The sequence below is a fragment of the Ambystoma mexicanum genome, chromosome 5q (assembly GCF_040938575.1).
Source record: "Ambystoma mexicanum isolate Mex_15411 chromosome 5q, UKY_AmexF1_1, whole genome shotgun sequence".
In the NCBI taxonomy this organism is placed as follows: domain Eukaryota; kingdom Metazoa; phylum Chordata; class Amphibia; order Caudata; family Ambystomatidae; genus Ambystoma; species Ambystoma mexicanum.
This window is the reverse complement of record NC_090933.1, coordinates 1187031793-1187175971: the sequence shown is the minus strand read 5'-3', so window position 1 is coordinate 1187175971 and position 144179 is coordinate 1187031793.

The window sequence follows — 144179 nt, the reverse complement described above, 5'->3', positions numbered from 1 at the left end:
CAAAAGAAGAATTGTACGCTGTCTGAGGAGACAAGACAAAAGAAGAAGTGAACGCTGTTTGAGGAAACAGGCCCAACAGAAAATCAGAAAAAAGCTGTCAGAGGTAACAGGGAGTACGAACTAGAAACGCTGTGAAGTAAATCGCTAGTGAACCAACAAGAAGTACAGAATTCACCCACTCATTCTCCATGAAAAGCATGTACAAGGAAATGACGTCCTACACGTACCTTTTAAACTGGCCCACACGTCCAGCGTTACTTCTGCGTATATGCGCTAAGGCCCTATCCTCAAATTACACGAGCTGACACACGGACGTGCAGTTCTTGGACGTGTAACATGCACCCGTGTTCAGGGAAATGCCAGCGCGCGCACGTCACAGACGCGCTTACGCGCTAAGGGCCTTTTGTCCAATGAAATCGCGTACATGTGCTGATGCGCTTATGCGCTAAGGGCCTTTCCTCGAATTACACGCTGACGTGCAAGATGTTCACGTGCCAAATCACTCCGTATCAAGCTGGCCACGCGTTCACACACGGAAGACCGCACTCCTGCCCAGAAGGCCGAATTACTGCCCCCCAGAGCCCCAAGCATGCTCCCACCTGCCATCTGCTGCTGCCTGATTGCCTGCTGCCCACGTGCCCTGCTATTTGCTGCATGCACGTCAGCCAGGGGTGCTGATGCTGTGACCACCCCTGCTGGAACCGAAGACTCCCGACTGGGATTCCATCGCTCCACAGCCCAGCCATGTCCAGCACTACACCATCTGGCGGCACTGGCAACCCCCAGCCAGAGAGGCAGAGGGCCACCAGCTTCACTGCCACCGAAGTTGGTGTCCTGGTGGAGCAAGTCCTGGGGCAGTATGATGCCCTCTTCGGAAGGTCGTGTGCCGACAAGGAAAGACGGACCTGGATCTGGACGGACATCGTGACTGCCATCAACGCGGAGGGAGTGGCAGTCCGCAAATTCCATCATGTCAAGAAGCGCTGGGAGGACTTCAGGTCCAGGACCCTCAACAAGGCCCGGCGCCTCTTGAAGGCAGCAGATGCTAAGGGGCGCCGGGGCCACCTGTCGGAAGACCAAATGAGGGTCCTGGAACGCGAATGCCCAGCGCTCCACGTCCAGGTCCTTGAGAGGCACACCCGTCTGGAGTCGAGCGGTAAATGTACATGCATACTGATTGGAAGCTGTGCGTGTGGTGGTGTGCCAGTAGTGTGCAGGTTGCACATGTGGTTTTGTAGGGCCATGTATGGATGTATGGATGTGTATGTACAGGGCCGTGAGGCTGACACATGCAAGTCCTTTCATGTGTGAGACACATGGATGGTGTATTTGTGGGTAAGCATGCAGGCCAAATGCAGATGTGTGAGCACACATTTGAATGACTGTGTATGTCAGTTGTCAAGGTTGTGGTGTCACACATGGATGCTGGTTGCAGCTGCATGTATCTGCACTGTGTACATGTGCATGGATGTGTATCTGACAAGTGTGCAACTGTCATGCAATGGATGCATGTGAGACTGATATGTAGAAGACTGATTGCCAGATGTGACATGGATGCCGATCTCATCACTGCGACACTTGATGGAGGTGTACACATGCATGTAAGTGTGGTGGTGTGTGTGCATGTCTAGTGCACTCGCTGTGTCTCATGTGATGTCGGGCACACTTTGCCTGTTCATGCTTTTGTATGTGTATGGGTTTTGCTGGCTGTTGCGATATGGCTGTGGAATAGCTCATGTGTGTGATTTGAAATGACATGTGTGTTGGGGATTGTGATGCCATGTCTGAAGTTTGACAATGACACTCGTGTGCAACTTGTACAGTGCCCTGATGCCTGTGTCCTATCTCTCCCTGTCTGCAGCGTCGACTGATGATGAGGGCGGAGAGGGTGCTGTGGAGCACAGCGGCAGGGACCGCACTGCCAGCCGGAGACGCAAGGCCCGGCTCCCCTCCCAGGTTGTCATCTCATCGGGGAGTGAGGAGTCGGGTGCCGCCTCCCAGGTCGCAGCTGCCAAGGGGAGGTCCAAGAGGCGGAGGTCGGAGTTGGACTCCTCGGCAGCAGAAGGGGCAGCTGAGACCCCACAGGGCCCGACGGAGGAAGATGGCACGGAGTCATCCAGGTTGGTGGGGGTTTGGTGGAGGAGAAGGCCGTGCAAGGGACAGAGACGTGGTCTTGAGGTGGGGATTCCACTGGTGCTAGTGGTGCAGTGCAGGGGCAGGGACAGGAGGCAGCACAGTCTGCCGCGGAGGTGCCTGTGTGTAATCCTGTCCCCGATCCTGTGACTGCATCATCCTGCACCAGCAGGGATACCTACGTCCAGACAAGTTTTCAGGCAGGGGATGAGCTTACGACAACTGGCCTTCCTCTGCCTGCGGACGTGGCTATCCGGCACCGGGTTGAGCCTGTCCTGTGTGGTGTGGCGTTGCGTCAACGGGCCATGTGAGGCGAAATGCAGTCTTTTCATGGGGAGACTGCATGTCGTCTCGAATGGCTCGTTGACCACGTCGACCTACTGGGACAGGTCACCAAGGCCGGATTCCTCCGTTTGCTGGGCCTTGTTCCGACCCCCTCCTCAACTGAACCCCCTATGCGCCAGTTGTACTCCGTGCCATCTTCCCACCCATGTGTCACCTGGGTGCCCTGTGGAGCTGCCTCTGACCCTGCGGCCAGGCTGGTGGAGGACACATCCCTGCCACAGTCGGGAGTTGGACGTCCACAGCAGGGGTGGCCACCTCAACAACTGCACCCCAGCCGGAGGAGGATGTGCAGGCAGCAAGATCCAGGGCACGGGCAGAGGCACAGCAGCAGCAGCAACAAGGTGGGAGCCATGATGGCTCGGGGCCTTCTTCATCGGCGGGGCAGGCATCGGCCAGAGGGCAGGAGGACCCAGGACGGGAAGTGTCTTTCGTGTGACAGCGGTTAGGCCATGCCATAGATGCAGAGCGTCAGCAGGCAGAAGAGGCATGGCTCACGATGGTCAGGGCGGAGAACTCCATGCGGAGGGCCCTGAGGTGGGCCGAGTGCATCGAGGCAATTCTCAGGGAGTTGGAGGTGAACATGTCGTCGTTCCTGCGAACCCTCGGGGCCATGGAAGAGGACCGCCTCCGGGACATTGAGCAGGAGTTTGATGATGCCCTGGACAGGGACATCCAAAAGTGAGCCATCGGACTAGCCTGCTGCCCTTGTAAATAGTTAGATAGTGTTAGGTTTCCTTTGGTTTTTTCTTTATTTTGGTTGCGCTTGGACAATGCACCACGTTTCTGTATATAGTTTTTCATTAGGTAGTATTTTTAATAGGTTTCATTTCTTCAGTTGGGATCATGGACCCTGGATTGTTCATCTGTATATAGTTCACTATTGGATTCATCTCTTTTGTTTGGATTTCCCCATGGAACAATGGTTTTTCCCTTGGATTTACTTTGTTGGACTGTGACTTTGGACACCTTTCCTTTGGATTATGATTTATTGTTTTTCATTATTTTACGGACATGCAGCTTTTCTTTTTTATTCCCATTGTTGTTTGTTTGATTTTAATTCCATTCATGTTGCGTTTAATACATTTTTTTCTTCATACTTCGATGTGTGGTATTATCTCATTGGTTTCATGCATGTCATGATATGGGTTTTCAAATTCACTTGCAACCATTGTGTGTGTGTGACGGACATGTGTTCATTTACATACTTGCCATTGGGGTTGTATCATGTAATTGCCTTTTCTATGTGGGTGGATGCAATACTTGGTTGGGTCTTTGGGCTGGGGAGGCTGGCCATAAGGGCCATGATTGAGGATCGTCATGACCTGGGGGCAGAGGGACATGAGTGGGGGCCTGCTGGCAGGTGCCCTGCACTGCTAAGGGGTGGGGGTGCAAGGGGATATGAGTGGGACATTAGTGGGGGCCTGCTGGCAGGTGCCCTGCACTGCTGGGGGGTGGGGTTGCACGGGGACATGAGTGGGACATGAGAGGGGGCCTGCTGGCAGGTGCCCTGCACCGCTGGGGGGTGGGGGTGCAAGGGGACATGAGTGGGACATGAGTGGGGGCCTGTTAGCAGGTGCCCTGCACTGCTGGGCGGTGGGGGTGTAAGGGGACATGAGTGGGACATGAGCGGGGGCCTGCTGGCAGGTGCCCTGCACTGCTGGGGGGTGGGGGTGCTTGGGGACATGTGTGGGACATGAGTGGGGGCCTGCTGGCAGGTGCCCTGCACTGCTGGGGGGTGGGGGTGCAGGGGGACATGAGTGGGGGCCTGCTGGCAGGTGCCCTGCACTGTTGGGGGGTGGGGGTGCAAGGGGACATGAGTGGTACATGAGTGGGGGCCTGCTGGCAGGTGCCATGCACTGCTGGGGGGTGGGGGTGCAGGGGGACATGAGTGGGCCTGCTGGCAGGTGCCCTGCACTGCTGGGGGTTGGGGGTGCAAGGGGACATGAGTGGGACATGAGTGGGGGCCTGCTGGCAGGTGCCCCTCAGTGCTGGGGGGTGGGGGTGCTAGGGGACATGAGTGGGGGCCTGCTGGCAGGTGCCCCTCAGTGCTGGGGGGTGGGGGTGCTGGGGGACATGAGTGGGGGCCTGCTGGCAGGTGCCTTGCACTGCTGGCGGTGGGGGTGCAAGGGGACATGAGTGGGACATGAGTGGGGGCCTGCTGGCAGGTACACTGCACTGCTGGGGGTTGGGGGTGCTGGTGGACATGTGTGGAACATGAGTGGGGGCCTGCTGGCAGGTGCCCTGCACTGCTGGGGGGTGGGGGTGCAAGGGAACATGAGTGGGACATGAGTGGGGGCCTGCTGGCAGGTGCCCTGCACTGCTGGGGGGTGGGAGTGCAAGGGGACATGAGTGGGACATGAGTGGTGGCCTGCTGGCAGGTGCCCTGCACTGCTGGGGGTTGGAAGTGCTGGGGGACATGAGTGGGGGCCTGCTGGCAGGTGCCCCTCAGTGCTGGGGGCTGGGGGTTCTGGGGGACATGAGTGGGGGCCTGCTGGCAGGTGCCCTGCACTGTTGGGGGATGGGGGTGCTGGGGGACATGAGTGGGGGCCTGCTGGCAGGTGCCCTGCACTGCTGGGGGTGGGGGTGCAAGGGGACATGAGTGGGACATGAGTGGGGGCCAGCTGGCAGGTGCCCTTCACTGCTGGGGGGTGGGGGCGCAAGGGGACATGAGTGGGACATGAGTGGGGCCTGCTGGCAGGTGCCCTGCACTGCTGGGGGTTGGGGGTGCTGGGAGACATGAGGTGGTGATCATATTGCAACGTGACATGTGGCTTGGCTGGGGGGCATGCCCATTGTGGATGAGCTGCCTGCGGGACATGACCAGGTGTGCCGGGTAGTCCCCTGTGGTGTGGGCTGCCTGCAAGGGCCGTGGAGGGGGTAGAGGGGACATCTGGAAGGACCCACACTGCCAATTCAAGTGTAGGACTCCCTGCGCACCCCCGAAATACACGTACCCAGTCCAATCGCGTGTGGAAGTACCCGCGCACCCCTGAAATACACGTACCCAGGCCAATCACGTATGAAACTTCCCGCACACCCCCGAAATACACGTACGAAGCCCAATCGCGTGTGAAACTTCCCGTGCACCCCTGAAATACACGTACCCAGGCCAATCGCGTGTTAAACTTCCCGCGCACCCCTGAAATAAACGTACCCAGGCCAATCGCGTGTGAAACTTCCTGCGCACCCCTGAAATACACGTACCCAGGCCAATCGCGTGTGAAAGTTCCCGCGCACCCCTGAAATACACTTACCCAGGCCAATTGCGTGTGAAAGTTCCCGCGCACCTTGAAATACACGTACCCAGGCCAATCGCGTGTGAAACTTCCCGCGCACCCCCGAAATACACATACGAAGCCCAATCGCGTGTGAAACTTCCCGCGCACCCCCGAAATACACGTACCCCTGCCAATCGCATGTGAAACTTCCCGCGCACCCCTGAAATACACGTACCCAGCACAATCACGTGCGAAACTTCCCACGCACCCCTGGAATATACGTACTCAGGCCAATCGCGTGTGAAACTTCCCGCGCACCCCTGAAATACACGCACCCAGGCCAATCGCATGTGAAACTTCCCGCGCACCCCTGCAATGCACGTACCCAGGCCAATTGCGTGTGAAACGTCCGGCGCACCCCTGAAATGCACGTACCCAGGCCAATCGCGTGTGAAACTTTTCGCGCACCCCTGAAATACACGTACCCAGGCCAATCATGTGTGAAACTTCCTGTGAACCCCGTAATACACGTACCCTGCTGGAATCGCATGTGAAACTTCCCGCCAACCCCATACACGTACCCCACTCGCACAGGCCCTTTCGCGTGTGTAACTTCACGCGCTCCTCAGTAATACACGTTCCCCACTTGGCGTTTGCTGTTTGGCAGCCCTGTAAACTGGTCCAGGGTTAGCGCAGCCCTTTTCGATGAATTGGGAATTTTGATGGCTTTTCCTTGCGCGAGGGCGTTCTTGGGGGCGTAACTGGCGCTGCTGCAGGGTCGCTGCGCCACTCTGCGCCACAGCTGGTATTGGAGGCTAAAATCCATGAATACGTTGTGCGCGGAAATCGATTTTGGCGCACGCGGCTGGCGCAGACATTCGCAAGCGCACACTGTGCACCAGCCGCGTGTGCCACTTTTGTACGAAATTCTACAAATTACCCTTCTATGGCAGTTTGGAGAAACTCCCTATCGTTTTGATGTCGAGACCAAGCCACAGGTGATTGGGCTGATCCTGACGCTAGTAACCACAAAAAGGAGTTAAAGGGCGGTTCCCTCCTGTTTATGCCAATCGTTTATAACACTCAAAACAACAGAAGGTAAAGTTATTGTAAGTTATTCCTGTAGCTAGATCCCTAGCCAACAAATAAGTCTCCCTATCTGTGAATAATCTCAAACCAATAAGAGGGGTCCCTAGTTAGTGCTGCTGGGCCGACTACAAATGGTGTTGAGATCTTCTCCCTGGTCTCTCTAAAACACTTTTCTGGTGTCTAGTATGTGCACACAGGTTGGGGGTCGATTCTTGAATTTTAATGTGTCGCCCCCAATTTGTGTGTCTTATCGTTAAATTCCAGGGTAGCTGTTTGGTTTTTCAGCGGTATCCGCTTTGCAGCCAAAAATACTCGCAATGTAGGTCTTATTTCGTCCTTACTTCTGGATATTGTCCCTCTGGGTACCGAGTTGTTCCTTCCCGAATCGAGTCGTATCCAATACTGGATACGGAAAAACCAAACAGCTACCCTGGAATTACAACACAGAGGACTAGGAAGTAATTACCCTACCAAACCCTGGACACCCTCTATCATCTAAACAGTGTTGAAGACACTGTTGAGGATACCTCAACTTGAAGTATTCGTCCTGAAGAAAGCGGCAACTCAAGAATCCCGCTGAAACCGGTTGACCATAGAAAAGGCCTGGAAGATAACCCAGACCCACATTCCCTTTCCAAAAGAAAAACAAAGGGATTGTTGCAAGGAAACATAATTCGTTATCCATATTATTTATGGTTCAATCTGAACCTTTGGGAGTTATGAAGAATTAACATCTTCACTTTCCACACAAATTTTTTGAACACAAAAAAATCTTTTTCGCCATTGTTATCTGGCTTCTCAACCAGATACTCTGGGATCAGCACTTGTTGTGTTTTTTAACGATAAGACACACAAATTGGGGGCGACACATTAAAATTCAAGAATCGACCCCCAACCTGTGTGCACATACTAGACACCAGAAAAGTGTTTTAGAGAGACCAGGGAGAAGATCTCAACACCATTTGTAGTCGGCCCAGCAGCACTAACTAGGGACCCCTCTTATTGGTTTGAGATTATTCACAGATAGGGAGACTTATTTGTTGATCCTGACGCTAACCAGTGTGACACCCAAAGGGTGAATGTAGTGGGATTCTCTGGTCTCGCCCTTCCCTTACAAATGTGGTATTTCTCTAGATAAATGGGATTCACCTTTACCGGAAAAGATGATCCAGGAGTACAGGTTTCAGTATGTTCTAGAAAGGTGGGACGAACAATAGAAGTCACGCCAATTATGAATAATTCCTAAATATGTATACAGGGCAATCCTTAAAGCCCATAATGCAGGAAGCAATTGTTGTGAAGTCAAACCTAACCACAGCACTTTCACAGGCTTGATCACTGAAAGAAAGGCACTAGTTGGGAGATTGCAGAACACCAAACACAGACAGAATGTAATCAATGAGAGATCCCGCGGAACACTGTACTTGCAGAGCAAGAACCAGAAAGCTCAGAGCCAGCTGAGATGGCAAGTCCCACTCAATGCAAGCTCGCTAAACAAAGTAGAAGTGTGTTTGCCAGTAAATGATGCTTCAAAATGGTGCTGAATAACTCAACTCTGTTTAAAGGCTTGTAGCTGCCTGTTAAATAATATATGCATCAATTAAGACCCGGCCAGAGGCAAAAGGTAAGTAATAAAACACTTAATCTTCAAATAACACATCATAAGAGCAAAAATTAATCAGAACACGTAAAGCAAGCCACTGAAGTCCCGGTAATTCCTCCTACTCGGAACCCGGGCCCAGACCTTCCCCATTCCCATTTGAACCCCCATAGGGCTAATGGAAATGGGAGCTGGAGCTAACAACGGGCCTATTCCGACCTGTTTTACCAGGTGTCCTTACCGGGTCCCGCGAGGGGACCTCGTAATTTTGCGGAATGGGTTTAATGTGTCCGCCTCCATTAGCGGAGCCTTTAACCCATTCCACAAAAGTCGTAATGAGGCCCATAGGGTTAGTCGAAAGGGAGTTCTTCTATTTTCGGCGTATGCCAGAGGTCCTGCCACAAGAGTTATTGGTGCCCTGAAGAGAGGAGCTAGGGACTGGTACTGATTACTAAACCTGGCACCAGAGGGGAAGGTGTAAGGATGAGGGCCTTCCTTAAAAGAAGCTTGAGAAGAAAAACTGCTAGCAGGAGGTTTGGAACATGAAAGTGACCCTGAATAATGGGGAAGAGTGGAACAACTCATTACTGTCATGGAAGTTGTGGTTTGAGATGAAGGTTGGGGTTAGGAGCCCTCTTCTTTGTTTTCGGGGGGCCTATTTCGTGAGGGACCAAACTCAGCACATATATAGAAGAGAAATAGGCTAACCCTCCCTTTCACACTTTGAGGTATGTCTAATGCACCACAATGTGACAGCCTCCAAAATTGGTCTGTCTTTTAATAGCAGATCAATGACTCATATCAGTAGAAAATATAACAATTTATTATCATCAGAATACAAAGTTTAAAAATACTGTTAAAACAGGCCAAATTCACAAACAATTACAAAAGGTTGGAGCACCTACAAATTCCATATTAAAACTCATATAGAACTTATATGGGTTGGTCCAAACAATCAGTGTGGTGAAGTTAGTATGCAGTGACTTAGTGTATTGTTTTTGTTCAAATACACTTTTAAAGCCGACACTGCTGGTGTTTCCAGCATGAGTGATATCTGCACAACAATTACAGAACTTTCATTTGTATTTGTATTTGTATTTGTTTATTTATAACGCGCAGACCAACAGGCCCGGGGGCATCAGGGCGCAATTTGTACAAGGTTGCAAGAAAAGAACATACAGGGAAATAAATTACAATAAAAGTATAACAAAACAGCATAATACAATGTTCATAATTACAAATATTACAACAGGGTACAGTATCCCTAGGCTCCGCAGAGGGAGTATCCCTGAGGTAGTTGGGAGGGTAGCAGATCGGAAATCATGTAAGGGAACAGGTGGGCTGGGTAAGTAGGACAGATGTCTAACACAACTATTGCTGGTCAAAGAGCCAAGATTTGGTTTTATTCTTGAAGGTGTTGAAGGAGTCTTCAGCTCTAATGGCAGCGGGGAGGGTGTTCCAAAGTTTGGAGGCTAGGACAGGGAAGCTAGTGCCTCCCGCTTTTTGGAGCTTAAACCTGGGGATAGTAAGGCAGTGAGTCTGAGCAATTCTTAGTGGACGGGCAGTGGAGTGGCGCGAAAGCCGACTGCAGAGATAGATCGGAGCCTTGTTGGCTAGGCATTTGTGCGTGAGGGCAAGCGTTTTTAGGGAAATTCTCTGCTTCACGGGTAACCACTTAAGGCTAGTTCTGGCTTCTGAGATGTGGTGGTTACGAGGGATGTTCAGGGCCGCTCGAATTGCATTGTTCTGGGTGGTTTGGAGTTTGGATAGGTTTTCTTGGCTGGTGCCTAAATATAGAGCACTGCAGTAATCTATTTTTGCCATGATAAGTGTTCTCGCTAGTGTGACGCTATTGTGGGTGGTGAGGAATGGTCTGCAGGCTGAAATGAGTTTGCACGTGTAGGCGGAGGTGGACCTGACTGCATTAGTTTGTCTTGACAAGGATAAGGTGGAATCTAGGTAAAAGCCTAGTGTTTTGGTGTCTTTCGAGACTTGTATGGAGTTGCCGTCTATGTTGAATGACTGATAGGATGGCTCAAGTTTGCTCAGACGTTGTGAAGTACCCAGGATAAGTAGCTCCGTCTTATCGTCGTTCAGACATAGCTGGTGCTGGGCCATCCAGGCTTGGATGACCAAGTAGACGTCATTGAGGGCCTTGGTGTCAGCAAGATAATCACCAGAAATGGGAATGAGTATCTGGGTGTCGTCCGCATAGTTGGTGTAGGAGACACCCAGATGATCAAGCACATCAAAGAGTGGTTTCGTAAAGATATTGTAAAGAGTAGGTGACACGCAAGAACCCTGAGGAACACTGCAATGAATAGGGGAGGGAGCTGCGGCAGCGGAAGGTGCAAAGACCCTCATAGATCTGTTGCTCAGGAAGGATTTGATCCAGGCCGCTGCGGAGGGAGAGAAGTTGGCAGCAGAGTGGAGGTGCCTGCAAAGGATCTGGTGGTTAACCAAATCAAATGCGGCGGAGAGGTCGAGGAGTAATAGCATTGCTAATTTGCCCTTGTCCTTCAGGACTTCGATCTGGGTTTTTAGGTCTAATAGAGCCGTTTCGGTCCCATGTCTGGGCCGAAATCCAGATTGTCGTAGACCTAACAGATTGTTTGATTCAAGGTAGTTTTGGATCTGCAGGTAAGCTGCCCGGTCCAGTATCTTCAGCAGAAATGGTACTGTAGTAATAGGTCGGAAGTTTGTGGGTATGCTTGGGTCAAGGGAAGGTTTTTTTAGTAGCGGGATCACCCAGGCGTCTTTAAGGTTGTCTGGGACAATACCTGTTTCGAAGGATGAGTTAATGAAGGTTGTAATGAATGGGGCTAGGTCATGGGCGGAGTCCTTAATGATGGGAGCTGGGCACGGGTCACCTTGGCAGTTGGATGGTTTCATCCTGAGGATGATGTTTTCTACTTCGGTGACAGTGAGCGGTGCGAAGGTGAAAGGTTTGGTGTTGGCAGAGTTGGAGAAGGTGGGCCTAGTAGGGGAGAAAGAGCGGTTGTCCCGCCTCAGGCAGTCCTGCTTTTCAGTTATTTTAGATTGGAGCATAGAGATTTTGTTTAGGAGGGCTGCTTGAATGTTAGCACACCATTTGCTGTCTTTCGTGCAAGTGTCTGGCAGGGAGACTGGGGTTTCGAGCTCTTTTAGGACTCTGAAGAGTTCCTTGGAATTAGAGTCGGCTTGCATGATACGATTATTAAGCGATTCTTTTTTAGCAATGATGATGGCGTCTTTATAAATGAGGGAGGCGAGAAGGAAGCCGTCTTTATGCTCATCAGAAGGGTGGCTTTTCCAACGGTTTTCCGCACAGCGTTTGGCTTTGCGGAGGATTCTTAGCTGTGGAGTGAACCAAGAGTTGAGATGTGCTTGTGGTTTAGCCTTCCTGGTTTTAATTGGTGCTATGGTGTCAATAGCCGTGAGCATCGTTTGGTTGTAGATGTCTGCTAGGGAGGTGGGATCAGAGCAGGCGTTGGTCACCGCATTAAGAGAGGGGAGTAACAGTGGGAGAAGTTGTTCTCTTGTTATATTTTTTTTATTGCGGGTGGGGAGGGCTGGGGCTATGGGTGTTAGGGCTCACGGGGTAGCTTCGATGTTAAATGTTATAATGTGATGGTCAGACCATAAGCATGGGGAGTTATTGAGGACCTGGATGTTGCAGTTGGAACCGGCTAACCAATCGATGGTCCTGCCTTTGATATGGGTCGGTTCATGTATGTACAAGGTGAGGCCAAGGTCAGTAAGAGCATACTCCAGATCAGTTGCTACAGGATCCATAGGGTCGCCGCGACCAAGATTGAAGTCACCTAAGATTATTGTTTGGGAGTTGTTTTTTGTTTTGTCAAGAAGAAGAGTGGAAATTTCACTGACAAAGGTGGGTGCCGGCCCTGGTGGTCTGTAGATAAGGTGGAGGGTGGCCGTTTGGTTAGGTGTTAGTAGTAATTTGATTGTCAGCAGTTCAGCTGATTCAAGTTTGGATTCGGATACCACTCTTAGGTCAAGGGAGTTTTTGTGGATGAATGCCACGCCGCCACCTCTAGTATGGGCAGAGGAGCGGTCACAGCGTGTGATGCCATAGTCAGGCGGTAAGGCCAAGGATAGAGAAGGGCCAGAGGCGGCATGTAGCCAGGTTTCAGATATGGCAATGAAGTCAAGGTCAGCAGTGGTGATAAGGTCGGCTATGTCAAGAGCGTGTGCTGTGAGAGATCTAGCATTGATGAGGGCACCCTTGAACACAGGCAATTTAACCCCTGTGGTCTTAGTTTTGCAAGTGGCGGTGGGTGAGGGCGGACTGGGTGGTGTGCGTGGGGCTTGCTTAGTGGTGTTGGTGCGGGAAGGACGAATGCGGAATCTGGTGCCTAGTCTCTTGTTCCTGAGAGTGAGGGGGCAGGGTTGGTTAGGAGTTGGTTTTGTGGCAAAGTGTTTGAGCCAGAGAGCTGGGTCATTAAGGTATTGGTTATTCTGGTTGCAGGGTTGGTGAGCGTCAACGGTAGTTGCTGAAGGACTCGTTGAGGGTGTCAAAGTCATGGTGGGTGACGCTAGGTCAAGTGGGTAAGGGCAGGCCAGGTTATTAACCTCAAAGGTAGGAGTGGTTGACTTGGGTGGTTGCGTGAATAGGGCAAGATGTGTGGTAAGGAGGTAGTGCAATAGAAGGCGCACGTTGATGTGCATGATGGTGGTGCTGGCTGCCAGAATGGGTTCCCTATGAGCTAGTTGACAGGGACAGGATAGGGTCTCCTTGAGTGGGATTGGTGAGATAATGGAAGGGAGTGAGGATGCTATGGTATGGCTGGAAGCCTGGGCACCTAGATAGGGATAACCCAATGCAAAGGTCAGGGCAAAGGTCAGGGCAGCCCTAGATTAGTGTAATCACAGGCTGTTGGCCAGGGCAATGGTAAGCCTAGATTAGACGTGACCTAAGTCAGGCATGGTACAATATAATTTGACGCGCCCTTACGGCACAACACAATTGAAATGGTCTGTAGGCAACCATGAGGCACAACACAATTGAAATGGTCTGTAGGCGACCATAAGGCACTACACAATTGAAGTGGTCTGTAAGAGACCTTAAGGCACTACACAATTGAAATGGTCTGTAAGAGACCTAAGGCACAACACAATTGAAATGGTCTGTAAGAGACCTAAGGCACAACACAATTGAAATGGTCTGTAAGAGACCTAAGGCACAACACAATTGAAATGGTCTGTAAGAGACCTTAAGGCACAATACAGTTATAAGGTGGTCTACTAGTGACCAAGAGGCACAAAATACTTATGATATGCTATAGTTCGAGAGTTTCAAGGGAGGCCGGAAACACATTCAGATAATAGTGGCTCAGAGTGCATGGCTACAGTAATATCCCCGGTACTGGTATGCGTGATTATACTCCTTGAAATGATGGTCCACGTAGTAAAAGGAGAACCGGAATGGGCCGGCTGAGGGGGAATCATAACATTGCAATGTCAGTAATTGGAACAAGGATAGGGGCAAAGTACTTACAGTAGGTTCACCTTGTATGAATGGAGATAATTAGGATACTTGGTTCCGATAGCTTGCCTCGGACTTTGCGGAGGGCGGTCGGGGAGGTTTAAATTGAGCAGGGGGGGTGGCCACGCCGCGCTCCCATGCGCAGGAACAGGCCTTTGTGTGGCCTTCGTGCTGGCCGCCGGCGGTTCCGCCTACCGGCGGATGAAAGCAGTTTTACACTGCATCAAACGAGGATCGGCCTCGCTTTCGTGCCGCGCAGCGCCCGGCATGCGGGAGTCAGGCACCTTAGAGGACAGGGTCAGGCAGGCCCTTCGATAGTGCCGGCGATGGTGCTGCAGTGCACTCCATGTGCGTGAGGCAGCTTCAGGGATGGGAGGGGGGGCTCCTGCCCTCTACCCTCGGCGAGGCTGGATAGAATGGGAGCACAGGCGCAGGAACAGGCCTTTGTGTGGCCTTCGTGCTGGCCGCCGGCGGTTCCGCCTACCGGCGGATGAAAGCAGTTTTACACTGCAACAAACGAGGATCGGCCTCGCTTTCGTGCCGCGCGGCGCCCGGCATGCGGGAGTCAGGCACCTTAGAGGACAGGGTCAGGCAGGCCCTTCGATAGTGCCGGCGATGGTGCTGCAGTGCACTCCATGTGCGTGAGGCAGCTTCAGGGATGGGAGGGGGGGCTCCTGCCCTCTACCCTCGGCGAGGCTGTCAGTTGCTTCTCTCATGCTTTCCTCAGGACTGGTAGACAAAGGATTTGGTCTAGCATAGATATCCGGACAACTCTGGGTCTATTTCTGCAACAGCGCTGTTTGTGTGTTGGGCTATCTTCTTTCAGGAGGTGTCATTAGTACAACACTGGCTTGAATGTTACAGGTTTTTGATCGCTTCAGCAATGGGGGGCCTTATTCACTCTGAAAAAATGCTGGCTTGTCGGAGGGAAGCCACTATCCCTGCCTAGTTAACCAGCGGGCTAATGGCCCCTTTCCCGAAGTTGCCACGCAGGGGAAAAAGCCATGCAGGGGAAAAAGCCATTTGAGGCAGAAAACACCCCTAGTTGAATACGTGGTCTGGGGTAGTCTTGTGGTTCCCTTGACCAGCAGAGATAGTCAGGTTAACTTATGGTAGAGACCCAGAGAATGAGGGACAGGTCCTTATGTCGCAGAAATTGTATGGTAGGCAGGAGTATCAAAAGGCAGGGCAGCCAAAAGGAGAGACAGCTTATGGAAATCAGCTGCCGATGTCTAAGCAGACTGAATGAAGGCAATTTCAGTGGAAAGAGAAGGAAATGAGAGGGAGAGTCCACAGTAAGAAAGGGAGAGATAGCTGCAGCATGTAGCAGGAAACTTGAGGCAGCACTGCTGCGCAGGCAGAGGGAGAGAGCACAGAAACCAAGAAAAGAAGAGGCAGTAGAAATCAACAGCCCATGGTACCCGCAATATACCGGGAAAGACAGCTGCCAAGAAGGGGAAGTAAACCAAAGGCTTCATTCTAGAATGAGGCAGGAATGGAGAAACGCTGTTGGAATACAGCAGAGGGAAGAAAAGGAGACAAAGATCAGAGAATGAACACTGTTACTGTGTCGAGCGAAAAGAAGCACTAGCGTCTTACCCAAAGGAGAGAGAGCAATGGGGTTGCAAAGCACTGACCACAAGGTTTGTAATGCATAAGTGCAAACCGGCAGCGGCCATGTTGAAAAATAAGCTAGACCGACACATCACATTGGAAAATTGACACGTGATGTGCCAATTCAATGGAGGTGTATCCTCCATCTATTCCACAAGCGCCACAGATGGGAACTCATGACAGAAAAACCTGAGAGAATCCAAGGCTGTGGCACAACTTGAGAGAAGACTGAGAGACCCAAGAAAAATCTGATTTCCCCAAATATCATTCTGAGACCTAAAGAAGGACAGGGTCCAGGCGAAACCTTCAAAGGTTCTGTGCTTAAGGAACAAGAGGGTATGAAGAGGCCTATTGAATCAGTGGTGACCAGAGGTGTTTAGAAGACAGACCCATGAATAATCTAGTAGGGGACTGCATATAAAATAATTCAGTATGAAAAAACTCTGAGAAATCCAGAAAATTGTAAGAGAACCTGAAGTTACAGAAACACCCTGGAAAAATCAAAGTTAATGAAAAGGGTGTAAAAGACAATCCCTTAAATAGGCTTCAGGGAGTTGGGCTAAGGTCAGAAACTGAGTCTAGTGCCTGACTTTGTAGAAGAAGATGTTGTACCAAGCCTAAACAGAAGTGTATTCCAACTAGAAGTTGGGAAAGAAAATAATTACACTGCTGACCAGAGTTCACAGAGCAGCCTATTTCATCTGAGGAGTAGGTGGGGCCCATGTGAACGATATTGCTACTGAAAATACAAAAACCTCTGAAGAGAGTTCATCTGTGAGCAATTTGAGAGATATGTATTCTTGAAAGAACCTGATTGGTTTATTTCTAGAATAGGGATGGCCAAATTTGGAGAACACTTGTGTTTTATCTTTAAGGTAAATCTGAGCCTTGAGGCTAAGGAACTTTTGAAGATTACGTTATAACTTTCTGTTGGACATCACTTTTGAGCTTTGGTTGTTAGAATTGGGTCACTCTGGAAGGACAAGAATAGGATTAAGACTCTGTTTTTTAGAAGGGTTCTTCACTCTGGGGTGCATGAAACATCTAGAGAATGACACTTGAGGTTATCCCATCCTTGACACTAGTTTATTAAGGGCTTCCCTATTATTACTAGACAATGTTATTAATACCTGTAGGGTTTATTTAACCAAAATCGTGACACTGTAACTCTTAAAATAATATACCATAAGAATCTCTCCGACTATCTGTGATCTTCATTTCTCAGCATTATTACACCTCACTGCTTTCTTCCCGTGCATTTTGAGATTGTGGTAAAAACTTTTCTCCTGTTTGCAAAATGTTGTTTAAGGCCCCGGTTTTTCGCCTTGATATTTTTTCGAACTTGTATATACAAGGGTTTTGTACACAACCTGTGAGTTTCTCTTTTGCGTTACCATTTCTATAACAATGAGAGCACTCTGATACAGCCTGCTGCATCTTTGAGCTTTACAAAACTAGAAAATAAAAAATAGAAAATCATAGAAAATTAATTATTTTGAATAGGCTTGTTTGGCCATTACTTTTCTTTAGTACCTATCTCACTGTGGATGTGTGAAGGTTTCCTCTACTGGCCTACCTCTCTGTACAGGGAAACCTTCCCTCAGCCATTGCTACCGAAGGTGACAGAGCTATACTATCTACTCTTATGATTGAAATACCTGTTGTGGTACCCATCTGAGCATAGTGCATAGATGCCTTTGTCCTCATCTTCGACATATTCTGGCCAGAACACATTTCGGTCATTAGTATCAACTACTCTTTGCATTACGGCAAGGATGCTTGAATGCACAACCTGCTGATTGGGGTTTGGGTTGTTTGATCAGACCCCGATTTACCACAATATTCAGGTTCTTCGATGTAGAATTTGTTGCATGAAGGCTAAGCGCAAGGATGTATGGTGCCCCAAGGATACCATGCTTATCAAATAGTGATGTTATAGTGCCAAAATGCAACCCCTGGGTGCCCCACTACTGATAGCACTGTGGGAAGCTGCTTGTAATTGCCTTACTGTACAACCTTGCCTGGTCGCTTAATGAAAGAAGAAAAAGAAACAAGAAACTGAATGAGGAATCCTGCAACATACTCTTCATAACACTGACAGTCAAGCTCGGCCTGCTACATTGTGGAACTGGACTTGGCTCTACCAGAGTAGAGCAGGATTGATGCTCACATTCCTTGTCTCTAGAGGACCAGTCGGGGTGAAAGAGGTTCTGTTTCTGAGTCTTGCCAATCCAGGTAAAGGATGTGATCCTGCTGCTACCAAAGAGAGCCCAAAACACAAGGTGGCTATTGGTAGACAGAGCCAGAGACCTGTGGCTGCCAAGTTGTAAAGCCTACAAAGGCCTGAATCCACAACAGCAGTGCCTTCACTTTTGCAAGTGGTTTCTTACTTGAAGCCCGCTGCCTGTGCTCATCTGCATTCTTTCAAGTAAGCCGACCTTGGAACTGTGCATCCACTATACTAGGAAAGTCATCCAAGTAACACAGCCTCATCTAATTAATCCGTTTTTAAAGGGCTCTCTCCTGTGCTCACCACCAATAACTATGTATGCAACCATAATGGAATGGAGTAGTTGCTAGATCTAAGCAACTGATAAAAACCTACTGCGAGATTCTTACCTAAGTAATTAACAGCTGTAATTGAGGAGAGCCGAAGGACCAACCAGCAGTTGCCATCTAAGTTGATGGGTTGTTGTCTGACCCAAAAAAGGCTTCTCCCACCCCAAATCTAACTTTTTGTTGCAGATTGTGAAGGAATGAGTGTGAATAATTGAAGCAGGACAGGAGTCCATGAAATATCAGAACCACATGGTAGGTTGGCATCACAGATGGCTACTTCGCTAAAAACCTAATTGTTATCCACGATCAGCATCATGGCCATTTACCAATTAGCAAAAAAGCCTTTGCTTTGCATCCTCCCAGAAACTCAAGGAAAGCCAACATCATGGTTAAATCAAGATGGATCCAACATCCCCATGATACAAAGGAACCACAGAAGTCCACCTCTAAATGCCTGGAATTGCTGTGACCTTGCAATTAACCATAACCCTAAGGGTAGCCTCGAGTGAATGCCTCCACCAAGAAGATTTCTTTATGGATAACATAAATTGAATCTGAATTCAAGTACTATAAGCTTTGATACAATACCAATGTCTGGTTGGCTTTTAATTAAAAGTAATAACTGTGGTCATTAGAAAAACGGTTAGGAAGGAAATTATTATAAAGGTCGAAAGACAGAACTAAGACTGAAACTGGGAATATTTTTACTGATAAATCTTTAATGAAGATCTAAAAACTTAATTTTGTTTATGAAAATTGCATGAATAAGTGCTTCTGAAAGTATCAAAGAATGGGCAACATGTGTTTCTCTCCGACTAGAGCTTCTACAGGCCCTATCAGAGACTTGGTAAATTGAGAGTTCCTCCATTTATTCAATTTTCCAAATCTGAAGGTAGTGTTAGAAATGTTAGTAACCTTCTCCTTAAAGGGAGGTCACATCTGAAAGACTAAAGAATGGAGAGCAAGATATGTTACATATTTTATATGTTTATATGTTTATCCAGCACTATCTGAAACGTTGTCAGGCCTAGTACGATAGTCACTTGTTTTGTTCCTCCCCTCCCGTTCTGCACCCCTCTCCCTCACCTTTTGTTTTCTCCGGCTCTACCGGAAATGTCGCCAGGCCTAATACGGTAGTCGCCTGTCTGTTTCCATTTCCTTCCCACTCTCCCCCTCCCTTCCTTTTCTATGTCTTAGCTCTTGCACTATCTGAAATGTCGTCAGGCCGAGTACGATAGTTAATTTCACATCCTTACTGCTCATGGCCTGTAAGAATGTTGTTGTATTTTCCCTTGTTCCCTTCTTTGCCTTGAAGCGCTTTGAAACACATTGTGTATAGGCACTATATAAATAAACTATCATATCATATCAATTGTTGAACAAAAAAAATATATATATCATCAATGAACACCAATTAAAAAAGAGGAAATAGCACATGTATTTGCCCTCACAACCCAAATATTTTGTGAGTTGGGAAGAAGAAAAAAAGAAGAAGCATCTCAGAAGGCAAGTGAAGTTTAACCCAAATGCAAATCATTCAGGTTTAAATTATTTCTCAGAAACAGTGAAAGCCTCTCTACCGACACCTTCCAAATATCTGTAACTTTATGATAATAAGCTAAGTTCTGTGTAGAAATGTAGATCCTCTAGAGAGTTCACTATAGGCTAAACATTGGACCACATTATAAGTTGGGATCCTCTCTAGATATCCTCTCTAGAGGATATACATTTCAACCTCCAGTAAAAGGCTCGAAGTAATTGTGCCGCCTTGTTACTAATTTCAGTGGTATTACCGCTAACGGTTTTACTGCCGACATTAATGCCACCAAAATCTCCCATAGAGTCCATCCATCAATGGGGACTAACACCGCCTAACCGCCACTTGTAATCCGGGGGTAATACCGCAGGAACAAGTGGCAGTAACAGTGGCATTAACAGTTATTCCATTTAGTGGTATACCAAACTTTTGACCAAACTTGTGAGGAGGGCCATTGTTTGGCTGCATCCAGCATATTTGTAAGTCCCTAAAGCCGATATTATTATGGTGTCAAATGGTGCTTTTACTCTTGGCTGTCATCTAACAACTTACTGCCTCATCTCACTTAGCCAATAGCCGCAATGTGGGGTAATCAATTTCTTTATATGAACATAATTCACAGTAGTTTTCTTTTAATGCAAAAATCCTTCTAACTGCCTGTCTTTGAAGAATTACAGCAATTACATGATCCTTACTTATACTTCTAAGGCTCTCATGTGATCTTGCAAAATTAAGAATGATTACAGAGTCTGTCAGTTAAAATGTACATACTTGTTCATCTAATTTTCTCATTCACTTTGTGGAATAAAATGAATACATTTTCGGTGTGCAAGCAAACAACATCTGTAGCGAGTGAAAAACATCTTCTGCTTGACAATCCGACACCTGCATTTTTATAAATCAAAACTTTAAAATGGCCATAGTCTTTGTGGTCTCAGCCGTATACTTCCAACTTGGCATAACAGAGAATACTGCCAGGCAAAAGGTACCAAAAATGTTGTAGTATAATCTATAAAGTATGGAAAGTTACTTGATCACAAAATAGATTCCCTAATGCAGGGGTCTGCAACCTTTTGCTTTCCAGATGCATTGGACTACATCTCCCATCATTCCTAACCAGCCTATTCAATAGCCAGATATCATGGGAATTGTAGTTTGAATCATCTGGAGAACCCAAGGTTGCAGACCCCTGCCCTGGTGCAAGCCACATAAATATTTGTTAATTCTTCAACCAACACTAACCTAATATTCTTCTTCTTTTCTTGAGGAGGCATCCTTTTCCCAGAGTGGGCTCCTTCACTTTCTTGTAGGCTTTAGTTTGCACTACATGACTTTTTATACTGTTCCTAATTCTAGTGTAAATGTAGGAGAAGGCGTATCATTTGAAACTAGAATTCATTTTCTAATACAACTGGGAAGACGGTCTCAGGAATGCCACTACCTTTAGGCAAAGCAGACTGTACATTCCAAAACTGACAACGTTTCCTTTAAATCTCGACTCCATACAGAACACTCAGAGATTCTATTCAACAAATTCTGGCCCACTAGCTCATCAGGTTTTTAGTAAAAGTAATACCTAAATATTTGTAGCTCACAGCTGTCAATGTCTGGAGAGTGAGTTTGACTCTGTCTTCCCACATTGCGTGCAAAACATGCATGTAGTATCCCTCATTCTCTGTCATGTGTCTTGTCTAACCCGGCCAGATAAGAAATCTGTCCTCACTCTCAGCTCAGATCAGCGGAAGGTCCAGCTTTCCTCTAATGTGACGGAAGGAGCTATCAGCCACTGGACTGACCACAGAGGTGAACTCAAAGGCTGTTTCCCTTCCCCGCTCACTGTCACAACAATTAATAACCGTCAAAAACTGACAGTTTACTCACGGTTTCTTCAAGTATTCCACGTCACTTCTTGTGTCGCTTCCGAATGCACACATAGGGAAAGAGAGAGATTGACAAAACAGAATGACTTCGGGGAGAGGCAAAATTCAACACATAACATTGTGTTGTTCATAAGCTTTTCACTGTACCATTATATTGCAGAGTCAAGAATGACCAACGTTGTATATAAAATAAGTATTTTATTTACATTCACAATTGCTCAGTTCATCTTGCTAAATCAACACATTGTTCAAACATATTTGTGATCTTCAAAGTCCCTAAATTATTCTCATTAGTTCAACATAAGATTCAAACAAATCTGTTTGGTAGGTAATAAGTCATTATTTTTAACTTAATCAACTAACATCAATACTGTCACATGGGTCTTAATTCACACTCCCAACACAAAAAGCACTGTCTATTCTTTATGCAAGGAAAGGCACAGCACTTCTAAAGTCAAATCACAATGCTCAATTTACTTGAAGCAATATTGCCTAGAGCAATATTGTGTAAAGGCATCACAACCTATTCTGCCATTTCCAAACTAAACCAAAACCTTATATCAATGAAGCAATACTATGCATCTCAATATATGTATGACAATATTCAATGCACAGCACACAATCACAGCATCAAAGGACCAAAGGCCAGAATTGCACAGTATTCAATCAACACAAACCCCATTGTATCTTAAAGATAATTTCTTAATGATTTTAAGCTGTAGCTCAGAGCTCACTGTGCTGTAACCCCTGGCAAGGCTTCAGCAAAAGCAGCCCTGGCTTTTGGACAAGCAGCATATTTATAGGGCCCCTCGTTTATAAATGCTGTCACTTGGTGGGCAAATCCCCTGCTTGTGACTCTGATTTAGAAGTTCCTCCCTATTTCTTTTAGGATTCAGGAAACAATATAGTTGGTACCTCCCACTAGCTTGCTGCCGAATTATCAAGTGTGGGCTTCTGTCTGATTTGTCTGTAAAGGCTTCAAGCTGACTTATCCACACACCCTAAATGTACCTCATTCATGGATCCAATTTTGAGTTGTTTGCTTTAACTATATGGGACCAGATTACAGAAACTTTGCACCGGTGTAAGTGCAAAGTTTGCATGGTATTAGCACAAGGGAAATGTTACCCTATTTTTAAAAACACTCGGACACAATAAAAAACCATTGCACCTCGACAAGTGCAGTTTGGCATATTAAAAGCACCAGGGCTAAAATTGCCCTAGTGCTAAAAAGATCCCTTTTTGATGCATTTTTGCATCGGGGCAAAGTTTTCTCTAGTGCTAATACCATGCCGTATTTGCACCACTTTGCCCTGGGGCAAAAATGTAGTCAAAATGCATCTTTTTTTAACTAGGGCAATTTTTTCCCTGGTGCTTTTAATATGACAAACTGCGCTGGTCGAGGTGCAATGCTTTTTTAATGTGCCCCAGTGTTTTTAAAAATAGGGCAAACTTTGCCCTAGTGCTAATACCATGCAAACTTTGCACTTGCACCGGTGCAAAGTTTCTTAATCTGGCCCATGTTGTTTATTCCTCTAACATAGAAAATGAAGCAGATTTGATTTGACCGCCTATTCATTATAGCTATTTGTTATATGCATGCATATAGGGTCAATTGGGCCTCATTACGACCCTGGCGGTAAGCAACAACGGCGCTGGTATTGCTACCAGAGCCGTTGTTGCCTCACGGCCTCATTACGAGTACTGCTCGCGGGTCCGCCCTGTACGCCTGGTCAGACCAAACGTGCAGAGCGGCACCCGCTAGCAGAACAGGATGCTAACAACGGTCCCGTCATTAACTGGACCGTTGTTAGCATCCTCCCCATTCCCATTGAGCCCTATGGCGGCTCAATTGGGAATGGGGATGTACCGGGTCCGGGTCCCGAAAATGGGAATTACCAGGCCCGCAAAGGTCGGAATGGCCCGGTAATTCCCATTTTTCGGGACCCGGACCCGAGTTTGGGGGTAGCCATGCCGCTAAAAACGGCATGGCTACCTCCAAACTCGTAATGAGGCCCAATGTACTGCCTGCTCAAAACTATGTAAGCGTGTTTGTGTGCATGTAGGATTTGATCAAGCTATCAAGCTGCTTAGCGCTTTGCTATAATAAATGCTTACATAAATGGATGAATGAATGCTAACACAGAAACACACTTCTCACTATGAGTCGGTTACACCACAGCTAATACTCTCTTGCTATGTAACTACTTTTCAATATAATGCTAATATCGGCCTCCAGTTTGCGCATTAAAGTGCTTTGAATATACTTTTCTGTTTTTAGCACTACTGTTGCTTTTCTAAGTATTGCAGTCTAGACTGCGCTTAAGCATGTATCATGTGCCTTGCTCTTTCCCTTCACGGAACTGCATTATCCTCGGCCCTTTAAAGCCAATGCTAGTTTTACTATTATGAAGGGATATTCTGAGATGAGATGGTGTTTCAACTGCTGCTCTTAACCCCGCACGGCAGAATGAGGGTGAGATACCATAACAGCTCACCCTCAAAAGTAATGACACAGGATTTATCATGACAGTCCGGGGAGGAAGGGGGTAAGGACAGAGACCTCTTCATTGGCTCCAAGGATAGGTTTTGCACAGTATTGGCAGGTCTGTTGAATTATGGGTACGACGTGTGTGCAGCAGTCTCCTTGTGGAATGATCTTTGTATTCTCTCCTTTTCCTGTGCTGCAACCAATCTTCCGGCTTGTCTCAAGTGCAGGTCCTGTTTGAGTCGTTCCATGATGAATTACCTCACCAGCAAACGCTTGCAAAGCTTGAGTTCTCAGTTTCAGAATCCCAATCACTGTTATGGCATGACGCCACACGGTTACACATGGCTGTCCCGTGCATTTACAAAGGCTGTCAAGATGATGACGCACATTCCCAGAACTTCTCTCTGTTCGGATGCTGCCTCAGTCTCGCATTTGCTCACGTGACTTACAAGCTTCTTATCAGATTCAATTTAGATGCTTCTCAGCCATGCCAAAATGAATTGCTTGCTCTCCGACTCTAATGAAATGTCTGCCTTTCGCAGAACGCTGAGGTGCACTGTGAGCCTCTTCCTGACTCAATGAAATGCTTCTCAATCATGGATTGCATAAATCCATTGCACGCTTCTTCTCTGACTCAAAGTAAGTGACCTGATTCTGTCCCTCCTCCAATAGTTGGCAGTAAGAACTACTAGCAAATCTCATATTTTCTTAAGCGCCGTGAAGATCAGCTGTTTGCCACTTGAGTGGCTTGATTTTAGAGTGACGGATGCAGATGTGTGTGGTTATAGCTGACACTGGCCGGGGTGCATGGCGGAAAGAGCCGCGATTAACCATGAAACGTGGCTGCTTCCAAATGCTGCGTAGTTAAAGATTCTGGTAAGAGGAGCCTGTGGTGCTGGTTTTGGTAGGTGCTATGGCTGAGAGGCGCTTGAGACTCCCATCTCAAATGCCACGACCTCATTAAATGGGGACGTGTAGGTCTCAGTCTCCCTGAGCGAGGGTGTAGCTCAAAAGAGGCGCTAAACCCTGTGCTGAATTTTTCGCAGAGCCTGCACTTGAGCTCTTGGGCATGTTGGAACGCCGGGAGCCATTACAGTAAACACGTGTTCTTTGTCTATAGACCAAGCTCTATTGTTCTTTATCTTCTCCCAGAATATCATTACATGTGCCGCACCCTTTGCCAGATCTAAAGGTAGACATTAACAATCCTTTTTGTCCTCTCTCATATCCATCTGAAATCCACCCTTGGACCACAGAATCATCAGTACATGTACTCCTGATCAGCAGCCATCTCTTCTCCATCATCCCTCTTCTGCAGGCATCTTTGGTACTGTTATGCGGGAGTTTTCTCCATCTCTTTATTCTCGCCTTTCTCCATACTTGGCTCATTAACATCGGCTTCTATTCCATCATCGATTGAATGTCTGGTGTATTGTATTCAAATGAGCCCACAACTTTGCTCCTCCTTATCTTTCCTCTAACATCTCTAGCTAAGGCCCTTACGGTTCTCTATACGCACCTGCGCTTGGATGGTGGAGATCTCTGCTGCCTCCTTGTGCTCTGCGTTGCCCGTCCTTATCTTTCCTCTGACATCTCTAGCTAAGGCCCTTACGGTTCTCTTTACGCACCTGCGCTTGGATGGTGGAAATCTTAGCTGCCTCCTTGTGCTTTGTGTTGCTCCTCCTTATCTTTCCTCTGACATTTCTAGCTAAGGCCCTTACGGTTCTCTTTACGCACCTGCGCTTGGATGGTGGTGAACTTCACTGCCTCTTTGTGCTCCGTGTTGCTCCTCCTTATCTTTCCTCTGTAATCTCTAGCTAAGGCCCTTACGGTTCTCTTTACGCACCTGCGCTTGGATGGTGGAGCTCTCTGCTGCCTCCTTGTGCTTTGTGTTGCTCCTCCTTATCTTTCCTCTGTAATCTCTAGCTAAGGCCCTTACGGTTCTCTTTACGCACCTGCGCTTGGATGGTGGAGATCTTAACTGACTCCTTGTGCTTTGTGTTGCTCCTCCTTATCTTTCCTCTGTAATCTCTAGCTTAGGCCCTTACGGTTCTCTTTACGCACCTGCGCTTGGATGGTGGAGATCTTAACTGACTCCTTGTGCTTTGTGTTGCTCCTCCTTATCTTTCCTCTGTAATCTCTAGCTAAGGCCCTTACGGTTCTCTTTACGCACCTGCGCTTGGATGGTGGAGATCTTAACTGACTCCTTGTGCTTTGTGTTGCTCCTCCTTATCTTTCCTCTGTAATCTCTAGCTAAGGCCCTTACGGTTCTCTTTACGCATCTGCGCTTGGATGGTGGAGATCTTAACTGCCTCCTTGTGCTTTGTGTTGCTCCTCCTTATCTTTCCTCTGTAATCTCTAGCTAAGGCCCTTACGGTTCTCTTTACGCACCTGCGCTTGGATGGTGGAGATCTTAACTGACTCCTTGTGCTTTGTGTTGCTCCTCCTTATCTTTCCTCTGTAATCTCTAGCTAAGGCCCTTACGGTTCTCTTTACGCATCTGCGCTTAGATGGTGGAGCTCTCTGCTGCCTCCTTGTGCTCCGTGAAATTCGGCTCTTTTACTCTGCTGGGATACCTCAGCATTCCCTACCACGATGGCACCCGGTTGGACTATTTTTCATTCTTGAAGTTTTTCTTCATATCTGATTAACATGTGTTTAATGTTGCATGAGCGTTGAAGGCTTTTGTGGCTATGCTATGCAGCGCTTTGGAAAAACAAACTATATATATAAACAAATAAATACATACATTCATGAGATACATGGCCTTTTTTAACTCAAACATTCAGGCTGCAAGTACCTACCTTCACTTCAACATCTGTTAGAAGGTATCCGTATAAATGATCAAATATACAAAATCGTAAGGAGAAAAACCAAATTGTTTTACCTATATTTTTTTTAATGTTGGGTCATTTTTGTTAAAATATAGGTGTGGGGCAAGGAGAGTATTAGTTAAGGTAGGGGGACCAGGGGGGAGTTGCAGGGAGCTCGCCCTGCATTATTAGAAAAAAAAATAATTTGGTAATTTCTCCTATGATTTTTTACATCCGATCATTTCATTAACATCCCTGTCAGATCCCCAGAGGGTATGCCCAGGCATGGGTCCCTTGCTCGCTGCGCCATAGGGAACCAGGCTTCACCTCACTGATGAGGCCCAATAGGGCTGAAACATGTCTGGGGTTGCTTGTTTCCATGGAGAAGGGACCTGGCCTAGCGGTTCGGGCAGGGCTGCTCCCTTTGGTGACATTCCTGACTGATTTGCATATGGGTGGGCCCCTTTTGTATTGGCGCAAACAGGCTAGGAAACGGTGATGTGGAAGGTTGCCAGGGGCATTGCCAGTGGTTCAGATTAATTCAAAACCTTCCACCCTCACTTTTTTGGTTTCAGTGTGTCTCTCTATGTGAGAGAGGGTATTCCCAGAAGTGGGTCCCCTGCTTGCTGCCTCATAGGGAAGCAAGCTGCACCTCACTGATGAGGCCCAACAAGGTTGAAACATTTTCCGGGATTGCTTGTGTTTTTCGTAAAGAGGGGACCTGGCTTAGCAGTTTAGGCAGGGCTGCTCCAATTGGTGATGCACTGGTAGGTATTGTAAAATAATACAGAGGGAAATCATTCCAAGACCAAAAATTCTGAATATTGAGGGATGCGTTTTGCAGCATATATATGTGGGGGGTATGAAGGGACTGTGGAGGGGTCTCCTCCCGCATGTATATGCATTGAAATGCATTACAAAAAAAAAGAATAGTCTGCACATTTGGCCTCAGATTTTTTTTCGGGCATAATCACATAGATCCGCAGTACCTAACAGATTTGCATAAGGCTAGACCCCGTTTGGCAATGGCACAGTCAGGCTAGAAAACTGTGTGGTTGGAAGGTCGCCCAGAGCAGTGCCAGTGGTTCAGATTAATTCAAAACCTTCCAACCATCACTTTTTTGGTTTCAGATTTTCATTCACATAGCATACATCCTGTTATATTCCTTGATAGGTGGAGAGTTCCTTGGCAACTACTCTCTGCCACACCTACTCACCACCTGCGTAATCCACCATGCCTTTTCTTATGCTATCCAGCCATCCTTGAGACTAAGAAAACCTTTATTCAATTCACATCGCCCAGGTTTAGCAATCCTTGAGAGAATTGGTTAAGATAGTATGATATCCTGATCAACACAATAAAGCACCTCCTATTCCACCTTCAGAGGATTGGAGTAATGGCTTTCTACCTATCTTTGTGCAGAAGATACATAAAATTAGAGACAACATAAAAAAGAATAATTCTTAGATACCTGCTACCAGCTCTACAGTCTGCATCCCGCAAATGCTTTCCGAAATCCATACATTTACTAAATTGATCTTTAAACCTATTTCAGTAGGGGGCGTGGTCAATGATGCTAGTAATTTGAAACCGACTAAATGTCCTGAGGGTGCTTGCAAAACCTTTGTGCTGGAAGAAAAAAAATGAAATTCTAGGTCCAATCATCAAAGGGTTTGTTAACGCTTCTTTTAATATTACATGGTTCCAGATGTTATGAAAAAAGATCTGTTTTACTCTGTTAGACCCTCAACCAACATCCCCTTTATGTTGACAATCTTGGACAAGATGTCTGACTCACGTCTTCAATCATTCATGTAAGTCCATTGTGTACTGGGAGAGCAATAGTTGGGGTTCTGTCACTTGGAGGCATGAAACTAGGCCTGGGTGATGTAGAAGAAAGCTTAGTGGAAATTCTGCATGAGGGTGAAGCTGGCCTGATTATGCAGATTGGTCTCTCAGCAGCTTTCCATACCTTCGATCAACTCGTATTAATTCATTGCTTTAGAGAGGTGGTCGGGCATCATGTGGCCTCAATTCGGATGAGCTCCCTCCTAGGTTAAAATTGGACATGTGATCCTCACAGCTTGAAAATGTAGTCCATGGAATTCCAGATAGGATTGATGAGGAAGGATAGCTGAGGGGCTGCCTGCTTGTCATGAAAGCAAGACAACAGAGAGCAACACAGGCTCGAATCCAGGTCCCACGCTTAGAGACATTCTCAGGTATTGAGCCCGTTATAACATTTCATATGTTTGGCACCGCATTTGTTCCACATCTACATTAAGCCTCTACATGACGTACTGATGAAGCAGTGCATTATGTTCCAGAATTATGCTGAGGATACACAGCTCTGTTTCCAGCTCCAAGAGAATTGCGAATCTAATGTGATGCCTGTTCAGAACATTTTCTTGAGAATGAAATAATGGATGAACTAAATCTGTCTGTGTTTAAAACTCAGATTCTAAACACGAATCTTAAATTATATCCTAATACATCATTAACAAGTTGTCCAATTCATATCTCCTCTAAGGTGACAACATTTTGGAGTACAGTGCGGCTCTATCTAGCTTCCTTGCATGCAACATGTTTGAAAGAGATCTCTTTTCTGCCACCATTCGCATGATTTTACCCTGAAGACTTCGGGCCTCATTACGACCCAGGCGGTAAGTTACCGCCTGGGCCGTGACTTTACCACCATGGCGTAAACTACGTTTACGCCATGGTGGTTGGCGGACTTACCGCCCCATTCCGAGTTTGGCGGGGCGGTAAGTCCCCAATCCCCATTTACCCTTCCCCATTCCCATTTTTGCCCCATAGGGCATAATGGGAGTGGGGAAGGCGTTAATTACGCCACCGTAAATTACGGTGGCGTAATTAACTCCATGGTCCCTTAGCGCCATGGATTTTAACACCTGCTAAAAGCAGGTGTTAAATCCGCCATGGCGCTAAGGGACCTCGTACTCAGGCGGTAAGGGTCGGCGCTGTTTACGGCGCCGTAAACCCCTTACCGCCTGAGTTGTAATGAGGGCCTTCATGATCCTACCCGCCCACTATAACTAAAACTCACTCCCATTTCACTTGTCCCAGTTTTTCCAATATTTTCCCTTATCAGCCTGCCTTGATAAGTGATATTTTCACATGTCAATCTATCTGTCCACACAGTCCACTTCATCAACTTCTCTACAGTGTCCCCACCAATGCCATCAATGCCAACAGTCCCAACCTACCTTGGCACCTCTGCCATACTCCTCACCCTACTGCATGTCCTATACTTTCTACTTCTGTCTAAACTACCGTGTCACTGACCCCACTGTCCCAGGTTTGCACACTTTTTCCTTCCCCCAAAGTGCACAGACCACACATTAGCACCCTATGCGATTGCCACACACATAACCACACGCTCCATTACCATCTATTCCCAATTTGCCATCTCTTCCCAACAACAATAATAATTTGCATTTATAAAGCGCTGCGAACCCTCAGGCATCTGAGCGCTGCTTATTATTACTCACGGTGTGTGGTGCTCATTTATCGACCTCGGAAGGATGAAAGGCTGAGTGTGGCCCCGCCGGGATTCACGCAGGCTCTGCACAGATGTCAAGGCGAGCGCTCTACTCCCTGTGCTATCTGACCGGCAATGCTCATATAGCACAGCATTTACAATTTAGCTCCACCCTAAAATCTCACTGCATCTCCCACCCCACCCAATACCAGACCGCACTACCTAATATGACTATAACACTCATGCCACATGTGATGTGGCATGTAGCATAGATTCCCATTCAACTGTCTGATCTAATAACATGGAATCTATTGCTAGACATGTATGCCACTGTACTGGTAACGCACTTAGCAACACTCCGTGTTACTTCTTCAGGTCTTGCAATGCTCTTCCTGACCCCATCACCACACCACTGTCGGTGTGCCTCACATATGACAGACTAGAGAACCCTGTTATTTTAGGTCATAATCCTATAATAAGCCCCTGATCCGGTTTTAGCCTTAGCAGCTAATGTTTCTCTCTACCTTTCTGAGAATGACCTATTGTTTGGAATTGCCTGAACATACTTGAGTGTTGCACGCAGTATTCATAGTGTCACTGCCCCATCCCAGGATGTTATGATACCGCTTTGTAGATGCACTCTGTCATTCAGGTGTGCCAAGCTCTCTTTCCTAATCTGGGGACTGCATCGCCATTGAATGGGTCAGATCTACCAGTGGTCTCAACAGAGAAAGTTAAATGGAAAGGTCCACCCTTAACATGATATGATATGATAGGTTATTTGTAACGTGCTTAATACCCAGAGGTTTCTAAGCGCAGACCCAGGAATCGGACCTGTGGTGCTCCATGTCGTCTTGCGTCCAAGGCGAGCACGTTGCCCTTGAGCTATCCTCCCGAGACTTGTTCTCTGACGCGGTTGCCTTTTAGTTTCACATTTTAATTGTAATCTTGCGTGCTGCTTGCAGGTTGCTCTTCCACTATGGATTGATGCAGATATATTCTTTGATGTGATTGTAATGGTGTTGTCTTCTTCTCTCTTTCCAGTCTGACACTTACTGCTATGTTTTCTCTGTTGCTGTTGGGATGGCATTGTCCTCACTCTTATTTCTCTTACAATGACCGCTAACCTGCCCAGGGATGTAATATTCTGTTGGTACAAATACAGGGTTGGGTTAGGGAATGAATTAAGGTGGGGGAATGTGGGGATGGGGGACTGTAGGGGGTTGCCCCCGTATTACAAGTTGAAAAATGCTTGTTTTTTGTTGTTGTTATTTTAACGTAGATCCTAATCGAACCACAGCCTGTCAAATAGCAATCAGCAGCGTTCGTTTGCTTCCTAGTATCAATAATGCATAGACTATCTTGATGATGCCCTGTTATCCAATAAGAACAGGAAATGTAATGCTACTGCCTACGTCAACAAAATGTCATCCATTCGCTGTCAATTTCAACATTCTGCTATGCATATATGCACTGCTGTTCAGTACATAGTGTTGTATTATGAACCCTCGTATACCTGGAGCCTTGCCATTCTGCACACCCGGAAGGCTCATAGATCTATAAGGTCATGCCAATGACAGATTGTAAAGACTGGAGGGGGGTATCTGTATTTCTACTCTCTATATGGCAGAGAAGAAGCACAGAGCACCCCAGCCAAGATTCTCTGTTTGGTAACGTTGGACGAACAATCAAGGCTTAAGCTCTCAGGAGGTGATGCAGGCTGGTTCTTAAGTAGAGTGTAGTCCCCAAGCCCCCACCAAGGAATGTCCACACACTCTGGTAGTGATAATACAGTTTTTTTTTAAATATAAATAAGTTTCAAGTTATATACACATACAGTAACACACTTTGTGCTCAGGCAATTCTATAATGATAAATGTACAATTTCTATGTGGTACCACAATTACTTTTTGGCTCTAATAAAATGCACCAACTTCTGACAGTTTCAAATGGCATACAAATCAATTGCAAAAGGTATCACGCATAGACTTCTGGAAGGAAAACAAATGGTTAAACAATTGGCAGAATACTGGGCACCTACCACCAGGCACAGTTCTGTGTGAGGATCCCCCCACCTAGACAACCTGTAAATAAAGATATATTGACAAGCCTAGTCCATATATTGCTTAGAAGAGTCTTATTTCCTTCTACAAATATTCTACTACCCCAATGTACCTGGTATAGCAGAGTTCAACAACGGGTCGTCGATGGATCCTTCTTGTGTGAACTAGCTTTAAGGCAGGAGTCACGGATTGCTGAGATTCCTCGAAGAAACGGTGAACAATGGCATTGTACGAATCAAGTACTGTTTGCTGGGTTTTCTGCCTGCTTTCTTGGGTGTGCCGCGGACCCTCTGTCGCGGCCTTTGAGGAAGTTCACTGAACATTCGATCTTGTGGAGGGATCCTGCCGACTGGAGGACGTCTCAAACTGCTACACCAGCCTTTGCCTGACTTCCTAGGAACTAGGTTCCTTCCGGAGCGGAGGCTCCGCCTCCTGCAGGGGAACGCCTCTCTCTGCCTCCTCAAGTGCACTGCTCCCAGCGCACCGCGCGCGCACCGCCAAGTACGAATCAAGTACTGTTTGCTGGGTTTGCTGCCTGCTTTCTTGGGTGTGCCGCAGACCCTCTGTCGCAGGCCTTTGAGGAAGTTCACTGAACGTTCAATCTTGTGGAGGGATCCTGCCGACTGGAGGACGTCTCAAACTGCTACACCAGCCTTTGCCTGACTTCCTAGGAACTAGGTGACTTTTTACATAACATCCTACTCTAGGGATACGGTGCCTACCACCCTGGCTTAGTAGGAGGGCGGTACAGGGTGTGGATGTGCACAGTGCACACAGAGTGCACAGTGGGCACACCGCTTGATTAACTGTGGAGTTGTGTTGTTGTTTACTGTGGACTTGCATAGACTCGGAGTGGGTTGGTGGCGCAATTCTGATACAAAGTTGTCTGTTTTCTGCTTAGGTTCCTTCCGGAGCGGAGGCTCCGCCTCCTGCAGGGGAACGCCTCTCTCTGCCTCCTCAAGTGCACTGCTCCCAGCGCACCGCGCACGCACCGCCAAGTACGAATCAAGTACTGTTTGCTGTTCGCGGTGCGCTGGAAGCGTTAAACTGGGGAGCTTGGAAGGTACGTTTTAGAGTTTGTGGGTTGGATACCTCTCTTTAAACTAATCGTACTTGTAGGAGTGATGGTTTTATGAAAACAAGAGTACTGTGTTAATCAACTAATACTGCACGTGGTACTATCCTCCCATAATTTGGGGGGCTAACCCAATCTCTTAGAGGCTAGTACCTCTGATTTGTTAAAAACAAGAGTAAGGCTAAAAGCCCGGCTCGTGATCCACCACTGCTTTCAAAAAAGTTGTACGATTTTTGCTGCATGTAAAACTATGTCTTCTCGATTACGGAGCGGGCTAAAGGAAACGATAATCATTCCGAAAAAATGTACCATTGATGCCACAATGAAAAAATTGGATGATATGTACGGAAATAAAAAGGCTACCGCACATACTAATGACATTACGAATGACAATTCAATTCATGAAATCAGTACTACTAACAAGTATGAGAACCTCGCCAACCCAACTAAAATAAGGAGAAGTTTCTTAAGTGTTCCAGAGCAAGAGACAGTGAATAATCACGCCTTGGGTAGCATGGAAGACACTAATATGGGGCCACCATCTGACATTTCGATCTTGGCTCCTGCAGTACTAATGGAATTAGAGAAGCGGATCATAATGTCTGATGGCCCGTCTACACCAGTGAAAGCACTGCCATTTGGCAAGCACCAAGTACATCTCCATTGTGACAATCCATGTAATTTAGTATCAGAAACTGCCAATTCTTATAACGACCTTGAAAACTCCGCCTCCGACCAGGTCCCCATAGATCTGTGTAATGATGGCCCTCCCCAACTAAAAAGGGGAGTGATGTGTTCTTCGCCGGATACGCGAGATTCCACTCACAATAAAATGCCGAAGATTGAAACGCATGAGAATTTTCAACCTAAATCATCCTCTGATGTGGAGGATCTCCTGAGCTTTGAAGCTTCCTACCCCGTTATGTCAAGGATTCTTAACTTACTTGACAAGGGTCACGAGTACACGCATTACGAACTCCGTGATATAAAAACAGCGTTGCTCGGAATATCCTCTAAACTTAACAAATTGGAGGGTTATATTTTTGCTGAGAACTATAAAAAGGAGAAAGGCTGTTACTCACCTAGTATCCCGTGCAAATGCACTGTCACGACGGCATCTCAAACAGAGAATTATCGTGGCGAGCCACAGGATCTTTCTAAAGAGAATGGGGGGGATCCAGCTTACAGTTTTCCCTCGACGTTTGCCCAGATTGTGAATGCACCAAAAAATGTGGACATGATACAAATTTATTCACACGCACAGCTTTGCCAAATGGTAACGCTTCATGCAGAGAAAATTGACCAACTAACTTTTTTCATTCAACCTAATGATATGCAATCAGAATCGAATGGATCTAAACAGTTGATTGAACGGAATAAGGTCTCTGAGCAATCACCTGATAGTCCATCCAATTTGATAGAACTAATAATAGAGGAAAAGGTGAAGGAGGGCGTGAACTTGGAACCCCCCCCCACAAGAGGTATATATTGAGCCGCAAGTGCAAAAACAATTTCTATCACGTAAACAAAAAAGATTGCATACCCGTGCAATAAATAGATTAAACTTACGAAATGAGAAAATAAAAGATATGCAAAACCTTAACCAAAAACAAAAAAAAATAAATCACAAACAAAATCCTAACCTTGATCCAAAATTGAATGCTAAGGTGAAGCCAACTGAGACGAATATTGATGCCTCTGCTGGCAATATAGACCTAGACGCAACGATTGATGTGGACGAACTTACTATTGCAAGTCGTCTTGCTTTGAAACTTCAATTGAATGCTGTCTCTAATAATGAATTAACCCAAGTGTCTGTGACTGATAAATTTATTTCGGCCAAACAGAAAGAATTTGCGGCTTCACTGTCCTCCTCCCAACAGTCTTTGTTATCAGCGTTCTACAAACCCATTCCCAACAAGAAAACTACTGAACGGAGTGCCACGGAAGTAGATTCCTCAGAAAACAATAGGCTATCATTGGGGAAGCATAATGACAAAATCACGCCTCCACAATTGCAGGTTGATCAAAAGTGCAAAAAAAATGCCCCGCACTTAGAGGGGCAGACACCCAATACAACAAAAAATGTATCCCCAGTGCAATTGGAGGAAGACAGAACAACAAAGCATTGGGAGACACTGGACCTGCCTGGTTCTGGAAAAAAAACGTAACTCAAAGCTATCAACTGTCCAATCATGTTGAGGAAGAGGTGGTGCGGAAAACATCTTTGATAACGGAGGAATCTGTCGATCAAGTTATGTCTGTAAAGCCAATATCAACTATTTTGGGCTGGATCAGTACTCCGGAAATTAATGGTGATCAAGATCTGAATAGATATTTTATATTGCACTCTTTTAAAATAATTCCGGCATTAAGAACGCTGGTCTCAAATGACATCATATGGATAACTCTTCCATCCATAAAAAATCACAGGATGGTTTTAGAACTTCAATCCCCAATAATTGCTGAATTAATTTGGAACCACAGACGAGAGCTAAAAATGTTGGGATTGGCTGTTTTCCAAATTCAGACAATTGATGAAGCTAAAATCTTTAATGAGACTATCCCTTCAACCACTATAAGTAAAAATAACCGAGCACCTACGGCTAATGTAAATAATTTAACGGATACGGCAGTCTTGGCACAGTTGGTTGCTATCTCTGCTGTATCTAAAGATTGGTCCTGGTTACCGGCAATATTGGGGAATCGAAAGGAGGGACCAACCATAGATCATTCGTAGTAGCAAAAAGCTCCTTCGAGTAATATCATGGAACTCATGTGGGCTACAAAATTTGAAAATGTGGGCAACTAGATATGCCCGGCATGAATTTGTTGACATTGTGTTATGCCAGGAAACCATGGCTCTCAAACCGCTTGAAATTAGAGGCTTTATGGCATACTCAAAACCTGCAATACGAGTACCCAAAGGCAGACCATCAGGGGGGATCTCCATTTTGGTAAACACTGCTCTTGTTTACTCCCTGTTATTAACCTCTATGACAACATCCTATGTTGCAATTGTGATTAACACAGGACTACCATCAACAGACTATGTTCTAATAGTATCAGTATACTTTAACCCATTGGGTTCCGCAGTGGACTCTTTACTGAATGATCTGGATTCCTTGCTTGATGAAGTCTTCTGCAAATGGCCTAATGTAAAAATAATTATAGGAGGCGATTTTAATTCAAACTGTCTTGCAACTCCCCTAAACGAAACTCAAATTCACGCACAAAGTCAACCTTTGTCCTCCAGGAGACGGGGAATACGCATTCACCAATTTTTTAAACGCTGGAATATAGACCTATTACCTTTCCTTATAATAGGAAAGGCGATCACATGGTCCCGAAATAACAGATCCTCATGTATCGACTACATTGCGGTATCCGGGGAACTATCATCGGGTTGTAAGGGAGTAGAGACCGCGACGATTGAATTGAGTGATCATTGTATACTATATACAGCTTTCCAACTAATGATCTCAATCTTGCCACTAGATCCATTTAGTATATTTATTCTGGAAGATCGACCAGGTGCTTCCTTACGATGGAATACTAAAACTTGCCAAAACTTAAATGTTATCCTCAAGATGCTTGTAAATAACTGCAGGAATGATTATGACTCAAAAACAACAGTCTTATCTATTGGACAAATCTCAATAATCATTACAATAGCGCTCACATATTTGGTCTTTCAAAAATCTAAAGAAATATCAAAGCCGCCGGTAGTTGCTTTATTGGCTACTCGAGTTGCAATCTTAAAGAAACAAAAGAAAAATGAAATTTTGCAATTAAATGGAATGAGTCTACCTAATGGTGAATATTATAAACAAAAACGAAAAGTACTCAATAAATATGGCAATCACATAAAAAATTATAAAATCTACCTCTATAATTTAACGAACCAAACAATGATAGCCTCATTGTGCAGAAATGACAGGCGCTCTATCTGGTCACTCCTAAGGGGTAATGACTTCCAACAAACGGTGAATCAAAGTTCCAGTATAAGTGCCGAATCATGGATACAATATTATAAAAAAATATTTGCTCTACCGGAAAGATTTAAAGCACTTACTGCTAACTTTAATAACCAATTGTTGAAAGAATTTGAGGGTTGGTCATTAGAGGATATTACATGGGCACTTGGAAAGTTGAATAAATCAAGAGCTCCTGGTCCGGATTGCATTCCACCATGTGTTTTGAAAGAAAATGTCCAATTATGGGCTCCGATACTAAAAACCCAATTTGACGAGATTATTCGCTCATCTACTATTCCCCCATCTTGGCTCCAATCGGTTATAGTTCCAATTCATAAGAAAGGTGACAAAACAAATCCAAGCAATTTTCGCCCAATTGCCTTGATTGATGCAAGTGCCAAGACCTTGGCCATCTTGTTGTTACAACAGCTGAAGGCGATCATTAAACAACGGGCTATTCTTTTGATATTTCAGATTGGCTTTCGCGCCGGAATGGGAACTGCCTTAAATGCGACTGTTCTGGCGCATTTAATTGCACAAACGAATATTCCGAACACGGGTCCACTGTATATGGCATCCGTGGATCTAACAGCAGCCTTTGACTGCGTTATCAGGACTCTTCTCTGGGAAAAGATGGATAAAATGGGGTTTCCGCCCCATTTAATTGCAATGCTGGCCAAATTACATCATAACACTTCATATTTGGTCCGCATCAACAGTTCTGGCTCGAACACAGTCCCGATTACAACCGAGGTGGGGGTTAAGAAGGGTTGCAACCTGGCAGCTACCCTGTTTAACCTATACATTTCTGACATCGAGACAATATGGAATGCGGAATTAAGCTTTCCAGCAAGATTGGCACAATTGCGTATCCAATGGATTGCATTTGCAGATGATGTGCTGATTTTTGATCGAACCCCTTATGGCCTACAAAGAAAATTGGAAATATTTTCAGCATACCTTTTTAAAAACAATCTAACATGTAACGTCGAGAAGTTAAGTATCTTCATACTAAAAAACATGAAAAAGAAACTTCCCAAAATGCAATGGTCTATAAATGCTATCCATATGCCCACTGCCTTGAATATGAGATACTTAGGGTATGATGTCACTGACTTACCCTCAAGAAAAACCTGGTTTGCAAATTTAAATGTAAAAAAAAATGTTCTAACGACACAAATGCGGATGATATTTATGAAACATTGTACATTTTCAATGGAACCACTCTTGCAATTCTACATGCTGAAAGTGGAAGCAATTCTACTTTATGGACTTGATTTATGTCTATGTAATATAGACTCAATATTAGACCAAATCCAAGGGCAATTGTGGAAAGCGACTTTGAGATTACCAAAATCACTCCCAAATTGTATTTTACGACAGGAGATGGGAATCTCTGCTCTATCAACCAGGTTTCATTGGCGACAGCTAACAAATTATGGAAAGATGTTATTTCCACCGCAACAGTCATTGTATGCGGAATTTCTAATTATGATTGGGAAACGTGTTCCTATATCGTTGGTGAAGTTTTCAAAATGTATGATAGAGAAACTGGCTGAATGTGGTTTGAAACCAATAGATCTTGAATTTCGTATGGGACATGTAAAGAAACGCTTATACGAGCAGGATTGGTTAGCAACAATAGAGGATATGCAAACAAAAAAACTATACTCTGAAGCGGCAAAATTTGCAACAGCGAGACTGCCTCGCAAAGCTTATTTGATTAAATTCCCGGCGAACAAACAGAGACACTCCTATCTAAGATTTAAACTTAATCTGTTCCATACTTTCGAGAAAACTATTAAATGGGAAAAAGACACTCACGTCGGACAGAAATATGGTGCAGATTTTGTGAGGGCAAAATCTCGATAGAAAACCTAAAACACCTTACCTTACATTGTGAACATTTTGAATCCTTGCGATATACGATAATTGGTCCACAGGTGCTGGGTATGACACAGGAAGCGAGGGATTGGTGTTGGAAAAAATTCATGTGGGGATACTCAATAAAAGTAATTGTTCTACTATGTGCATTTCTTGAAAAATTGGAATTTGAACTAGATGAGAAAGAAAAATGAAATAACTCTTAAAGCCAATTTTTTTAGTAAGTCATATGTATGAGAAAAGTATGAATTTGCCCTACTTTCTTGGATATATACTGGAACAAGTGATATGATGTGTAACGATTACTTCAAATTATTTTACTATAAACTGATTTTATTTAACTGAAATTGATGATGTTGTATGCGGAACAAGCATACAACATCAACAAAAAACAACTTTTAATAAAAAAAAAAAAATGGCACTGAGGCAGCAGCTTCGTTCCTTGTGGAGCTCGTTGATGATCGATTGTGGACATCCTGTGAAGATGAGGCATGCAGTGCACCTCGATTGCAATAGTTTGTTGCTGCAAAGATTCAATGAAGAACCTAGGCCCAGCAAGGGCATGGGGTAGGGGGCGGCTGGCGTTGGCGGCTGGCTTTTGTATCTACATCAGCGTCTTTGAGGGCTTCGGGTGGCCGAAAAAACCACCGGCGGATTCTCCTCAGTTCTTCAACGATCTTGACTTTCTCCAGCGGGACAAAGCGGTCGATGGTGATGAAGAAGGGAGTCCTTGATTCAAATGCCTTAGACAATGGAGCGTTGCGGCTCCGGTCAACACTGTTGGTTGTCAGCGGCGATAGACTTCAATGTCTGAGCGATCCACTTCAGAATCCTCGGCGGTCCCCGTCTCCGGTCAGCAGCCTTTTGATTGACTAACTTCCAGGGTGTCTTGGTGAAGGTTAGCTGGTGCACTATGTTCCCTCGTAGCTCGGGAAGAGGTCTCCTATCCAGGTCCTCTCTTGGATCAGTCCTCAAAGGCACAGCAGCTTTCAGATGCATCGAAGGGAGATCAAGCATCAAGTTACGACTTCAGCTTCTGAACAATTTCCCTCAGTGAGAGGTCCCCAGATATACTGTTTGGTCTCTCATTCACTATGCTGGGTCACACTCAGGCAACCAATCATTCAGAAGGGAATTCAGGCAGGCAGGCAGGCAGCCAATCAGGCTCACAGTGCATTCAGGTCCTTCTTCGCCATCCAGAAACTCACAACAATTAATGTGGATTGGGACAAGTACCCAGCTATTCAGCACTACACATTGCATTCATACCAGTTTCGGGCAGTGCTGTCTCAGTCTTTCTGTCACATAACAGAAACCAGACACCCATAACAGGATATGTATATTGGTCACACACTCCATTCACCCAGGTCCCACCCCATGGGCGTACCCACAACATACAGTCATTGGGAAGGCTCCAGCCAGTCTGGCTTGTACTTCCCCACAATACCATATATGGAACTTCCACCCAACAGCCAGCGAGGGGAAGGGACAGAGTCAGTGCTTCCCTGGACTTTGGGAAAACAAGGTAACAGGCAATAGAAAGCAAGAGGCCACAGGGGCCATCTTGTCTCCTATAAGGAATCAACTGATTCCAATGGCAGGGCCTGGATGTCCCAAAATGGAGGATACTCAGAGCATCTGTCAAATTCAGCATGGAGCTGCCACCTGCCCATACCCTGCTCTCATGGCCACACACAGGCACCCAAAAACATGCACTAGGAGTACAGGGTTGTAGCCCCACCCATGGTTGCCATAAGGGTATCCCAAGGGTCTTTTCACCATGACCAAAAAGAGGAAGAGCTGCACTTCCAGGAGTCCTGCATGGACTCCTGTGCAGAAAATAACATAGAACACACATGATAAAAGGACTATAGGACAAGGACATGGAGGCCCTGTCCCTCCAATGCATTTCCAGCATCACAGTCGCCCCCACCCCCAGACTCAGGTTAGGGTGGTTTAATCTCCCACGAGATCGACACCCTCATCCATATGGTCAACATACCTTCTGGAAAGGCCATCTGCATTATCATGACTCTTTCCTGGCCTATTCTCAGTGGTGAAGTCTAGCCCTTGCAGGCTAATGGAATACCTGAGCAGTTTTGGGTTTTCACTCTTCATCGGTATTAGTCACTTTAAGGGTTTATGGTCTGTTTGGACCTTGAAGGTAGGCCCCGTAATGTGGGGCCTAAAATGCCTAAGTCTCGATAGTATGCTAAAACATTCCTTTTCAACCGTAGCCCACCTAAGTTCTCTACCCTTCAGTTGTCTACTGATGAATATGATAGGATGTTCCCTCCCTTTGTCATCTAACTGGGACAAGACAGCTCCAATTCCGGTATTGGTGTGCTGTAATCAGGCGCACACAACACAGGTGCCCTACACAGACTTTCCTTTAAGCCATTAAAGGCCCTCTGACAGTTGTCTGTTGTTTGGGCAAACTCAGAGGTGTCAGAGGGGCAGCTATGGTTCCATAGTTCGCCATGAAGTTACGGTAATACCAGTGAGGCCCAAAAAGGCTCTCACCTGGGTATGAGTAGTGGGAGTCTCCCAGTAATTTACATCCTGTACCTTACTGGGGAGAGGTTGGATTCAACCACCTCCTACCTCATGAGCAAGATACATGACTTTCCCCTGAGCTATCTGGCACTTGGTGGCCTTGATAGTGAGGTTAGCCCTTTTCAAGGCCTGCAATACCTTATCCAAATGAGTCAAATGCTCTTCCCATGTGGAACTGTAGACAGCAATGTAATCTAAGTAGGCCACACAAAAGGCCTACAGTCCACTGAGCGCATGGTTGACTAATCTTTGGAAGTTGGCAGGTGCATTTTTCAACCCATAAGGCACAACTCTAAACTAGTGGAGCCCCTTGGGTGTTGAGAATGCAGTCTTTTCCTTGGCATGGTCAGTCAGAGCTATTTGCCAATAGCTTGAGGTAAGCTCAAAAGTGCTCACAGATTTGCAGCACCTATGGTGTCCATGAGCTCATCAGCCCCGGGCAATGGGTGGGCGTCAGTTTTGGTGATGGCATTGACCCCTCTATAGTCCACACAGAACCGCCAATCCTTGGTACCTGCCTAGAATCTTGCCTTGGGGACAAGGACCACTGGACTGGACCAGGGACTGGTTAAGGGTTCAATAACACCCTAATTCAACATTTTGGCGACCTCAGCCTGGATGTGTTTCTTCACAGTGTCTGATATTCAATAGCATCTGCTTTTGTCAGGTACACTGTAACCAGTGTCAATTTCATGCCTGCACCATGGGGTGAGGCCTGGTGTCAGTGTGAACAGAGGGGCATACTGCTGGAGCAAAGCCCTGCACGCCCTCTGGTGCTCTGTTGTCAGATCTGGACAGAGATGCACTACCCCACTGAGTGATCCTGAGTGTTACTATGCAGCAAATCAGGAAGGGGCTCACTCTCATTCTCTTCTTGCTCTGAAGCTAGAAAGAGACATGAGACTTCTGCTCGCCTATGGAAAGGCTTGAGCCTGTTGACATGGAATACCTGAGGGGCTACCCCAGGGACTCCCATGTCAGCCAGATAATTGACTTTGCCCATCTTGGAGATTATCCAGAAGGGTCCAGTCCACTTATCTGCCAAAGCTCGAGGCTTGGTAGGCTCCATCACAAGGCTCTCCTTTCCTGGAGTCCAATCCACTTGTGATGCTTTAAGGTCATGCCAGTATTTGTTCAACTCCTGGCTTGCCTTAAGGTTCTCTGTTACTTGGCCCATCATCTGTGTCATCCCCCATCTGAGGCCAAACGCATAGTCCCCCACTTGCTTGGCAGGACCTAGAGGAGTGGTTTCTAAACCTTCTCTGATCAATGTAAGGGGCCCTCTGACGGGATGTCCAAATAGTAGCTCAAATGGGCTGAAACCAACACCCTCTTGAGGTACCTCTCTGTAAGCGAACAGCAGGCATGGTAGGAGAAGATCCTGTTTACTCCTTAGGGGCTCTTCCAAAGCGCCCATTGGTCTGGGTTGGTAAGAGATGGAGAACCTGTAGGTTACTCTGCACTCTTTCCACATCGTTTTCATGTAACTCAACATGAAGTTGTATTCTCTGTCAGAGACCACCTCTTTAGGGAATCCAACTTCGGTGAAAATGCCCAGGAGAGCCCTGGCAACCACCTTGACAGTAACAGTCCAAAGGGGTATAGCCTAATTGTACCTGGTGGCATGATCTACCAAGACCAGGATGAACCAATGTCCACCTGAAGTGGGAGGGTCAAGGGGACCGACAATGTTGATGCCAACCCTCTCAAATGGTGTGCCAACCACTGGCAATAGCTGCAGTGGGGCAATGACAATGCCTCCAGTCTTGCCAGACAACTGACAAGTGGGCCAGTTCCTGCAGTGGGACTCCACTTCTACTCCAATCCGGGGCCAGTAGAAATGTGCAGAGAGCCTCTGCTTAGTCTTCATGGTCCCAAGATGACCAGCTAAGGGCACCTCATGCACCAACTGCAACAGGAAGGGCCTGTAAACCTGGGGTACCACCAACCTCTTGAGATCACCAGGTTCAGGCTTAGTGGGCTCACTAACAAGGAGCTCAGCCTCCCAATAAATCTGGAAAGACCTAGTAGGCACTTCTCCTTGTGCCTGGGCCAAGGCCTGTTTCGTCAGACCCTCGAGAGAGAGGCACTCTCTCTGTCCCTTACAGAAGTCTCCCCTAGAGGGACCCCCTTCAGCCAGCAGGCTTTTAAGGTCAAGGTTATCCTCTGGGTTGAGCACCTCTCCCACAGGAGGGTCTTCTGGCTCTTCTCCCTTCAGAGTTGAGTTTGGGTTTACCACTGGACCCAGCCCGTCCGGATCATGAAACCCAGTTGGTGCTGCTGAAGCAGCAGGAAGAGAAGGAGCCCCCTTCGCAGAGGTGGCCTTCTTACTCTTCCGTCTTGCCTTGGGTTTCCCCTTTGGCTTGGGTAACTGACTTGCAGTCAGAACCAGTGTTACCAGTGACCTAGTGACTGCAGCAGCAGTCAGGGGTAGACAATGAGAGATCAACCCCAACTCCACTAGATCACTGCCTAAGACATTTTAGCAGGTACATTGTTCTGAACAAGGGCAGGAATCTTTGCTCTCTTGTCTCCAATCATGATTGTGACTAGGGCTGCAGGAGATAATTTGGGAGGCCCACCAGCTAACCTGGTTGTTCTCAGAGGAGCACCTACATAGTCCTCTGGTTTGAGCAGGGTTCTGTCCACCACTGTCATGCTTGCCCCAGTGTCTCTCAAACCACTATAAGGCTGGTCATTCAAGAGGGCACTTCTCCAAAACCTAAGGGTGTTCTGTGGGATTGTAGCCAGTACTTCTGCGTACTGGTCCCAGGCCCATAGGTACACTAGGAAAATCTCGACCTGAGCACCAAATTTGATTCCTGTAGAGGGGGGGGGGACAGTGGCCTCGACCTCAGGCATGGGTTAAGGGTAGGTCAGGCTGACAGCCTGGGTTCCATGTGCCTTACCTTTACACTTGGAGTCACCCTTCTTGTGGTCCAGAGACCCACAGTCCCAACAAGTGCTAGGAATGTGGGGTACGGTACTGGAGCCACTGGGAGCCTGGTTTGCAGCTGGAGGACCCCTACTCTTACTTCCACCCACATATGATTTATCCCCACTAGATTGTTGGTCTTAGGAGAGGAAGGTTTTGGTTTACCCGACTGTGACTGCTTTTGGGACTACTCAGATTTCTGAGAGGCCTCCTTTTCTTTGTCCTTCCCACTGGGTTCCTTAGGGGACACCCGTTGGGAGACCCACTTGTCAGCCAGCCTAAAGGGATCTAAAATGTCCTGGTCAGCAACGTACTGATGCAGCTCTGGTGAGCAGGCTTCAGAAAAATGCTAAAAAAATAAAAGATGGGGCAATTCAACAAACGTTTTCACTTTGTAACCCTCAATCCACCCAATCATGTTCATATGTGCAGCACTCACCCAGTCAATCCAAGACACATGCTCTCTTTTATTATATTCCCTGGACCTTTTAAGGTATTGGGTAGGTGTCTTGCCAAACTTGGCAATCAAAGCAGACTTTGTGCATTCATACTGACCCCTTTCTTCCACACTCAGTTTCAGAATACAATTATAACCAGTCTGAGGCACTCTACTTAACAAACACTTAGCCCAATCTTTTTTAGCAGAATCATGGATTCCACAAGCCATTTCAAACACTTCAATCCATTGGAGGATATCAGAACCCTCCACACACACACACCAACCAGATTTTTTATAAAGTTGGTGGCAGGGGACCTGACACACTCAACTGGTCTGGCTAAAGTCTCCACTCTAGCTTTCTTTAGCTCGATTCTCTGACATTCAGTGTCCTTGTTTTTGAGTTCAAGATCCCTATCTTTGAGTATCACTTGCTGTGCCAACCCCTCCTTCTTAAATTCAGCTTCACTTCAACTTCCAATTTCTCATATTCAAAGGCCAATTTCATCCTCAATAATTCAAGTTCCAAGGCATTCCCTGAAGAAACATTGCTGGGTTTTGGAATAGAGGCAGCAGGAGTGGGGGCACTTCCAGAAACAGATTCAGTAACAACCCCAGGGGCAGGGTCCTTAATGGCTGCATCCTCCCCTTGATCAAGAGTATCACCATCAGTCTGCTAGTCCACCAGGGAAGCTATCAGCTCAGCCCTAGACTTATCGTCAAAGTCTAACTCCCTGGCTTCACAAGCACTCTGGAGAGCCTCTATGCTCATACTAGTCAATTTACCATTTGGAATAGATTCCATTGCTTGTAATGTACTAAATTTCAGTTTAAAAAAGATTGGATATTTTGTAAGTGGCAAGGTTACACACTGATTCTTAAAACCATAAGCATCCCACCACTGCCACCAGTGTAAAGACTGGAGGGGGTATCTGTATTTCTGCTCTCTATATGGCAGAGTAGAAGCACAGAGCACCCCAGCCAAGATTATCTATTTGGCAACGTTGGACGAGCAATCATGGCTTAAGCTCAGAGGCGTAGACAGGGTAGGGCCTGAGCGGGCAAGGCCCACCCAAAATCTGTAAATGCCCACTCAGCAGCACTGTGTGGGTATTTACAGATGTCAACGTCACTACAGAAGGCCCAACTACATTAGCATCAGGCCCTAATTGTTAGACAATCCTGGCTACGCCTCTGCTTAAGCTCTCAGGAGGTGATGCAGGCTGGTTCTTAAGTACAGTGCAGTACCCAAGCCCCCACCAAGGAAGGAATGTCCACACACTATGTTTGTGATAACACAGTTTTTTAATATAAATAAGGTTCAAGTAACACACTTTGTCCTCAGGCAATATAATGATAAATGTACTATTTCTATGTGGTACTATAATTACTCTTTAACTCCATTAAAATGTTAAAATGCACCAACTGCTGACAGTTTCAAATAGCATACAAATCAGTAGCAAAAGGTATCACCCATAGACCTTTGGAGGGAAAACAAATGGTTAAACATTTGGCATAATACTGGTCCCCTACCAGTAGTTCTGTGTGAGGATCCCCCCAACTGGGCAACCTGTAAATAAATATATACTGACAAGCCCAGTCCATATATTGTTTAGCAGAGTCTTATTCCCTTCTACAAATGTTCTACTCCCCCAATGTACCTGGTATAGCAGAATTCGTCAATGCGTCATCGACGGATCCTCCTTGAGTGAACTTCGTTTAAGTCAGAAGCCATGGATTGTCGTGATTCCTTGAAGAAAAGATGAACAATGGTGTTGAGACAGCAGCTTCAGTCCTGGCAGTGTTTGTCGACGATGATAGTTAATTGCTGCAAAGCGTCAATGAAGAACATAGGCCCAGCAAGGGTGTCGGGTCGTCGGCTGCTGGCGTCGGCGATCAGGACTCGACCACGGCTGTCTTTTGTTTCTTCGTTTATGTCTTTGAGAACTTCAGGTGGCGGGAAACCCACCGGCGGATTCTCCTCAGTTTGTTGACGACCTTGTCTTTCTCCGGTGGGACAAAGCAGTCGGTGGTGATGAGAAAGGGAGTACTTGATTCAAATGTCTTAGGCAATGGAGCATTGCGGCTCCGGTCAATGATGTTGGTTGTCGACAGTGATGGACTTCAATGTCCGGGTGCTTCGCTTCAGATTCTTCGGCAGTCCCTGTCTCCTGTCAGCAGCCTTTTTCGTGACTGACTTCCAGGGAGCCTTGATGAAGGTAAGCTGGTACATGATGTTCCCTAGTAGCCCAGGAAGAAATCTACTATACAGGTCCTCTCATGTGTCAGTCCTCGAAGGCACGGCAGCTTTCAGATTTCATCAAAAGGGAAACAGCCGTTAACCTTCTTCTTCGGGCTCGGCTTCACGATCAAGCATCAAGTTTTGGATTCAGCTTCTGAATAATTTCTATCAGTGAGAGGTCCCCAGATATACTGTTTGGTCTCTCATTCACTCTGCTGGGGAACACTCAGGCAACCAATCATTCAGAAGGGCATTCACGCAGGCAGCTAATCAGGCTCGCAGTGCATTTAGGCCATTGTTCTTGATCCAGACACTCTCAAAAGGTAATGTGGATTGGGACAAGTACCCAACCATTCAGCACTCCACACTGCATTCATACCAGTTTTGGGCAGGGCTGTCTTAGTCTTTGTGTTGCATACCAGAAACTAGACACCCATAACATAAAATGTATATTGGTCACACACTCCATTCACCCAGATTCCACCCCACGGGCGTACCCACAACATACAATCATTGGGAAGGCTCCAGCCAGCCTGGCCTGGACTTTCCCACAATACCATATATGGAACTTCCACCCAACAGCCAGTCAAGGGAAGGGACACAGTCAGGGCTTCAGAGGACTTTGGGAAAACAAAGTAACAGGCAATACAGGGGCCATCTTGTCTCCTATCAAGAATCAACTGATTCCAATGGCAAGGCCTGGCTATCCCAAAATGGAGGATACTCAGAGCACCTGTAAAATTCAGCATGGAGCTGCCACCAGCCCAAACCCTGCTCTGTGGGCCACACACAGGTGCCCAAAAACATACACTAGGAGTACATGATTGTACCCCAACCCCTGGGTGCCATAAGGGTACAATAAGGGTCTGTGTACTACGACCAAAAATTGGAAGATCTGCACTGCCAGGAGTCCCGCATGGACCCCTGTGCAGAAAATAACACTGAACATACATGATAAAAGAACTATAGGACAAGTTCATGGAGGCCCTGTCCCTCCAATGCATTTCCAGCATCACACAGATACATGATTTGCAAATGACCCATAATAGGACCAGTAACCCAGAAATCACTAACTACGATCAGCAATGTGGGCTCTGTAATAATCTTCTTGTTATATTTACTTCATTTTACTGTAATAATTCATACAGCACACCGAATGACCCGGAGGCTTATGGGCGCAACACAAACGACATAAAACAGCAAGAGGGGTTCCTTACAAAAATACGATGAGCTGGTCCAAGAACACAATTAAAAACTGGTGAGTCCTATCTGAACAGCAGAGTCTTCAACTTCTTCCTAAATAGTTCTGTCGAACGTTCTGCTTTCAAATCCGGAAGAATAGAATTCTACGCTGTAAGGGCGGCAGCAAAAAAAGTGCCCTTATTGACCTGTGAGATAGAACATCTGGGCTCCTTTAGGTGATCGGTATTATTCGATCTGAGAGATCAAGTGTTTGATGTATTCAGAAGTACTTCTGACAGATAGCGTGGGCTTACACCAATGAGACATTTGTGTGTGATTACCAGCAGGCGGAAATCAATCCTAACCCAATAGAAAGCCAGTGTAAGTTCTGTCTTGCTTTAGCCACATGATCTCATCGTCCAAGGCCAGCTATAACCCTGACAGCACTATTCTGTACGACTTGTAGTCTGGCGCATGCTTCCTTCTTGATACCTACTAACAGACCAATACAGTAGTCTATTTTGCATTTTGTGATTGCTCTCGCTGTTGTCTCACTGTTAGCCGTAGAAATATAGGGTCATAATTGCACTAAGAACTTAAGGTAATACGCCGATTCAGATACCAGACTATTCACTTGGGCATTCATGGTCCTATATTGATCTAAATGAACCCCCAAGGTTTTACCTTTCTTTTTAGTCTCTATCTCACCACCAGCCACTTCAAATATCTCACAATCTGCTCCTAGCTTTATGGTTTTGTTAGGAGTTCCTACAACCATCAATTGTTATTTTTTTCTGTATTCAGTGCAAGGCCATTCTCAACCATCCATGCCTGAATAACATCATAGACCTCATTCACCCTTTTAGCATCCTCCTCATGAGAGCCAGGTAGTGCCATAACACACGGGGTGTCATCAGCATAATTTGTAAAGCCAATGGCTTTCCCCTCCAGCCGGATATAAAGGGGAACTGTAAATATGTTATATCGTGATGGCAAAAGGCAAGCTTCTTGCAATATTCCAAATTTCAACAATGCTGTTGCGGCCTCCACCATTTCCCTGCAGACACAGCAACTTTTTTCAACCTGGTGATCAGAAGTGGATGGTCCACCAGGTCGAAAGCTGCAGATAAATCCAGCAACATAAGTAGTAGAGCTGTTTTGTCCTATGTCCATAATATGTAAAAGTCTCAACTTCAGGTTCAGCGGTGCAGTTCCAGTACCATGCCCCTGCCTAAAACCAGACTGCCTTTTGTTTAAAATTTTAAAATGATTAAGATGTCCTAAAATCTGCCGATAGGCTACACGATCTAAAGGCCTGTAGATGGACGGCTCCAATGGGCAAAGGTCAGGTTTTGTAAGTGAAGGGGAAATCCATTTCATCTGGAACGTGTCTTTCCACAAAGGAAGCATTAACACATTTAGCTAGAATCCCTATGACGGTGTGAGAACCTGCTTTAATAATATTGGAAGGGCAAGTATCCCCTTTACAATGAGTTGGTTTTAGATTACCAATAATGTCTGACAACTCAGCTTCTGTTACAGGACGAAGGTTCAACTGGGTCTCAGAGCACTTCTGAAAAGGAATGCTTAACATATGCTCTGATAACCCCAGTATTATTTTCCTATCCTCTGTATTCTGCCTGATCCTGTCAAGCTTCCTCAGAGTGGCTGCTTGAACTGAGACACTTCATGCTGTATCTTTAATTGGGCCATCAAGTTTGCTGGGGCAGGGATCTTCTCATTATTTTAAGACTTTAAATAGTTCTTTCGATTCATACAGAGCCTCCTGGATTCTGGTGTCAACCATGATTTATTTCGCCTTAATAGCGGCTTGTTTGAATTCCTTAAAGGCAAGGTTATATACCCCACAAGTCTTTACTATCTTTTGAGGATTTCCAGGTACACAAATGTTTCTTTTGATTTACATTTAACTTTTGGAGATCCTGCGAAAACCACCTGTTCGGTTTATTTTTTATTAACACCAGCCTTCATTTGAGTGGTGCAAGGGGGCTGGATGCTTTTATGGTCGTCTCCAGGAAGGCTTTTATGATATCATCTACCTTGTCCAGACTCTCAACTACTGTCTCCAATGGTGAGAGCCACACCTCCATCGATGATGGGAATAGTTTTCTCAAGTTTCTTGGGGCTACCATGATTCTTTGTATGATTTATGAATTTAATGGTAACTTGTCAACATGGCAACATAGCACCTAGATGCCTCCGGGTTTAGTGTGCTTTATAAATGACAAATAAATAAATAAATGTTTCTTGCATCTTATAGCACAGCATTCCATCTCAAAGATATGCAACCTTTCTCTAAAGTACGTTAACAAATATGATGTTACATAGACAATCTATTATACTGTGCCCACTAGTAGTCTTATGACACTGGGGCCTGTCCTGATTATGGTGGACCAGAAAGTGGTCTTCAGTGATAAAGAAATGGGGGGAAATGGAGAGAGGAAAAGAGAAGCATGAGTACCGTAGACCGGGGGCGGGGGGGACATGCGCATAGTAGGGGTGCATGTGTAATCATTGGGAGGTATCTTTTCGCAATCCTCTGGCAAGGGGTGTGAAACCATTCATCCCAAGGGGGCACAGGGTTCCAATCAAAAGACAGACGAAACTCTCTGTAAAGGTAACCATGGCAGAACAGCCAGGCCACACTCAAGGAAAGAGGTAAGGGTGGTGGATTGGCAGAGTTAGTGCCAAATAAACACCCACAGCACACATAACAACACATATTTCAAAGACATACTTGGGTTGTAATATGCTCAAGCAGTTGATGCCCTTCTTCTGGCCCCTGGTGTCTGTCTGTGTTTTCATGTGTGCTCTGAGACCTATGGGTGAGTGGCGTGTTATAAAATTAAAATAAATAAATAAATAGATGCATAAAACAGAAAGAGGTATACAAAGGCTAAGCTGGGGAGAAAAAGGAAGCCCTATGGAACAGTAACATACATGTATCCAAGCCTATGCTGGACCTAGCAATGCCACACATGGAAAGCCAGAGTAAGCACGATTGCACAGATGCCCAATGTAGGACCAGGAATAAGGGAAACATCATAACCCAGCAGCCCACCCAAATTTAGAAGAGTGTTACACCCACACTATCTGACCAATAAGGTTTCATTGTACCCCTAGAAATGGATTGATCACATGTAGCCAAAGTTAGTGACAGTGTCCTAATAAATAAGTGTATGCAATAAATCAGGGGTCATTGCTAGAATTATCGTCTTTAGTAGCAAACTCCTGGTACCCAAGGGAAACCCACGGAAAACATGAACGTTCAGGCAGGTACCTTTTCCAGTCCCTTCAGGAGGAGTTTTGAAGTTGTAGAAAGCTCCCCACAGGATTAAGTTTGACAAATCTAATAGGCGTAGCCTTGTTTATAGGAAAAAAGTCAGGCAACTCCCGCAGATGTCGAAAAAAGGAGCAACCAACCCCCGAGGACAACAGACCCCTCCCCCTTGAAGAGTTTAAGAGAGAGGTTCAAGGCTCAGCCAGCAAGAGAGGAAAGGCAGAAGAGCTGGATTCGGGCCAATGGACTCTAACAGTGACCCATGGAGAAGGCGGGCTGCAACACCCCCACCACTCTAGGACTCAGGGGACCCATAATGTCAACTAAGTGTCACCATACAGACTTGAGTAAGTCACTGCCCCCTTTTTTCATACAACATATCTTGTAACACATTCATTCTAGTAATTACTTAAGTTCTTCCTCTTTCCTTCAACTTAGAATGCTCCATTTCCCCGTTTGAGCGGGTCCCAATATCTGGTGAATGATTCACTACTTACGAACTCAGAAGCATCGGATAGTACTAAAAATCAAAAGGTTAGACTTATGAGATTGCTCCATTTGCTCTAATTTATTTTCTAGACACTAAGGTCTGTCTTGATCAATCTAACTATAAGGGCGCCTCTTGTATACTCTTATCTCTGTGACATTCTTCTATCTAAATGACTATTGACAAGATGTAAACCACATCTCACTCCAGATTGTTATATAATTCACCCTTACTGTACTTTAGTGTGCATAAGCCACCTACATCACCTATGGGAGACTTGGCTTAGTAAATCAATAGATCCTATCTCTGACTGATAATTTTGAAAAATGGTTCTTGTCTGAGGGTATTTTTATCAAATCATTTGTTGATTTCAATAAGTATGTCCTATGACTTTTTCTTCGTAAATATTGTATATAAATCTTTTGCAGAATTTGAATTGCCCCTGACGAAGAGTGTGCTAAAACTCGAAATGCGTTGGGCCCTCTACAGCTTCACCATCATGAATAAAATGAAGATTTGTCCTTGTGACATAATTTGACTGAATGATCTTTTTTTCAAAAGTTTTTTCTTTCAATATATATAACATAAATATTCACCAGAAATACTGATATTTCAAACTATGAATTGTTGGTCTGGAATTCCAGACATACGAAAGTGTGCAGGGGACGTGAGTTCCCAAATTTGGGAACTTGTTTGTTTTCCTTAGAAAAAACAGCCCACGTTTGTGGTACAGCCGCCAGCAATTCAGGTAGGTATCAGCTGAGGAATGCACAGGACCTTCTCTACATATGCAAATTCACTCATCAACTGGTCTAAGCCATCTGACCAATCACCCGCCAGCAGTGGGATGGGGTTTGTCTGGATTAGGGGGCCCGTCTAAATCAATCCAAACCACACTAAATTATGCAGTGCTATGCTCAAGGTGAGTCCTTGTTTGCACTACAGCCATTTCTGGCCTTCCTCATGGTTGCCAAAGAGATGGTCAGGAGCAAAAAGGTTGGAGTTAAACAATATATTAGTACCTCCATAGCTACCAAAGTGGTGCATTCTTTCCTCTATGATTGACTCTTCCATGTCCAACTTGGGTCCTTCCTCTCCTCTATCTCTATCTCTACCGGTGGTGTTCCCCAGGGGTCTAACCTCTCTCCCTGGCTTTTTAACCAATACCTGGCACTTCTTGCCCACTGCATTGCCGCTCTCTGCCCCAACTTTCAGTGCTATGTGGATGATACTCAGCTCATTTTCAGGCTCCCCTCTGCCACCTCTTCACTTCTCTCATCTCTGACTGTCTGCCTTCCAGGAGTGGTGTGCCAACAACAATCACTACCTTAATGCCCGTAACAGAGAGATTCTCCTCACCAGCACACCTGCACCCTCCTTTCCTGTCACTCTCTGGCCGGCCTTCCTTGGCCCTCTTTCTGCTCCCACCTGTGAGGCTAAAAACCTTAGGGTCATCTTCGACTCCACACTCTCCTTCTCTCCTCACATCTCTGACATCTCTAAGAAGTCACACTACCAGCTGCACCTCCTCAGAGGTATTCTTCCTTTCCTCTCCTTCCCCCAGAATCTCACTGCCTCTAGAGCTCTGGTTCGCTCTAGGCTGGACTACTGCAACAGCCTCTTTCTAAACCTGCCTGCCTCTACTCGCTACCCTCTGCAACTCATCCAAAACAGGACTGCTAGACTTGTCCTACGCCTCAAACCCAGGGATCGTATCTCTCCAGTACTGAAATCTCAGCACTGGCTCCCAGTGGTGGCGAGGATTCAGTTCAAACACCTCTGCATTGACCACAAGGCCTTCTGGGGCCTCAATACCTTCAACTCTCTGTACAGGAGGGCAGAGCGACCTCTGACGGGCCCATGGGATCAGAGCTCACCCTCAAGTATCTTAAAATGAGATAGCTGCACCTTGAGGAGGATGGGGTGCAGGATTCTCTTACTCCAACACCAATCAAAAAGGACAAGTCAATGGTTTGGCAAAGGGAAGTCTGTTTAATGACAAGTACAAAAAAACGGGGAAACAAATGGAAATCAACAGTGATGCGATCGCCCATCTCGCTTCAACTTCCAAATTCTTCAATCAGACAGTAATATTTTTAGCAGATTTTTGTCATCTTTGACGTGTTACACTCATAAGTTTGTCATGCAATTATATTGGTCAGAAAAGGTAACTTGAGTATAGGTGCTATATCTGTATATGGTAACAGAGTGTGGGATTGGATAACTCTTATCGGGTGGGCGTCTACGCCCATCCCTCTACATCACTTGTGATAGACGTCACAAAAAGTATGACGTCTTATTGGTTCTACTAGCTATAGGACCCTAGATTATTTGGTCCATTGTGATTGGATGGGTTACACCCCTAGGCATAAATCTCCACTTTAATTAGCAGCATGCAGAATGGACACCCAGATGCGGTGTGCCCCAAGATTCACCCTGCCTCCCTTCCATCAATCAGCACTTTAGTGCTATGTGTCAATTAGTTGGCAGAGGATGGCCTCGAAACTGTAGCTTCCTATCAGGAGAAGTTATGGCATCCTCTGAGTTTGGATGACATCAGATACCTCTTTGTGCTTGGCTGGTCACGTGTCAGTTCACTGTGAATCTGCTTAATTCTCCCTCTATCTCTGTATTTGATTCATCCTTTAGGCTTGCCACCTGGCTTGGCCTCCTTATCTCGACCTTCACTGGCTGGGTGCTATGCTCTTAAGTTTTGTTTCTTCGGAGTTGCCACTCTCCTCCCTTCCTGGAGTTGACCTCGAATTCCCAGGCATGAGCTGCTTCTTACTGAGTTTTGATTCTGCTCTTTCGTCTGGTTTTGTGCTGGTATATGAATCCTGGCTTGTTTTTCCTCTGCAATCCTGGGCTTAATTCTGCTTATATAAAATGGGGTCGCACTAGTATAGTGTGCTTCTTGAGGTAGATATATATAGTTGGCGCTTGCCGCTCTATTCTTCTAATAAGCTTAGCAAGCTGTACCGTTTGTTTGGTTTCTTGCGTTCCAAGCCTATTTACAGGCATTTAGCTAGTTGCATATTTTCGTCCTTCTTTCATGGTTACGTTCTTTGTGTTGCAACATCGTTTCAATATCATCTCTTCTTCTATGTCCATTACATCCTTATTCATATCATTTCATCGCTATGTGTCATCTTTTGGATTGTCATTTCATTCATCTGAACGTCTGTCCGGGCCATTGTGTCATCACCATTCGCCTTCAATTAGGGCCCTTGGGTCTCTTCAGGGACAGTTTGTAAGTAATCTCCATTTCGTGTTAGCTGCTAGTACTGTTGTCTCAATGGGTACTGTGCAGCCCATGATTGTATGGTTATTGGCACTTCAATAGGTATTGCTCTTCTGATGGGTACTGGACAGAGCCCCACTGTGGCTCTCTGTTGGTTTAGCTGCTCCTTATACGTCACATATCTTGGCGAGTATGCTCCTGGTATCTCAAAACGAGGGGCTGGAGTGCAGGCCGTATCTGGGACCTCCTTTACACTCCCCCCTCTGGTCAGTTCATCGACCACTCCTGCTTCCTCCTTTGGATTAGTCTTACTTGGCTCCTCTGTATCCACTTCTTCATCTTCTGGGTTTGTACATAATGGTGTGAACCTGTGTTTCTTTGGAGTCCATATTTTTATCACTCCTCTCAGACTTTCTGCTGTTTTTACATGTTCGTCTTTGTTCCAGGTCATAAGCTGACACTGTCCATTTGCGCTGCAATAGATCTACTTTCCTTCATACTTTCTTCAGTTTCTGGGGTATACAAACTTTGTTCCTTCTGGCGCAAATTCGCTGGCCTTCACAAAGTCTCTTATTTCTTCATCTGTCAGGTCTCTTTGCTTCCATCCTGGTTTGACATCGATCATGATCTTCATCCCAATGGCTTTCTTTGCAGTTTTCTGGCATTGTGAGATGATTATCTTGATAACACAAAATCCTAGTAGTATCATCAATAGCAGGGCTGCCAGAAACTTGAATATGTCTGCCATTCATTGTGGGACCCATGAGAATAGAGTTCCAAACCAACTGTCATCATCCACTTCATCAGTTTCATCAATCATCTGGTTCTGTAGCTCCAACCTGGAATCTTGGCATGATGATTGTTGTGAACACTGATGAGGTGAGGCTGAACATCCTGTGTTCATATGGGATTGCATGGAATGCTTCTTCCGATTTGGCAGAAAAGTCATTTCTCTCTTCATTCGGGATACCAGTTCCACAGATCTCCTTTTCCTCAGGTGAGCATCTGCTTTCAGAAAACTTCAATATTTAGGTCACTTGTCGGGATCACTAGCGCAGGAACGTGGATGTTCACTATTGTGAATATGCCTCCCCAGTTCTTCGGTAGTCTTATGTATGCCTTGGATCCACACGCCCAGTAATGATCTATAATTACTGCGGTTCGGTGAGTCATTCCTGGAGCTTCAAAGATTTGTCTGCAGTTTTGATTCTCTCCCATCATCCTTGTGCCATTTTTCCTGAAGCATCATTTTGGACTTTTCAGTGGCACTATCTGCAAAGGTCCTCCTCTGTCTTCGACCCATGTTAGTAATTTTACCAACTTTGGCCATAGAGGTTTGCGAGTTTTCTATTGCTTCTTGGCAGGCTCCAAGGACCATCCAGGCTCGGCATATCCCCACTCCTTCTTCCCATCCGTCTGGTGAAAGCACTGTTCCCTAGATCTGCATTTGGCCTCTGTTCTTCCAAATTGAGCTTCTTCTGGAATTTTTCCTTGGACGTTCAATCTCGGGTTAATTTTCCATCTTGTTCCTTCTCCTTTAACTTCTGGCTTTTCATACCTGATCACGTGATTCCTATTATGAGCTCTGTTTCTTGTCTTAATATCCTGGACATAATCATCTTCATCGGGATACGCTGTTTCAGTTGCCCATATCAGTGAGGCATCCCTCCCCATAAACTGTCCTCTGGCATTGCACATTGCTATGTTTGAATGTCAGTGTGCTGTCGGGACATCAATTTCTACAGCCATGAAGATCTTGGATTTCCCCATGCTGTACGGTAGAAGTGCACAAACAAAGCAATCTCCTTCTGATCCTCTTCTCCCGACTTCTTTCATGTGTTGATATCAGATGTTCTTTCCTAGATGTGCTGTGCTGTCCAGGTAATTGTTTAGTTCATTGTCATCTTCATGTGGGCTTCTATTGATTCTTAGTGTCTTGTGACTTTTCCTTGCTGGAGGACTCTCGGGCATGCTGGTCAGTGGAGCAGGTTTCTTTATCTGCATCAATGTGATAGGTGGAGGTTTTGCAAATATCTTCCTCTCCTTTGCATTCCTTTCCTGCCCTTTATAAGTGAAGTGCCTTTAACCCCCATCTGTCTGTCATCAGCCCAACGTAAGGCTGCATCGTGGGCCGGGTACTTATTCCCTGTGTTGGAACTGGTGTGCTTGCCGATACAATCTCTGCGGGTTTATTTTTCAGTTCCTCATGTAGTTTCTTCACTCTAGCCATGAACGGGAATAAATGATCTATCAAAATTTGTGTCCTTGTAGTGAATTCTCTTGTAGCCGCTTCTGTCTTCTCGAGGACTTTTGCTATGTCTGCATTAGTCGGCCTTTCACTTGATTCCTTTCGGTCTCTCTCATTGTTTTCTGGGACTGATTGTTCAGTAGGCAGTCTCATGCTCTCTGTCGCCTTCGCTTGAGGTTCTGTGGCCATTGACACATGCCCTAGTTTGTGTGCATTCGGTGTATGGGTGTGTGTAGTGGTCAGTGCTGCTATGTTTTCATTCATTCTGTGCTGAACCTGTATCCAGCTTTTCTCTTCATTTGTTCCCACAAGTGTGTATGTATCACTGCTAATTACGTTCAATTTTAGTTCATTTATCTTACCATCAGATTTCCTCTGGACTGTAATAACTATATAGGGTCTGGGTGCTTTTGTGGTACCTTTGTGTACATTATCCGGTGGGTGCACTGAGATTGGAATGCCTCGTATACCAATAAAGAATGCAGTTCTGATTGTTAATGAAAGAAAGACAATGATAATCACTATGCATATACACATAATCGTACGGTACGAAAGGTGGCAGCATTTCCTTCCAGAGAAGCGGGGGTGTGCCTCTGCTCGTGGGATGACGAGGTTACTGTTCTGGGCCCCCATCTTAATCATAACAAATGTCAATGTTTTATTCTTTTCACTTACTTATTGTTTCTCAGAAAGTGTGTCCCCTCTTGTGGGTGACGATTGTCTCTGGATACGGGATACAGTTCCCTTGCTAGACTATGGAAAATAGATTAGTCTAACACCTTTGGTAAGTCACATTCATTGTGCATATTCAAAATAGGTGAGTTCCCAGTCCACCCCCCGAATCTGTTTCAGTCCTGGGGACATGCTGGAACCTGTTCAATGTGAAAAATTGAAAAATGGTAATTTATCAAAATAAAAAAAATAAAAAAGTTGAAGTTCCTTACTCTGCTCCCTCGATCTGTCCCTCAGCGGAAAGATGAAGTATTTTGCCTCTGTCTCTTCGATCTGTCCCTCGGCGGAAAGATGAAGTGTTTTGCCTCTGTCTCTTCGATCTGTCCCTCGGCGGAAAGTTTCACTGGAATCTCCTCACATGATCTCTCTGAAAATTGGACAACTCCACTTGCAGCATTATTCCATGGAGGAGCGTTCCCATATGAGCAACATATGAGCAACATAAGCTGGATCTCTGATGAAGGTGACAATGTCAATCTCGATAGGTCTCCCCACCATTTCTGGAAAGTCAGTGACTAGGCGAAACAGGACGTTGTGCACCAGTTGGCTTTCCTCGGGTAACAGGGACATTTGTCGTGCTTTGCTGGGTTCTGGATCACAGGCCCTTCCCTTGACGTGAACAGTCCTTGCACTTTCCTGCAGTGTGGATTGCGACTAAGTAATTTAGTTTAGTCCACAGTTGGCTCAAAAGTTCTGAGTTTGCTGGATCTGTAATGTAAGTGAGTGTGTCTGTGGTTTTTCCGACAATAGCTGGGCACCCCTCTATGATGCGAAAGAAGAGCGCATTGACAAGTTCATCTATAATTGCCTGTGTTGGAAGCATTTATGTCTTTATCACTGTATTCGGGTAACACAATGAAGGCTTCCGCGATGACAGTAAGCAGTTGCCAGATTACTTTCTTGTTGGCAGGATCTTGGATGAAGTCTGTGACACTGGTGGCTCTCCCTGAAAGTGACGGATAGGAAACTAGAACTAACTGGAAATAGGTTAGCACATCCCTTGTAATATTTCTGCTGGGAGACACCATAAATGCTGCAAAGTGACGTCTTGCTCTTTGATGATTCAGGATGCTGCGTTTAGTTCCTTAGGCACAAGTCTTTGATCACAATCTATTTGAGTCTTGTTTCTCACCAACGCTTTAGTGTGATTGATTTACAAGTTTGTGTCGACAAACGTGTTGTGGCTTAAATACGCAATTTTCTTCTTCACCCTGCAACTAGGATGCACAGAGTGTCTGTGATGTCCTTATCCCCTTTTTGCTCAGATGAAATGTTCAGTTTAAGCCACAACTTGCAAACAGGTTCTTTTGTCATGGCTTTGCTGCTCATGCATCTTTCTTCCTCATCATGGCTCTTGTCTGCACATGCTGAGGTTGTTCCCCGTTCTCTCTAATTTCTTCACGGTGGGGTGCAGCTTGAGGGCTTTCCTTGATATAGGGATTAATGACATTGAGAAAGATCCATGCTCTCCTGCCTTTCAGTTTAACAGCCAAAGGAGTGCTGTGGGATGTTCTGACCCACTAGGCTCTGCCCTGCAACATCACTGTGTGCTGCTTTCACCAGAAACAACAGAAGGCCGCCAACAAGCTCTATGCGCTAAAAATCTCTGAGAAGTGCGCAGGGAAACATGAAAAATAGGCCACCAATCTATTTTGCCTATGTCAATGGTAAAAAAGGAGACCACATTACCAAAACCTGTCATTGGGCTGCCCACAGAGTGAAATGGAATTACCTGAAAAGGCAGTGCTGATTTGCCAGAAAAACCCAGAAGTGCTTTAAAATCTGTTTTTCCTTGGCTGTTGAAAGTGAAAAATCATGGTTCCCAAACAGCAGAAAAGATCCAACATCCTTGTTGGGTGTTAAACATCACTTTATTTAAGGAATCCCCATAAGCATAACGTCAGGAGAAGCACCTTTCATCATAAGAAAACCCATATTCAAAAAGATGCTTGCCTGGAAAAATATGTCAGAATATGGGCGCAGTACCGCGGCTCGCCTGTGTCAAAGCTGCCATTAACTTATACTGTTAGTTAAACTTGTACATTAAAATCAAATTTTGGAAAAGAAGAGACTTGCCATCAAAAGCAATATAAGTTGCTACAATTCAATCTCTATGTTTGAAATAGACTGGAATTATGAGATCTATGGGTATATTTGTTGAAAATGTAAGTTTCTTTAGAAAAGACAATTTTAAACAAGTGGTTTTAAAAGTGAACGAATGTTAGCCATAGTGCTTCAAAGGCACATTCCACAGTTTGCTCCAAACAAAGGCATCTTCTCCCTGCTCTCTGCTCAGGAACTGTCATTGAGTTGTTAATGGAGGTGGGAGGAGATGTTGGCCTGTTGCTCTGAGGAGAGACAAAAGACTGCCTTGATTGAAAAGATATGCAGATTCAACTGTCAACAGAAAACATCTGCCCGCAGGAAGGGAGCCTGGGAGTGCTCTGGACACAGCAAACCATGGAGGCGGGCCAGACAGATTTGTGTATCTTAGATTACAAGAAAATATCTTTTTGGAAAAACACTCATAGATAACTGTGCAAAACTGGCTAAAATCTGTAATTTATAGGTTGTTGATATGAAAATGCTGCTCACAGTTTGAGACTACTCTGAACTCGGTGCGATGTTCAGAGACAGGAATACCGAAATGTTGATGTTGTAGCAATTGTGATAATGCTAGAATTATGAAACTTCACAGGATTATGCCCAGATGTCATGTGCATATATGTGGAAAAATGTGTACACATATGACAGTGGATAACCAACCAAAAGCGCAAAAAACAGTCAAATTTGAACCGAAGCTCGCACTAAAATGGAACTCGGACAGATATGTGCTCTATTAAATCTGTGATGTATATATGTATTATTAGCAAGTTGGTGATATTGTAAATATGATTTATGCAAAAAATAGATATACTGTACTGAAACAAAGGGGAGGAATTGGATTGTAAAAGGCAGCATCACTATGACACTAGATTTCCTTCTCGAATCAGGAGAGGGGAAATACTCTAACAAATAGGATTCCTAGAGGGTGGGCTTAGTATAATTCAGCCTACCAACCCCTTTGGGAAATACATAAATAGGGACAGTTTAGGACCTAGAAGGACACACACAGATTCACCCATCAACTGATTTACTGGCGAAGCACTCTGCAGTTGAACCCAAATCCAAGACTCCAGAACTTGAAAGCAGAAGCGTCCCATTTCCAAAGCTGAACCCTTCTCAACTTGGCCTTTAAAATCTTGCAACCCGATTTTACACCCAGACTTCCAAGGGGCACACCAAAAATTGAACAGCCTGCCTGTGCTGTTTCTGCTTTCTGACCAAGAACTCTTGCTAGAACCCAGAGATCCAAACCAGTAGAGCAGGGCTGTAACCAGATAGCTGTAACCCAGAACCAACCCGTCAGATCCAGTTCAGAGGCTGTGCCGTGCGGAGTGCAGAACCGGGTGCCTGAATCCTGTCCGGTGGGCTAGCAGAATTCCAGTCCAGAACCCTTTGACCAGATCTTTGACGGGCCTATTCCAAACCATAGTTGTGAGTATCTAGCATAGAATTGTCCATAGCCAATATCTTATCCTTAAGTAATCCTATCCAACCCATCCTATCATATCCAGAACTGCATTATAGAATCTTTCTTGTCTTTCTGAACCTTTCCCTCATCCATATAGTCCTTTGTTAATTGTAGTGATAAACTCATCTTTGCGCTAATATATTTGCTGAAGAAAGAAAAGTGTTGTGGTGGGCAAACGTCAGAGCAGAGGTGCCGCTGTTGTGGTGGCTGACCGTTGGGTATCTTGCATCTTCATAGCCTCCTTAGTGTAAGAATACCTGTTTGTAATTTCAAAAGCGCATCTTTAATTTGAAAATCTTGACTCTTTCTGAGAAAAATCGGCCTCTACTAAAACCTCTGTAACTTCCATACCGTACATGCTAGAAACAAAATATAAGTGTCAAGCTAACATCCTCAGCTTTCAAACGAACCTTATAGTTTTGCCGCAATCGCGTTTCTCGCGCGCTGAAAAGTTTGCTGCGGATTTTGCATTTGGCTCAATTTATTAACGTGTAAAACAGCTATTCTTTGCATCCGAGCTCAGAATTCAGTTACCCATCTGCTAGTTGTTCAATCATCATTGCTAGTGTTTACCTGAAACTATACAAAGCAGCTCCCACTAGTTTTAAATCCAATTTAGAGAATTAAATTCATTTTTCAGTGTTTTTCCCATTCATTCAAAACCACATTCAAAAGCATCTGACCTGTTTTGAAATCATTCCTGTTTCTCTCTGCTTGCTGGGGGCGGGGGGTAATTGGGATTGAAACTGTATTTGTTGAGTGTGTCTATTCCTGAAACCGTTTTTCTCTCCTTCCATCTCTATATTGCATATTAGGGGGGATTGAGTAGTATCAGGGGGAAGGAGTGATTACATTGCATTTGATTGAACACACAAAAGTATTATTTCTGTGCTGCATTCATTTCCTATCATTACGTTTGACTGAACCCACGCAAAGTTTTATTCTGTGCTACATAATTTTTTCTCATCCATGCTCCTACTGATTAAAGAGATTGTTGATTGTAATAGCACCCAATGGTGATCATTGTATAAATATTAATAGTGTGATATCTAGATATTGTTCAAATTCATCAAAGTGTGATATATATATATTGTTCAAATCAATAAAATAAATCTTTTAAAACTTTGCAAAACAACCTTCTTCTTGGTTCAGTACGACCAGGGGGACTCAAAGAGAGGAGAGTGATATAAGGGTACATCATTCAGAAATAAAAGAATTTATAGACACAAATATATAATTAAGGGTTCCAGCTGTGCATGACACGCTAGACATTGACTTAGGTGGAGTGCTGGGTTGAAATCACTTACAAGATTGGGGGCTCGTCGAGGGATTTCTGAATCAGACACCCCACTTATGACAGCTTAATACAGTGTGCTAACTGACAGGGTACATTAATCCTGTTGGGCTATCACACTGTGTTACACTGTGAAAAGCACCCCTCAAAAGGGAACGCTCTAAGGAATCGGTCTGTTTTGCAAAAATAAAATAAACTTCTGTAAGTCAGGAAGGAAATTAAAATTTCCGGAATGGTGACTTTGGTAGAGATGAATATGGCTAAAGAACACCTTTTGCATACATTATTTGTAAGGGGTGAATGGACAGAGCAGGATCAGAATGTGTGGTTGCAGGCAATCACAGAACAGATCACTGCAACAGGGTCAGACACATGGCAAGACCAGGGTCCATTACATATGGCCCTGAGTGAACTATATATGGCCCCTAAGGCAAAGGAAGAGCAAAACAAGATTGCCAAAAAGCGGCATATCTGTACCTATATATTGGAGCCATACAGGATAAATAAGACGAGGGCCAAGATCTGGCAAACAGGCAACTACAGGCATTAGAAAAGGCCCAAACTGATCTGGACTCTTCTGAGCAGAGGCTGCAGAGGAAGCCAGGAGTCAGAAAATGAAAGTAGGCAGTACATAATTAAAATAAAAGAGGACATGGCTATCCTGCAGCAGGAAAAGGCAGAACAGGATACCAGAATGCTGGCCCTGCAGAAGGAGTACCAAGAAAGATTAGACTCCCTACTGCAGACCCAGAAAAAGCTGGAGCAACAAATACATTTCAACAGGGCATGCACAGAACAGGTAGTCACCCTGCAAAGCCACCTAGACAGAGAAAAGGAAGAGAGTAATAAAGTTATCCTGAAAGACCTGGACACCCAGGCAGAATTTGATGAAGAGCGCCAGAAAGCTGGTACACTTTAAAGACAGAGGAACAACCTGGCGGCACAGAGGCAGGCTCTTGCTCAGGAAAGGGGCACCTTAGGCCAGGAAGTCTGCTATTTAAAAGAGAAGCTGGAAGAACATCACCTGGCCAAAATTGTTAGAGCACACCAGGAGGGTGGAAGATGCTCTAGCAAGGAAGGACCAGGCCAGTATGGACTGGACTCAGGAGGTAACCCTCCTGCAGCAAAGACTAGCCCAGTACTCTAAAACAACACAAGAAGCACAGAGAGAAAATCAGGCTCTCTGTGAGAACAATGACAGGCTCCACAAGCAGGTAGCCATGCAAGAGGGATTGACAGAAACTAGTAAGGCCTTGATTGAGGAACAGAAAGCTCAGATTCTTGCATGGCAACAGGGATCAGGGGCTGACAGAGATGAGGTTCGCTGGGAAAGGGAAACACCTAAGCATAAACTCAGGAACCCTAGTACCAGAGGCCTTCACCTCGTCCAATCCCTGGACTCTCCCACCTCCATGTCCACTGGTGCACCATGAGCCAAGGGCCACAGGGATGGCAAATTTCAATCCAATCAGAAGTATGGGGCTCATAGATCAGCATCTCCCTGGAATGGATGGGCGGGCATCTGGGTATGGGTATCCAAGTACTGTGAAATTTAATGGGGAACTTCATGAGAGTAGGCCCACTAAGGGCATCCTAAAAGCCTCAGCCCAGCTAGGAAAGTGGGGGGGGGGGTACCCATCAAATCCTGGGAGCAAGGAGGAATCAGAATAATCCTCTGAGCGCCACAGGACACAGGAGACTAGGTCCCCACATTCTGCCAGCCATTCCCAGGCCCTCATAATCCAGAAGAGCCTAGAAGACCAGACGGGCACCTCTTGGAGCAGTGCCTCTGAGTCAGAGGAGGAGTGGACCAGGGTTACCCGAACCAAGAAGGCCAATAAGGCAAAAAAGGGCGTTGCTTAAGGACCCCTTAAAGCAAATCAAAGCGATAAGGAGCGTCATCACGCCCTATCATAAGAACGCAAAGTATTCTGTTTGGGATCACTTAGAGCTCCATGAGAAGATTTATGGAAACTTTCCATTTGAAGGACAGCCAAAGCTGTATTCAATATGTGAAATGGACCTTCTCACCAGAATACTCCAGCTTCTTTGCGGAGCTGGAGGACCAAAATCATTCTAGATGGTCCACCTATAGGGCGGCCATCTTGAAGCAATTTTCTGTCCATAGAAATCCTCAGGAGGCTCACAAGGCAGCCTACAACTTGCAATGTGGGGAGGATCAGGCCCCACAAGAATCTGTGCAGGAATTAAAGCGTGCCTTTGCGCAGACCACCAGAAGGGTGCGCATGGACAGCAAAGAATTTGTGAATACATTTTTCCACGCTCTACCCAAGTACATCATGACCCAGCTAGTGAGAGATTTTCATGAGAAAAGATCACTAGACTGGGTCATTGAACAGGCCACACAAATTTCTGAGGTGCAAAAGCCCATAGGAAACAAAATAACCCAAAAAGCCCCAAACCAACCAACACCCCTGCTGCTGTTAAGGTGGCAGAGGTGAAGGTTGCCCCCATTTTAGATATGGAGATGGGGGGCCTAAAAACCTGCCTGCACAAAATCAGAATAGTCCCAAGCCCAGAAGGCCCTCAGTCCAGTCACAGACATGGAGCCAAGGAGGTAGTCCCTCACTGCCTTGACTACACAAGTCCATGCTACAAGGGGAACAGACCCATCCTGGGTTATGTGTCACTCCTCCAGCCCAAGGGGGAGAATCCAACCAAACAGCAGCTAACCCAGGGAACTTCCCTCCTCACTTCCCCCAGGAGGGCAGAAATTCCCCAAATCCTGTTCAGAACTTCTTCCCCAGGCACCCGCAAAACTTCCCAAACCATCCATCCTTCTTTCCCCAATTTCCGCAGCCCAGACAACCTAATCCGGTAGAGGGGAGGCAAGGGTGGAGGGGTACCCACATTTTCCAAACCCGGGGTATTTTCAGAGAAGGGATAGCTACCCTTCCCGGGATCAGCCCAGGGGAGACAACAGAACCCCGTACCAGCCTGAACGGGTGTCACAGCAAGAGCGCCAGGTCCAAAACATGGCACAGGATCTGGGTCACATGTTGAGGGCTCAACAGAACCCTCAGATGAGCATGCTCGTGCAGAATGCCTCAAACTCCAGACCTGGTGCTCCAGAGCAATGATGGGGGAAGAACCCCAACAACCCACCGGTTCCCAGGGAGGAGGCACAAGGGGAAGAGCTTCCTTCCCCACTTGTAAAAATCCCCTGGAAACCCAGGAATCTGAACCAAAATCTCCAGCCCCCGAAAGTCTGCCACCCAAGGAGCAGAGGGGGGGGGTAGGAGAAACAAAGAACCCAAACAGACCCATTTTGAGGAGGAGGAAAAAATCATCCAATTTGAAGGAGAGGGATCCTCAGAGGATCCTGGGAAAAGGATCTTCTCCTTCAGAGATGGGGGAAGTCCTCCCAAAGAAAAATGGGTCCCAAAAGATCCAAATCCAGACTGGGGAGATGTGGGGACTGAGCTAGCGCCACCCATCATCGAACCCCAGAACCAACAGCATGAAAATCCCCTGGTTCAAACCCATCCTGGTGACTGCCTCCAAAAAGGTGGGGCGGCCCAGAACCAGAACCAGGGGACCCCAAAACTTCTCCCATATTTAGTTGCCACCTTTTCTTTTCAGATTCCCTAGACTACCCACAGAATTCTGCCCAAATCACCTCCCTATCAGTGTTCAAAACTAGAAAACAAACCCACCAGTTTTCAAAAATGTACATTATCTGTGCCCCCTTGAGGAGAAGGAGGGAAGATTCTATGCCCCGGTCCAAATACAGGGAAAGGGTACAATTTTGGCACTGGTGGACACTGGATCCCAAGCTAACCTTCTGTCCAAAAAGGCCTTTGATAAACTGAATTCGGGAAGGGGGGAGAATTACCAAATTCCTCTCACCCCTTTTCCTGCACAACTTCAGAACTTCGACGGGAAGGAAATTCCTGTTGAGGGACCTGTGGATTTGGACATTAAAATTGGGTGACACAAGGTGAAGCACCCGGTCATAGTTGTAACTCCAGATGGAACCTCTTGTTTACTAGGGAATGACTTCCTGCGAAGGTTGTCACCCCTAATAGATTGCATAAACAAGGTCCTCTGGACCCAGACTAACCGACCAATAAAATTAAAACAGAGCGTCAACCATGTTAGTTTAAACGGCACCTGCCACATGGTTGAACAAAAATCTGACCAAGTAGAATTTCACTTCCAGAACAACCAAATCCCAAACGTGGCAGTAATAGCAGTAGGACGACAAACTGGTGATGGAGTGTCCTCTCTATTTCTGAAAATCAACCTGCCTTCCAGTTTAAGATGGCATTCCACACTGGAAGGAAACACTCTGAAATTATTTACCAATCCACAATCAGACATTCCCACTCCTATAGTCCTGAAAGATGAGAAATCAGCTCAGAGCCTGGCTGATATTCAGCAAATTGGAGAGCAGTTGTTCAACCCTATTCAGTTAAATGAAGGGAGGACTCTGTTCTCGCCCGGGTGTGCGTGAACAACGGTAAGAGCTTCATCAGCGAAGCCATGTTCTGCAAACTCCCAAAAGATCCAACCACCTGTAAACTGATAGACATATGGGAAATGGATCTGGAAACACCCAATTCCAAACATCTCCTGCCAAGCAGGTGTATGCTCAAAATCTCCATAGGCAACAAGAGCATAGTCCATAATTGTTGGGTCGTGCGAGACATCAATGCCGCCGTTTACTTAGGCAGTGACATTCTCAATCAGTTTGCCATTAGTTTGGACCTAATAAACTTCAAAGCTTGGTCCCAATTAGCAGATAATCCCATGGGCTTTGATATCCCAGAAAAGAATTTAGGTCAGCTCAACTGCTGCCTTATGCAGTTGAAATTCAGATTGGAGAGGAAGTCACCATCTCAGAAAGGACCCGAAAATTCTCCCTGGAAGTGAAAGTGAAAAGAGTACAGAAATTGAAAATCCCTGATGCCTATATTCATCTAAATGCTTCTATCCAACAGCAAGGGTTGGGGGTGAACCCAACACCACTAGTCAATATAGAACATGACACCATTCCAATAGAGGTGGATAACAGTGACTTAAAGAGTATGGCTCTAGCCGCAGACACCATTATTGGAATGGCGGTTGTTGACCGACATTTTTCCATAGATTTAGGTAATGACTGTTAGGACCACTCCCCAAGGACTGTTTTGACAGTGATAGTAATGACAGCACAACACCAGACAGGATCTTTACCCGGCATGGGGGGAACTTCCCAGTGTACACTTTCTGGCCTTATGGTAAGGAAGATGTGACCTGTGACTTCAGGAGGGATGAGGTGATTCTCCAAGTCCGCAAGGACTGCCTTCCCCAACTGAAGCCACCAGTCCAAATCAGCACTTTTACCAGGGACTTCTCCACCCAGCTGGAGAAGGCCGCTGAGATAGCCAAACCAGAAGTCTTTCCAGGCTTCAAACAGATGGTTGAAGAGACAGTCAACCTAGCTGATGCCTGTGAGACTCTGGAGCAGAAGCAAAAAGTGAAACAAGTTTTCTTGGATTTTCAAGATCTCTTTTCGGTGGACTCATATGACTGTGGTCGCACCGACATCCACACAACAACAATTCCCACGGACCCTGGCATGACTCCAGTGTTTGTGAAGCAATATCGCTTGCCTCTCGCATCAATGGAGTCCCTTACTGAAATCATTAAGAACCTTGTGTCCCGTGGGATAATCCGTCCAGTCCACAGCACCTTCAATAATCCGGTGCTGGGGATTTTGAAGCCAAACGGCCAGTGGAGACTCTGCGCCGACCTTAGGGAGCTCAACAAACGGGTCCATATTTCCCGATGGCCTCTTCCCTACATTGACCAAGGGCTGGCCCAGATCTAGGGGTCATAGGTATTCACTGCAATAGACCTGACCAATGGGTACTGGACTGTACCTGTCAGTAGGGAGGACCAATACAAGCTGGCTTTCACCTTTGGGGGGCAGCAGTACACATGGACCCAGACTCCCTTCGGATACATGAACTCTGTCAATGAATTCAACATTTTTCTACATAAGGCCATGCCCGACTTGTGTGAAAGGGGTAACCTGGCTTATGTAGATGATGTTCTCATCAAAAGCTCAACTGTGGAGGAACACATAGCAGAGATCCTTTATGTTCTGACACAGTTGAGGGCTGCCGGAGCAAAACTTTCCTTTCAAAAGGCACAGTGGTGTAGAACCCGTGTTAATTTCTTGGGGCATGAGATTACTCCTCAGGGTCTCTGTCCCCAGGAAAAGAAAGTGGAAGCACTTCAGAAATTAAAAGACCCCACAACTCTGCGGGATCTAAGGAGCCTCCTTGGACTGATTAATTACAGCAGAAAGTTCATTGAGGACTACGCAGAGATCACAAAACCCCTGATCCATCTTTTTAAGGGGGGATCAAGTGGGAGTGGGGTCCAGAACAAACCGAGGCAGTAAGACAACTCAAGAGAAGCCTCTCACAAGCGTCTTGCCTAGCTTACCCTGTCAAAAACAAGGAGTTCTTCTTGGAGACAGGGTTCTCAAATACATGCTTGACTGCAGTATTATACCAAAAGCATGACAAGGTCAATAAAGTAATCTCCTATGCGAGCAAAACTTTATCCTCTGTGGAGCCTCTGTAATATCTCCAACGTGACAGAATCTGGGCCGGAAATGTAAGTAATTCCTGAATTTCTTCCTGGATTCTGTCAATGCAAGGCTTTCCTGTGGAGGTCAGATATGGCCAAAACAAGAAGAGTCCCATCGCGCAAGTTCTAGCTGACTTGCATGATTGTGCCAGAGAAAACTGTCTCGAGGACAAAAGTCTAAAAATCAAGGACAACATGGAGGCAACCCTCAATTCCCCACACAAAGTCTTTGAAGAAGACAAGTGTGAGGGTATGCCCACTGTCTATGTGGATGGATGTTCCTACCATGTTGACAACAACGGGGAAAAAGAACCTGTGGCCGGTGTAAGGAATGCATGGGTGAATGAGACCCCATAACCCTCCACTGGGTACAAGATTGGTCCCCGAAGTAGTCAAGTAGCAGAGTTGATGGCTGTGCATCAAGCCATCCTCACTGCTGCCCAACATCAACTCCACAAACTGGTCATAATCACAGATTCGGATTATGTACGGAACGTGTTTGTGGAGCACCTGGTTAATTGGAAAACCAGAGGCATGCTATATGCTAACAACAAACCATTGAAACATGGAAAATTAATTCAAAATATTGATGATCTGGTCACCTCGAATGGGATGACGATCTACTGGAAAAAGATCAAGGGTCATTCCAAAGTAGAGGGACCAGACAAAACTGGAAATGACTTAGCTGATCAGGTGGCCAAAACCAGAGCCATCCAAGGCAATCTACTTGAGATCGAGTCCCAGTTGGGGGAAATCCAGGACACTGCCATCACTAGGTCCCAAACAAATGCTCACAATGAACTCTCAACTGCACAATGGAGTAAGGAGGCCCCAGATGCGGATTTGATTACAGCTCAAAACGGGGATCCAATAATTGGTAAGTTTTATCAGCACATTGAGGACCCTGAGAACTTTCCCCTGACGGATACCTATTACATAGGGAAAGAGGACCTCAGAGTGTTGATGAAATGTCCAAAAATGTTCCGAATCCAAGACGGTTTGTTGGTAAGGAGATCCCTAGCTGGCCATGATCAGTGGGTGGTCCCTACCTCATTCCGAAGCCTGATGTTAAGTCACGCCCATGATGCGGCCACACGCGGTCATAGGGGGTTTCATACAACACTTGAAATCTTAAGAGAGGTTGCATACTGGCCACACATGGGGCAGGACCTCGACCAATACTTGAAGGGGTGTCTTGTGAGTGCACAATTTCAGCCAACATCCCTCACACACCGTGCAACTCTCCAAAAGAGGGGGATGACACTGCCTTGGTCAGATTTACAAGTCGATGATATCGGGCCTGTGATTCGCTCCTCTAGAGGGAACAAGTGCATGCTGGCCATGACATGCTTGTTTACTAAATCGGTGGAATGTCTCCCGGCCCCAAATTGCAAGGCAGAAACAGCAGCTGCCCTGATGATCAACCACTTCTTCTCGCTTTTTGGACTACCCCAAAGGATCGAGTCAGACCGAGGTAGCCACTTCACTAGCGAAGTAATGACAAAGATGTGGGAGATACTTTTGGTCAAAAGGAAGCTACACATTACTTACCGGCTAGCCTCTAGTGGTGCAGTAGAGAGATACAACGAGACAATTGTGAGCATATTAAAAAAGTTTGTGGCAGATTCTGGGCCAAGATGGGATATTCGATTACCTCTTGTCCTAATGGCCATCAGATCTACCCCTTCATCTGCAACTAAAACGTCACCGTTTGAGCTGATGACTGGACGCAGGATGGTGCTTCCCCAGCATCTGCTCTACAGAACCCAGGAGCAGACATTGATCAATGCCTCCACAACTCATGAGTATGTTGAAAATCTAAGAAAACACCTTCAACATGCTTTTGCCTATGCTCAGTGAAATCTAGAAAGATCTGCAGGCAGCATGAACACCCACTATGACTTAACGACTACTAGAAAAGAATACAATGTAGGAGACCGGGTCTACTTATCCAATTTCCAAAGGAACCAGGCCAAACAGCGCAAATTTTTGCCTACCCGGAGGGGTCCTTTTGAAATTGTAGACAAAATCTCACCAATCACCTACAAAATCCACATCCCCAAAGGCAGTTTGGCAGAGGGGGAAGATAAGTGGGCCCATATTAACCAACTAAAGTGTTGCCATTCTAGGCACACTCTCCAGCAACTGAAGGAGTCTTCTGAAATCCCAGAGGGGGTCACTCCAGCTCCCTAGAATTCCCACTATAAAAAATATTCCATCTATATAGACAATAAATTGCCAATAGAAAATGGTGTCCTGATTTGTCAAAATTTATGTGTCCTCACCACTACATTAATAGTGGTGGGGAAATGTCTACAAATATGTTTTTGCTTTGTCATCCTAGAATTGGAAACAATGGAGACTAAAAGCAAGGAGAACCACCCAGGGACCAGAAGGAAAGATCCAAGGGGCCCGGGGTATCGTTCCATACTCACATCCGGACTGGGTGAGGAGAACTGGTCGATCCACCCCTGATGGAAGAAAAGATGATGAACCTTGCCATTTTTGGAACCAAAAGAAAAGAGACTGATCATCCCAGTCTTGCGACTTCCCATTTATGGGTGATCAACGCCAAATTTCAAGGGGGGGCTTGTAGGATGTTCTGACCCACTAGGCTTTGCCCTGCAACATCACTGTGTGCTGTTTTCATCAGAAACAACAGAATGGCCGCCAAAAAGCTATATGAGCTAAAAATCTCTGAGAAGTGCACAGGGAAACCTGAAAAATAGACCGCCAATCTATTTTGCCTATGTCAATGGTAGAACAGGAGACCACACTACCAAAACCTGTCATTGGGCTGCCCACAGAGTGAAATGGAATTACCTGAAAAGGCAGGGCTGCATTGCCAGAAAAACCCAGAAGTGCTTTAAAATCAGATTTTCCTTGGCTGTTGAAAGTGAAAAATCATGGTTCCCAGAAAAGATCCAAAATTCTTGTTGGGTGTTAAACAACACTTTATTTAAGGAATCCCCTTAAGCATAACATCAGGAGAAGCACCTTTCATCATAAGAAAATCCACATTCAAAAAGATGCTTGCCTGGAAATATATGTCAGAATATTGGCGCAGTACCACCCCTCGCCTGTGTCAAAGCTGTCATTTACTTATACTGTTAGTTAAACTTGTACATTAAAATGGAATTGTGGAAATGAAGAGACTTGCCATCAAAAGCAATATAGGTTGCTACAATTCAATCTCTATGTTTGAAAAAGACTGGAATTATGAGATCTTTGGGTATATTGGTTGAAAATGTAAGTTTATTTAGAAAAGACAATTTTAAACAAGTGGTTGTTATGTGTTGAACATATACACGAGAAGTCTCTGCTGCAGCTTCTAAAACCTTTATTAATACAGGTTCAATATCCAAGGGAGAACGGCCCTCAGCAAGAGCAGCACAACAGTCCTCCTCCCTTCTTCACAATCTCCCTTCAGCAGTCTAGAACCTAGAACCTCTAACAGTGAGTAGCATCTAGATTCTACCGTCACCAAGGGTTGTAAGATGCACTGTGTTCAGCTGCATGCATAATAAGTAATAACTTGGATAGATTACACAATGAGATGTACAGTGGATAGTATAGCATGTTACAAATCCTAACACCTCCTCTCCTTAACCATAAAATACAAAAATGTACAACTTATAATAATTCACTTACATACTGAAAATTGAAAAGATTACACAATAAGATGCAAAGTGAATACAATGTTGCGATGTAGTAATAAATTACACTGTAAATGTAGTACTTATCCTAGAACACCTAAATGAATTTCAAAGCATTAACTGGCTTTCACTCATCCTCTCCCACTTCCACTCATGCACTTCTCCTTGACTGGCCTGAAAAGGGCCACTCTCTCCTTGTTCCAAATGCCACCTCCATTGACTAACACCAAAGGACCTAAGTCCTTAACAACCTGTTTGGGCTCGGAAAATAACGAGGCCTCTTTGCGCACTTTGGTGGGAAGTTTGACTTTGATCCAGTCACCCTCCTCAACTTTGAATTCTCTACAGCAATTCTTTTGATCATATTGCTCTTTAGATTTGGCCCCAGATTGAAGAATCTTCCCTCTCATATTCTCCAGATCTACTCCGATAAGCTTGGACCTACCCATCCAACCAGGACATATGTGAGAATTGGGCTTTCTTCCTCATAGCACCTCAAATGTGGATACCCCTGTGACACTGTGGGGGGCTAGCCTGTACTGGAATGTTCTTTCCATCACTGTCCTTATCCAATCGCCAGTGGCAACAGCAATCCTAATGGCCTCCATAAGAGTTCTGTTGAAGCGTTCTACACACTCATTACTCTGGGGGTGGTCTAAGGGCGTGTTAACTTCTACTATTCCATGTCTACTCAAAAACTCTTTCAATTCCATGGACACTAATTGGGAACCATTGTCAGATAAGCATTTACTGGGAAATCCTTCTCTCCAGAATAACTGTTCCATAAATGTTATAATATTGCTGCTGGAAATGTCTTTTAATACACAAACCTCAGGCCATTTCGACCATAAACCCATGAACACCAACAAGTAACTGTCTCTTCCACATCCAATGTCAAATGGTCCCAAAAGATCTAAAGCAATCTCATCCCATGGTACTCAAGGGCATTCCCTCACTATCATGGGCACCTTCTGTACTCTGAGCCCTTTATTACCTTCAACACATTCCGTGCAATCTTTGACCTGTTCCTCTGTATCTTTGTCAACTCCAGGCCACCAAAACTCTGACCTCACCAACCCTTTTGTTCTTGCAAGACCCAAGTGACCAACATGGGCCAAATCTATTGTCACTTTTCTCATTCTGGATGGTGCCACCATCTGATGTCCCCTATGTAAATAGCCATTCTGAGCCCATAGTTCTTCCTTCACTTTAGAAAATCCACACAAATCACCACTATAATTCTTCACTTTCCCATCCATCACCAATGTCAACAGTTTTTGATAAACGGTATCTTCACTATCAGCAGTGTCCCATTCATTCTTTTTTAATGTCTTATGCACTTGAAATATCTCCACACTCTCCTCAGAACACGATTTGTTGAAACCTGTTTGTGCTTCCCTTTGCACCGATCTGGATAAGGCATCTGCAACCACATTGGTCTCACCATTGACATGAAGCATGGTAAATTGTAAACCCTGCAGAGCCGTTACCCACTTCATGATGTGCCTTGATACACCTTCCAAACCACCTTTAGTGAAAATCCCAACCAAAGGCTTATGGTCCGTGCAAATCGTGAACTCTCTGCCCCACAGAAACCTTTTAAACTTTCCTACCCCCCAGACACATGCCAGGGCTTCCTTTTCTACAATGGAATAGCTACCTTCTGGTCCCTTCAGTGATCTGGATGCGAATGCCACCGTATGTAAACCAAAATGATCTTCCTGCATGAGCGCAGCACCCATGCCATAGTCACTGGCATCCACAAAAAGCAAAGTATGTTTCCCTTCCGCAAAAATCCTCAGTATAGGTGCATTAACAATGGACAATTGTATTCTCTCAAATTCTTCCTTGCAGTGATCATTCCATTTAAAGACAACTCCCTTGCATGTAAGCATTCTCATGTTCCTTGACATTTCCGATAGACCTCTAATACTTAGATTACCTCTTAGATTACCTCTAATTACCATAGAATTCTACTAGACCAAGGAAAGACAAAACATCTCCCTTTGACTTGGGTGCTTCCATCCTCCTTATAGCTTCTATGGCTTCCTCTTTGAGCTTAACACCCTCCCCTGTAATCTCATGGCCTAAATAAACCACTTTGTTTGCCATGAAAATACACTTTTCTAAAACTACTGTGAGATCTGCTTCTTTCAAAAAGTCTAATACTTTCTTTAGTCGTTCATCGTGTTTGTCTTCATTGCTTCCACACACAAGAACATCATCTTGATAGCACATAACGCCTCTCTCTCCCCCAAGCAATCTGCATTATACTCTGAAAGACATTGGCTGCCGAAACCAACCCAAATGACATACGAACACATCTAAATAGCCCAATTGGTGTGATAAAGGCTGTGAGATCCCTAGAATCAGCATGTAACTCTACTTGATGGTAGGCCGACTTTAAGTCTAGGATGGAAAACACTTTAGAGCCAGATACTCCCACCAATAGGTCCTCTATTCTAGGTTAGGGAAATCTGTCCGCTACCACCATACTATTCAAATGCCTAAGATCGATGCATAATCTCAATGATCCATTGGTTTTCTTGACCACCACTATGGGACTAACCCACTCTGATGCATCAATCCTTTCAATCACTCCATCACCTTCCATCCTCTTCAATTCCTTTTCTACATCCTCTTTGAGAGCCAGGGGAATGGTACGCAATTTTGCAATCTTGGGGATGGCACCCTTTTTTAATCGAATTTTGTGGACAAACCCCTTCAAACACACCAACTTGCTAGGGGCGGGATCTAAATGTACATCAGTGGTGCCTTCACTCTTCACAGACAATACTTGTTCTGGATGGCTCGCCTCAAGCCTTATCTTCAATTCAGCTTGGTCGCTCCACAAAAGCAACTCTCCCCCTCTATTGGTAACATATATGGTCCCTGTAGATTGCCTGTCTTTAAATTGTAGTTCAGCTCCAAAACTTCCTATGATCTCTATAGGAACATTTCGATATGCATTTGCTCTGACAGAATTCTCCCACAGCGTGCAACAATCAAACTTCTCTTTCCACACTTGTACACTTATCAATGTGTAATCTGCTCCACTATCTATAAGCATTGACACTGGCACTCCTCGGACTAACACAATGGCATAAGGCTTTTTTCTTTTTTATCTTGTCATCAATGGCATTCACAGAAAACACTACTTCTCTACCATTTTCACTGTAGGGATCATCCTCGTAATCTGCATTGACCTCATGTACTTGACTTGAATTAGAGTTAAAGTTTCTACAACAGCGGGCAATATGCCCTCTCATACCACAGTCAATGCATATAATATGTATTGCAAAACACTCTTTATCAGACGCTAGATGTGACATAATCCCACATCTATAACACCTCCTTCCTGGAGGACCACTGGACGGTCCAGTCTCCATAAAATTTCTAAAAGTATTTCTCTTCTCAGACATTCCTCTGACATCTTTTACTGGTGCCCATTGTCGACCCCAGCCTCTGCCAGCAGAAGGTTTATTTTCCTGGCGATCTTCAAATCTCTTTTGCACATGTGTAGAATGCCTAGGAGGCCCTGCACCTTGTCTTTTGGTAACTTTCAACACCTTTTGGATTGCCCCTTCACTGTCCTCTGACTTGGCTCTTTCATTAGTCACAGTGTCTGCTTGAAGCAATTTTATACACTTGTCTGTGTGCTCCACAGTTTTTGCAATCTCAATGGCCCTGTCCAAAGTGGGGTTCCTTTCTTTCCATAGCTCATTCCTGATATTGTCATTGGAGCATTTGAACATTAACTGATACCTTAGATGCTCATCTTGACAATGATCAAACCTGCATTTAACTGCTAAGCCCCTCAAGGCTGTGATAAAGTCTTCAATGCTCTCTCCACACTTTTGACTTCTTGTTGCAAATGTATACCTCTCCAGTATAATGTTCTCCTCTATGCAGTAATGCCTATCCAATTTTGCCAATGTTCTCTCATAGGGGCCTCCATCAGGAATGTCAACAGGTTCTGGCACTTTTTTTAAGACCTCCTGTCCTGCAGTCCCTAAACAATGAAATAATAATGCCTCCTTGCGCTCATTGGAGAAATTGGCACCAAATACTGCCAGTGCATATTTATGGAAACCCTCTTTCCAATCTGCCCAGCATACCCTGGGCTCACCAGGTGTAGACAGGAAGAAAATTGGAGCAGGCACGTTAGCCATGTCTTTGGCTGCCACTCAGGTCAATGTCACTTCCCCTACAGGAGCAATTGCTGTGAACAACCAAACCGCCCCCTCAAAACCATGCACTTAGATGCTGGAGGCTTTCAACGCTCAGCAGTCACTCACCCATACTGTGCTACCATTTCAGACCGTCCATGCCCAGATCAGCTGAGATTGCTTCGTTCCTTCATATAACGATGTCCTTGCAGGTCGGACAAAAGGAGGAAAAGGAAAGAAAAAAAATGAAGCCAAGATGGCCACTACACCGTTGGGTCCTTTCCTCTCGGACCGTGATGCCGTGCGGCTGCACAGTAAACAAACACTCTAATCCAAGATGGCCACCACGCTGTTGGGTCCTTTCCTCTCGGACCGTAATGACGTGCAACTGCGAAGAGTCATCTGTGACGTCACGGGCGCCTCCTACATGCACCACAAACCTCAAAAGTAAACAACGCGTAGCACACGCTTATCACAAACTGCCGTGGCGGCAAATATCCAAAATGCCGAAATATTCGATCACACTGCTACAACTGTGAGCTCAAGGAGCAGTGCCGATGAGTCCAATGCAGTATCAGGTCTGTGGTTGTAGTCCTTACTTCCACTGCTAGCTGTCCAAGTCACACCAAGTCAGATCTGTTGACACATTCAGTTCACCCTGTGGCTCGTTGTCCGTGACTTTCTCCGTATCGGAGGCAACAGAAGGTTCATGAACACGTTACAATCCCTGAGTGCGGCACTCTCCTTAACATCGCCGGGGCCATCTCCCTGGAGCTCCATCCTCGTTGCCAACTGTTATGTGTTGAACATATGCACGGGAAGTCTCTGCGGCAGCTTCTAAAACCTTTATTAATACAGGTTCAATATCCAAGTAAGAACGGCCCCCAGCAAGAGCAGCACAACCGTCCTCCTCCTTTCTCCACAATCTCCCTTCAGCACTCTAGAACCTACAACCTCTAACAGTGAGTAGCATCTAGATTCTACCGTCACCAAGGGTTGTAAGATGCACTGTGTTCAGCTGCATGCATAAGAAGTAATAACTTGGATAGATTACACAATGAGATGTACAGTGGATAGTATAGCATGTTAGACATCCTAACAGTGGTTTTAAAAGTGAACTAATGTAAGCCCTAGTACTTCAAAGGCACATTCCACAGTTTGCTCCAAACAAAGGCATCTTCCCCCTTTGTCGGAATAAAAAAGTATATGCGCCTCCTATTGTAATAAATATATTAATATTGGCCTACGCCAAGCTGCTCGAAAGTCATTTGCAAGATCTGTGTTACAAGGTCCTGACCTTTAATCTCTGTAGGCCGCCATTTTAGGTCAAACCACCATTTTAGGATTTATGTGGAAAAGTCACCCTGTGAGCTAAAATGGTGGACAATGTCATTGCAAAATACAACATGGCCGTCTTGACCTCTATACATCGCTAATGTGTAATCTGCCTGCAGGCTACTTGTCAAGGTCATGAACTGAGACCTCGTCCCACGTTGACCTATGTATAAAAGGATTACTCGCGCAAGTAAACCAATCCACGAGTATGTATTATGATAATGTATTTACACATTGGACAAAGATCATCTGTTTTACTATGTTGTATTGATGTTTAAGAAGACCTGCAATACGAAACTTAGAATACAAAGTTAATGCATACGCTTATTGTTACATGTAATAAAGAATGAACCAGTTAGATGCAGTTATTTGAGATTCGGCAACAAACCCTAGAATTGGTGATGTATAAAGTACAATATTAACCCGAAGAGGGGTTGGCCATAGCGCTCACAAAATGTATAAAAAGCGAATGCATTCTAATGTACAGTCTCTCACTGAACACACTGAGCCACGCTGGAGTTCGTTGTGTTGTACTGAGGGCCGATAGCTATCTGACTTTGCACTGTTTTGTAATTGTATTCGATAGAGAATAAAGTACTTTGTATTTTCCTTTGAAACCTGTGTTTGGTGTATTTCCTTTTGGGGTACTCAGCCTCAATATTTTGTTTCCGTTTTCACAGTTGGCGCCCGAATAGGGACCCTCAAGATTGATGCCGGATTGTTGAAGGTTGACACTTGCTATCGGACCGGGATCGGACAGTGTACAAAAGTAAGGGGCCCCTGGATGAGACGCGACACCTCAGCAGCGATGCACGATCCGATCCCTGGACAACTAGCCTGTGGTCTTAGACAGCATCTTGACGAGGGTCCACTTATCGAGGCGGGCAGATTTGCTGAAATCACCATACACGAGGTAAGATTAGTTAGGTAAGATTCTTAGAAGTACCGATCGGTCCTCCTTAGGTTTGGCCAGGTGAGTCGTGACCTGATTCCTAATTTAACCCTGGCAATTTGAATTTTGGCGCATTGTATCTGCAGACATAATTATTGACCAGGTAACACCAAGAATTTGAGATATGCCTGGTAAATTGTCTACCTGCTTTAGGGCATTATTCCGGAGTGATAGACAATCTTTGGAATTTAGCCGTCCGGCACCACAGGAGGGGTCACCGGCATGCACTATGTACTGTAAGCATGGCATTGGAAGTATAGTATTTAATGATATTTAGCACAGACAAACCAGACATACCTCCGAACTTCAGTGGCCAATCAATGGTAGTTTTGAGATCCCTCGCATTCAATATTTGGAGTCAGTATTGTTAAAGAAAAAGGCTAGACCTGCAGCATTTGATGTTTTACAGAATTGGAAAAAAGAAGTGTTACAACAGCTTAAGAGTAGAGAAAAACATGCGCGCCGTCATAAGACGGCTGCCGAAAAAGCATTATTATATGATCAGGATAAACAGGCTGAGTCGGCTAAAAATATGGAAAGGGCTTTTTCACTTGGTATTCAGAAGATCTATCCTTCCAAAGATCTCCATGATTCTGATGAGTTTTTTGAGAAAATATTAAATGAACAAAGGCCTGGTGCCTCTGTGCCACCTCCGTATGTTCCTCTTCCTGCTGCGGTACCTTTTCCTGCTGTTATTCCTACCCTTCCTGCTCAACATGTTGTTCCTATTCCTTTGACTGTTGTTCCTCCACCTGCTCCTCTGCCTCTTCCTGTCGCACCAGTTATAGCTCCTCCATCGAATTTGCCTATCCCCTCTCTTCCAAGTGGTCTTGGGCCGCTTGTAATCGATCATGGTGCAGGCTCGAAGGTTGTCACTCTTAGTACTGTACCACCGGAGAAGAAACATGAGTTAATTGCATGGGCTAAACATTGTATGGAGAAGGATGATCAGGCTATTGTTTTTTCCACACTTTCTAATACGGATAATTTTCCTGAGAAAAATGTTTTTATTGAAGGTTTGGGGATTCAGTTATGTATAATGTGGGGAAGATTAAATAATACGGATGTTCCGCAAGGGTTAAAGGATCTAAATACTTTAGCACTTTCCAGAGATACTGTGGAGAAGGTAAATGAGCATGTTGAAAGGCTATTTGAATATAGAAAGGAGTTAGAAAGGATACGGAATGAGGATGATGAAGAGGAAAGTATGTATGTACAGAAACGGTACCTTCTGTGTCGTAAACCGATATCGGAGGAAATGTGAATTTGTAAGAAAGATGCGATTAGATGGATTTCAGACATATCGATAACTCCAGTTGAGGTATATGACACATATAGTCAATATACGTTGGAAATGCAGAGAAAAGTGATACAGGTAATGATAGAGTACCTGCAAGATAAATGTGTAAAGAGGAAGATTAGTTGTCCCACAGAGTTATTGAATATTTATAAAAGAGTTTTTTCGTTTGACACTTCTTCGACTGCTTTAGGGCTCGATTTGGCTCTGTTGCTTAGTAAGCGTTCGGAGTTGCCTACATCTCAGTTGCCTATGAGAGAGGTTCCTCTGATATTTGTCCCAAAGGTTGAGGTTGCAGCCGATTCTGCACGAGGTATAGTCGCTGTGGACATTCCCGCACATTATGTATCAAAGTTTGTTCACGTCCCGTTTTCACGACAGGAAGTGAACACCATTAGACAGTCTATTACTGATATTAGGAAAAATCCGACAGGGTTCTATAAAGAGATGTAATCTGTTTTGCAATCCTCAGTGTTCACCTGGGTGACATTGATTTGTTGTTTCCAGTACTCCTGCCCGTAGATTTATGGAAACAAGTTAGAACTATTGACGATGTACCTGGGTTGGGAGATACATGGGCAAATTTAACTAGAGTCGATGGGGAAAGGCCAGCTGGTGAAAGACCACAGCAGGTGATATTAACCTTGCCTGATAGAATCATTGCTAAATTAAAAACCATATTCCTGAAAAAAGAATTATATGGGACAAGCTTACGGCCTGTGTCCAAGGAAAGTCTGAGGGTGCTACCGAGTTCTTTAATCGGTTCGAACAGGTATTTTCGGATTTCAGTGGACAAGACTTAGGCACAGAGTCTGGGAAAAGGTTATTTGTGGACAAATTTATACGTGGATTGCTGCCTGACATCCAGTCACAGATTATGTCCTCTGAGAGCGCTTGGCAGGCAAAATCGCAATCAGAAGTACTGCATATGGCTCAGTATTATGAAAATCATGTCAACAATGAAAAAGATAGGATTGAAAAACGGAAAGGTGATTTAAAAACAAAGGTGCTATTGCAGCAAATTGTTAGAGGCCCCAGAGGGGGTAACTCTCAGGTTAGAGGTCAGTATGTCCCACAGGGGAATGTGCCCTTGGGTCCTGTGAACATTAATCAATGTGCTTATTGTCGACGAGAGGGTCATTGGCAAGCACAATGCCCCGTCCTTCAACAGAGGTCGAATAATAACATGGGTAGGTGATCTAGAGGTCGCCCGGGCGTATGGGGCCCTGGTAGAGGTCAGTTCACACAGGACCCTCAACAACCTTTTTCACAGGACAATCAGACTCATATTCGATCACCCTTCCGCAGCATATTTGTCTGAAGAGCTTCCTTTTGACAATATTTTGTTTCGTTAGGATTGCCCGAAGTAGGGTTTGGAACCTACACCTATTCCTTTCAATCAGAAAGGTCCCTACGTTGAAATGATAGTGGGAAATAGGAAACATCAGTTTTTGATAGACACAGGAGCGCAGAAGTGTTCCATTGATCGTTCACGGGTTCCAAAGGTTCCACTGTCAGGGCAAACCAATGTTTCTGTAGGGTTTTCCGGTACTCCAGTTATTTGTCCGGTCTCTATGCCAGTACCTATTTCTTTGGGTCCTTTTACGGACCAGTGTCCTTTACTATTGACCTCGGATTGCGGGGAAAACTTGCTGGGATTGAACTTGAAAAAATAATTAAATGCAACGTTTTATTGTTCTTCTGATGGAGTACGCTTGACAATTTCACCGCATCAATCTTCCACCTCGCAATTTCTGACTAGACCTTTGCCTCCAGAATTCATTGATGTACCAGAGAGCTTATGGGCTGTACGACGGCAATGATGTCGGTGTTTTGCAGATTGAGCCTGTTAAGATAGTTTTGAAACATGAAATTGAGCTGCCAGCATTCCCCAGTATAAGATTTCGGTTGAGGGCGAGCGAGCTTTGAAATGTATTGTTTCTGATTTTGTGCACCGTGGTGTGATTGAAGAAATCTCAGGAAGTTTGTGTAATAGTCCGATTTTACCCGTGTACAAGAAAGGCGATAATGTAATTCCATTCCGTTTTATAATTGATTTACGTGCCATTAATAAAGTTGTGACACCACAGTTTCCAATTGTGCCTGATGTGACAACGATCTTAACCATGATTCCAGCTACAGATACTTACTTTAGTGTTGTGGACCTAAAGAATGTGTTCTTTAGTATTCCTATACACAAGGATAGTAGATATTTGTTCGCCTTCACCTTAGGGGGTTTACATTTACTCATGCACCTCAAGGGTACACAGAGAGTCATAGTATTTATAGTAGGGGTTTGAAAGAACAACTTGATGCCCTTGAATTACCCTCTACTTGTACTTTGCTTCAGTACGTTGACGATTTGCTTCTGGCTGCAGACTCTGAGAGTGCCTGTAAGGAGGGCACCGTGTTACTACTTATTCATCTAGCTAAGCATGGTCACAAAGCTTTGCTTAAGAAATTTCAATATTGTTGCCAGGAGGTCGCCTATTTAGGCTATCTCCTGTCAAAGGAGGGAAGAAGATTGACACCTGAAAGAATAAAACACATTTATGGTATGTCTGTCCCAAATACGCAGAAGGAAGTTAGGGCCTTGATAGGAATGACTTCTTACTGTAGGTTGTGGATCCCAAATTTTTCACTAATGATAAAACCGATGTTGGCCTTGACGAAGAAGGGCATTTCTTCGCCGTTGCCATGGACTTCGGAACACCAGCAATAGTTTGACTTTCTTAAGACTGCATTATGCTCTGCACCAGTTTTGGGCACAACAAACTATGAAAAGGCCTTCGTATTGTTTGTGCATGAACGTGATGGATGTGCTTTGGCTGTATTAACGCAGGAGCATGGAGGGAAGAATAGGCCGTGCGGTTACTATTCCTCTGCCCTTGATCCTGTAGCATGCGCTTTGCCAAGATGTTTGCGCGCTGTCGCTGCTGCTGCTGCGTCTGTAAAACAGAGTGAGGGAATGGTCCTAGGCCTTGATTTGACCCTGATGGTGCCTCACTCTGTAGATGTTCTATTGAACCGAACTCAAACGCAACACCTCACTTCCGCACGGTTGACGAGATACGAATTGATCTTGTTTGCCCCTCACATTCAAATTAGGAGGTGTTGTGTTCTTAATCCGGCTGAACTCCTACCTTTCCCGCAAGATTTTACTTGCGGCGATGAAGATTCACATGATTGTTTGTACACGACCGAGCAAGAAACAAAGGGCAGGATTGATTTGAAAGATACCCCTTTGGATAATCCGCAAGGAGAGCTGTTTTGTGACAGCTCCTGCTTTAAACTTCCAGATGGTACATCCACAGCCGCTTATGCAATCACTACCTTAAGCAAGGTCGTGGAGACTAAGAGAATTCCACATAATTCTGCGCAGGCTGCAGAGATTATAGCCTTAACCCGAGCTTGTGAACTTTCCGAAGTGCTTGCAGTGAATATATATACTGATAGTCAGTATGCCTTTGAGGTGGTAATGGGGAGACCTGCCAATATCTGGAATTTGCCAAAATGTCGAAAGTTAAGAGGTATTGAAAATGTATTACTTTCAGATTATTGTAGCCAATTGACTAAAAACCTGTATTTGATTTACCATCAGGTATGAGAGGCCTTACCTGTGTGGTATGAAGGCCCGGGCCACGGCATACGACCCGGAAGCTGGGTGCTCACTAAGTCATTTGAGCGCACGTCCTGCTTGCGCCTCGCTGGCGTGGGCCGTTCCAGGTCTTGTTGGTCACCCAAACAGCGGTGCGGGTAGCTGGCCGAAAGAATTGGATCCACGCGTCACACATCAAGAAACTTCCTCACCCTGTGCCACATGTTACAGAAGAAGCAGAACCCCTTGCTGATACTGCAACCAATGATCCCAAAGCAGTAAACAGCACCGAGAGTGTATCAGAGAATATCTCTAAGCCCAAGAGGCTTGGGGAAGCTGACATTTTGTTTCCACACTCTCCACCGATTTTGCACCCGGGAGCGGCTGTTTCAAACGCAGCCCCTTCGTTTGTCCCGGATACATTGCTTCCAACGGGAAGTGACGACAGATTGCTTCCGGATCAATCAGTACCAGGAAAAACCAGATACCACGTGCGTCCAAGAAAATAGACACACGGCACAGTTCGACTGTGCATTCAAGGAAGGAAAAGAATCATCAAGGGCTTGTTTTTGCCCAAATTTGACAAAGGGCATTCTGTTGGCTAGGGTTTTGGAAGGACACAGAAATCGCGCGACCGGGGGGTCGCCAGCAACGAACATTGGTGTTTCCGTCTGAAGACGTGCCTTTCAACTTGACATTTACCTGAGCTGCCAATACTTGCTGCCAACACTAGAATGTCTTCTCTGCCTGAATTGTTGCACCGTTACAATTAGATCACGCCTCTTGCATTCTGCATTGTTCCCTGCCTAACATGCTAATGTATATGCAAGCTTTGGTATTTGCTTTGCCTGTGTACGCTGATCTGATGCACCCCCATTGCTTGACTCTGAATAAGTAGACTTAACCTGACTTAAACTCATTAGCCTGCATTGCTCGTACAGGGCATGCACTGCCTAGCCAAATAGTGCCTGTAACGCTTACCTATAACTGCCTCACAGACCCAGCGGCCCTTCCTCTCTAATCTCGGTAACATGCTACCACGCTGATCCTCCCTAAGGTCACTGCTCTCCTCATTACAAGTACTACTCTCAGTGTGGTCAATTACCAGGTCGTCACACCTACCACCTCCCGATTTAGCTGCACCTAGCTCCTTGCACACCTCATCCATGGCCACCTCTCACATATCTCCTGATACCTACCAAAGTACTGCACTTCAATACCACAACATCTACCTCAACGATCCGGCCCTATGGCTCGACCATTTCGCCAAAAAACCCTCACCTAACCAACCATGTCCTATCACTCTTAGAAACCTAAGATTAGGATCTAGACTTATGGGTAAGAAGGGACACCCCATGTACCTGAGCCCATACCTCAAAACGCATACGCACAGCCCACCTCCACAAACGGCCACCTCACCCACGCCCCATCACCCTCAAACCATCACAGCTTCATCAAGCAACTTTGGTTTAATTAAAGCTGCCCTGATTAATGCAAGATCCCTAGCTGCGCATGCTCTGGACATTGCTGATCTTATCAAAACTCAGTAACTCGACTTCATCACCATCACCGTGACCTGGCTGCATGCGGCTTCCGGCCCAGAACTCTCATTGGCCATCCCCACTGATTACTCCATCATCAGATGTGATCGCACCTCGAGAGGTGGAGGAATTGCTTTCATCGCTAGAAACTCATTAGGACTTAGAACCATCCCAAGCACTAAGGTGGAAACTGCAGAGTTACTCTCTGTCAAGCTCGGACTCTCAGCTAACCAAACGGCTACCATCCACCTAATATACAGACACCCTGGTCCACCCACATCCTTTGTGGATGATATCTCTACGTTAGTACTCAACAATGCTAAATCCAACTCCCAAACCATCATTCTTGGCGACCTCAATCTAGGACACCAAGACCCTAATGATCCTGCGGCCCTCGACCTACCTAATACCTTAACAGATTTAGGTTTCACTCACCACATACAGGAACCCACCCACATTAAAGGACGATCCCTTGACTGTCTTAGTGACACCAATTGCAATATTAGCGTAATCTCCAATGCCCCTTGCTTGTGGTCTGACCACCATGTCATCACTTTCAGCATCGAAGCAGCCCCACCACCTAGGCCTTTGGTCGCCCCAGCCACCCTCATTAGAAATAAAAAGAACATTACGACAGAAAAAATACTCCCCCTTATCCTTCCCACACTAAATAACGCTCCTGACACTTGCTCAGACCCCACCAATCTAGCCGACATGTATAACCAATCACTGCTTGCAGCCATCAACTCTATCGCCCCGCTCAAACTAGGAAACCCAAACAACGAGCACACCTTAACTCATGGTTTACTCCCCAGCTTAGAGTGTTAAGCAAAGAGAAACGCACAGCAGAGTCACGCTGGAGAAGTCACCACTCCGACGCCCACAAGGACAGTCTTCTGATAGCCACCCTTAACTATAAAGAAGCTGTACCCCAGGCAAAAAAAGATTCTTATAATAACCGCATTATGTCAGCCCAGTCCAATACTAAGGAACTCTTTAATATCCTTAAGGAACTCGAGACACCTGCAGCCCCCCCGGACTCTTGCTCCAAAGACAACACTTGGTGCACCAATATTCAGTCAGCACTCCTTTGTAAAATTGCTACCCTCCATTCTAAAATCAGGGACAAACAGAAATCCCCACAGCTTGACCAACCACCGACCACACCTACACTTAATACACATTTAACCTATACGCATAAACCTTTCTCCTTCTCCCCACTCACTACTCTCGAAGTAGAAAACATCATAAACAATTTAAAACCTTCCAATTGCCAAGGCGACCCCTGCCCAGCACCTATTATCAAGGAAGCATCTCATGAGCTAGCTCCGTTCATTACAGTGTTCATAAATGCTTCTTTCAAGACGGGTATTGTCCCCGACAACCTAAAGGATGCATGGGTTATCCCACTCCTCAAAAAACCCTCCCTTGACCCTAATATCCCAACTAACTTCAGACCTATCACTACAGTCCCATTCCTGCTCAAGATCCTGGACCGCGCAGCCTACCTGCAGATTCAGGATTACCTCGACCTAAACAATCTCCTGGGCTTAAGACAATCAGGGTTCTGCCCTAAACATGACACGGAGTCAGCTCTGATCGACTTGAAAACTCAGATTGAGTCACTGAAGGACAATGGGAAGCTAGCTCTTCTCCTTCTCCTCGATCTCTCCGCGGCTTTTGATCTGGTCAACCACAAAATACTCTGCCAGCATCTCAAATCCGCAACCCACTTCTCCGACTCTGCCAATGCCTGGATCCACTCATTCCTGAGCAATAGATCCATGGGGGTCTTCTCACCGCTGGCATCAGCGGATCCCTCCCCTCTTCACTGTGGCGTTCCTCAAGGCTTGTGTGTATCCCCTACGTTGTATAACGTATTCACCAAGCCCCTCTTCGATGTGGCTGACTATCTGGGTGTCTCCTACACTAACTACGCGGACGACACCCAGATACTCATCCCTATCATAGGAGACTACACAGCTGACACCAAAGCCCTTAACGATGTTTACTCGGTCATCCAGGCCTGGATGGCACAGCACGAACTTTGCCTTAACGATGATAAGACTGAGCTCTTACTTTTAGGATCAAATCATCGGCTCAACAAATTAGACCAAACCTACAAGTCCTTCATTATTGACGGCAATGCCATTAAAGTCTCCAAAGATACTAAGACGCTAGGGGTCTATCTTGACTCCTCGCTTTCTCTGAACAGACAAATAAATGCAGTTAGGTCAGCTTCGGCCTATACCTGCAAACTTATCACTGCCTGTAGACCCTTCCTAAACTCCACCAACTGTATCACACTCGCCAGAACTCTTGTTATGGCCAAAATCGACTACCGTAGTGCTCTCTACCTAGGGACCAGTCAGTCTAACCTTAATACATTGCAAACTGTGCAAAATAATGCCTTAAGGGCAGCCTTACACATCCCGAGACGCTCTCATATCTCCTCCTTCAGATCGGACTTACGCTGGCTCCCGGTAAAACAGAGAATTGCCCTGAAACCCTAGCTTTGACTCACAAATGTCTGAACAACAATGCCCCACCTTACCTGTCCGCTCGCTTCTCACGCCACACCTCCACTCGACCTACCAGAGAAGCCCAAACTCACCGCCTCATCGTGCCTAGATGCAAACTCCAAAAAGCTGGTGGGGTGAGCTTCCCCGTCCTGGCCTCCAAACTCTGGAACACCTTGCCCACACCTATCAGAATTGAACCATCATTCCACTCCTTCAAGAACAATGCTAAAACATGGCTGCTCTCCCAAGACTCATGAGACCTTGACACAGTCCAGACTCCATGTGGGGTACAGGACTGAATATACATTTTCTCTCTGCTCTGTCCCTGTAATATACGCTGTTAATGGTACCCTTCGGTACATGTATATATGCTGTATATTTTTCTAACTCACTGTAACTACTGCCTTTTGTAACATGTTTAAGAGTATGTACATGTATATACGCTGTATATTTTTGTAACTTCCGTAACTACTGCTTTTTGTAACATGTTTAAGAGTATGCGCCCGGTTGCCCCTGGGCCTGGTTTTTTGCGCTTTATATATAAAATAAAATCAAATCGAATCAAAAGACTGCAATGCCTGCTACCGCCGCCACTCGTATTGGACTTGTAAATAAGAGAGTGACCAACCGGGACAATGGACAAAATGCCTGGGCCCCGAAAACGTACTGCTGTGTTTTGTAATATTTGGTTTTATAATAGGCACTGTTGTAGTCCTTTGGTATTTAGAAGAAGCTTATCCTTTAGAGTTTTTGCTACCGACTGTAAATGTAACCACTGTTCATACACCTTTTGTGCATTCGCATAATTTGTCCCCTAGAGATTCCCAGCACAGACAAAAGTATCATAATAATACTTTGTTACTTATAATGAAGGCTACACATGCCATTTTTAATAGATCCAATTGCTGGGTCTGTTCACATTTACGGCATCACGAGGATAAGGTGCTAGGTTGGTATATTCATCCTTTACCTTTGACAACTGCTTGCTATGCTTCTCTTAGAGCACTGTTCTTTGGCCGATGGAATGTTAGCTTCTCAGGGAACTTTGATGGCACCAATTTGAATAGTTTTGAGAAACATGTTTTGACTCCCCTGGGATGCTCTCTTTTTTCGAATAGGAGTAGACCGAATGTTGCTTCTATTTAGGCCTTCTGATAGACTGTCTCGTCCTTTTCAATCTTTGATTTCCTTTAAAATGGCTCCGATAGGCAATAAGGATGCCATGCCTCCTTCTTACACTGTTAACTATAGCCCGATTCAGTTTTTTTCTGCATACAGAGGAATGGCACTCGGTCAATGGGAGATTTTAAAGGTTGTGCCAATGTAGCAAATTTGACTGGGGAAGACATACCTTTGTATGTAGGCGAACATGTCTATTTTGTTTGCGGTAATATAGCGTTTCCATGGTTGCCCAGGGATTGGCAAGGAACCTGTTATTTAGGATCCTGTTACCTGGGGTGTTTATATAGAGTACTAAAGAAGTTTCGAAGGCTCGTCCATGACGGGATGAGAATGGTGATACCCCGGCACAAGTATTGGGAGATATAGCAAAATCAGTTGTGCCATTTTGGGGGCAGATAGCGAATTCAGAAGATATTAGAAAACTAGCGAGAGTACTGGAAAGAACCATCAACCGACCACAGATATACTCTACAATATGACATTAGAGTAGAAAGCAATAAGATTAGTAGCACTCCAAAATCGAATGGCATTAGATGTCATTCTAGCTGAGCGTGGTGGAGTATGTAAATTAGTGGGGTCCGCTTGCTGTGTTTTCTTACCAGATTCATCCCCAACTATCTTTAAGGCAATACAAAATCTGCACGTCTTTGGTTCCGAAGTGCATGTTCCCGAGGGAAACTGGGATCTAAGTGCTTGGTTAGGAACTTTCGGTTTTATTAACTATTTTAAGAGTTCTGTTGTTCCTTTGTTGCTGTATTCAGTGTCTGCCTGGTATGTGTTCGATGCTAGGGGGGTGTTGTGCACAAGCGATAAATTCGATAGGACATGAGGTGTATGCCTCGGATAAAACTTCCAAAGAATATGTGTTAAAAGATATATTAGTAAAAGACCTAATGGCAATCGATATTTCAGATAGTGTTTCAGGGTACATGGATACTGATGTATGGAGTTATTCGTAAGGAGACCCGAAATAGTTTTTTAGCACTTGGCATAGGCCAAAAAGAGGGTTTGTCGGAATAAAAATATCGTACCTCCTATTGTGATAAATATTTTAATATTGGCCTACGCCACGCTGCTCGAAAGTCATTTGCGAGATCTGTATTACAAGGTCCTGACCTTTAATCTATGTAGGCCGCCATTTTAGGTCAAACCGCCATTTTAGGATTTATGTGGAAAAGTCATCCTGTGAGCTAAAATGCTGGACGATGTCATTGCAAAATACAACATGGCCGTCTTGACCTCTGTACATCGCTAATGTGTAATCTGCCTGCAGGCTACTTGTCGAGGTCATGAACTGAGACCTCGTCCTAAGTTGACCTATGTGTAAAAGGATTACTCGCGCAAGTAAACCAATCCACGAGTATGTATTATGATAATGTATTTACACATTGGACAAAGAACATCTGTTTTACTATATTGTATTAATGTTTAAGAAGACCTGCAATACGAAACTTAGAATACACAGTTAATGCATACGCTTATTGTTACATGCAATAAAGAACAAACCAGTTAGATGCGGTTATTTGAGACTTGGTGATGTATAAAGTAGAATATTAACCCGAAGATGGGTTGGCCATAGCGCTCACAAAATGTATAAAAAGCGAATGCATTCTAATGTACAGTCTCTCACTGAACACACTGAACCATGCAGGAGTTCGTTGTGTTGTACTGAGGGCCGATAGCTATCTGACTTTGCACTGTTTTGTAATTGTATTCGATAGAGAATAAAGTACTTTGTATGTTCCTTTGAAACCTGTGTTTGGTGTATTTCCTTTTGGGGTACTCAGCCTCGATATTTTGTTTCTGTTTTTACACTTGCTCTCTGCTCAGGAACTGTCATTGAGATGTTAATGGAGGTGGGAGGAGATTTTGGCCTGTTGCTCTGAGGAGAGACAAAAGACTCCCTTGATTGAAAAGATATGCAGATTCAACTGTCAACAGAAAACAACTGCCCGCAGGAAGAGAACCTGGGAGTGCTCTGGACCCAGCAAACCATGGAGGCGGGGCCAGACAGATTTGTGTATCTTAGATTACAAGAAAATATCTTTTTGGAAAAAGACTCACAGAGAACTGTGCAGAACTGGTTAAAATCTGTAATTTATAGGTTGTTGATATGAAAATGCTGCTCACAGTTTGAGACTACTCTGAACTCGGTGCGATGTTCAGAGACAGGACTACCGAAATGTCGATGTTGTAGCAATTGTGATAATGCTAGAAGTATGAAACTTCACAGGATTATGCCCAGATCTCATGCACATATATGTGGAAAAATGTGTACAGATCTGACACTGGGTAACCAACCAAAAGTGCGAAAAACTGTCAAATTTGAACCGAAGCTCGCACTAAAATGGAACTTGGACGGATACGTGCTCTAATAAATCTGTGATGTATATATGTATTATTAGCAAGTTGGTGATATTGTAAATATGATTTATGTGAAAAATAACGGGGACAAGGGCGCGGGTGTTGGCGTCCCGCGGAGGAGCAGTTTTGGGCCAGGAGGGCTCCCATACTTGCGTGCTAGCCACGCCCCTTCCACTACTTCCCCCAGGACTCTCGGCCCGCCAGGGTGAAGCCCGCGGGGACAAGGGCCCGGGTGTTGGTGTCCCGCGGAGGGTGTTTGCGGACCCGTGGAGGTGCATCTTCTGGACTTTGGACTTCTGGACTTTGTCCCTTTGACCCTGAGGCGGTACACGGACACAGTGTTTTGGCGGTGAAGAGGGAGGCTCGGCCTGGATACACCTGGGAGAAGAGGGTGAAGTAAGTGCAGGCGAGGGACTGTACGAGGAGCTGTTTGTCTGTGTGTCTTGGACAAGAGGGCAGAAACACTGGGATGGACCTACTAAACTCGCAATGTCACTCCTCAAGTCCCTAAGAACTTTGAAAGCTCAGGGACCACCAAGGAAACCCCTCCCTCCATTACCAGCTCTCTCACCCTTCCCCCTCCCCTCATTTTGTTCAGAGGTTCTTCTCACCCGCCAAACGAGTGGTCCCAAACCCAAGCGAAAGGTCCTGGCTGTGAAGAGGTTTTGCTCCCAGGGTCAAAAGGGAGCGCCAGCCAAAGCTCCAATCCCTGATGTGCAAAACTCTGTCCTAATTCATGGGGGTGAGCCCCTCCCATGTTCCCCCGAACCCCCACTAGTGATGAAGGATGGGGGCTGTCGGCTGCCACAGGGGGACAATATAGCCGCCGGACAAGGGACCAGGGAAGGTCCAATACCTACTAACCATGGCAGTATGTCTGATCCTTGCGTAGGAGGGGACTGTACCTCTAAGCCTCAGGAGGACCAGGCTATCATAGGCCCCAACGGAGGAAGACATCCAGGCCCGATGTCCCGTCCATCTACTGCAGATGTGCTCTCTCCCCTTGTCCCCACCTTGAGCCTCAGTCCCCCCAAGGTGTTATCTGTCTCCGGTAATCTTGGCCCCGGATCAGAGATGCCTGAGTCCAATGAGGGAGACACTGCAGGAATCAGAGTACTAGCCAGCAGCTATCCCTCAGTAAGCTCCACTCCTGCTTGCAACATCGTGGCTTCCACCCCGTCACCATGTTCTATCATTCGTGCCAGCCCGGGAAAGTTACTTTCTAGCTCCGCTCTGGCTAGCCCAATTGCGGGGGGCAGTACATTTATTGATGACGACCCTGTGTGCAATCTCTCCCTGGATAACGAAGTTTCGGGAGTGTACCTATGCCCACAGTGTGCCCGTTGGCCAGCCCCTCTCTCTACCTATCTCCACTTAGGGTGTCCATGCAACCAAAATGTGAAACCTCCCCGGCTGTAGGGCCAGTTATTAACCCCCCAACCGAGGTGGTTCTGTCACTCGGGGGGTGTAAGTGCAACCAAGTTTTGGCTGAGTTGGCTGCCATTAGAAATTTGCTCAGAACTCTAATAGCCATTAAGGGGAGGGAGCAAAGGGAGGGGGAGCCCTTTCCCATTCCGATTGTCTGTAAGGGTCTCTCTGACTTCCCTCTGGTACACCCCAAGGACCAAACTCCCCTGTGTCCCGAGACTATAGCTCCAACATCTTTTTGCCCCAGCCTGTTGTCTGAGTTTGCACATTCAGACATTGGAAAAGATCCCAGGGCAGGCGGCACCAAGCACAGTGAGCTTGGTGGGGTGGTGGAATTTGCCCCAAGTCTAGTAGTCCTAAAAAGCCCTAATCATGAGGGTAAAATTGTCCTTGGTCCACGGCACAGAGTCGGCCCATCTCAGCTTCCCGTTCATGACCAGAATGGTCGAGCTACAGTGTATCTTCACAGTGTACCAAAAATGGAAAAGAACATGTTGCAGTCCAGGGAATCTCTTGTAAACAAAAGTGTACACTGGTTACGTTCCATGAGGGGATGTCCCTTTGTGTCCAGGGAATCCTTGGTAGGCTGTCGGAGATTGGCCAGCGTGGGCAAGAGCCCGAAGGACATAGTGGAATTGGCCTTTTGGGACTGGAGACTGGCGAGCAGGGTCCTGGGTCAATGGGGGGGAACGGGAGGGACACCAGGGAGGGGAATTCTAATCAGCCCACACTCTTATCTAGGCTCTATATCGCCCATGAGGCCAGTCAGGAGGTCCTACCCCCTGTCTGGGGCAAACCTCACTCCCCTGGGCCGTGACCGGATAGGTTTTTTGGGGATCAAGCCCAGGCAGGGGGAGTTATCCAGAGGGTGATGGGGGGCCTTTGTTTCACCCTTTCCTTTCCCTAAGAGACTCTTTGCTGTACTATTCAAGTACATGGTCTATTGATTGCAAATGCTTTTTGTGTGATGTTTTGCTTTGTGTTTGATGGATTTTTTTCAATCCGAATAAACTTGTTGACTGACTGAGATATACTGAACTGAAACAAACAGGAGGTACTCCCTGGATTGTAAAATGCAGCATCACTACGACACTAGATTTCCTTCTCGAATCAGGAGAGGGGAAATACTCTAACGAATAGGATTCCTAGAGGGTGGGCTTAGTATAATTCAGCCTACCCACCCCTTTGGGAAATACATAAATAGGGACAGTTTAGGACCTAGAAGGACACACATAGATTCACCCATCAACTGATTTACTGGCAAAGCACTCTGCAGGAGAACTCAGATCCAAGGCTCCAGAACTTGAAAGCAGAAGAGGCCCAATTCCAAAGCTGAACCCTTCTCAACTTGGCCTTTAAAGTCTTGCAACCTGATTTTACCTCCAGACTTCCAAGGGGCACACCAAAAATTGAACAGCCTGGCTGTGCTGTTTCTGCTTTCTTGCCAAGAACTCTTGCTAGAACCCAGAGATCCAAACCAGTAGAGCAGAGCTGTAACCAGATAGCTGTAACCCAGAACCAACCTGTCAGATCCAGTGCAGAGAACAGAGTGCCGTGCTGAGTGCCTGAATCCTGTCCGGTGGGCTAGCAGAATTCCAGTCCAGAACCCTTTGACCAGATCCTGATGGGCCTATTCCAAACCATAGTTGTGAGCATCTAGCAAATAATTGTCCATAGCCAGTATCCTATCCTTAAGTAATCCTATCCAAACCATTCTATCATCTCCAGAACTGCATTGTAGAATCTTTCTTGTCTTTCTGAATCTTTCCCTCATCAATATAGTCCTTTGTTAATTGTAGTGATAAATTCATCTTTGCGCTAATATATTTGCTGAAGAAAGACAAGTGTCGTGGCGGGCAAAAGTCAGAGCAGAGGCGCCGCTGTTCTGGTGGCTGACCGTTGTGTATCTTGCATCTTCATAGCCTCCTTAGTGTAAGAATATCTGTTTGTAATTTCAAAAGCGCATCTTTCATTTGAAAATGTTGACTTTCTGACAAAAATCGACCTGTACTAAAACCTCGTAATTTCCATACCGTACATGCTAGAAACAAAATTTAAGTGTCAAATTGAAGCTAACATCAACCAAGTCTTTATAGTTTTGCAGCAATCGCATTTTTCGCAAGTTTCTCATTTGCCGCAGATTTGCATTTGGCTCAATTTCATTACGTTTAACATCTATTCTTTGCATCTAACCTCAGAATTCAGCTTCCAATATGCTAGTTGTTCAATCATCATTGCTAGTGTTTACCTGAAACTATACAAAGCGTCTCCCACTAGTTTTGAATCCAATTTAGAGAATTAAATTAATTTTTCAGTGTTTTTCCCATTCATTCAAAACCACATTCAAAAGCATCTGACCTGTTTTGAAATCATTCCTGTTTCTCTCTGCTTGCTGGGGGGCGGGGAATTGGGATTGAAACTGTATTTGTTGAGTGTGTTTATTCCTGAAACCTGTTTTCTCTCCTTCCATCTCTATATTGCATATTAGGGGGGATTGAGTAGTATCAGGGGGGAAGAGTGATTACATTGCATTTGATTGAACACACAAAAGTATTATTTCTGTGCTGCATTAATTTCCTATCATTGCGTTTGACTGAACCCACACAAAGTTTTATTCTGTGCTACATTATTTTTCTCTTCCATGCTCCTACTGATTAAAGAAATTGTTTATTGTAATAGCACACAATGGTGATCATATTAATAGTGTGATATCTAGATATTGTTCAAATTCATAAAAGTGTGATATATATATATATATATTGTTCAAGTCCATAAAATAAATCTTTTAACTTTGCAAAACAACCTTCTTTTTGGTTTGGTGAGACCGGGGGGATTCACAGAGAGGGGCGAGATATAATGGTACATCATTCAGAAATAAAAGAACTTATAGACACAAATATATAATTAAGGGTTCCAGCTGTGCATCACACGCTAGGCATTGACTTAGGTGGAGTGCTGGGTTGAAATCACTTACAGTGCAGTCCTCTACGATGAAAGGGCCATTGAATCTTGGCTCGTCCCACCTCTTCCTCGTGTGGTTTTTTACTACCACCACATCTCCAGGAAAGACGAGTGGAACACGTAGACCTTGAGCTGGGTTTGTTGTAGCGTCCCCTGCTGCGTTTTGTGTTGTGCTGCACCCTTTTTGTCACCGCTGCAGTTGATCTGAAATTAAAGCATGGCTGGATGTCATGCATTTCAGATACTCTTGTAACTCGGTTCCCAGGACCTCTCGGGTGGACTGGGCATCACATCCAGCTCTGTCTCGGGTGGTAAGGGGAGCATTCATTTTTCTTCCTGTGACTATCTCGTGCGGCGTAAAATGATGGTCGGAGCCTGGTTGGTTCCGAAGATCATACAATGCCAGTGGAAGGTAGTGCAACCATCTCCTCTTTAGAGAAAGCTTCAACTTGGCTATCCTTTCCTTTAACAAGCCGTTGAGCCTCTCACAAACACCATTACCTTCCGGATGATACGCCGACAAGAGCTTGTGCTTCATACCAAACAGCAAGCTGATTTGCTCAAACAGTTAACAAAATGAGCCCCGTTGACTGATCTCATCACCTCACACACCCCCCATCTAGGGAACACTTCCCTCACCAGGAATTTGGCTGCACAGGTAGAGTCTGGGTGTGTACATGGACCTGCTTCTATCCATCTAGAGAATGGACACACCACAACAATTAAGTACCTGTACCCGTTACACACTTGAACCATGTCGATGTAGTCGATAGGTAAGTGCTGAAAAGGCCCATTTGGCCGAAGGAGGACTCCTCTCACTACTTTTAATGTGTGCCCAGCGGTGAAGTGCTGGCAGATTATGCAGTTCACCATAAAGAATGCAACATGCTCAACTAAATTCGGTATAAACCAGTCTTCGGCAAGCGTTGCTGCTAGATTCTCTTTTGACATACCTATAGGGTAATGCAATTGCTCCAATGCAATTTTTAGTAGGGCTAAAGGCATTACTGATTTTCCAGTGCTGTCTTGCTGCCACAATCCATCAGAGGGGTTTAAGGAACACCCTTGACATTGCCAGATGTTCTTTTCATCCTGAGGTGCCTCCCCTTGAAGCTCCATTAGTTGTGTCTGCCCCATATTGCTATAAGCTTCTGGTGTGGCTTGTGCTATCATCATCTGTTCATGGGTGCACGCCACTTCTACATCCATGATCGTCTCACTTTTGGATGCCATACGCTTGGATTCCGTGTCTGCTGCATGGTTTCCGTGTGACACAAAATCTGTCCCTTTTGTGTGGGCGGCGCATTACATGACCGCTATGCCCACTGGTAGCTGTAGTGCCTTAATCAGCCTGTCCAATAAGGCTGCATGTTGCACTGGCGTGCCTTCCGCTTGCAAGTAGTCCCTCCTTTACAAGTGTGTTAGGCCTGTGTGCACTCTAGACGTCACTTCCTGGTCTGCGTGAATCTCAATGGCGAATATCAAAGCCTGTGCTGAATAATGCGATGGTATTCATGCACTGACGAGTACTTGAAATTCTCTCTTTGCCATGTGTTTCATTATGACAACGCCTATATATCTTTGTCCATCTTCTTGGTTGATTCTCGAAGAACCGTCAATAAAAATGATCTCACCTCCCACCAGGGCATTTTCTTTCACCCTGGGGATTTCATCATAGAATTCTTCATAGTTTGCACAGTCATGTATCGGCTCTCCTTCAGTGACTGGCTCAGCTATGAACATAGCTGGATTTACTGTTTTACATCAAACTATTTTGATCGAAGGTTTAGATATGATCACTTCATAGGCAGAAGCTCTTTGAGATGTCAACGTACCCTTTAGTTTCTCTAAGATGGCAAATAATGAGTGCTCGACATACAACGTCATGGAACATCCCATTACAATGGTTGTCGCCTTCTCTATGGCGAACGCTGTGGCAGCTACGCTTTGTTTGCATGGGAATTGGCCTCTCATGACTGGGTCCAGGCTCCCACTGTAATACGCCAGGGGCTTGTACACCAACGAGGTTCTTGGAGCGAATACTGCCGTCATTATGCTGCCATCTGTGTGTGAGAATAGGTAGAATTCCTCTGCATAATAAGGAACCCCGAGAACCGGAGCCGTGCAAATCGCTCTCTTGAGTTCTGTAAACCCCTTTTCCATTGCCTCGGTCCATTCAATCTTTTCCTTTGTCACCTGGACCTTCTTTAAAGCATGGAGCAAGGGCTTGGTATTGTCATGATGCCTACCTCCAAGGAGCCAGGTCCGACCCGGAAACCCCAGAGGCAGGCATCATTTCCCCCAGGGGAGTGCCAGCGGGCCCAAGCTGGGGCCCTTTGGACGCAATCCTGGCGCCTTAGGCGCCAGGCTCATGTTGGACCTCTGTCCTGGCGCCTTAGGCGCCAGGCCCATAAAGCTAGACATGTATTCAAGTGTTTTAATGTGCACTTACCTGATGCAGACCATGCTGCCACATCCAGGCCCTCTTGAGGCTTGAATAGGAACTACTTTACCTGTGGGACTACTTTCCACCCGGGAGTGGTCGTACATACCTGATCGGAGGAAGGATACACACTTGGAACTTCTTCCAAAAGCTATTTAAACCACACCCGATCAGCAACTCACGCTTCGTGTTGTTCTGCTCCTCGCAGCTGGACGCTCACCGTGTCAGCTCCTGCATCTGGAATTCAGCCACGCCTGTCAGCATCCTGGGTCACCTGCAAAGGGAGACAAGAGACCTACCAGCTAATCTGCACCACGGAGACATCACCGACGATCCTGAAAGGGAAGACATCATTTTTAAAAGCATTTCGTTACGATCGCTGCAGCGCTGCATTTCACTCACCTTTCCTGGGTTCCTCCATCTTCAGCAGCGATCATCCGGATACAAGGCCACTTCCCAGAGCCTAGAGAAAAAGACAAGATTAAGAGGTGAGAGAAGGAAGGGAATAGGAAAAGCTCAGTTTCCTTCTAAGACTTACCTGTTGGGTCATTCCCATTTCATTTCGGGTCTTGCTGCTTCCAAGCAGGACCCCGGCCCCTATGGGGAAAAAAGACAAAGGCATTAGATGAGGGAATGCAAAAACATTACCTGAGCGCTCAACTAGGATTTACCAGATCTTTACTGGAACTGCACGTTTCACTTCGGGTCGGCGCCATATCTCCGGCATTCCAAACCCCGGCCCCTATGGGGAAAAGACATCAACATCAGCGCTTTGTTGCAAGAAGTCTCCAAAGGAATCTCATTCATCACCTGAAAAAAGACAATGAACATTATTCTTTAAAGCTTGAACTTTTGAACTTGCAACAGAACTTTTACAGCGCCTTACCAGTATAATCAAGCTTACCTGAACTCCCATCCAACCTCAATCCAGTGAAGTAACTGGGTTCAACGCGCCCCTGCGTCAGAAGCAGGATGGAGAGCTCGTCCTTTCAGACCCTAAGGTGAGACTTCACAGGGAATCGTGGAAGGGTATCGTGGAGGGTTGGAAGAGAGTGGGAGGCTTGAGCATAACTCAGTCAGTAGGTAATACTCCCTTTTCACGCACAGGGGAATATTCCTGCGAGCCGGAGAAGCCAGAGTAGAGGGCCCTTCCTGTCCATCTTCAGAGTCCTGCGCTTCACCATTGAAGAAGCATCAGCACTCGAAGCCAGACCTGCGCCTCCGTGGGAATCAGGTGAGCGTTACAGGTATACGAGCTGTAATCGAAGACCCATGCTCTAACATAATTGCACAGTCCTAAAAAGATGAAAGCAGGCGTCCCCAAAAGGCAATACCCTCCCCACAATGAGAGGCAATTAAGGACACACCCCAGGAGGGAATGAGACCACGACCAAGAGCGGGTGATGTAAAGAGTTTTTATCTAATCAGTATAGGGCATGCAAAGGACTCTGCAAGCTCCGAGAGCGCTCTGTCTGACAATAGCAAAGACAGTCATATTTAATACAAAATCATGTCACAAATCCTACACGCTATAGGGGGCACATAGTCTCAGGGATTGGGTGGCATCGACTATGCTATAGGGGATGAAGTGATGAGCCGCTCCAGGATTGATGGACATCCGCGTGGTGTCAACGTGGGGTGGATGGGTCAGTTGGGCTCATCGGGGTGGAGCTGCCGGGCCAGGCACGGTCAGTGTCATTGATTGATGGCTGCACTAACATTTTTCCCTTGTGGCCACACACACACAAACACTGATCCTTTAGACAATTCTAGTTGTCCTGTAAATCCTACAATATGTTACTCTAAGAAATAATAGGAGACCGGAGAGACAACATGCAATGTGAAGCTTCACCAATACATCAGTGCACTGTTACTTTTGACCTGTTGACCAGGTGTCATAAACCTGGGTGTCTGGTCTGAGGGCACAAGGTGAGCTGCCTTGTCGTTCTGTTCTGTTAGATGTGGTGAGGAATGACTTTATGATATGTTAGTCCAGGGTTGAATATCTATCTCCAAGAGCCATTAACTTGGGGTGAGCTGGAGTACTACTGGATCAGCGAGGGTGCACCCCTGGCCCCTTGAGGCAGTGGGGTTTAGGACTAGGTTGTAAATAATTCATTTGGCCGACTATGGCGGCCTTGGACATGGGGGAGGTGAATACTTGAAGTGAGTCCAGCGGAATGAGGGGAGGTGAGGATGAGCTGCCCACACACCAGCAAGCCCTGGCGGGCCCTGGTGGGAGGAGGGGGAGATGGCCTTGTGGCTAGGCGCGATTCTCTGTGCCTGGGCTGCACGCTATACCCTACGAGGGGACAGTTAACAAAGTTAGTAATATTAGGATGATTACACATTTCTATTGCTTATACATTTGTGTACTACTTCATATGCGACTATGAGAGTCTGGCAGTGTCACATATATCACATAACATTAGTTGAATACATCTTGGTAATTACATAAGGCAACAGATGGATAACAAATGAGGTAGCATCAGGTGAGGTTGTGTACTCAGGAGCATAGAAGCAATACGTTCATATGTGATTGTACATTTGCATTCTTGTTCATAACCCTTAAACGTGTCCCACTGTATGACGCACAAGTACTCTCAGTAATGCTTTTTCGCCTTCCTTTGTACATTAGCAGCAATCGTTAGTTATCACTAGGTGGGCTCTATCAAGCCCTTTCATTGAGTCTTCAAGGTACATGGTGTCTTACAACGGGCTGAGGTCATTCTTGCTTTATCAGTACTATAAGCTTTTATCCCTTTCACAACACCCGTGTTATAATTTACACAACAACTCTGTGAATCGTTAGGCTTTGGTATGCAGTTAACACTTCATTTGGGGGATGTGGGCACAGGTTCATACTGCAAGGTTATTGACACCATATATTTTAAATGTTAGGGTTTAGATGCCAGGTCGAGGTCGGCTCAATTGGGGTGATTCCTGTTATTTTCCAGACTTGAACCATGAGTGAGGTCACTTCGGGGATGGTGATGTACTGAGGAAGGTAAATGATACAGTGTTTGTTCTGATACTCGTTTGTGTCTGGTTGCTCATGAGAACGAGCCTTCAGCGGATCTGCCATGGGGTGGAGGCGCAGGGGGAGTACATGGCTCTCTGTGTGCAGTGAGTTGGGGCCAAGATGCAGCTTTCGCAGGCAGGCTGTTTCATTGGGGTTTTGGTCACTTCTATCTAAAATGGAGTCTTGAAGCCTTCAAAATGGTGTCCATGGTATGTTACAGTACAGGCCGATTGGCCCTGTGTGTCGATCAGCAGCCACCCTGCCACCCGAGCACAGGTGCATGGGAGGCCGCTGACGAGCCACGAACCTCAGTGGGGTGGGGCATGTCGGGGAGGGGGTCCCGTAAACCTATCCTCCCATTCAAAGCTCTGCATTTGCTTTATCGTGAGTGGCTTCGCCGTGTTCATGATAGCTTCAGCCCATTCTGGGGTCACCTTTTTTCCCCTCATGCGAGATGAGTTGGCCTATGTACAGCACGTCCTGTTGACAATACTGTAGCTTTTCCTTGTCAACCTTATATCCTTTCTCAGCCAGTATAGTCAGTAGGTTAACAGAATCGCGCCTGCATTGCTCTTCAGTGGTGCTGCAGATTAGGATGTCATCCACATACTACAAGACAACACTATCTAATGCAATATTGCATAGGTCCATCTGTAGGACTCTGATAAATATGGACGGGGACTCACAGTACCCCTATGGCAACCTCATGCTTTTCAGACGCATTTGTCTGAATGTAAATGACGTAAGATCTTGAGAGTCACGGTGCAATGGGATTGAGAAAAAGGCATTTTTCAGTCAATCACCGTGAAATATTTTGCCTCAATGGGTATGTTACATAGGATTGAAGATGGATTAGGGACTGGAGGGAACTCGGCTTCAAAAATATCGTTTAATGCTCTTAAATCTTGGATTAAATGCCAAGACCTTCCTTTTGATTTCTTGACAGGATAGATCACCATATTACAGGGTGATCTGACGTTACTAGGATGCCCTGATCCATCATGGCAGAAATTGTCTTTGCGATCCCTTCATCCGCCTCTCTGGACATGGGATATTGTCGCACTCTTGGTAAAATTGCTCCTGGTTTTAGTTTAATTTTCACTCCTCCCACCCCCTTCAAGAGGCCTACATCATAGGGTCCTGTAGTCCATACTGAGACAGGCACCTGGGCCATATCGTCATCAAAGTATTCCAGACGTATCAGTGCCGACATCATACACTGAGGAACTTCTCTTTTGCTCATTTTTACCCAAAATATAAGACTCACGTCCACACTCGTCTCTTCTGAGTCTGGTTGTTCTTCAAACAGATCATCATCGGTGACGTCAGTCACTCGATACCCTTCTTCAATGGCGATAACTGCACACCATTGTCTACCTTCATCATTGTAACCTTCCACTAACGCCACCCTCCTTCTCACTGCTGCTGCATGTATCATCAAGGGAAATACTTGTCCTTCCTCTTCATGCATAGGTATTCTTGGTCTGAATAAAAACTCATCAGGGGTTCTCATGACCTTGTCTGCGAGGCCTGACAGTTCTGCCATAAGCACATGCATGCCATATGCGAAAAACTCTGGTTCTAATGGTATAGCTCTCATGGCTATGTGTCCTGAGTATGCCCTGATCATATCGCACACGTTTGAATAATGCATTCCTGGAGTGGAGCATACTATGCCCTACTCTGTGAATGTGATCGTCATGTTCAATTTCGTCATTAAGTCTCGGCCGAAAATGTTTACTGTGGTCTGACGTGAATATAAAAAAGGTACATTCATCTCGCACTCTCCTACGGAGACTGGGAGTGTGTCTGTAAAGGGAACTCGACTGTGAGCTCCTGTAAAACTCTGAGTATCTATGACCTCACCGGACAAGGAAAACATGTCTTCTCGTATGCACGAGCGTGTTGCAGCCGTGTCAAGTAAGAAGGAATATTCTTTACCCCCTATGACGACATTCACCCTTGCTTCCCTGTTAGGGTTTGGTGTCCCTGATAGGATAGATTACATCAGGGTTCCCAGTGAGCTGTCCTAGTTCATATATAAGTTCGGTCCACTGTACACTTGTGGATTCTCTCCATTCCCTGGGTTGCCTCCCCTTCCGGAGTTTGTGCCCTGAGAAGTTTGTGGTGGTGCCTGTTGGAATTGCCCTTGCGGCAAGTTCCCCATGTTCGGGGGTTGATCCCCTTGTTGCGCACCTTGCTGCATGCCTGGTGCTTGCTGCTGCACTGTGTTATTCTGTGCACCGACCTGTTGGGGGATTGCAGGCAGAATCATCATGCCTGTTCCCATTCCTTGGCCATTTTGCCACACGCCTTGGCTTCTGCACGAGCGCACCAGATGCCCTGTCATTCCACACAGCCAACACACTGGCGGTGGTTGGGCTAGTTGTCCATTTAAAATATCTGGACTGTCCATCTGCACGTTTTGAAAGCCTACTTGATTACTTTGGAAACCTCCCTGATTACTCTGCCATCCTCTTTGTCTAAATCCTCTTCCCCTTGGCTACAATCCTACGTTACCCTGGTTGTTCTGCTGTGGGTTAGCCACCTGTTGTACGTTCTGTTCAGCTGGGCTAGTCAGCATGACTCCTTCAATAGCATACTTTGATCATTTATTTTGCACCAGCTTCGCTTCCTCACCCTTTCGAGTTGCCTCCTTTTTCCGATTCTTTTCTTGCAACAATCTACAGTAATGTGCAATAGTCAACTGTATTTGGGCCCAAGGTTTAGCCTCAACTCCTACCAATTTCTTAAGCTGTTTTTGTACAGGCTCTGGTAACCCCTGGCACAATATGTGATAAAATGCAGGTATAGATTTTGTCCAAGATTCATGCGTTTCGGGCACCCACGCGTCTTGGAAATTCTGGATATAAATCAACGGATCTTCTGACTTCTTCATTTTTTGAGTCATTATAGCTCCCATATCAGAAGTGTCTGGGTAAAGCACTCGTAGCGCTTTCCATACTGCTGCTCTGCAATTATTAAATGACGCTCTGTCGTGTGTAGTGCTAATAATGGTTACACCAGGGTACCCTGCCCGTTTCCACACATCGTCTGCTCTCTCACCAAGAATGGCAATCAGGAAACCTTTAATGTCCCTTATAGCTAACGTGACACTCCCTGTAATTTTTTCTAACTCATGTATCCACTTCCCGGCTCCCGATGTCAGCATTGGAAGCTTGTTTTTCAGGTTTTCCCGATACATGTGTGGCCATGGAATATATTGCGGTCTTGCTCCCTCCTTTTCTAACAGTGGAAATTGGAATGCACAGCCTTGGTTTTCTTTCCCCACAGCTCTTCTGTCTATCGCTGGGGTAACATTCTCACATCACCGTCTGCTTGGCAATGTCCTCAATTTGTCTACATAGGCGGGTGCTGACACCCCCCTCTGACCATAGGGTGTTCCTTTATGCCGGTCAGACTGTGTGGCAGACTCTGATGCCTTCGGTGCAGACTCACTAGCATCTGACCATCGTACCCCTTTGTCCCTTGGAAGCAGCTCTTCGAGTCGTCTCCCTTCTTCATTTGTCTCATCCTCCGTATCCTCTCCGGAGTCAGACATTGATTGTTCCCAATTCATGCAACTCCTTGCATCATCGTCACTCTTACTAATGTCTAGCCTATCCAGGGACAATCGCTTGGTCCCACTATTCCGGGTGACGTTCTCATTGTCATGTAGCTGAGTGCTTTCCAAGCGCTCGTCTTCCCCTTGGGATATTGGTTCTAGCCCCATTTCATCATATATTTTATCGATCATTTCCCCGATGCTTCTGGTGTCCAAGTCATCTTCAATATTTGCCCTACTCGTGCCTTGTACTGAATCGTACGCAGGGAAGAATTCTTCAATGTCTTCCCATTCTACAACAGGATTGGGTTTTTTAACTTCCCACTCCAGATATTTGACATTGCGTGCCCTCTGTCTATGCTTACGTCCAATATCATCATCGAATTCTTTGCGCTTCCTCGCTTCTTCTCTGACCTTATCCTCTTCCATTCTCCTTTCATTTCTACGTTCATTTGCCCTTCGAACTTCCTCATCTTCTCGTCTCTTTATCCTTTTTACACATGCTCTTTGCTCTTCTTCTAAACTTTGCTGTCTCTGTCTGTAATGGTCATAGGCTGCTGTCTGTTTGCGAGTGAGCTGATATTCTTGCTCTTCAAGATATAGCTGTTCTCGCCTCAGTCTATCTTTTCGTCCCTTATCTCCTTTCCCTTCTCCTTCTCCCTTCTCTGGGCCTCATCAGACCTCTCTCTCGGTCTCATATCATCACTTCCTTTTCCATTGAGTTTCAACAATATCTGTCCTCCCATCCATTCGTCTTTTGCGAAAGCTATCTCATCAGTTTTGTCTTCACTTCCTTTCCATTTCTTTCCCTCTCTCTCCTTATCGAGAGATGTACTAGTCTGTGCCTGATCCTTCCTTTCATGATCACGTCTCTACTTGTCCCTCAGGACTGCAGAGGTAATATTCTTATCCTGATCCTTCCCCTTATTTTCGTCACTATTGTACATATGTGACTCATATGCGGGGTTGCTGTACCCCGTAGCTGCCTTAAGCTCTTCTACTGGATAGAGTCCCTCAGGCTTACTTCCCTCGGTTTCTGTTTCAGGCAGGGCAGGTTGCGCGGTAGGCATCTCACCCCCCTCCGTGCATACGTTTAATATCCAATCAGCAGGTGGCTCTTCCTCCTTCGACTGTCCGAACATTTTCCAAAGTTCTAGAACAGCGAGGCATTTCTCTAGTTTTTTTGCCTGTATATGTGGCATGCAAGTAAGTCGTCATGTGTTGTAAGACGGCTTTAGATAGAGACCCATTTTGTGACCACAGCATAAACATCTTGCGGGCGGTGCCCTTAACCCACTCGACACTGTATTTCTTAAGCTTGGGTGCATGTTTAGGCAGTTGTTTACATAAGTGTGCTAGTGGAGTAATATCTTCCATGCTTAAACCTCTTTCTAACAATTCTTCCATGTAACTTTACCACTCCTTATACTATGAGCGAGCACCAATACCGCAAGCTCCAATCTAATCTTTTCCTGCCAAATCTTTTATCACCAATTTACTCAAGAACATCAATTCATGTGTGATTCCCTCTCAACTAAAGAATCGCGTAAAACCCCTTGATCAATTTCAAACAACAAGAAGACAAATTTCCTTATGTGTGACACATCAATAGAACATGTATGACAAACATTAAACAGGCTAGACAGACACCAGCTGGACCCAAATATCTCTGCCTTCTAATCAATACCCTGACATGGAGTTTAAACAAACTCCTTTTGCGATGTATTTAACCATCGTAGTAGCCTAGTCTTTCCCTATTATGTGGGACTATGAGTACACGTTTCTTCTGACCGCTATGTTAAAGCGCAGGAACAAGGGGTATCCTCTCTCTTCTCGGATGTCCGCCCAGGTATCCTCTCTCTTTTATCTCAGGTGTCCACCCCGGTATTCACTATTTATTCAGTTATTCTCGAGTCATTATCCCCTTATATATATATATATAAATATATATATATACAGTCTTCTCTACTTCTGACTATTTTGTTTTTCTCCACCTCCCTCCGTTACCTTTTCCCTTACTTGTTCTATTGCCTAAAGACATTTGCCAAAGAATCCATTTTTCGTTCCACTCACCGCTCGCATCGTTCCTCTCTGGACCCTCTGGATCACTGCCTCCGTTACCGCCTTTTTTAGCCTTTTGTCTGATCCACTGCCCGTAGGAATGGAAGGGCTTATATTTGTAAAATGGGTTCCTTCAAACCCAGTGCAGTTTTTTGGACAAGTTTAAGCTATCATTGTACACGGGAAGCTTCACAGTCTACTCGGCCAAAATGGCGAAGGACTCGTGATATTGCCGAAGACCTAGAGTTACTTCGTTACTTCGTGTTGACGATCAATGGGTGTCTTATCAATAATCAATATTCAATAGTTGATGGTCAAAACCATCCTCACCGCTACCAAGTGTACAGGAGGGCGGAGCGACCTCTGACGGGCCCATGGGATCAGAGCTCACTCTCAAGTACCTTAAAACGAGATAGCTGCACCTTGAGGAGAATGGGGTGCAGGATTATCTTACTCCAACACCAATCAATAAGGACAAGTCAATGGTTTGGCAAAGGAAAGTCTGTTTAATGACAAGTACAAAAAACGGGGAAACAAATGGAAATGAACAGTGATGTGATCGCCCGCCTCGCTTCAACTTCCAAATTCTTCAATCAGACAGTAAGATTTATAACAGATTTTCGTCATCTTTGATGTGTTACACTCATAAGTTTGTCATGCATTTCTATTGGTCGGAAAAGGTAATTTAAGTATAGGTGCTATATCTGTATATGGTAACAGAGTGTGGGGATTGGATAACTCTTATCGGGTGGGCATCTATGCCCATCCCTCTACATCACTCACGATAGACGTCACTAAAAGTACGACGTCTCATTGGTTCTACTATCTATAGGACCCTAGATTATTTGGTCCATTGTGATTGGATGGGTTACACCCCTAGGGCATAAATCTCCACTTTAATTAGCAGCATGCAGAATGGATACCCAGATGCGGTGTGCGCCAAATTCACCCTGCCTACCTTCAATGAATCAGCACTTTAGGGCTATATGTCAATTAGTTGGCAGAGAATGGCCTTGAAACTGTAGCTTCTTATCAGGAGAAGTTATGGCATCCTCTGGGTATGGATGACATCAGATGTGGGTACCTCTTTGTGCTTGGCTGGTCACGTATCAGTTCACCGTGAATCTGCTTCATTCTCCCTCTATCTGTGTATTTGATTCTTCCTTTAGCCTTGCCACCTGGCTGGGCCTCCTTATCTCGACCTTCACTGGCTGGCTGCTATGCTCTTAAGTTTCGTTTCTTCGGAGTTGCCGCTCTCCTCCCTTCCTTGATTTGACCTCGAATTCCCAGGCATGAGCTGCTTCTTACTGAGTTTCGATTCTGCTCTTTCATCTGGCTTTGTGCTGGTATATGAATCCTGGCCTGTTTGTCCTCTGCCATCCTGGGCTTAGTTCTGCTTACATAAAATGGAGTCGCACTAGCATAGTGTGCTTCTTGAGGAAGATATACATAGTTGGCGCTTGCCGCTCTATTCTTCTACTAAGCTTAGCAAGCTGTACCGTTTTCTTGGCTTCTAGCGTTCCAGGCCTATTTACAGGCATTTAGCTAGTTGCATATTTTCGTCTTTCTTTCATGATTAGGTTCTTTGTGTTGCAACATCGTTTCAATATCGTCTCTTGTTCTATGTCCATTACATCCTTATTTATATCATTTCATCGTTATGTGTCATCTTTTGGATTGTCATTTTGTTCATATGAACGTCTGTCCGGGCCATTGTGTTGTCACCATTCGCCTTCAATTAGGGCCATTTGTGTCTCATCAGGGACAGTTTGTAAGTAATCTTCATTTCGGGTTAGCTGCTGGTACGGTTGTCTCAATGGATACCGTGCATCCCATGGTTGTATGGCTATTGGCGTTTCAATAGGCATTGGTCTTCTGATGGGTACTGGACAAAGCCCCACTGTGGCTCTCTGTTGGTTTATTTGCACCGTATACGTCACATATCTTGGCTAGTATGCTCCTGGTATCTCAAAATGGGTGGCTGGAGTGCAGGCCGTATCTGGGACCTCCTCTACAATTCTCTTCCTAAATATCTTCCTTCTCAAGCTCCTCTTCCTCCAACTCCCTCAGGGTAAGTCGCTTCTCCAATCATCGAGTTGGTGGTAGATCTCTATCTTCAGCTAGGGTCTCCCTCTGGAACAGCTTCCCTGCCTCTCTGAATACTAAAGAGAAGCATCTCCGGTTCCGGAAGCACCTTAAGACCTTCTTCTTTGCTTCTGCTTTCTCTCCTCCCCCCTGCTGATCTCCTGGCTGAACCTGAAACTGTACTGGTCACCTGACTACCCTCTGTTCTCGTGTCCAGGTCCCCTCCCCACCAATTGCACACCTGCACTACAGCCCTGGCAAACCCTTGCACTCTGGGGCTGTTTCTGTATCCCTACAGCCCCTACTAGCACTTGACACTGATGTCTGCACTTAGCTTTGCACCTGCCACCAGCTGGCTGCACTTCTTATTTATTGTTCTTATTTATTGTTCTTATGTATTTACTGTTTATCCTATGTACTGCACTTCCACTCCCCTCCCCCCTCGCAGTTTTCCCCTTGCCCCCTCCCCTGCACTTGCGCGATCGCATTGTCACCTGGCCTAGTAAGATCGCTGTCTCTGTCTTCCCTCTGTTCCCCTCCCTTGCCTTGTCGCGCCTTGAAACACTTGTGTATAGGCGCGTTATAAATGCTATATCATATCATATCATATTGGTCTATTGAACTGGCGATATCCATGGTGAAGCCAATTCAAAATTACAGCTGCCACTAGCCTACTCCCCAGTACAAGATTAGCCTAAGAGAATCAACGTAGGGCCAACCTGGGATACTTAACTATCAGCCTATGATCCATACGGGCTACCATAGGACAGCAAACATAAAGGGCTGCAGGGACAAGGAGACTTCAATAGAAGTCCACCTGGCCACGAAAATAAGAAAACCCACAGAGAAAAAGCCGGTCAACCGAACCCCACAAACTGGAACCCTGCCATACCAGTAGTTGATCAAATGCATGGTGTACCAAAAGAAAGGGAGTAAACCTGGCCAGATGCTGAGAAATTGTCCATGAGGGCAGTTTCCATTACAGGGATTTTGTGGAACTAGAATTAGTCTGTGCATGGTTGTGTGTGGGGATTGGGTTGTGCTTGAGTGTTTCATTGAAATATGGAGACACCTTCATATGAACATGTTTAAACTGCCCTTCTAGTACACCTGGAGGATGATCGGCCGGGAGGGGAAGGTGGGTAGTGTCAAGCCACCTGGCAGAAGTGACAGAACCAAATGGTGACCATTTGAAGGTGAATTTCAGAAACAAAGTACAAGGGGAAGAAGCTACCTGCAGGCATTCACGTGGGGACTAGAGAACGCATGCCTACCTACCCCTTTACACACCAAACACACCCAAACAGCCTGCTGCTATAGGTAAGAAAGTTGGGAGGAACTGATGTTACCTTTCATGAGGATGAGTTTAGAAGTTTGCCTCGTCTGGGATCCAAGCCTTGGACTGGGATTCCAGCAAGTTCTTGAGGCAAGCTAGGAACTTAATGGGAACAGTTATAATCTTAGAAGGGGCAGGGGGTTATGGTGTCCTCTTGGGCTGAGTTCTTCTGGGTGACAATCAGCCTTGAAGATCTTTCTCAACCTTTTCCTGTTAAAAGAGGGCAGCATGGGGAACGTGGGCCCAACACGCGCTTGGGCTCTGTTTACCAGCTCACATTTGCAGGTGCTATGGTCCTTACATTGGACTGGGTAACTTTCACGTGTATTATTTATTTAGATTTTTTTTATTTATTTATGTGTTGTTTTGTGAAGTGCTAGCTGTCACCTTCTGGCTGTTTGTTTCAAAGCGCTTGCAGGCCTTTCAAAGGACATTAAGGCACTAATCTGAAACAGCTTAAGAAAGGCGACAACATAAATAACGTGACACAACACATCCCCAACTAGAATAACACCACTGGCAACATACCCCACCACAAAAAAAAAATGGAAAAAAACTGATGGGGTTGGAAGGATAAAGAAATGACCTGAAAAATAAAAATAAAAATACAAACACAAATAAACTCCACTAAAATCAAAAACATGTAATTTGTTTAGGTGATAGCAATTTAGAAGGGGGGACTGAAAAGAACACACAAGGTTGGAGTAGGGGTAGAAGTGACGGAGGGAAAGAGGGGAGGAGTGTGATAGTAAATATTAAGCCTAAAGCTGTGTTTTGCAGAGGGGATCTGTGCATTTCATAAAACATCTTGAAAATACTAAATGATATTACTTTGAAACATAATATGATTTTGCTAATGGGTCCTCCCATGTCTAAACATCCTCTACAACCCCCCATGGATTTGAAACCTTAGGACTTCAATGCTCAGAACTAGCAGAGACATAACAGGGGCCGGTTCTGGAGGTGTATTGCAACACGCCCATCTCGTTTGCTTCGCCTCGTGCAAGTGCCGGCTTTATCAGAGGGTCGCTGGGTGCTCTTTCCTCCCATTGCACGATGGCAACCGTGGCGCAACGCGCGGCTCGGAAGGCAGCGGCGTGTGTGGACAGGTTGCCGCCGTCCCGCGTGATCAGCTGGCAGAAGGGTGGCAGAAAGCCTGTATCTTAGTGAATCCAGTCGTGAGAGCAAACACGGCTATCGAGGAATGGATCTGGGCCGGCCTTTAGTACACCGGGCCTGTTAGAGAAGCTCGTAGTCGCCGCGGCATCTGTGGTTTGCCTGCACGTGGAAGATAACGTTCCAGAAAGGAACGCCGCTGTTTGTGCACGCATGTCGCCTTTGCAGAGGCTGCCTGCTAAAGTGCACTTCTGGCTGCTATGTGGGCTTTGGGATATTATCTCCCGCCCATTTTGACAATTCTAAGCGAGCATTGGTAATGCCAAGAGTCGTGGCTTTTGTGTAGGCATTGGATAGGGATTTTCCAGAAAGTGCCATAGTGCTGCTACCTGGCCCGAGGATGGCTACTGTTGAACAATTTTGTTAGTACCTGGGATTATTAGGCCTCTCTAATGGCTATTCACAAGGAATTCAGTGCAAGGAACAGATGCAAGGATATAGAAAGCGCTTATAAACCAAGTAGCTACTTGGTTACATGTTCATTACACCAGGAACTGGAGTTTATCTGCAATTATCTTTCGGATGAGTACTTACATTGGTGTCTGCTAAAAAGCACAGAGTTAGCTCAAAGAGACACCAGGAACTTGTGTTTAGGGCAACGAGGAACAGGTGGCGGGTGGACGTGGGCATGGGAACTAGCCAACAGGCTATGTGTGCCTCCTCGCCTGTCATCTTCACTTCCCATCTCATTAGTTTTCACTCATAAGCAACGCTCAGAGTGGCGCTTAATAGCCACAACTAAAACGGTGGGCAAGGTAACCAGTGAGCATCTTTGTGAAATAGTCCAGTAGCAGTAGTGTTAATGCGAACAATAATACAATATCTGAATCTGCAAACAATGGGGAAACGATGCATGCATTCTAGAAACAAGCTATTGGTGTTGACCATCAAGCTTCTGGCAGGGCGTTTAAGAGGAAGAAAATGCGTGACGTGATTTGCTGCTTCATAAAATGTGCGCCTTTAAGTGGATTAAGCTCTGCCTGTAGTCCCCGTCACACACACATAGGAAAGGGGCTCTTAACACGATTTGACACTTTGCTGACTGATAGAAACCCCCACGTGAAGATATTAGGGGCGTAGAGCCTGTCAGATATAATTAAGTGCAACACTTTTACTGCAGTAGAGAACGTTCTGGAATAGTGAAACATTTAGCATAGCAATGGAACTAATGCCGGTATAGTGGAGCTTAGTTCACATTAGTTCCTGCTGAGTTCGACCTCTGACTACACATAAGAAACATAATGAGGAAAATCTACAATTTGTGTGCTACACCTCGCTGATCTGGGACAATAGTAAAAAGGCTGTGGTTTATAAATGAAACAATGGAAATAGAACTGTCAGATGTGTGCCTTGAATGGTTTACCTACGTTAAAGGGTCGCGTGCGCACAGCTTTTTCATGCCACATGATTTTTCACAGCCAAACGGAAAGTTACATTTACCCATTGCTCTATAAAGTAGTACAGGAGCCCTACCTAGGCCCCCACAAGGGTGAATGTTGTATAATACTTTCGGGTGACATTGAGCCTCACAACAAGTGCAGGATGCTGTGTGCACGTTGTGATATTTCCCAGGTGGGGAGTGGTAGCACAGACTCCTTGTTATGCAGAATCACATGCAGTACCCTTGGGGAACACTACATACAATTAAGACTACAAGTGCAAGTACAGATTCACCTTTGGTACAAGCCTGTACTACACAGTAATGTGGTAGGAGTGGCTGAACAGCCCGACTTATATCAAGAGTAAAGTGAGCAGTATCGGAAGTTACACAAAGGACAGCAATTACTATGGTTCAAACAAACACTGATTCAAGGTTTCTGAGTAAAAGAATATACATTTATTTACACCATCAGTTATAAGACAGTTCACTAGTATAAAGCAGCAGAAAATCACAATCTTAATACACTACAATAACCCCCAATCAATTCTGGACAAGTTAAGTTCAAAATGAAGTGTGAGCAAAATGGCACTAATGCAATTTAAAGGGGAGGAAAGACAAGGTTATAAGAAATGAAGCACAAATACTTTCATAGGTAGGGCAAAGGCTTTCAGTTAACTACAACCAGCAATTCAATTCATAGGCCTGGGCTAAAGTCAATGGTTCAGAGTTTTTGTATAGGATAGCACAGTTCTGGTAGTAAACGGTGAAGTCTTTGCCACAGATCTTAGAAGTATTTGGTCAGAAGAAAAGTCAGATGTTGGTTTAGGGAAGTACAAGCCTTCGAAGTTGGGAAAGTTTCACAAATTTTCTCCGTGGCCGAAAAGATTTTGGGACTGCGTTTGCACGGTACCTTTAAAGTGAAGAAGAGCTGTAGCTGAGGTAGTTGTTCCTTGTCAGTTCGAGCAGATCTCGCTGTCCCTGAGCTTCAGTCATGGGGACAAGAGGTTCCTGCACTGCCCAGGGAAGAGGACACAAGCTTTGCAAAACATCGGTTTAAGGTGTGAATGCCTTAAAGACCACAAACTGGTATCCTTTCCACTGGCTATCCGGTTTTCCACAGCACTCTGCAGAAAATTCGACCAGGAGGAGATGGTGTCCAGGCGGCTTGCGAGTTGGTTGTTCCCACCAAACTCAAGGGAAGAAGTTAACCTTGAAGGGCTTCTCTGGCGATGGAGTTTCAGGCAATTCGGACCTCCAGCAGGGCTTCACCGGTCGTCCAGGAGTTGCAGCAGTCATCTTCCTTCAGCTCGTCTTTGGTTCTTTCGTTCCAGTGGTCGACTCTGCTTTCCAAGTCCCAGAGACCTGCTTTTAAACAGTTTTCCCCCATTCATTCCAGCCTGGCTGTCACTCACACAGCAGGGTGGTGATCACACAGCCATCCAGCCAATCACGCCAGAGTGCATTCAGGTCTCCTAAGAGACTAAGCACAGGGAGTTTCAGGCACCCCTTCACATCCTGTCCACCCCAGACACTCAGGCGCCAGAGGAGGGCTTCAGCACTGTAGCCCGCCAAAGGCCAACGAACAAAGGGACCAAACCTGGTCAAGCGCAGAGTTAAACACAAGAAGGAGCAAAAAAAGTTGACCGGAGTCTGTTTTTACAGATAGGTCTTGGGCGCCATATTGTAAAACATGGCTGACCTGATTTTTAGCTACCGTTGTTGGCAATCGGGAAAAATCATAGTAGTTTGAAACCACTGCCATCAGCCATTTCAAGTAAGAAAGGGTAACATTTGACTTTTACATGAGTGTTTTGACTCAGGGGATGCTAGGCAACCCCTCCAGCACTCTATAGGAATATAGTGTGTGCTGAATCTATACATTTAAAGAGACACTTGTAAAGTCAATTTAACTTTACATGCTCTGGGAGACAGTAGTCATTCCCAGAGAAGGTATTTAAACCTTGGGAATTCTGAAAGACATCCCTGTGCCATTGCACTGAAGGTGATGTGTGACACAGAGAAACAAATGTTGACTATGGAGTTGTTTCCAAACTCCATAACTAAAGAACACAAAAGTAAAACACACATCAAAATACATGGAAGAGTGGGAAAAAGGCTCACACTCTCCCCAGGTAGAAAAATCAAATCCTAGAAATGCAGCAAAGTTGCTGGGGGTCTCAAAAGGTAAGGGAAATGAGCACATTCTTGAGAATTCTCGCTAAAAATCCTTCACCCACCACTTCCGTGAAGAGGGAGCCACGTAGAGTGTGCATTGCCATTAGTGCTGTCCCCAAGGTCACCTATGGGGGGATCATAGTTATACTTGGTTATTTATAATACCCAGAGATTTCTTAGCATTGACCAGGGGATCAAACCTGTATTGCTCTGCATCGTCTTGCTTCCAAGGCAAGCACGTTGCCCCTGAGCTATCATCCCGAGACACAAGATTACATCACACAGTGGACTGTATGATGCCTCAGTAAGTAAAGCGGTTGTCTCAAACAGATGTTTGAATCCTGACAGGTCTGACTAAACTGTTTATTCTTCCAAGTTCAATTGAGTATCATTGAAATGTGTAGTAAAACATACTCTGTAAAACTACTCAAAAGCGGGGCAGAGCAGACATAATCCCTGTGTTGACCCGAGCAATCTTACTTACCCTCGTTTTTTTAACCCATCAGCTATAGGAGTAGTGGACACCACGAATCAGCACCTCGGTATTCCCATTATTAACAATCCTACTATTACCTCTAATGGGAGGGCTCTAATTGGGCAAGCGATGGCCAATGTTCTCTCTAGGAACGGGGGGCATTCTATGGTGGACTATCTCCGGACGCACAAGATGAGTGTGACCCCCAGTGCATTATACTTCTTGGAGGTACTCACCGTGAAGCACATACAATGACTTGATAAACTAGAGGGCAAGTTATGGAAGTCTGTACTGAGACTTCCACGATGAGTTCCCGTGGAAGCCATCAGATGTGAGCTGGGTCGCACATCCCTCAGAACTCGCTGTAAATTGTATGTTAAGATTATGTCCATTGAGACAGTGATTGATTCTCTAATGGGCGTTATTGCCCCAGAATATCAAGGCAGTAAGGATAATCCCCCGCTGAATGACATCGCCATTGCGCCTGAGGCTTCTTTGCAGAATCTCTGCTTGTCGCCTCCACTTGGACATGAGGAACTGTTGACAGGTTTCTTAGAGAAGCTTAACATTAAAGCCAGTGAATGGGATACCTCATTAAACCTTGCACTATACCCAGTATGCTTCACAGGGCTTTTTAATGGGGATGCCCTGTTATTACTTGACGAAGTTTCGTACTAATGATCTCAAACATTTTATATTATATCTACGTATTAACATCCTCCCTTGTAATGAGTACACAGGTGTTTGGACTGGCATACCTTTTGAGGAGAGGACGTGAGGGCAGTGGAAGTGCGAGGTAGACACTTTAAGGCACTCACTGTATGTAATAGTTTGACGCCTTGCTATCTTAAAGGATGTGCCGATTTTATTAGGTGGCTTCTGTTTCCCATGGTCAATTCTGGGCTGAGGTGTATTCCGCGCGATCCTTGGTAATGACAGGCGCAGCTGATCATACTTGGAAGAGGATGGTAAAGTGCAGGAGAGAATGCTGGTTTTTATTAGTTTAAGTCATTGCTATGTAATGTTTTGTATTATTGAATTCATGATGGATGTATCAACTATGAAGACACTGGGCCTCATTATGAGTCCGGCGGTAACCGTGCCTGTAAAACCGGCAGGCTGCCGCCGGACTCGCGGGTATTTAACTTGCATTTTTTTTTTTTAATTTGTATTTGGTTCATTTACAAAAATACAATTTCGTAGAACCTTTACAAAAGTTATAAGCTTCGTACAATAGAAAAAACACATTTTCACATTTAAGTATTCGCACATACTATACATAAACATTCAATCAAAATCATAAATTCATTTATATTTAAAATTTGAGCAACTCCTGTTCAATGTATTTGCACAGGCTGACAAGTTCAAATATCAAAGGTCTATGCATCCCTTGCATCATGCGTGCCCATAAAGAATGCATGCAATCCTCATATTCCACATTCACAAATTTCACGAGTCGGTTGGTCCTCATATTCTTAAAATGTGGACATTCCAAAATAAGATGTTTCATGGACTCCACCGGCTCATTACATAGAGGAAAGCGACAATTTAATGCCTTCGTCTCACCAAAGTTAGCCCAATTAGCGGTTCTCTCTCTGGTGTGAAATAAATTAAACCTATATCTCATATATACCTGTCGCGCATGATTGCATGGAAACATAGTTACATGTGAAAACCTGGGCATACGTTGTTTAAGAAAGGCACCATACTCTTTATACATTTTATATGCTAATATACTTTCAATAGTGCCTTTCCAGTCTTGTTCAAATAACTTCTTTTTTGCGAACGCAGGGCGATAATATACATCCTCTGTCGTAATACCTGTAGATTGTATCAGATTTTGCATAACTTGCATTTAAATTACAGTGGGCATGGGCAAAAGATGTACAAACTGATCAAGGTCAAAGGCCGTAGCTAGTGGCCTATTTATTTGTTAGAATATATAGTGGGCACAGTCAAAGATTGTGGCCACTAGCCAGTATTGTGCTAAAGGCCATGGCTAGAGGCTGTTCAGTCCATATCATATATAGTGGACACTGTTGAAAGCTGCATCCACTGTTAAAGGCCAAAATCTATGCTTGGTAGCTTGTTAGTGTTTTAAAATATTCCGTGCACATGGGTGAAAGTTGTGACCACTGTCCATAACTGAAGGCCATGACTAGTACCCATTCATGTCTTTAAATACATTTGGCCATGCACACTGACCATGGCTGAAGGCCATGCTTAGTGGAAGTTACTGTTTTAATGCAATTAGTGACATCATCAGTGATGTGATCTGTGATGACATCATTGTGGTCATAGGCTGCGCAACAGGAGGTGCGAAGTTAAGGTGGCTTTAGCTGAATTTCCAGGGTTTTGTTGCATTAAGTTCTCACCTTAACGTCCCTGCAACTCAAGTTTTTTCCATGAATTTCAAAGGTTTTGTTACAATGTATTGCTCGCCTTAACATCCCGGCAACTCGTTTTTTCCTTGAATTTTAAAGGTTTTGTTACACTGTATTGCTCACCTTAACATCCCGGCATCTAGTTTTTTCCTTGAATTTAAAAGGTTTTGTTACAATGTATTGCTCACCTTAACATCCCGGAAACTAGTTTTTTCCTTGAATTTAAAAGGATTTGTTACAATGTATTGCTCACCTTAACGTCCCTGCAACTAAAGTTTTTTCCTTGAATTTCAAGGGTTTTGAACTACCAGACCACTAGCAATGGTCATCGGACTGCAGGCTTTGAAAACTCACAATGTATTTAGGGAATGAGCAGTGAGATTAAATTATTTGCCATGGAGCACACACTTAGGTTAAGCAGCATTCTCCAAGCCCTTTTCGGGGCCATCATCTTGGAGCAGGCCAATTTGGCATGCCCATTCTGCCACAGCACCCATTTCGGCACGCCCCTTTCGGCGCGAAAGCCATTTTGGCGCGAGGGATGTTTGGACGGGGCTGACATTGCAGCCACGTCTAAATGCCCTCCTGTTAAATAAGATCACAGGGCTGCATTCCAAGAAACCTCACCACCTCCCACTTGCATTGCTTTTCTTTTTTTTAAAAAAACACTTTATTTAAGCAAACAGGAAGACAGCTTGGACACAGGCTTTCCTTTTATTAAATTCAATTAGGTAAATGAAAAAAAAAACATTAAGCCTTGAACCTCGGTCTGCCAGAGTTCAAAGCCCAGAATTTAACCACTACGCCACAATGGCTTGGTGTTTCATGGGGAAGGCCCATTCCTCATAGTGGTCTTATAAGTTTGGGGAAATTAGCAGGCGACATGGCCTGAGGTTGGCCCCTACCTCGCTTTAGAACTCAGCAGAGTCTGTCCTGGTTACTGCATGAATGGGAGACCTGGATGGCAGTGATTTTTCACCCCCAACGTGACTATAGTTATAAAAAGCGAGGAATATCAGCAAAACAGCCAGAAACAAAAATGCTTCCATCACTAAGTGCCCGCTCCCCCCACTCCCAGATGTCTTCCTCACCTCCCCTGCCATATATGTGTAGAGTTGGAATGCTACAGCGGGCTCTGCAATCACAATATCATGTGCTTTTTTAGCACACACTTTGTCCCTATTAGATATGGCGACTTGAGATGATAGTCGTCATCAGAATATTGCATAACAAATAGTAGGCTTTTGAATACACTTTATGCACACATACATTGTTAAAGCACAGACACAGCACTAAGCTGAACAGCTCCAAGATGTCTGCTCTGCTTAACAGTAGCAGAACAGCCTCACAAATACCCCCCCCCCAGTGACACACCAGGAAATGCTCTGTTTCTTTTACCAACTCACAGCCGGCAGCTCCCATAACCAGCATACAAGAGTAGCAGCGGCCGCCTGGCAAAGTTAAGTTTCCTAACAGGAAAGAGGAAGGCACCGCCACCTCTCGAGAACCTATGCCTTGCCAGTTTGGAAAGTGCAATCACAAATTCCCCCTTCTCTCCCCAGTACGAGGGAGATCAAACGAATGGAGTCACTCGCCCGGCAGATCACTGCAGTTGTGACTGCCCTGCAATGTAACGCCTCTTCATAGGTAAGCAGCACTGATGTCCAGTGCCTAAGAACTGATGTTGATGGTTTTGTTGCATTTACACAAGATATTGAAAAAATCGAGCGGAACCACACGCCTGGCTCGTCCACGGAAGAACCTTTGTTTCCCAGATTCATGAGACATTCTTGAGTGCTGGTAGGTGGCACCATCTCTCATTGACACATGTCGGATGGCTTTCTATGTCTTTCCAGACACCTGAGAGGTGATGAGGTGATGCATCCTACTAGGACATTTGGGACTTTGGGAAAGCCCATCAGTCCCGTTCCCTTTCTTCACTCCTTTCCCATTCTTGCGTCTACTATAGGACACCAAGCACGTCCTACTAGCTAAACACTGCCAACAATGCTTATGTTAAAATACTGCACGACTGCATAGTACTAACTTAGACACAGTCAGAATGTTAAGCAGCTGGGGATAACTCCCAGGTCTTCACCTTTTTGTCTCCCTCCAGGGGACGGAGGTACCGCCTGATCCGCCATTGTGGACCATACTTGGAGCAACGCCAAGAATAGAAACAATTAGGTTGTGAAGAAGATTACCCTAATCTCATTGGTCATTGAAACCGGTCGACCCAAGGATCATGAGATCTCTCATGATTAGGATGATGTTCCAATAAGTTAGACTGAACACGACAGACTCAAAACCACTCCTAAGGAGCATTTGGCCTCTTGAGGATCCGACATCGGTTGGGTTGTTTTTTGTTTTAACATTCCGGCACACAATCTAATGTCTGGAATGTCTCTAACCAGTTGGTGAATAAATATGCAGGAAATCCTGACAAGATCTAATGCCAACTGTCTCAACCATTACTTGCTCTGGTCTTTTTATTTTAATGTGATTGAGTAAACTGTATATTTGTTGATGAGGGAAAGTTCTCACGCTATCCCTATTAGATAAGCGGCGCACCACCGGCCACCTAGAGAGAGCTTTCCCCGCTAGGGTGAGGGTGTGTTTCTCTTTAGGGACAGTCTATGTGTGTGTTTCTGTGCACATGGATTGCATTGTGGTATCTCCTCTCCCTTCCGTACCGGCCCTTGTCCATGCCTCCATCCGACCCCCTCTTCTAATTGGCTAGTCACCACTCTTAACCCACCCACCCAGGGCAGCCCTCTGCCCAGGCAATCCAGCGGCTAAGGGCAGCTCCTGCAGTAGTGGCTCCAGGTAGTGTCTGCAGGTGTAAGCAGGGGAAGCCAGTGGACAGCCGTCAACCAGCAGCGACTACCAATGTAGGTGTGGCTCGGGTGGGGAGTTCAGCAATCAATGTACTCCCGAAGCCAATATCATGTCAGGATGTTAATACTAACCAGCTTAACAACTAGACAGGACTGTGAATGTTAGCCATTGCCACATGTAGTTCTAACTATGAATATTGACTTGCCTCACATCCAGACATGACTTGAATGTTAGCCATTGCCACACTTTACATATGCATTATCTTGCATCTCATCTAGACAGGATTGTGAATGATAGCCAGAGCCACATGTAGTTCTAACTATGAATGTTAGTTTGTGTCTCCTAATCTAAACCCTTCAGAGTTTACCAGCACATTGACTACGGTCACTGAGGGCATTCCAACCTAAAAAGTGCATTGATGCCACACAAGTGGGGAAAGAGTGCCATATAAATAACCAAATACAATACAGTACAATACAATGATACGAGAAGACATCTGTTGCTATTGGAGAGATATACAGACGTGCAGGCTTTAGATCTGCGGTGGGTAATCTGGAATGGTCAGGATCAGAGGGCCGGAGACTTATTGGTATGTGAAGAGATAGGGGGTTAGGGCAAAGGAGTGTGGTGGGGTCAGGAGTGCGCTGGCAGTTTAGTGCAGATGGATGGACACAGTGCTGGGGCCCGGGACTGTCTCACGCTCCTCACAGAGCACATTCTCAAAAACAATATGATATGATATGGCATTTATAATGCGCCTATACACAAGTGTTTCAAGGCGCAATGAGGCAAGGGAGGGGAACAGAGGGAAGACATACAGCGATCCTATTATGGAGAGGTGTCATTCTGATCGTGCAAGTGAATGAGAAGGGGTAATGGGGAAAGTGCGAGGGAGAGGGGGGTGCAGTAGATGGGATAAAGAATAATAACAATAACAAGACCAGTGCAGGTTCAGCCAGGGATTCAGCAAGCGAGAGGAGGAGAAAAAGCAGAGGCAAAGAGAAAGGTTTTGAGGTGCTTCCGGAACCGGATATGGTTCTCCTCAAGAGTCAGTGAGGCAGGGAGGCTGTTCCAGAGGGAGGCCCCAGCCCAAGCGAGAGATCTACCACCAACTCGTTGCTTGGAGAAGCGACCAACCCTGAGGGAGCTGGAGGCGAATGAGGGAAGCTCGAGAAGGAAGATATTTAGGAAGAGAGGGTTGAAGGTGTTGAGGCCCCAGGCCCAAGAAGGCCTTCTGGACAATGCAGGGGGTTTTGAACTTAATCCTCGCAGCCACTGGGAGCCAGTGCAGTGATTTCAGTCCTGGAGAGATACGATCCCTGGGCTTGAGGCCAAGGACAAGTCTCGCAGTCCTGTTCCGGATAAGTTGCAGAGGGCGGAGAGTAGAAGCAGGCAGATTTAGAAAGAGGCTGTTGCAATAGTCCAGCCCAGAGTGTACCAGAGTTCTGGAGACAGTGAGCTTCTGGGGGAAGGAGAAGAAAGGAAGAATACCTCTGAGGAGGTGCAGCTGGTAGTGTGACTTCTTAGAGACGTCAGAGATGTGTGGTGAGAAGGAGAGTGTGGAGCCGAAGATGACCCCGTGGTTTTTAGCCTCACAGGTCGGATCAGGAAGAGGGCCAAGAGAGGCCGGCCAGAGAGTGACAGGAATGGAGGGAGTCGGTGTGCCAATGAGGAGAATATCCGTTTTACTGCCATTAGGCAGAGATCTTTGGCAGCACACCACTCCTGGATGGCGGAGAGACAGTCATAGATGAGAGAGGGAGACGAGGTGGCTGAGGGTAGCCTGAAAATGAGCTGAGTGTCATCCGCATAGCACTGAATGTTGGGGCAGAGCGCGGCAATGCAGTGGGTGAGAAGTGCCAGGTATTGGTTGAAAAGCCAGGGAGAGAGGTCAGACCCCTGGGGAACACCACAGATAGAGATAGAGATAGAGGAGAGGAAGGACCCAAGTTGAATCTTGGAGAGTTGATCAGAGAGGAAAGAAGTCAGCCACGCCAGGGCCTGACCACTGATCCCCAGGTTATCACGGAGACGATTGAGCAGGATGGCATGGTTGACCGTATCAAAGGCAGAAAAGAGATCAAGTAAGATGAGGACACAGGGGGTGTTGGAGTCAAGGTTGGAGAGCAGGTCTTCACGGATGTTCAGGAGAGCAGCTTCCATGCTTCTGGCAGCTCTGAAGCCAGACTGATGGTCATGGAAGCAACCAACAGATTCAGTGTGAACATTAAGCTGGGAAATGGCCAGCTTTTCCAGGAGTTTGCCAAGGAAAGGAGTGATGGAGATTGGGCGATAGTTGGCTGGGCAAGATGGATCAGCAGAGGGTTTCTTAAGAAGAGGGTGCACAAAGGAGTGCTTCAGGGGGGAAGGGAAGACTCCAGTGGCAAAGGAATGGTTGCAGAAGTCAGCCAGGGCAGGAGCCGAGTCAATGTGGCCCTTGATGGTTTTGTAGGAGCAGGGGTGAACCTGTTTTGACAAGACTTTATAGATCGGACTTGTCTGTAAACCTCGCCAGGGGATAGCCAGAGAAGGAGGGAAGAGAGGTGGCCGAAGAAGGGTCAGAGGAAGAGATGGGTGCGGAGGAAGGAAGGGAAGAGGAAGAGAGAGAGGTCAGGATGTCCTGAGTGTTAGAGATGAAATGAGAAGCAAGAACCGTGCAGAGGGCTTGGGAAGGGAGAGGGGAGGTAGAGACTGCGGCAGGATTAGCCAGTTTCTTGCAGATTTTAAAGAGTTCAGACGAGTTGTTGAATGCCGCAGAGACGCAGGATTGGATGTGAGCTCTCTTCTTGGTGCGGACAGAGAGCCGGTATTGCCTTTGGACCAGGCAGCAGGCCAGTTTGTCAGAGGATGTACCAGAAGCACGCCAATTCCTCTCAGCCACCCTGCACTTGCATTTAAAGGTGACGAGGTCCGAGTCGTACCAAGAGTTGCACTTTGGTTTGGGCTTCAGGCGGATACTCATGACAGGGGCAAGAACATCGAGAGTATCAGATATAGCAGAGAGGAGCATGGAAAGGGGTGTGTCAGGGTGTGAGTCAGCCAAAGGGGTAAGGGGAGGTGATAAAGTGGTGGCAAAAGCCCCAACTGACACGCGCTTCATGGGTCGGATGACCGAGAAGTTTGGAGGCAGTGCTGGAGTTGGCTTGGCCTGGTGGGTAGAGAGGGTCAGATGGGAGGAAAGGAGAAAGTGATCACTCTAGGAGAGAGGGGTGGTGAGAGGGATAGAAAGGGGAAGGTCCGAGGAGATCAGAGCATCCAGAGTGTGCCCTGCAGAGTGAGTCGGGCCAGAGGGGAGAATAGTGAGTGAGAGAGAGTCGTAAAGGTCGCCAAAGAGTCCAGAGGAAGGACAGGAAGCATCCAGGTGGATGTTGAAGTCTCCAAGGAGGATGAGTTGAGTGGACGAGACCAGGAGGGAAGAGGAGAGATCCGCCCACTTGGAGAGGAAGGAGGAAATCTGACCAGGTGGCCGATAGATAGTAGCCACAGTAAGGGAATGGCTTGGAGACAGAGATAGTCTGCCGATGAGGCATTCGAGAGAGGAGTAGGCCTGCATAGGAATGACAGAGGCAGAAATACATTCGGGGAAGATCAGGGCTACACTCCCACTGGAACAGTTGCACCAGGGCGCGGAGAGGATCTTGTAGCCATCAGGGAGGAGAGTGTCAAAGCTCATGAGAGAGCTGGCCGTGAACCATGTCTCAGTGAGACCGAGGACATCGAGGTCAAGTTCCTCCAGAAGGTGACAGATGTCAGAGGAGTGTTTGACAGCGGAGCGAGAATTAAGAGTGGCAATATGGAGAAGGTTGCCGACCTTGAAAGACTTCTAGGGAGGGGTAAAGATCAGAGGTACGCCCTGCGGAGGTGTAGAGGAAGCCCGAGTGGAGGCAGAAGAGGAGGGAGGAGAGGGCAAGGTAGTCAAGGAGGAGGAAGCAGGTGAGGAAGGTGTGGAGGTTGAAGAGGGGACAGCAAGAGAAGAAAGGAAATTGATGAGATGCAGAAAGCATCTTTTGAAGTGGAGAAGGTTGGCCTGACGGCCTTGGACCAAGACGGTGCCATTCACATAAACATTAATGATGATCTTAGAGGAGTGGAAGGAGGTCAGGAGGGCCTCCCACCGGATGCCACCATTAATGGGAGAAGAAGAGAAAGGAGAGAGCACAGAGACCATATGAAGAGTCCATAGGTCTGGTGAGGGAACAACAAAGAGGATGTTGGTGAAAGTTTGCCTGGAGGAGGCACTGGTATAGATGTCAGCGATAGGGAGGCCTGGGTTGGAGAACAGGATGTCCTTTTTAAACGTCTTCCTACCGAATTTAGTGAGGAGAGCAGGTTAGTTGATAGAGAAGCAGTTAGAAAAGATAGGAGAGACAGAGAGCACCATAGAGTAGATAGGAAGAGAGAGGGAAGGAGTGGGAAGGGGAGAACACTGGGAAAGGACACAGGGCAGAGAGGAAGCAAACTAGAACATCAAGCAGAAGAGAAAAGTTGACAATGGGCAAGAGAACTGGCACTAAGATTTAAATACTTACACAGTGCACCTTTCAACAGGAGAAAAACACACCTAACTTTGAGAGTCCTGGATAGTGTGAAAAAGGCCTAGCTTTCATAATGCAATTTTAAGTACTAACACAGTGCAATTGTCAACAGAAGAACAACACACCTAAGTTTGAGAGTTAACTGAGGGAGAGGATTGCAGGGTGGAGAAGGGTCTCAACCATACATGGGCCAATCCAACCTTCCTAGTTGGCTGCGGGGGACGGCTGGCCACTGGCTTCCCCCTCTGACAACTGCAGACACAGACTGGAGCCGCCAGATGGGAGCTGCCCTTTGCCTAGGGTCCCTTAGCCACAGAGGCTGCCTGGCAGAGGGCTGCACAGGGATGGTCAGCTATGACCAGGAGGATAAAGAATCAGGACGGGGGTGGGCTGTCTGGGATGCGGGAGGAAGAGGGAAGGAAGAAGTGGCTGTAGGGGGAGGGTGGAGGGAGCAACACATGCTAGAAGTGCCAACAAAATTTTAAAAAAATAAGTTAAGGGGTACCAGGCCCTACATGGCTCCTACCTGCAAGATCTAGGAGATTTAGGTGCATGCCACATGGTCAAGCTGCTCTCTCCTGCAATGATCAAAGAAGCGAGTGGGGAGAGTAGCGGCCGTGTAGTCCAGAGGACTAGACAAAGGCAGGCAATCAGGATGGGGGTGGGCTGGCTGGGAGGCGGGAAGGACAGGGAAAGAGGAAAGATACTAGGTATTTGCAACATTTGAGAGGACAGGGGAAGGATGGACTTCCATGGGAACAACGCTCGTGCGGAGCTGGCCTGGTGTGCTGATGGCTTGGCACCTCTTGGCCGAAACTGAAGATGCAAGCCACAGCCCTCAGAGTGGCGGTTTTGGGCCTAGTAAAAGATGGCATTGGGCCTAATAGAAAATGGACTCTTGGAGCTGAGGCATGGCTGGTGTTATTTACTGAATTCTATGCGCTTTAGGGCTGTTCCGTATTCCCTGAAGGTGGGGTCTGCTCCCTCCTTTGCTTTTATGGGGTTTATTCACTTCAGCTGCTACTATGGGGGTGGGGATACGATAATTTCCTTCCCAACAAATGTCATTGAACTGGTCATTGCTGCTTTAAAGTAGTATTTTAGCCTCATTAGGTCTTGCCAACAATAGGAGCAATCCAAACCCAAACTGCTCGACTGCAGTACATCTGCACAGAAACACTAGAAATGCCACAGTGTATGCACAGTAGGAAGGGGATTTGCTCTGGTAGGACAGGTATGGGTGAATAATGGCACATCTCATTTCTACATAGTACTTCATGATGGCTTCCTACAGCTTCTAAATCCTCCAATAGTGGGTGTTTTTACTACCCAATATATAGGTACCAAGTTTACCCACTTCAGAAGGATGTAGCTTTGGGTCGGCCCTACTGGGATTAGAAAACGGGAAATGCAGGCTAAACATGTGGCATATGTGAACATTTAAGGTGTGCACTCAATATATTGTATAGGTTTAAACTGTGCTTACACCTAGGGAGTCATTTAAAAAACATGTTACAATTAATTTCCAAATGCATAATGAGCAACTTTATGTTCTCCAAAGCCCTGTTTTTTTTTTAAATGTGCAGGTTTGTATTTTATTAAACTTGCATGAGTTTGTATGATTCAGTGCTCTGGCAGCAATAATCACATACCCACCCCCTCTAGCATGCTTGCAGGCACTCGTTAGCTATAGGGAGTTTGTTTCTATTTGCTATTGTCAAGGCATTGAATTCTGAAGAAACACTACAGTGTTACAACTTTCATAAGACTGTCATGTTTCTAGAATTCTAAAGACATGCCAGTCTCATGAAAGTTATAACATGTGCGTAGGACAACAATTCCAGAGAAGTGAGTTCCATGGGCCCAAATGGATATTTAGAGATGGGGCTCAAAGCCAAGGGCAGATATCATTTGTGGAGGAAAATATTGGGTAGGTCCCGACATTTTTTGTTTTAGGGGAATTTAAGCAGTATAGGGACCACTTATATGGAGTTTAGAGCAGACAAGGCTGCTAAATTACCCCTCTCCTAGTCTACCTTTAGAAGGAGTCAGAAGAAAACAAACACAACTGGATAGATTATCTAATTCATCTGTCCAGGTAATTATGCCAAACAGGTAATCATTTAAAAACACATTGTAATCTACATTCAATTCAATACAAAATCGTGCTGTGTGTGCTGTCCAAAAGGCATCACAAACATTTGAGAAGAATTGTACAAAAAAAGAACAATTTGAGGAGAAAAAAACAACCCAGAATTATCGCATTTTTCTACAAATGTTGACTTGTGTTAGTAAGTGACATTCATAATTCATCACATTGACAACAAAACTTGTTACCAAAAGCTAATGATGGCAGGGGAGAACTCTTAATGTACCGCATTAGCTGAAAGTTTGTTTGAGAAAAAGACAGCTTAGTTTGGGTGTCTGTGGGATGTCTACATATGTTTCGGCTGAACAGATGTCGTCAACACCTTCCCTGGTGTTCCGCTGTTTATATTATGGGCCTCTTCAGGACGGTATGTAGTTATTGATGAGTTGACAGAAAAGTTCAATATCAATCCCCGATGTGTCAGATAATTGTTGGAAACTAAGAAATGAAAGAAATTCATAGGATATTTTAGGTCGATAAAAACATATTTTAAAAATAACTGAATGTCTAAAATAGCACATGAGTGGGTCCCCAATGACGACATCACACAAAGTCAAATATTTGGGAATGGTGCTAAGTTCATGCATCAATGATGCCCCGTGGGTGGCAGACACGAAAAGGAAGTGCACCCAGTTAGCAAACCAAGCTCTGCTAATGAAAAAAAAATATGGGAAATTTTCCTTGGAACCGGTGCGGATGTTCTATCAGCAAAAAGTCGTGCCGGTCCTGATCTATGGAGCGGAAAATGCTCTGGGATGCTCTCATGATCTGTGGCCCTCCCTGGAGAACCAATTTTGGTCAAAGGTGTTGGGTCTCCCCAGAGGGAACTCGACCTCGTGTATCAGATACGAGTTATCCCTGATTTCATTGCATGCAAGGATCGTGTGGAGTTTACTGGCCTTATATCGAAAAACTCGAGTGCAAGAAAATATCTTGCAATTTGAACTTTCCATAGCGCAACGTCGAATGGTCAGAATATGGTGGCTTTATGGATGCACAGATGTGAAAGCCTATTAGTAGAATACGACATCAAGCCCAGCTTACTTCACGAAAATCCAGTTGCCGCTAAAATGAAAATCTGGCGCTTGGACTGGGAGAAAACTTGTACTGAAAGAGCGAGGGCAAAGCTGATGTCAAATGCGCCGATGGAAGTCCGCCCCTTTACTGTGCCTCAAGGGTATATCAATTTATTTGCGGAACCAATGGCACGAAGACGCTTTATGTTATTTCGTTTAAATTTCTTTAAAACGAAAGAGCGGCTACAAAAATGGAAATGTAAGAAAAACATAAACCTCAGTTGCAGATTTTGTACCAAAGCACCGGAGACGTTGAAACATCTAGTGCTGTTTTGTAATAGCTTTCGGGACAACAGAACAGTACTTTTGGGACCTTGGGGTGCCATCCACCCATTGTTGTGCGCAGAGGAATGGTGGGATCACATGTTTAACGGAACAGATCGAAAATTGTTATTTCCCCTGACTCAACTTTTAGCAATAATTGAACAGCAGCTGAACATGGTTGTTGATGACTTGGAAACGTATAAAGGGCCATTGTCCATCCTTAAAGTTGATGATTTGGGGGAAAGATAGATGGGGATGGTGATCCTGAACGAAGTATTCTGTGGAGTGTGGATGTTTGTAAGAAGTTGTGTTCCTTTTTAAAGGTTTGTAAAAACCGTATAAATAAAAAAAATAATAAAAAAAAATAAATAAATAACTGAATGGCAATTTTCATTTAGTGTAGAGGTTTTTCTTCTATAGAAGTTTATTCTACTGACCTTTTTTAATCATAAAGTGGTTAGAGTAGAGCGTTTGTCATTTGCACCAGGATGTCACTTCCTTATTGGTGATTGCATTTTGTGTGTTGATGGATTTTCTGTTTTCATTGTTTATTCAGGTTGGTAATTACTCAGAGGTTCTTCAAAATAGTCGCGCGGGACCTGTTGTGAGATAGGACCCCCATTTTATATTACTGTGCATCTTTTGTTACAAATTTCAGTTGCTTAGAAAATAATTTTTCTGCGTTATCTACTGACCTGCATGGATCCGGCGGACTTTTTGAAGATTGCCGTGCCGTAATTTAGGTGGAGATAGGGCTGGATAGTCCACACATATGCGGATTAGAGTTCGAAGGGACCCCCGTCTCGCCTCGCTGCTTCCTCTGTTTTGGAGACACAGAAGGGCGATGTTTCAGTTATGTTAAACGATCGCCTCACGAGTGGATGTGCACTCGGAGGCTTACAGGCAAAAAATGCCTCGTTTGGAAAAGATCATGGCCCCAGACTCAATTTCTACCTTTCTCTTTGCATTCGATCTGTGATGGGGAGATCTTCCGAGATTCTCGTTCTCGAAATGCCGGCGATCAGTCTGAAAGTCCAGCGTTGTTGCTATGTATTGCAGTCGGTCGCTGATGACGTGGGCACGTATTGATGTGCTAGGTTAACTGAAAAAGGACTATTTTATCCTCATCCATTAATGATGATCTTAGAGGAGTGGAAGGAGGTCAGGAGGGCCTCCCACCGGATGCCACCATTAATGGGAGAAGAAGAGAAAGGAGAGAGCACAGAGACCATATGAAGAGTCCATAGGTCTGGTGAGGGATCAACAAAGAGGATGTTGGTGAAAGTTTGCCTGGAGGAGGCACTGGTATAGATGTCAGCGATAGGGAGGCCTGGGTTGGAGAACAGGATGTCCTTTTTAAACGTCTTCCTACCGAATTTAGTGAGGAGAGCAGGTTAGTTGATAGAGAAGCAGTTAGAAAAGATAGGAGAGACAGAGATATGATATGATATGGCATTTGTAACGCGCCTATACACAGGTGTTTCAAGCGAGCACCATAGAGTAGATAGGAAGAGAGAGGGAAGGAGTGGGAAAGGGAGAACACTGGGAAAGGACACAGGGCAGAGTGGAAGCAAACTAGAACATCAAGCAGAAGAGAAAAGTTGACAATGGGCAAGAGAACTGGCACTAAGATTTAAGTACTTACACAGTGCACTTTTCAACAGGAGAAAAACACACCTAACTTTGAGAGTCCTGGATAGTGTGAAAAAGGCCTAGCTTTCATAATGCAATTTTAAGTACTAACACAGTGCAATTGTCAACAGAAGAACAACACACCTAAGTAAGAGAGTTAACTGAGGGAGAGGATTGCAGGGTGGAGAAGGGTCTCAACCATACATGGGCCAATCCAACCTTCCTAGTTGGCTGCGGGGGACGGCTGGCCACTGGCTTCCCCCTCTGACAACTGCAGACACAGACTGGAGCCGCCAGATGGGAGCTGCCCTTTGCCTAGGGTCCCTTAGCCACAGAGGCTGCCTGGCAGAGGGCTGCACAGGGATGGTCAGCTATGACCAGGAGGATAAAGAATCAGAACGGGGGTGGGCTGTCTGGGATGCGGGAGGAAGAGGGAAGGAAGAAGTGGCTGTAGGGGGAGGGTGGAGGGAGCAACACATGCTAGAAGTGCCAACAAAATTTTAAAAAAATAAGTTAAGGGGTACCAGGCCCTACGTGGCTCCTACCTGCAAGATCTAGGAGATTTAGGTGCATGCCACATGGTCAAGCTGCTCTCTCCTGCAACGATCAAAGAAGCGAGTGGGGAGAGTAGCGGCCGTGTAGTCCAGAGGACTAGACAAAGGCAGGCAATCAGGATGGGGGTGGGCTGGCTGGGAGGCGGGAAGGACAGGGAAAGAGGAAAGATACTAGGTATTTGCAACATTTGAGAGGACAGGGGAAGGATGGACTTCCATGGGAACAACGCTCGTGCGGAGCTGGCCTGGTGTGCTGATGGCTTGGCACCTCTTGGCCGAAACTGAAGATGCAAGCCACAGCCCTCAGAGTGGCGGTTTTGGGCCTAGTAAAAGATGGCATTGGGCCTAATAGAAAATGGACTCTTGGAGCTGAGGCATGGCTGGTGTTATTTACTGAATTCTATGCGCTTTAGGGATGTTCCGTATTCCCTGAAGGTGGGGTCTGCTCCCCCCTTTGCTTTTATGGGGTTTATTCACTTCAGCTGCTACTATGGGGGTGGGGATACGATAATTTCCTTCCCAACAAATGTCATTGCACTGGTCATTGCTGCTTTAAAGTAGTATTTTAGCCTCATTAGGTCTTGCCAACAATAGGAGCAATCCAAACCCAAACTGCTCGACTGCAGTACATCTGCACAGAAACACTAGAAATGCCACAGTGTATGCACAGTAGGAAGGGGATTTGCTCTGGTAGGACAGGTATGGGTGAATAATGGCACATCTCATTTCTACATAGTACTTCATGATGGCTTCCTACAGCTTCTAAATCCTCCAATAGTGGGTGTTTTTACTACCCAATATATAGGTACCAAGTTTACCCACTTCAGAAGGATGTAGCTTTGGGTCGGCCCTACTGGGATTAGAAAACGGGAAATGCAGGCTAAACCTGTGGCATATGTGAACATTTAAGGTGTGCACTCAATATATTGTATAGGTTTAAACTGTGCTTACACCTAAGGAGTCATTTAAAAAACATGTTACAATTAATTTCCAAATGCATAATGAGCAACTTTATGTTCTCCAAAGCCCTGTTTTTTTTTTTAAATGTGCAGGTTTGTATTTTATTAAACTTGCATGAGTTTGTATGATTCAGTGCTCTGGCAGCAATAATCACATACCCACCCCCTCTAGCATGCTTGCAGGCACTCGTTAGCTATAGGGAGTTTGTTTCTATTTGCTATTGTCAAGGCATTGAATTCTGAAGAAACACTACAGTGTTACAACTTTCATAAGACTGTCATGTTTCTAGAATTCTAAAGACATGCCAGTCTTATGAAAGTTATAACATGTGCGTAGGACAACAATTCCAGAGAAGTGAGTTCCATGGGCCCAAATGGATATTTAGAGATGGGGCTCAAAGCCAAGGGCAGATATCATTTGTGGAGGAAAATATTGGGTAGGTCCCAACATTTTTTGTTTTAGGGGACTTTAAGCAGTATAGGGACCACTTATATGGCGTTTGGAGTAGACAAGGCTGCTAAATTACCCCTCTCCTAGTCTACCTTTAGAAGGAGTCAGAAGAAAACAAACACAACTGGATAGATTATCTAATTCATCTGTCCAGGTAATTATGCCAAACGGGTAATCATTTAAAAACACATTGTAATCTACATTCAATTCAATACAAAATCGTGCTGTGTGTGCTGTCCAAAAGGCATCACAAACATTTGAGAAGAATTGTATAAAAAGAACAATTTGAGGAGAAAAAAACAACCCAGAATTATCGCATTTTTCTACAAATGTTGACTTGTGTTAGTAAGTGACATTCATAATTCATCACATTGACAACAAAATTTGTTACCAAAAGCTAATGATCGCAGGGGAGAACTCTTAATGTACCGCATTAGCTGAAAGTTTGTTTGAGAAAAAGACAGCTTAGTTTGGGTGTCTGTGGGATGTCTACATATGTTTCGGCTGAACAGATGTCGTCAACACCTTCCCTGGTGTTCCGCTGTTTATATTATGGCCCTCTTCAGGACGGTATGTAGTTATTGATGAGTTGACAGAAAAGTTCAATATCAATCCCCGATGTGTCAGATAATTGTTGGAAACTAAGAAATGAAAGAAATTCATAGGATATTTTAGGTCGATAAAAACATATTTTAAAAATAACTGAATAGCAATTTTCATTTAGTGTAGAGGTTTTTCTTCTACACAAGTTTATTCTACTGACCTTTTTTAATCATAAAGTGGTTAGAGTGGAGCGTTTGTCATTTGCACCAGGATGTCACTTCCTTATTGGTGATTGCATTTTGTGTGTTGATGGATTTTCTGTTTTCATTGTTTATTCAGGTTGGTAATTACTCAGAGGTTCTTCAAAATAGTCGCGCGGGACCTGTTGTGAGATAGGACCCCCAACTTATATTACTGTGCATCTTTTGTTACAAATTTCAGTTGCTTAGAAAATAATTTTTCTGCGTTATCTACTGACCTGCATGGATCCGGCGGACTTTTTGAAGATTGCCGCGCCGTTATTTAGGTGGAGATGGGGCTGGATAGTCCACACATATGCGTATTAGAGTTCGAAGGGACCCCCGTCTCGCCTCGCTGCTTCCTCTGTTTTGGAGACACAGAAGGGCGATGTTTCAGTTATGTTAAACGATCGCCTCACGAGTGGATGTGCACTCGGAGGCTTACAGGCAAAAAATGCCTTGTTTGGAAAAAATCATGGCCCCAGTCTCAATTTCTACCTTTCTCTTCGCATTCGATCTGTGATGGGGAGATCTTCCGAGATCCTCGTTCTCGAAATGCCGGCGTTCAGTCTGAAAGTCCAGCGTTGTTGCTATGTATTGCAGTCGGTCGCTGATGACGTGGGCACGTATTGATGTGCTAGGTTAACTGAAAAAGGACTATTTTATCCTCCATCCGCCATGTTGAATGAGTGAAGTAGCATGGGTTTGTCCACACTTGGCCATGAGGCCAATATTTTTGAAGAAGATATTTTAGAGAAAATTTTCTTTAGAAGAAAGTTCTTTAGAAGAAAATACCCCATTACACTGAGGAATTCAAACCATTCTTTACTGTATCACAGTCATAAATCCACTTCTGTTCACATTAGCGAAGTGCCAAATCGCGGTCACCCCCTCTACTGGGGTACTGGCTGGTGGTATTTTAGTCTCTGCTGCAGGTGTGTTATCTTTAGTCTTTGCAGGGCTCGATAGTGCAGGGGACCTGGAAATATCACTTGGATCAATGCTGCTAGTAGCCCCACTATCATCGCTATCATCCTCCGCGATACTATACTTTTGTCGAGACAGCTCCTGATCTCTCTCTTGATATCTCTCACATTCCTGGCTGGTAACTCTAGTGTGGCTGTCTTGGGTCTATGATGAACTGAGGAAGTCTATCCGTCTTGTCAGGGTTGTGTCCGACGTTTCCACGTTTACTAGGAAACTGAGCGAAGAGAGGAGATTCTTCACCCATCTCGTCTGATAGAGCAGGGTCTCTCTGCTGCCTGCTATCAATAGGATGACATCAAGATAGATAATCATACAAATCCCTTTCTCCCTGATCGCTGCTGCTATCGGTCTCATGAGTTTCAAGAAGGCCCACAGCGTGGAAGCTAGGCCAAACGGCTTTGTCGTGAATTGCCAGGAATGTTTGTCCCAAGTGAAAGCTAGGAAGGGACGGCATTGCTTGTGAACTGGGATTGTGAGGTATGCGTCCTTCAAATCTATCCTTGTAAGCCAGTCTCCTTGCCTTAGTGTGTCTCGCAGCTGGTGGATTCCTTCCATCTTGAAATGGTGGTATACCACCCAGCTGTTTAGATCCTTTAGATTTATTACAGGCCTGTCCTTCTCTTTCCTGTGCACCAGGAACATGTTGCTGACAAACTTTGGTGTCTGGGTGCATAACTCAATAGCCCTCTTCTGTGCTAAGTGCTGGAGTTAGCTGTTTAGACTCATTCTCTCTGTGTCAGCCATGTGTATCGGAGGGGGAATCTGGCTCTGGTGAGGTGTCTGTGTGAATTCTAGCAGTAGTCCTTTGACTGTCTGCAGCACCCAGGCATTGCTGGAAAGTGTGTGCGAGTTCTGCCACAATGTTTGTGTCCTCCCCCCCTACTGGTGTCTCACCTGTGGGGAAGTTCTGTCCTCTTCCTGATCCTCTTCCTCTGCGTCCTCTCGGGAATCTACTTCTCGTGGGGAAGAAGGTGTCTTGCTGCTTATTGTCCCTCTATATGGGCTTTGCTTGTTTGAGGTCTTCTTGCACCGTGATAGCGACTGGACACTCAACCTCGATAGCGACCGGTCCCGGTGAAAACTCTGCCCGGGAAGATTTTCCTGATGGATGCTTGGGCTTTCTCCAGTGATGTATTTGTCCATACAAATCTGCCCATTTCTTTCCCGATTGTCTCACCAAATAAAAGACCCTGGGCCGCTTCGCCTGCTACATACAAGGCTAGGTCTCTGAGCTTGGGGTCGATCTTAAGCAGTAGTCCTCATCTCCTCTCAGAGGAGATGGCGCAGTTGGCATTGCCTAGTAAGCTACTGCCCTCTGTGCCCAGTTCGCTAGTACGTCCAGGTCGACTTCACCTCCTATATCCCGGAATCGCTCTGCCAGGTCCATTATTTTTGTTAGAGGACCTGCAAAGTCGAGGACCTTCCCCTGGCAGCTTCGCCAGGACCTGTATATACCCTTCCTGGGGTCTCTGAATGTTTTCGATATGAAGGCCAGCATTTTGGGGTCTAGTTCTGGTGCTTCCGCTACTTTGCCCGGGCAACTCTGGTTTCAGGCATTCTGCCATCATGCGCTGCCTTGCATCCTTCTCATGGACCTGCATGGATCCGGCGGACTTTTTGAAGATTGCCGCGCCGTTATTTAGGTGGAGATGGGGCTGGATAGTCCACACATATGCGTATTAGAGTTCGAAGGGACCCCCGTCTCGCCTCGCTGCTTCCTCTGTTTTGGAGACACAGAAGGGCGATGTTTCAGTTATGTTAAACGATCGCCTCACGAGTGAATGTGCACTCGGAGGCTTACAGGCAAAAAATGCCTTGTTTGGAAAAGATCATGGCCCCAGTCTCAATTTCTACCTTTCTCTTCGCATTCGATCTGTGATGGGGAGATCTTCCGAGATCCTCGTTCTCGAAATGCCGGCGTTCAGTCTGAAAGTCCAGCGTTGTTGCTATGTATTGCAGTCGGTCGCTGATGACGTGGGCACGTATTGATGTGCTAGGTTAACTGAAAAAGGACTATTTTATCCTCCATCCGCCATGTTGAATGAGTGAAGTAGCATGGGTTTGTCCACACTTGGCCATGAGGCCAATATTTTTGAAGAAGATATTTTAGAGAAAATTTTCTTTAGAAGAAAGTTCTTTAGAAGAAAATACCCCATTACACTGAGGAATTCAAACCATTCTTTACTGTATCACAGTCATAAATCCACTTCTGTTCACATTAGCGAAGTGCCAAATCGCAGTCACCCCCTCTACTGGGGTACTGGCTGGTGGTATTTTAGTCTCTGCTGCAGGTGTGTTATCTTTAGTCTTTGCAGGGCTCGATAGTGCAGGGGACCTGGAAATATCACTTGGATCAATGCTGCTAGTAGCCCCACTATCATCGCTATCATCCTCCGCGATACTATACTTTTGTCGAGACAGCTCCTGATCTCTCTCTTGATATCTCTCACATTCCTGGCTGGTAACTCTAGTGTGGCTGTCTTGGGTCTATGATGAACTGAGGAAGTCTATCCGTCTTGTCAGGGTTGTGTCCGACGTTTCCACGTTTACTAGGAAACTGAGCGAAGAGAGGAGATTCTTCACCCATCTCGTCTGATAGAGCAGAGTCTCTCTGCTGCCTGCTATCAATAGGATGACATCAAGATAGATAATCATACAAATCCCTTTCTCCCTGATCGCTGCTGCTATCGGTCTCATGAGTTTCAAGAAGGCCCACAGCGTGGAAGCTAGGCCAAACGGCATTGTCGTGAATTGCCAGGAATGTTTGTCCCAAGTAAAAGCTAGGAAGGGACGGCATTGCTTGTGAACTGGGATTGTGAGGTATGCGTCCTTCAAATCTATCCTTGTAAGCCAGTCTCCTTGCCTTAGTGTGTCTCGCAGCTGGTGGATTCCTTCCATCTTGAATCCTTCTCATGCGCCTTGCACAGGCTTTGGGTCATATATTTTCCCACTGGTGGTGATGTCTGCCAATCCGAAGACTTGGGGTTCTTGATGTATTCAGATTTGAAGATATTGGATATTTCATCAGTCTCCTCAGTGTTCTTTTCTTTCCTCAATTTCTTTCTCTGAGTCTTGCCCTTAATTCCCCATATTATCCTGCCCTGGGTCGGGGGTCGTGAGGCTCGGCACCACCGGCTTGTGCATAAATGGGTCCCTTAACTTCTTGAAGGCATCAGTAGCCTCTGGGGCATCTTTGTCTACCCCGTCTGGTTGACCCAGGGTGTCACAAAAGGTTTCCCTCTTCTGGGTCTCATTACACCCCTCTAGGCCTTCTGGTGTGGCCTTTGTGGATGTGCTTTCTTGTTTGTCGGTGCTCTTGTGCTTCTGGCTTAGGAAAGTCTCAATCGTTGCCAATCTTTCTTGTAGGGGCCTCACTCACCCCTTGTGCAACTGCCTCCACAAGCGAGTTGCCCAGCACCTCCCGGAAGCTGTAGGCCAGGTCCTCTGCCTGCTCCTCCTCGCTCTACCCGAATTCTGCCATTCTCTTGAGGGTGCTTGTGCCTTATCTACCTGAGTTCAGGTCTTGTGGCACGTCCACTACTCTGCTGTGGGCTTATTCTGTGGGTTGCACCTGTTTGGCTCTGTACATCTGACCTCTGTGCTCGCTCTGCGAGCTTCGCAAGGCAATTCTTGCTGCTTATGGTGTGCGATATGACCACGTGTCTCTCTGCTTTATTTCACTTTAATTTGCGATATGCAACCTCTCCCTGCCTCGTGGGAGTTTCTGCACGAGCTCCAGCGTGTGCAGATTTTCTTTATTTATTAATATTAATCTTCCGTGGAAACTTGTTATTTAGTAAGCTCTCTGCGTTTTTTGCCGAGCTTGGGGAGTGGCTCCTCCCCTCCAAGGGTGGGGGCTGTTATTGCTTCACCGTTTCCCCCAATAGCTACGCTCGCTTTTGCCGTGAGCGCTTGTGCTCTTTGGCGGGCATCAAGCATTGCGACTCCGCTCCCTCAAGGTTGAGGGCAGCTGCTCTCCTCCGGCTCCACCTTCCAGGCTAGAGGGGGGCAAGGCTCTTTACTTCACCCGGAGCTCGGCAGGTCCCCAAGCATGTCGAAAGTACCACAAGGTACTGCACCTGCTCCGAGCTTCCGGTCCTATATTTAATATCTTTACTTAATGATCGCTGTTTAATATAATTGTACTTCTAATACTTCAATATCACATTGCCACTTGTGCTGCACGCTTTAGGACTGATATTTGAACATATAAGGTACATTAGCACTGTCGTGCTTCTCAGCAAAACAAATAAGTGACTTGCTGCTGAAGAGAAGGAAAAGAAGAGGAGGAAGGAAGGAACAGGACGGAATATGGGCACATGATAGAGCTGAAATGGACTACAGAAAAGACTGGATTTTAAGGAAAATATAGTTTTTTGAAGAAATAAAAATGTGTTTTCAAAAAGTTTGAAATGTTTGATTGTTGAAACTGCTGGAGACAGGAATAAATGAAGTTGAAGCATAATGCTCACCTCCTTGTCTTTAACAGAATCAAGACTCCCAGCGCTATTAGCAGCAGTAATCTTCATTATCATGTCTGAGCCACACTGGGCTAAAGCAGATAGCTCGCTAGAATAGTAAGCATCTTGGCATTGTCCCACAGTGGAAGCTGCTCCAAGGTGCAAAGTGCTGTGCAATATATAGCAAAATGGTAAAGTGCTAATGCTCCTAAAGTGAATGATATTCTAAAGTGCATGGTGCTGTGCAGCATCTGGCCTGATAATAAAGTGCTAATTCGAGGCTGTGTAAAACCACAAAGACACAAATAGCATTTCTAAAATAAAAATCCTATTACATATCGGTGAATAGAAAGAAAGGATCACCTTGTACACACCTAGAAGATCCCTAAGATAAGAAGGAACGAACCAGATAAAAAGCACTCCGTTCAAATGCTCAGAGGGCATGGGCAGAGCTTTCCCAGTCAGAGTAGCCCTGATATGGAACAAACTCCCTGTCAAGCTAAAACTAGAAAGGAACTACCACAGCTTGATGGAAAAAGCTGAAGACCCACTTATTTAAATGAACTCACAATCCAGTCCAAACTTGAACAAAAATTGAAGATTCGGATAGATTTCCCTCAGAGTTTTTGTCTTGTTCGTCTTGTATCCCCTGCTGCACCCTGATGCCTGCCGGCTTTGGCGCGGTAAAAACCAATAAATAAATAAATAAATAAAATATCAATCGTAATGTCATAATGGCTAAAAAACGCATACTGGATAAAATGCGGAGTACATGAACCTATAGCTGCCTAATGGAGGAAATGCCAGACAGCCCACAGGGTTTTTCCAAATGCAAAGAGTGATGTCATGTGCCAAACTGGAATGGACCTGTGCTGAGTGTATATATATATATTATATATTTCATCCAGGACATCAAGAGGCTTGATCCCTTGCACTTCCCATTTCTTGTATCAGGCTACTAGCTCGACTTCTGTCAATCCAAGATATGGCCTCCATGATTTTCTTAGCAAGGTCGTTTGTGTCCTGCTCAGCAAATTTGCGGCAAGGTTCTTCACGACTGGGTAAAGATTCTCTCTTGCCCATATTGTTGTTATGTTGTATACTCGCCATAGTATGGTCCATATCTAGTAATGCTTGCGAGCGTGAGATTATCAGCTCAACTATGTTTCACCACTCAATTCGCTTCACCTGCCGACTCTGGCACCTCTATCAATGTGATGTCCTTGGTTGTAGTAGCTTGCAGTTCTGTGCAGCTGTGTGACAGTGACAACACGTTGTTACAGTCTAAGAAAGGGCTGCGATTGTGGGCGTGTAGCTCTACAAGTTTTATTTCGTTTGCCAGGTATTTGTGCCCCACTGCTCTTCAAGGGTGCAATGGAGATTATTTCTGGATCTTTTCAGCTGGTGTCTTTTAGCATTATTATCATTTTTCACGTCTCCATGCTGCACTGTCTCATGGATAATTTGCCTCTCCATAGCACTCTTTCTCAATTGGGCCATTTCATTCCTCTGGGTTATCATCCTGGGAACTTTCTTCTGGACCCAAGAATCCAGTGACGTGCCTTGTGCATGTTTCTAGGGCCTCAGTTTGGGGCCGAGACCTCTTCATCAGGTTCTAGGTTGCCCGTTGCGTCCCTTTACCTCGCAGCTCTAGAGGAAGTGTGTGCGAATGATTGAGCCTGGTGGTTTTGCTGTCTCTGCGTCATATCGTTTGTTTCCCCCTGTATGTATCTCACTCTTTGTCACTTTCTTTTTGCCACACCTTATTTTTTGCTCAGTGTGGCTCAGGCCCCCTCTCCTCTTTTGTCCAATCAACCTTCCTTCCATGTGGCTGGAAGAGTTCTGCCCAGCCTCTATCTCCAGTATCTCCTCCAGTTTCTGTGGCATAGGGGAAGCCCTGGCATGAATGCTTATTATGGAAGATTGACCAATTGGTTCTATTTCTTCATCCCTCTCTTTAGCGCCTTCGTTATCTTCTATAGTGTCCTGTTATTGGCTTCCAGTACTGTGTCCACCAGGCATATTAATCTGTGTTGATCTTTGTGGATATGATTGCATGGTGCCATGAGTAATTTCAGTATTATTAGCATTTCTGATTCCTGTGTTTCCTCGTTTGATGAGTCTGGGGAAGCAAATGATGAGTTGTGAGCTGGCGAGGAGGCGTAAATACTTTCTGCGATCCTCTCCGGATCTGGAGATTTCCATAGGTTTTAAGGGTGGCATTAACTGTTTGTATTGTGTGCTTCCAGGCGCCTTATTTCCTCATTTGGGTCCATGCATGATCTTTTTGGAGGCTAAAGCAGAGGTTAAGCAAGGAGTTATTGTCATTGGGCTCTCCTGCTGATGTATCGGCTGTGGTCTGCATACAGGACGCACTTGCTGCTACTGCGTCTTCTTTTCTGATATCGCTCTTAGAGTTATGTGCTCGCGCTCTTAAAAAGCCACTATTTTGCCCTTATTATTGTTGTTTAGTTTACACCCTTCTCACTGATATCTGTAATAATGCCCAATGCTACAGTCTTGATAGGAAGTTTGCCCTTTTTATTTTTCTTGATATCTTTTTAGGCTAAAACCCTATTGCAGGTAGCTCTCACAGTGCTCCTCAATTGATATTTATTACCTACTTTGGGCATGTCATCCCAATTCGGATTAAATAATCAGGAAATCCTACACTTACTCTGGTATGCAATCTCTTTTCAGTTTAGTCGGGCTTGCATGATCCCTATAACGATAGCGACTGGTTCCGCTTCCTGCAGACTCGCCGAACCACCAATCCGCTTACAACCCAACAGAAATTCTTGCAGAGCGCGCGTGCAGGAATGCGCCTTCTGTTGGATTTGTAGTCTCTGTATAGTCTGCCTATCAATGGCAGCAAACACGTTGAATACTGCTGTTTTTGGAAACTAAACAGCGGTCCCCGCCAAACTGCTTACACTCCAACAGGCACTCTTGTAGAGCACGTGCGCAGGAGCGTGCCTTCTGTGGGATTTGTAGTTTCTGTGTAATGGGCATGTCAATGGCAGCAAACACGTTGAATACTGCTGTCTTTGGAAATTAAATAGCGGTCCCTGCCAAACTGCTTACACTCCAACAGGCACTCTTGTAGAGCACGTGCGCAGGAGCGTGCCTTCTGTGGGATTTGTAGTTTCCGTGTAATGGGCATGTCAATGGCAGCAAACACGTTGAATACTGCTGTCTTTGGAAATTAAATAGCGGTCCCTGCCAAACTGCTTACACTCCAACAGGCACTCTTGTAGAGCACGTGCGCAGGAGCGTGCCTTCTGTGGGATTTGTAGTTTCCGTGTAATGGGCATGTCAATGGCAGCAAACACGTTGAATACTGCTGTCTTTGGAAATTAAATAGCGGTCCCTGCCAAACTGCTTACACTCCAACAGGCACTCTTGTAGAGCACGTGCGCAGGAGCGTGCCTTCTGTGGGATTTGTAGTTTCCGTGTAATGGGCATGTCAATGGCAGCAAACACGTTGAATACTGCTGTCTTTGGAAATTAAATAGCGGTCCCTGCCAAACTGCTTACACTCCAACAGGCACTCTTGTAGAGCACGTGCGCAGGAGCGTGCCTTCTGTGGGATTTGTAGTTTCCGTGTAATGGGCATGTCAATGGCAGCAAACACGTTGAATACTGCTGTCTTTGGAAATTAAATAGCGGTCCCTGCCAAACTGCTTACACTCCAACAGGCACTCTTGTAGAGCACGTGCGCAGGAGCGTGCCTTCTGTGGGATTTGTAGTTTCCGTATAATGGACTTGTCAATGGCAGCAAACACGTTGAATACTGCTGTCTTTGGAAATTAAACAGTGGTCCCTGCTAAACTGCTTACACTCCAACAGGCACTCTTGCAGAGCAAATAATACCTCATTTCTTGAGTAAGGTGACGAGGGAAATGCTGGGTTCCTGCCCAAATCATTGGCACAGCCCTTTTCACAATGCTGAACTCTTTCTAATAAGCAGAGCTCCTTCACCGTTGGCCTCTGTGAATACTGCAGCCCTAACACTCATACACAGAAATGCCCCACCTGTATGCCACTTAGCCCCAGAATTTGCACTCCTCTGGATATTTGCGTACTGCTCCACCTCTGGCACAGTGCACAATGCGGCATTCATATGCAGAAGCAGAACAGCATTGGCACAGTGCCTACTTTTTCACATCAGCTGCACCCTTTCAGTTCTATGTATACTGCTTCACTCAGACCAAGAAGCCGCACTTCTCTGGCTCTATCCACAAAAGCGCATCAGACCCAGAAGTTGCACCACACTGGCACTAG